This window comes from Sebastes fasciatus, chromosome 4, assembly GCF_043250625.1.
Source record: "Sebastes fasciatus isolate fSebFas1 chromosome 4, fSebFas1.pri, whole genome shotgun sequence".
Lineage (NCBI taxonomy): Eukaryota > Metazoa > Chordata > Actinopteri > Perciformes > Sebastidae > Sebastes > Sebastes fasciatus.
In genome coordinates this window covers 5,343,439-5,457,149 of record NC_133798.1, presented here as the reverse complement: position 1 = coordinate 5,457,149, position 113,711 = coordinate 5,343,439, and the positions used below count along the sequence as shown (strand labels likewise).

Sequence of the window (113,711 nt, the reverse complement as noted above, 5' to 3'; positions counted from 1 at the left end):
AGCAGAACCTTTTGTGCTGCTAAAAGCAACCCTTTTACAAAGGTTCTCTATAGCTCTATCATGCTCAAATGGTTCTACATAAAACATTTATGTTGCCATGAAGAACACTGTTGCACAATGACACAATTTCAAAACCGTCTCAAGTACCACAGTGAGGTCTTACGTTTTTGTATTTTTAACAAACTAGCTTAACTGCAGCCGATCCTGAACAATAATCTTAGTACACGCAATATTGACGGCATTATTTATGCTTAAAATCTAGTTCCCAACCCAGTACTGACCGGTAGAGCAGTCCGTGGCCTCGTATAGCCAGAAAGATGAGGGTTCATTCCTGGTCCTTCCCATGTTCTACTGGGTTTCCTCTCGTGGGTTATGTGAACTGGATACAACTGTATAAATCAAAAGACTGTCTCCATTACCACTGTGATGGACTGGAGATCAATCATTGGCGTTTCCCTGCATTGTACCCATGAACACTTGGAAGTCCTCTGTCACCCTGAAAGAAAGACTTGGAAGTAGTTTGCTACATGTAATCCATCAGCGATCACTATGCACACCAATCACATAAGAAGGGGGTCAAGTCATTTCAAGATAACAATGATTCTTTTATTAGTATTTCACAACAGTGGGCAGGTAGGCTAACGGTATCCAGATCCAGAACAAGGAAAGAGGCAGGCAGGTAACAGATGGCTAGAACACCAGGCATTAGAGGAGGATCTGGCAAACGCATGAGGAAACCTTCCCACTGTTCTGTATATTCAGGAACTATAAGCACATAAGCAGGAGCCATGAGGGAGGTCCCTGATGACAAGGGTATTCAGGTGAATCACAGAGGCAAACTCAGTGAGGGGCATCTAGTGGACAGGTGTGGTACAACCAGGAGGACAGAGAACGTCTGAGGGAGATAAGGGGGTGGAAACGGTGCTGATGTTGCCATAATGTGCATATCTGGACCTCCAGGATTTGGAGCCCTAACGAGCTTCAATCTCAAGCTGTTGCTAACGTTAGCCCACCACCAGTGGTGTGCACTTCACCGTATTATAACATACCTACTCAACTACGATACAGAGAAGGCTTAATAACTTGATGTGCAGCCCAACACGTTCTCATCACAACTCATCACATACCAACGCTTTGTCACGACCCTCGGCGTCAATTAACTGTAGGTTTAGGCAACACAACCACTTAGTTAGGTTTAGGAAAAAAACGACATGGTTGGGCTTAAAACTACTACGTTTGTACAGTGAAAATGAAACTGAATGTTGTGAACACATGACACGGACGAACTGCTCATTGTAACGTGAAAGTGAAACTTAACGCATGGCACACAAACAGCGCTCTCCTGGATGAATGCCTTGTGGTCGCTGTGACTGTCATCTAGCTGTTGTTTCCGTTGAACCGTGGACAGCGCTGTTTGCTGTGTGTGTGAGTGCAACGCTGTCCGTGGTACTGAAATGGAGCACAGGAGATCATTCATCCTAGCGCCTGGTCTGGGCGTCGGAGTACAAAAGTGTTCCACTTGGTCTGTACTGGATAGTTGGAAGCTTTGAAGCTTCATTCATAACATTGACATTCAAATTCTTTATATTATTAGTAACTTACAGAAACATTGCGTGCAATAGTCCACCTTCTCTGAGTGAGCTCAGTCCTTGTCTCTTGTAATTGTCTCAGTCTTCAGTCCAAAAGTCAAAATGTATCGAAAAAACATATCTAATAAAATATTCTGCTTCAATTCATATTTATTGGCGTTTAACAAAATGTTTACTGCGGTCAAAACACAGTTTGCTCTCCTGCATGCCGCACACAAAGGGAGGCACGCACTGAGTTACATTCATTATAGAAAGTTGATTTAATAAACAAATAGTAACATTAATCAGTTACTCACACAGCTGATAACAGTCAAATTGGGTGCTATACATCAGTAATATATAGGCCTGTCTGTTTCAATGCATATGCACCCACCCCCTCCGTGTGCCTTGAAATGATGGCCCTCCCTTGTTCAGATGCATTCCCCGGTCCATGGACGCTTCAAACTATGACGCCCTACGTACCCCTCTAGCGTCTGTTTTGGACGTGTCAGGGACGCCGTGTCAGTTTCCGCTCGTTACATGCATAGTGTCTTTTCAAAATAAACTTCTAACCTAGGTTTACTTAGTTTTTAAGTTTACTTACGCAACAAAACTACTTGATTGTGGTTTGGGTTAAAGTAAGTATGTGTGTTAAGAACTACTCTTGTTACGTAACTGGTTAGTAAAGTATGAAAGTTATGTAATAAAACTACGTTGAATTGGTTTCACACGGTATACAAACAGCGGTCTCCTGGGTGAAAGTCCTGTGTTTGACCCATCCAACCTCCCCTCCCATCCGCAAGCAGACTTTCTCGCTCTTTATATTACATCAGTTGCTCTGACTGTCTAATACTGACGTGGATGGCTTTACATTGGAGTTAGATGAAAGCCCGGTGCGACCCATACCGATGCTAAAGGGTAACAATCAATTTGGTCAAGGTGGTCAATTGTAACAAGCTCTTCTTCCATTGTTTCCTGCAACACGGAGGATTTCTCCAGCTCATCTGCTGCCTGGTAAATCTTTACTTCCACCTGCTCATATCTGCCCAGTCAGGCCTGTGGCGTGTGCACTGTGCTGCTGCCTGGCACGGCTTGTCTGTGCACCCATGGGAGGAATTGTGTTTGCTCCCCTGCTGTTCAGTCAGCATGCTTGCTGGGTAAGCAGAGAGCAGCTTAATGCAGAGCCATGGATGCCAACTCAACTACATCAACATTTGATGACAACAGTAAACTGTTAAAACCTTTAAACATGATGTCAAATGTCGATGGACACAGTTTTGAACAGAACAGGTAATGACCTACTACAGTACAGTATGTACAGTAGCTGGGCAACTGTGTGGATGTCACTTTATTTATCGGCCTATTGAATGTATGGTGTGTGGGTGTGCAGAGTGGTGTGTGGAGAAATCTCTATTGACCCTTTGTAACAAGTGTATGTGTGTGTATTTATATAGAGAGAGATATAGAGATGTATATATTTGTGTGTGAGAGACAGGGAGAGAGAGAGTCTGTATCAGTGGAGGCTGGTCCATAGAAGCAGAGGAGGTTGCTGCTCCTCTATTTTTTGAGAGGCAAGAGGGAAATCAAAATATTAAAAAGAGTAATTAGTTGAAATAAATCATTAACAAATCTCAGCATCATTTATAAAATATTTTTCTCTCTTCTTCGGAAAATATCCATTATTTAATAAATTCTAATGAAAATGCTTCAACAGCGACACCTGCAGGGCAGAGTTGAAAGGGCAGCCTGTGTGTTTGAAGTGGTTGTGGGCATCGTGGGGGGTAGAGGAGGACAAGCACCCTCCGTCCTCACTTAGGGCGGGACCTCTCCTGTCAGTTCAATGCATTTCATTTTTTTCATGCTGATCTGTGATTGGCCAAAATACGTCAAATGACGCTCCAAGGGAGGATAACCTCCCTTAGCTTTCTTCTAATAAACAACCAGTAGAATACAAGATTGACTCCCCAGTAGGAACAATGTGTTTCTCACCACATCCCCAAAATAATAATAGAGCCATAACTGTCCTGTTTCAAAGACATGTTGCTATTCCAGATGTCATGGCATATTGGAATCGGTTTGTAAATGATATATAGAATATTGGAAGAAAGTCTGGATTCTTCCTCATAAATACCTAATAGTGAATAAGGTTAAGGAAGTGTGCTTCAAAATTATTAATAAATAATACCCTGTCAACCACAACATGCAGAAATTAATAAAGACATTATTATGGGAAAATGTGGTGTTTGGTTTCTTCTTCAAAAAAAAAAATATTTTCTTATAATAAATTGTATATGTTTTCTTTTAATTTTATTCATAAATATAAATTTAACAATAAATACCTTATTTTGTTGTTTTCTTGAAGGATGTTGAGCAATATGTGAAAAGAAAAAGGCTATTAAGACCCTCAATATGTGTAGGTTTTAATATTTTTGTTTAGTGTGATATATCCTTGGCTCTTTTGTTATTGTTATACTGAATCTGAATTATGTTCTTTTGTTTCATAAAGAAAGAAAGTAGCGATAAGTAGCCAACTAGTGTAAAATAACATGACTCTGTGGGTTGGTTTCCCTCCTGTCCTCCCCAGTTTTTTGAGTCACCAGCCATCACGGGTCTGTGTGCCAACAATTGTGTGACAAAGTGCCATGTTGGCATGTAGTACATAGAGACAGGTGGCTGTAAAGGAGGTGGAGAGACTGAAAGAGAGGCGCGTTCTTTTCACTGGATGATAGAGAGAGATGGAAAGAGCTTAAAGATGGAGACAAATACTGCATTCACAAACAGGAAAACATCTCATTCTTATGACTTTGGAGCTTTCATGGTTTATTCTCAGCATTCATTTTAGCACCTGATTTTAATTAAATTTTAGTCTTTTGACAAAAACTAAATAATTGAGATATAAATAATTTGTTAGTTTTAGTTAATCTGCAAAATATTCTTGTGGCACATTTTTTTTAGTCCATAAATCTATTGCTAGCACGTTAACATGGCAACAACACTCGCTGGCAGAGACGTAAACGTCGCTGTAAAACAAGATGCAAGAACAGGTCAAGTTATTTTAATTTTCATGTTTTCTTTTGATGTAGTTTTTATCTTGTATTTGTCGTGAAAATTACATCAATTTTCGTCATAGTTTTCATGACAAAATCAACTCTGATACCAAGATGGTACCCCCCACTGCTAGTCCTGTAGTCTCACCAGATGATAAATAGCTTATTTTTGTATCACGTTCATATTTGTAGCAATTACTTTGACCAGATAAGCAAACCAGGACTGCAGCTATTTTCATTATCGATTAACAATGCAGATATTTTCTTTATTAATCGTTTTGGATATATCAGATATAGTGAAACATTTTCATCACAATTCCCAGTGCCCAAGGTGATATTTTCATATTTACATTAGTATCACATTAGACAAAAATTTGAGAAGCAGAAACCTGCAAATATCTGTCATTTTCCTTGATCAGTGACTAAGTGACTAAAATGATTAATAGATTATCAAAGTAGTTGCAGATTAATTTTCTGTTGATTGATTACTTGACTAAAACTATATTAAATACTGAATTAAATATTGCTCCTTTCTGAATAGCTGCATTAATTGTGTAATGATATTATTGGCCAACGATGGTAACTTTGCAGCCATCTGTGCACAGAAATTTATGGACCGAAATTTCCCATACTGTATCCTCTATGCATATTTAGGTTGACACGAACAGTAGAAGTAGATGTGGTCGTCCTTCTATTTGACTCCTCTTTCTACTGTCCATGCCATCACTAGATGTAACTGTCTTGTCTTTGTCCTTCCCCTACACTTGAAGCCTTCTGCTAGTTTTAGTCTCAGCTATGTGCCTCATGTGCAGGTGCCCGTGTACCCACCTCACCTCAGTCAGAACATTCAAATAAAAACCCAAAAGTGTTTTTCAGTTCTGTGACCTGTGAAGAATGCCTTCATGATTAAAGTTAAAGCTTCAGTAGGCAACAATTTTTTGGCATCACTGGGCAAAAATTCCATAATAACCCTTCAGCATATTGTAATTCAAGTGTTCTGAGAGAGTACTAGACTTTTGCACCTCCTCATGGCTCTGTTTTCTAGCCCGTGACGGGAGACTTTGACCAATCACAGGTCATTTCAGAGAGAGAGCATTCCTATTGGCTGTGCTCCGGTCATGTGAGCAGTGCTTGGTATTCCGCAAGAAATCTCAACATGTCTGCCGGGTCACAAAAGTTCTCATTTTACAGCTAAACAGTACACTACAAGATGTTTCTGAAAACATTTGAGGAGAGAAATAGACATTACAGTAACAGAATATTGATTCATATTTGATCAGCACTGCCTAATTTGACCGTTTGGTCGGAGTTCGTGAGTGATTGACAGCCGGCTCTCATAGACAGTAGATGGACAGCAGACCTCAGATCAGCTCTGACTGCTTGTTTTCCTCCGGTCTCTGAAATCTTACAGATGCTGTTAGGAGCACCGGAGGACACCGGAGGACACAGAGGCACATCATTTTTTTTTTCAGATTACCTGTTTCAGGTACTACAGTCAGGATATAGCGACCGTTTTCTAAAAATAACTTTTTTTTAACCATATTTGCTTCAGCTTTAAAGGTCCCATATTGTAAAAAAAAAATGATTTTCATGACTTTTTTATTATAAAGCAGGTTACATAAAGACTGTGAAAGTATGGAAATGCTCAATCCACAGAGAAATACACACAGCCCGTATTCAGAAACTGTGCCTTTGAAACAAGCTGTCAGGATTTCTTTGTACAGTATATAAATATAGACCATCAAACAGCTTTAAAAACTCTAAATGTGTCTCAATTTATAGAGGGGTGCAGGGATGACGTTTCTGTGTTGGCAAACCAGGAAGTTAGCATCGTCCTGGTTCCCTCGACAAAAAGCCAATGGGATTTTTCCATTGGGTTTTGGATTATTACAGAAAATAAGCTCTGTGGCAAACAAACATTTATGATACTTACACATTTTGTTCAGCAAAATAATCTTCATACCAATGAACACCACTTTTATTACTTTGAAGTGTGAATGCTATCACCAGAAGTAAAAAGCTAACATTAGCGCGAGTATAAACACAACGAGGCTGTAAAGGAGGACGAGTCGGCGCGATGACGTTTAGTAGTCTCATTTAGCCACTTGATAGCAACCGCCTTTTTAAAGACACGTAAAGGCTTCAAAATTCGCGAGTGGGATAATTACAGACATATTTTATATGCAACAAAACGTTAAAATCCCGTCAGCTTGTGTTAACCACCGACTTTATTTCAGACATCTAACTAAAAACCCATTCAAAAAAAACATTGACTTCCAGACGAGAGAGGTGCTAAAATGTTAACTCATATATGGGTTTTAGGACTCATTCCTGCACCACTCTATTTCCGGTTGCAGTGTATGTGAATGACATCAGCTGACAGGAAGTAAATATGGACCCAAGCTGTTGCTTAGCAACGCAATTCTGTTGCAATTCCGTTGATATTCCTTTCAAATGCGCTAAAACAGAGTGTATAGGATAAGATAAGGTAGTCCGTTATTAGTCCCACAGCGGGGAAATGTGCAGTGTTACAGCAGCAAAGGGGACAAGGCAAACAACAAGAGGCATCAGACAGAGGGTTAATACAGGCATATTCAGGCAGACAGTATGAGGAAAATAAAGTTGTTTTTTAACATTACAGCATGTAACACAAAATACAAGTATGAGCCTGAAAATGAGCATGATATGGGACCTTAATAGTGACCCGTTACTGTGTGCTGCTTTGACAGTGAAAAATGACATTTTCTACATGTAAAAGGTTAAATGGTAACTTATGTATTTTTCAACGTGGACCCTATGTTACCATGTTTTTGTTAGTCAGTTAGACACAAAAACATGGGAAAATAGGGTCCACGTTGAAAAATACCAATGTTACCCTTTAACAGAAGGCTTTGTATTCATGCAACTCTTTGTACTGTAAGTAAGTTTCTGCAGACTGGGTTTGACCCAGTTAGAACGTTGCTTACACATGACCTGGAGCTTCTTTTTGCTTATAGTCCATGGCAGCTTGAACAGGTCCATTTCCAAACTCAACAGACTGCTTTTAATTTACAGTTGTACTGATGATGACAAACACAAATTAGCTGAAAAGTATGACGTGATGAATTATGTTAGAACACAGTATGAATATACACTGTTCCAGTACATTGTATTCAATTAAATATCCGGGTATAGGGGTGTTAAATTAATCCAGCTCTCGACTTTTTAACAGGTTGAAAAACTATCATCAGCACTCTCAGTGTTGGTTTATTCTAAAATGTTAAATTTTAAGCTGCAATAAGCTCTCTACTTACTGTATATTTACTGTATATACTGGGAATGTTACAATATGTTTTTTCATGATAAAACGTGCTTTTGCATTTGTGAAAAAACTTATTCTGAATAATGATGTTGGCTGTTGGCAAGTGTCTTTCAGTCTGATTCTCTATATCTCTCTCACACACACACACACACACACACAACCACACACACACACACACACACACACACACACACAAGTGTACATACTGTATTTTATTTTGTTGTGTTTTTTGCTGTAGGAGCCGGTTTCAAAGGTAGAGAATGAGGCCAGTGAGGGGATGGGCAGAGTGGATGAAGGAGTAGAGGAGTTCTTCACCAAGAAAATCATCCCTGACTATGCACTGTGAGTTGAACGTACGCACACACACATTCACATGCACACACAGACACACACACACACACACACAGACAACCATTTTTTCTCTTTGCTGAATAACCACTTAAGACAGCAGTATACTGAGAATAAAATCTTTCTGCTTATTAATATGACATTTTATTTATGACTGTCTGAAAGTACCAATCGATCTCACAAACCTCCTTCTTCTACTCACCTGCGTCAAATAGTGACTGGCAGTGTGGCAGCCAGTGAGCAGAAATGATCCCGCTGCTGAATTTCAAAATGGAAAATCATGGCAGCTCCGATGTAAATGTTCTTTTGTGTCACCGAAGCAATCCACTGAACCAGCGGTTCCCAAAGTGGGTGCCACGGCACCCTAGGGTGTCTTAAGGATGACAAGATTTATCACATTATTGTTAATTACCTCCTTCCAAGGCCCTTAGGTATTGTTTTCACCGGCGTTGGTTTGTTGATTTGTTTGTCTGTCTGTCTGTCTGTTTGTCTGTCTGTCTGTCTGTCTGTCCGTCTATCTGTTTGTCTGTTAGCAGGATTACTCCAAAAGTTCCAAAATATTTTGGAGGGGTGGGGTGAATGAACAATCCATTAGATTTTGGTGGCAATCCGGATCATGATCCAGATTCTGATTTTTTTTTAAGAATTACAAGCCTATCAGCCTGAGCATTAAGACCTCAGGGTATAACACATGCGCAGTGTAACTGATGATGCGTTGATGACACATGACCCCGCCTTCTTCCTCCTTCTGAGAGAAGAGAGATACGTGTGTGGATGTGTGTGCGGGAGCTGCTGGCCGTCCGCGGTGAGAAAAAGAAAAAAGCGGTAAATGAAGGGATGAGAGACAACGTAGTGTAACGTTATACAGACATAACAAGGCTGCTGAATGAGAGAGGCATCCGCCGATACGTTACACGGAAACACACCGTGTTAATAACAAGCCGACCACCTCACAGTACCGCCAGCTGTGAGCTGTGATCTGTTTTTAAAGTCGGGCACCTTGGCGGAGGTCTGCGCTCTCCGAGTGCCGTTCTAGTTTATTGTGTTTTTAATAGCATTTCCCCACATTAAAAAAAACTGCCACATTTGCACGAACTACGTTTTATGTTGCGTTTTCAAGCATATCAAAACAAATGAAAAAAGGAACAAACATCAAAATCATCATATTAACCAGCGCAAATTCGCAATAGCTGCGACCACGTACGTGCATGAAGTTGAAATGAGGAGTTATTATCTATACGATACCTCCTCATTTTACTACAAACATCAAAATAAGGTGGCAGTATAAAAAAAAAAACGTCGGAAGATAGCAAGTACTACTCAGCCATCTTTTGGTTATATGTCTCCAGTCTGATCTGGAGCTCACAGCTGATAGGTACGTGGTTTGTTTACATGACGTAACAGAAAGTGCATATCGGGACAGAGTCCGGTGTTATTAGGCTATAAGTAAATAAAAAGACCACAAATCTACCTTCTTATCTTGTTGGTTTCTTATTCTGTCAATAAGAAGACACAACAAGGTCTATATTATTCCTCATTACAATAAATTATTAGTTCTGCGTTATTATAAAAAGTATAGATGTATTTCTAGGGGGTTCAGTGAACTAACGCAAACTGCGCCTGTGGATTTCAGCCTTGTAGCTGTATGTGTAGAATGCATGGTGAATGTTTTGTAGTGTTTAACAAACCCTGTGTCCCTTCACTGTACAGTAACACCACATAAACACTATCCCTTGTCTGAGTTCTGTTCTGGACCTGCCTGAGTTAAGAAAAAATGATTAAAATGGTTGTATTTTTTTAACCAGCTGTTGAGAATGAATTGCCATTTTGTAATCATTCAATTAGTCAGTCTGACAACAGGTGGTTGTATACTGTATAGGGGGGAGATGGTAACCCTCTCTCATGTTCATTAAAGCAGGCTGACCTGACCTTTGACCTTGTTCCTAACCTAGTTCATACATTGAATACAGTGCAGGATGACAGCTTAAACTTAAATTATACAAAATAATTCCATTTAAACATTTTCATTTTCAACTTTTATCGACACTAGCCACGTAGCAAAAGTAGCACATCAGCAGCTGCTGTCCACAGCAGAAAACACCTTGGCAAAGCACGTTGGGCAAAACCATGTGACACCAATGTGATTAACAGGAAAATGTGCTAGCTCTCCCTCTCTTTCTTTCTCTCTCTCTCTCTCTCTATCTCTCAAAGACAGTAGCCTACATGAAACTATCACAACATGAGATATGAATTCCCCTTGAAAAGTTGAGAATATTTAAACTTTTAGAGGAAAACAATGGTCTCGCTGGCGACGCATTTCCAGCAACACGTCTCCCTTAGACACACCAAATGTCAAGGTAATCTGTCCAGTAGTCATCTCGATATCACGCTCTGGACTCGAGCAGATTGACAGACTGACCAACTGCCTCTAGTACTCACTGAGAGATGTGTTTGCTCTGTGGACTGTTTGCATGACCCTTCTTGTTGTGTACCTGAACTGAGCATGTGTCTTGAGTCCTGTAGCAGTAGTTGTAGTACTGAGTGTCTCTTCTTGTCTGTTGCTCTTTCTGCTGTCTCCCTGCTGCAGAAAAGGCCGGTGGGAGGAGTCAATCCCTGCCCAAGCCACTCCCTCAGAGTCAAGCTCCACCCCCTCAGCCTCAACCCCCTTTTCCCCTTCATCTGACAATATCACCTCCTCTGCCACCACCACTGTCACCTCTCCCTCTGTTCCATCTACTGACACATCCTTCACATCCACTGATGTTTCACCCCTCTCCACATCCTCCACTCCCCCCACCCCCTCTTCTGTCACCACCACCACCACCACCCCACTTCCCACCAAAAACATCAAGAAAAAGTTTGGCGACTTCTTTGCCTTCAAGAGGGCTCGAGCCAGCCGAGCAGCCAAGGCAGGAGGGGGAGAGGGAGGAGGAGGAGGAGGAGGAGGAGGAGAGGGGGTGAAGGTCAAAAGGACCTCCATTGCAGACCTCATTCGACCCCTCCGAGAGGCCAAAGAAAGGGAGAGAGAGAGGGAGAGGGACAAGGAGAGAGAGAAGGGGAGAGGGGCAAGGTCAGTGGAGGATGCTAACGTTTCTAATGATGCCGCCACCACAGAAGGAACCGTTGCCACCAGCCACCATCTTGCAGGCGATGCCGGGGGAACGATGGCGCCTGCCAAGACATTAACCACGCCGGTGCCTTCCAGTGAGACTACTCCCTCTTACCCCACCGTCGCCACAAGCCCTGACCTCACCACTGCCACGCTTTCCAATCTGGAAGAAGAGGCAGTCCCCGTCTTGCCAGGTCGCACCCCCAGTCCCGTGGTCACCTCCCCTCTAACTGAGCAGGAGAGGAGCGGTGTGCAGGGGAAGGAGATGAAGTTGGGAGGGACTCCGTATGGAGAGAGGAGACTGAAGGTGACCAAGAGGTCACTGAGAGAGGGCAAGAGCCAGAGTCTCATACTGCTGACGGGATTAGAGCCTGAAGACAAGGATGACACACACAGTAAGGTCAGTCTGACAACACACTGAACGCACACACAATCAGATCGTCTAATAAACACCAAACTGCTAGTCCTGTTAATTTTTAAACAAAGCTGAGAACCAGGCCTTAAGTGAGAAACATGCCTTTACTTTTATTTCCCTGTTTTATAAATATATTTGACCATATTTAAGTAAGACTTCTCCCTGTTCTCTGCTCCTGTTTTATTTGTTGTTGATGCTGTTTGCTGTTAATGCAAACTCAACACTTGTTTACCTGGCATCATGGTAGCATAGTATGCATTTCCACTGCACACAAGACGTTCCTTTGACCATCAAACAGATGCTCAAACTGGTTCAACCGGGAGACTGGTTCACCACCATCGACTTGAAGGATGCATACTTTCATGTCGAGGTGGATAGCCTAGGAGTACAACAGACTGCCATTCGGCTATTCGCTGGCCCCCAGCACCTTCAGCAAATGTGTGGATACGGCGACTGTGGCATGAGGGCATACTTTTATCTAGACGACCTCATTGTCATGGTCAAGTCCAAAGAATGGGCGATATTTCACACGGCCCAATTGATCTTACCTAACCAAGTTGGGGTTTGCGATCAATTGGAAGAAGAGCTGCCCCCTTCCACAACAACAGGTGGAGTAACTTGGGGTTGTGCTCGATGCATGCAAACTGCGTGCTACTCTGTCGGAACAGAGATGGACGGCCCTGCTGCAGGCAGTTGGCAAACTGCGGCAGGGGGCGGGTGGCGACGGTGACAGACGGTGACTTTTTATTGTAGATTGCGGTTTCAAACCTGTAATATTTACTTGTATCTTTTCATCGTTGACTTACTTTCAATATCTTATTCATATTCATCAATAAGTATAACTTGCCAATAACAATATTACCACAGCTCTACTGTAGTACCGTGAATGGTCTGGAGGTAAGAAAAAAACAAATCTTAAAAACTATGTTTTGGAATTGTTCACTATTAATTTAAAGTGGTATTAGAACTACTTTTTAGTAGTACAAGGACTACACCTGTAAAAACACAGATGTCCTGAAAAAAAATATAGAAGTATAAAACACTATTATCTAGATTCATTTGTAGCATGCTGTAAATCTAGACTATGAACACAAATGCAATGTGCTTATGGGCAACAGTCATATTGTCATAGCAGTATCAGACACAATGACTTCAACTGAAGATGAGGTGAACATAGTTACTGTATTTTACTGTAAACTAAATACAGTATATTGCACAGTCCAGTAACTCTCTCTCCAAAATTGGCCTCCATTGCCTCCAAAGAGCAAACCTGAATCCTGTTTCTATGGTTGAAGCTCTGATTCCTAATTGATCTAATTGGTTACAGGTGTTTTCACAGGTGCATTCTGGGTGCAGGTGATTGATAATTGAGTGTGGTATTTCAATGTCAGTGTTTAGCAAACAACACACAGGCTTTTAGTTTTGAATGATGTGTCCGATGTAGATAGCTGTGTATAGTCATTTGCAAAAAGTGTGTCTTTTGAATTTCAGACTCAGTTTAAAGCAGACCATGTGCCTCTGGTTTAGCATACCTGCTCAATAGTTAGTGCTTTCAATAATTGTGCCACAAGTACCAGTGTCTGTGTGTATTGGCAATTGCAAAAAAAGTTGTAATCAGATTCTTGCTCAGACTGAGAAAGTTGACAAATAAGAGATGGTTCAAGAACTTATCTGTAAATGAATGTGATTTCATCTGTCAGCAGCAGCTGAAACGTCGGCTGCTGGATTCTTTAAAAGCGAGAGACATTTAGAATTCCAGCAGCAGCGACGAGTGTTGCGTCAGTTTCTATTTTTTAACCACTCAATATTCATATTGCTGATTGTCAGTAAGCCCTTAGTTTTCGAGTAGGTTGTTACCAGAATGAAACATGACGTCACAGCTGCTTTTACTATCAGCTCCAAGGTTGCTCTGCTGGCTTTACTATGTGTTGATATTTGTGTGTGTGTGTGTGTATATGTGCATGCGTGAGTGCGTGCGTGCGTGCGTGCGTGCGTGTCTGTGAAAATTCACATTTACCATTCTAATCGTCCTCCAGAAACACGCGTCTGAGAGCACATCTAGTTTTGAACAGAGGCTTCAGGTGATGCTGCACAGAATGGGCGTGGCCAAATCACCACCTGCCGACACCAAGGCGAGCCAGGTAGGATGATGTGTGTGTGTGTGTGTGTGTGTGTGTGTGTGTGTGTGTGTGTGTGGGTGAACACATTTCAACAGGCCATTAGATTAGACGGCCTGAAGTCTGTGAAGGTTCACTGATGTGTGTCTAAAATGTAGCACTTCAATCTGATATGATGAATTGTGACACAATGTGAAATAACTGACACATATTAGTTTGGCCAGTTCTCAGTGAATTCAGGTTGTGTATATTTAAAGGTCCCATATTGTAAAAAGTTAGATTTTCATGTCTCTTATATCATAAAGCAGGTTTAGGTGATATATAAATACTGTGAATGTATCAAAACACTCAATCCACAGATAAATACACACAGCCCGTATTCAGAAACTGTACATTTTCAAACAAGCCGTTTGGATTTCTGTCCATTTGTGATGTCACAAATCTACAATAGTTAGACCATTTCACAGTTTTAAACATAAACATACTAAATGTGTCCCAGTTTATCTCCTGTTGTTTTGTATGACATCAAGCTGACAGGATGTAAGAATGGACCCAAGCTGTTTCCTAGCAACGCAATTCCATTGAAATGCGCTAAAACGGAGTGTTTCAGACAGAACATGAATACAGGTATATTCAGACAGACAGTTTGAGAAAAATAATAAGTTTTTTTAACATTAAAGAATGTAAACATGTTCTGATAGAAACCAAAAATACAAACATGAACCTGAAAATGAGCATGATATGTCCCCTTTAAAGGAGCACTGTGTAATGTCTGGTCATGATTTTACCTCTACTACATACAATGTAAATTTACAGTCAGCAGTTATTTAAAAAAAAATAATAATAATAAAAAGCAGGGCAAGAATACACAAAATAGACCAAACTGCTGAGACTCTGAGAGCCGGTCAAAATACCATTGCTATCTTATAATCCTCACGTGTGGCGTCGGCTTGTAGTTTACCTTAGCCATCTGTGTGTTTACTGTGCCACTCTCTGGGGGCTGTTTTGTACATTGTGATAGTTTGATTTGAAACAAGAAAATTACGCACACCCTAGTCTCATACTCTGTGGTTTCGGGACAGAATTCAGCCAGTGCAAACCACAGCGCCGGGAGGCACAGCGGGCTGGAGAAGATCTAACCTGTTGTTAAGGCAGCAACAGAAAGTTTGCTGATCCGGCGGGGAGTCGGGGCGTTTCCCCCAAATCAGACCCCCGGTGCTGGGCTTTGCATTCAAGCTAACTGCTGCTAGTGTGTGCCGTCCCAAAGAAGACGATGATGTGTAAAGAAAGATATTGCGATCAGTACAGTTATTTGGTTGAATGACAGCTTCTTTTTGATCATTATGTAGATTTAGATAAGTCAAGTGGTAACATGTGGAGGGGACTCTAAAGACACTGTGCCCAGGGGCCTCTTCACATAAAGAACGATTCTGCTTTAATTACAACTTGGGTCTTATTTCCATAGCTTTGTTCATCATGCCTATCAGTAATAACACCATACTCACCAAGTTAATAGCAACACGGTGACATCACTAAAACGATGAAACCTAATTTTATACACATGGCGTTTTTTTGAATGAACATGTTTCTGTGGTGCAACAAACTCAGAACACATATTTATTTTATCCGGACTTTAATATTGTCCAATGTGTCTGTTGTAGAATAAAGATGAGGAGCTGAGAAAGGCCAACTCTGAAGGTGAGTGGGTCTGTTTTTGTATACATCAAACATTTCATGTTTTAAGCAGATCTTTTTATACAGTATCTCTCTCCAAATCTGAACTGTCAACACATAACACCTTTTTTTTTTTCCTAAACATATTTGGGAACTAATCTGTGTAACATCTATGTGATATTTAAGGGGTAATGTACAGCGAGCCGGTCATTGTTGTGAAAGAATCCCTGACAGGGTGATGCTCCGCGTCGGGGTCTCTCATCGCCCTGAAGGGGATTCTTTCACAACAATGACCGGCTGGCTGTACATTAACCCCCTTATTACACAGCTACTTACTGAAGAAATCAATATTTGACACAAAAACGGTCCGCCAGAGTCCAGCATCAGAGCTGCGGCCATAGCAACGGTCTGTTATACATAGCAACGAACACCGTTGGTGATTGACCAATCAGGATCGAGTATTCAACACAGCCGTGTAAAAAGAAAGTTTTATGAAACAAAACTAAACCTGTAGTTGACAAAACGTTGTATTTCTGACCATGTTTTAATGTTTAATGACAACACTATTGTTGCAGCTGCACCTTCAGTTAAGCTTCTGCTGATCTGATAACAGCAGTACACCACTCACAGCGCTGGGACTTCATTAGAAGAGCTTCAGTTGAGCCCAGTCTTCACGTTGTGTTCATTACATATACGGCTTGGATTAAAATTGACCCCTTGGCTGTACTACTCTCTACTGTCTTTGTCCCTCAGGTGCTATCCTGGACAAACCTGTACCACCTCCCACATTCATGAAGCCCAGAACCATGTCCACTTCATCAGGTATCTATGTTAAGAAAACAACCAGTCAGAGCTGATCTGCAGTCTGCCGTCTCTGAGCAGCTGTCAAATGCTGATCAAATATGAATCTATATTCTGTTACGTTAATGCCTATTTCTCTCCTCAAATGTTCTCAAAAACATCTTGTAGTGTACTGTTTAGCTGTAAAATGAGAAAGTTTGTGACCCGGCAGCCAGGTTGAGATCTGTTGAGGAAATACCAAGCACTGCCCACCAGCTGGAGCAAACTTGCTAATTTTACAGCTAAACAGATGTTTCTGAGAACATTTGAGGAGAGAAATAGGCATTACAGTATCAGAATATTGATTCATATTTGATCAGCGCTGCCTAGTTTGACTGTTTCGTCTGAGTTTGCAAGTGATTGACAGCTGCCTCCGTTGAATGAACAGCCAATAGGAACGCTCTCTCTCTTTGAAATGACCTGTGATTGGTCAAAGTCTCCTGTCACGGACTAGATTTTTTAAAGCCTGAAAACAGAGCCATGAGGAGGTGCAGAAGTCTAGTTTTCTCTCAGAAGACTTGAATTACAATATGCTGAAAGGTTATTATGGAATTTTGGCCCAATGATGCCAAAAATATACTGCCTACTGCAGGTTTAAGGCTTATGAGGTTTAGGGGGGGAAATCCACTGATATTCAATTGGCTATAATTCATCTATATCAACCTGTTTTCATGGTTTCCATAAAAGCTGTATGGCAATAGAACATAAAGGACATAATGAACAGAACAACAAAATGCTCTTTGATGTGTTTTAACATGTTGCACATACAGTATTGTAATGTACAATATGTAAAGCTATTACATGTTGTTTTTAGTCACTATTGTAGTACTACTAGTGTGACATAAGAAAGAGCCAATGACATCATCAACATGGCCTCTGGCCTGAGCTGTGTGATGCAGCAGTCTGTGGAGCACAAGCTTCCTGATGTCCTGATGTCCTGATGTCCTAATGGGCCTGTGTCTCTGCTTCGCTGTCCTGGTTACTGTGCCTGAACGTCTGTCCAACCTGGAGTCACAGACTGGACTGCACCCTCCTGATTTACTGTCTCTTTGCACCCTCTGTTTCCAGCAGACCCCAGGCATCCTATGAGAGCTCATGACCCTTTCCGCCCGGACCCTCCCCTTTACCCGAAGCCCACCGTCCCCGAGCGCCCCATTGGCCCCTTGCCACCCAAACCCGCCATCGCAGCCAAGCCTCCCCTCCCCACCCCGGCTTCTCCTGCCGGAGGAGGAGGAGCTCGTCCCTCTTCTGCTCCTCCTTCCAGCAGCTCAGCAGGGAGAGTCCAGCTCAGAGCACACACTATTGATGGAAGACCAGAGGAGGCCACAGCACAGGTAATACAACACTCAGTCAGAAAACTCAGAGGTTATTGGCTTAACTCCCAGTTTCATTAATTCTTTAATATTTACCTCAAACGTTTATACAGCTATTCATATTGTTAAAATATACAATTAAAAAGGATACATATTATAAATGTGGAAACGTATCATTTGTTTGTATTGTGAATTGCAAGTTGGGTAACGGTGACTAATACAGGCCACAAGGTGGCAGTAATGTTTAAACCAGAGTTCCTGGTGTCACAGAGAAGTGTTGTGAATTTCATATTTTGTCAACCCCATTTATATCAATGGGGTAGATTAAGTATTAGAATCACCTCTCAAACACAACACAATATAAGTTAACAGCAGCACAAACTATAACCTCCAAAAAGGCCATAAATAGATTCATTCATGAAGGAAGGGTTTATTGCAGGACTGTTGGATCTATCACCACAAACCACTGCCCAGTTCCATTATTGGCACAATATGTTCTCTGCCTCCGTATGCTCATAGCAGTCACTGAGCGCCCTCTGATCTTCATCCCTAGAATGGAAGCCAGGAACATCCCTGGGGTGCAGCCTCAGCCCTGTCCTCCAGGAAAGAGCTGCTTCCTCCAGCCCCGTCTCCATGGAGGGCTACCAGCACACAGGATCGCCCCGAGAAAGCACAATCAGTGACCGACGGTACGTCTGACTGATCTCAGTCAAACCAAATCATTCCGACCGATTAGAGTTTGGCTGGTATATCACTTATGAGCTTTTATGAGAAATCAGGTGTGGTTCAGTTAGAGTATAGGCTCATGGTGGTCTGTGTGCTAACAGCCATCTCTTGGTCATCATCACATTGATGTAACATGACACCGAAGTCACACGTGAGTCACATGGATGCCATGTGAGAGTCACATGAATCAAGGTGTGAAATGCTGTAAAATCACTGAGGAAGAGATGAAATTGTAGATGGGTGGATGGATTTGTGTTTTACTCAGTAAGGTTGCATTCACTTGGTTTGGTTGAATTTACATGTAACAATTTAAACACAACATTAATCACAATAATCTTATAATATGATCTGAAAAATATATGATCCATCATTTCAGGGTTCCGTATCTCTGTCTGTCTGTCTCTCTCTTATTGACTCACTTTCACAGTAGATATCTATTGATTGCAAAACTGACATACGTTTACATTGTACGTTATATATTCGTGTTCATTTGCGTACTTTCAGAGATTCTTCCTAAGTCACGCCAACACATGAAGCCCCTTCCACAACGCAGAGCTGTGTCCGTCCACGAGGACGCTCTGGCCATGACACAAGGTAAGACATCAACAACTAACTGAACTGCTAAATACTGGCCACATTGAATACCAAAAGCAATAACAGTAAGGTAAGGAATATAAATACATTAAACCAGGGGTTCCCAACCTTTTGGAACTTAAAGGAACAGTGTTTAGCATTTTGAAGGATCTATTCTCAGAAATTGAATATAGTATTAATAAGTGTGTTTTCTTTAGTGTATAATCACATAAATACGGATTAATGCAGATTTAGACATGAGTCTGTGTCAGACAGTGTCTCCTCCAATAGTCTCAAGCCCCTTTATCTGTCTCCATCTCTCTCAGAGCTGAAGGCAGTGTTACAGAGGTCGCCCATCCGTTTCCGGGGCAACAGAGGAGACCTGCCCACCTGCACTGAAGATCCATCTAGTGGGGAGGAAGCACAAAGAGCTCAGGAGGGTGAGAGAGGTTGTTCATCACTTTCTATTTTTCTTATTCTTTTATTCACTGCTTTTCTTTCTTTCTTTCTGCAATCTAAACACATTTTGTCCATCTGTTTGTATGTTCTTCATCCATCCAGCCGGGAAACCTACAGCTGAAGAAAAGAAGGAGGCTGTCAAGAAGGAGGAGGAGCTGAAGGCAGAGAGACGAAGGACGGGCTGTGGAGGTACAGTAGCTGAAACCAAGCACCCCCCTCTAGGAGAAGAGGAAACCCCAGGCTCAGGGTGTCCCTCGTCTACAGCTCCTGCTCAACAAGAAGCACGGGCACCCCGACTCTTCAGTCCAACTGCAGCCCTCAACAAAGCTCCATCCGTTCTGGAGAGGCCTCCAGCACTAACCCTAAGCCTGGAAAAGCCTCTCGTAACCCCCCCATCTGAGAAAAAAAGCCCCAGCACAGTCCCACCATTGCTCCAAACTCTAGAAAAACGGCTGGTGTCCCCACCACCACCACCACCACAAGAAAAGACCCCCGGCACAATCCCAGCTGCATCTGAATCCCCAGAAAACCCCCAAGTGAGCCCTCTGTCCCACAAAAAGAAGAGCCCCGGCACAGCACCAGGCACAGCGGATGTGAGAAACAGCACACAGGAGAGAGGAGAGGCGGCCTCGAAACAGCACACGGTGACGGCAGAGCCAGCAGACCAAAGAACTGAGCCCCCTCTGTCTGAATAACACACACTGACTGACTTAACCTGAGGAGAAAAGACACACCTTGGAGAGAGAGAGAGAGAGGAGGGGGGGGGTCTGTGACATCATTGAGATCAGGAGCTGTGGAGGGTATCCGAGGTCTGAGAAGAGCATGAATGTTGTACCCTCCTGTAGAAAACAGCTGCTGTGTCCCATGTCAGAGCTGTTCGCTCTGAAGGTCTGACAGCTAAATGTTATTTAGTGCACACGGTTGGCGCATAATTTCATTACTTGCTCACAGCTAACATCTGTACGGTTGCTATACTGGCTGTTTGGGGTGAATAAACACGGACTGCACAAACCGTCCAGTGGTCAAACACCTGCCAACAACGTGCCCAGAATAACAGGAACTTCTTCAGCTGGCCATAACGTGTTTGAGGGCAACATTCTGAAAATAAATGGGATTTTTTTTAGAAATTTTAGGATTGATTTTTGTCTCTATGAGTTGAGTAAGTTTGTGTGAGGCATGCATTATTTGTACCAATCCGACCGCTGTGTTGTTATTGCAGTCTGTGCTTATTTTACCTCAAACGGCGAAAGTACAGATGTTAGCTGTGGCTAGCCAGCAACATACCGTATGTCTGCAGAGTTTGTCTTAGTGTGTTCACAGCTCATCTTCAGACCGATGTCAAAAATGTCCAGGTACTTCATTAAAACTATATTCTCATCTCCATACACTGATGAACTGGCGCCATAAAGCTGCAGGATAAGCAGTCATTTTTAGCTCATTTAACAGTTAGTAACACGCAGCCAGACACACCTTTGAGACTCAATGTCAGCCGAGTCCTTCCAAGGAGAGCTGAGTCTGAAATGGGACACAGCTAGCCTCAGCTAAATGAGTAAAATTGACAAGAATATCATCATGGATGGTTGTGAAGTCTTTATCGTACGCCACAAAAGGATGGCTCGTTTAAACAGAACGTTTGTGAGTGTAGTTCATCAGCACCTTAGGTTTGGACCAACCTGTTCTCATTCCCAAACTCGTCACTTGCGGACACTTGGTCAGGACCCCTTGGCAACAAAACTACTGGGTTAGATTTAGGAAAAGATCATGGTTTGGGTTACAATTACGTAAATTTTGCTACGTGACATAAATGAAGTTACGTAACGTAGCAACGTTGACCTTTGTTTTCACACGGGACACAAACAGCGGCCTCCTGGGTAAAAGTCTGTTTGTTCATCCATCACCCCGACATCCATCCCTCTCGGTTATACTACTACTACTCTGAGCATCACATACTGAGTTAGCTCACAGCCCAGTGTGTCTTATGCGTCCGTGTCGGATGCCTTAGGCCGTAACGTAGGTATTTGACGCCCTGGGAATGAGAACGGGCTGGTTTTGACACATGTCAAAGACACATTTATATCACCTGCTTATTATACATGTTATCATTATGATTTGATAGGGAGTTTTCAAGGCCCCTGATGTACTTTATGATTCTAAGATTCTGACTTTTCACTTTGCCTTCTTGAATTCTTTTTTTTTCAAATTTTTTTTCGCGATCCAGATTTCAGGAAAAAAGGCTTCTTCAACTACGTTGACATATTTCATTGTGACTTAGATTTAGGTGATTAATCTACATTTAGACACTCATTTTGTCCCATTCATTTTTCAATCGTAATGACTCAAAAATTTTGATTGCATGATGTTTTAAATCCCACTTTTAATCCCCTCTAAATCCTCTGCTTTTTTCTTTTTGTTTTGTCGTTAGCAGTTTGGGAGGGAGTTTTTTTTTTTCGTTGTTGCCCCCAAACCTATCAATCACTGTGACATCCATCCACTCATTGTCATGTTAGCAGTAGTAAATATCATGTCAATCATCACAATCACAATCATCTATTTTGCAACATGTCAGGCACGTTCATTTCACTACTCTTACTATTACTACTGAGGTTCTGCAGTTTATGTCCACAGTCTCTAACAGCCGCCATACTGGCAGCTAGAAAATGAGCTCTCTGTCCCGCTATCATAAAGATGTATTAATACTGCCTGCTGAGGAAGCTAGAAGAGAACATTTCCATAATGCCAGACAAACTTTGTGTAAATTGCATGAATAGAATAAGTACTGCACCAAATCCATAGTTCAATTTCCTCATTTCCTTTCAGTAAACATCAGTGAGATTGAATGAAAAGTGCGATGCTCAGGGAGATAATGTAAAGTTATTACATAAGAAGAGACCGTTATTGGTCACAGAGTTCACAAGGCTAGTATTTAGAGCACAGGTGAGACAGAAACTGACGAACATTATTATGATTTAGTCATTTTTATTCATGGACCAGGTCCATTGCTTCCTTCTAGCGCACGGCACTATGTGACTTCACTGCAGGACCTCAGTAGTGCACGGTGACAGTTCCGTGTCATCATTTAAGGTCATTCTCTTGAAGACCATCAAGGAAGAAAACAACAGTACACTTTGAATACCATTTCCTCGTGTACTAGAGGGACCAAAAGCTAGATTCAAGGTTTTTTAAAATGAACAGATGGAACAACATAAACACCTTTTTTTTTTTGAGGAAATGCCTCCAGTTTAATATTCTCATTTAAGAACTGTTATTTCAGTCAGTCCATTTATAACAGTCTCGATAGCTGTGTCAGTTTCATCCTCTCTTGTCACCATATTTGGTGCAGTTAGATCAGGGGTCAGCAACCTGCGGCTCTTTAGCCCTCTCCAGTGGCTCCCTGTGGATTTATAAAAATGGAAATGAATAACTGTTTTTTGTTTAAATTTACATTTTTATTTATCATTGTTGTAGGTCTATGGTACGACGGTACGACGGAGTATTAGGGCCACATTGAGAAAAAAAAAAAAAAGTGAGATTTTGAGAATAAAGTCATAATATTATTAAGTAGTAATTTTACGTGTTATTTTCTTTTTTTCTCGTAAAGTTATGACTTTATTTTCGTAATATGACAACCTTTTTTCTCGTAGTTATGACTTTATTCTCGTAATATTACGACTTTTTCACGTTAAGTTATGACTTTATTCTTGTAAAGTTATGACTTTATTCTCGTAATGTTAGGACTTTTTTCTCATAATATTATGACTTTATTCTCGTAATATTACAACTTTGTTTCACGTTAAGTTATGATTTATGGCTCCAGACAGATTATTTTTTTCTGTTTGCCTAAAATGGCTCTTTTGATAGTAAAGGTTGCTGACCCCTGAGTTAGATGATTATTACAACTTAAGTTGGATGCTCACTGAGGCCTTGACTGGCTCAGTTGTTTTTTCCAGCAGGGGAAACATCCAATCAGAAGAAGACCTTTGAATTACTCAGTAACATTTTAAATGTGGAACCAGGCTAAGATTAAGCTACTTAAAGATAAAAGTGGTGCTTTAATTCGGTTTATAGATTTTTCTAACACCTCCCAGTTTTTCTTACAAATTATGCTCCTACTACAGAGAGGTGAGGGGGCTCCTAACATTTTGAAAAAAACATTTAGAATTAAAGAAATTAGCCCAATTTTCTGGTTCTGGTTTCTCAGAATTTTTATACATTGAAAATGATGTCAAATCCATTTCCTCTCCACAATTTTTAACAAGTCCCATCATGCCATCCATGTGGGAAAATATCTCTTGCCTTGTTAAGATGTTTTCACGTTAAGCCTTTTAGAATCTCCAGATTAACACACGGGACACTAAAGCTCTGCATGTTTCTGCATATTTCTGTGGAATCACGTCAGTATGTGACATTCAAATCAGTTCAGGTTCAGTCATCCCATTAGACAACCACGTATGTAATCACCATCATCATCCATCATACCACAGGAGAACCAGATATGATTCTAATAAAAGACCAATATATGAACAGATATTGTGTGAGATAGCAACATATTCAGTCTATCGAACTCTCAGGGTGGCGGTGGAGAATGGTGTGTGTTTTGTAAGAGCAGACCTCAGTTCAGCTCCCTGTGCTGTCAGCGACCTGAGCCTCCGTCTCATCCCGGGGGGAGAATTTATTTTCTACCGTCTATGTTTCTCTTTGCCTTGCACGCACAGAATATGTACAAAAACTACATAAAGCAAACAAAAACAAAGTTATGAACAGAGTGTAAATCCATACCTATACTTGTTAATAATTATTAAAATTATGAGTTGTGTCATAATTTTGGACTCTTTTTTTTTGTTGTTTGATGCCTTCCGTCTCTTTTGGGGAGAAAATAACTGATGATGCGATACAAGGGGGTTACATTCACTTCGGCTTGGAGACTAAGAAAAAGCCTGCAAAGTCTGAACATCACTTCATGTTGTGCCAGTGTTTTTGGAGCTTGACCTTACTAGTGACTAAAGGTCATACACTGATCAGGTGAAGTGAATAACAATGATTATCTCGTTACAATGGCACCTGGCAGTGGGGGGGGGATATATTAGACAGCAAGTGAACATTTTGAACTTTGAACTTTGTGTTGGAACCAGAAAAAATGGGCCAGCGTAAGGATGTGAGTGACTTTGACAAAGACCAAATAGTGCTGGCTAGACGACTGGATCAGAGCAGCTCCAGAACTGCAGCTCTTGTGGGATGTTCCTAGTCTGCAGTGGTCAGGACCTACCAAAAGAGGTCCATGGAAGGAAAACTGGTGAACCGAGGCTCATTGATGCACGTGGGGAGCGAAGGCTGGCCCGTGTTGTCCGATCCAATAGAAGAGCTACTGGAGCTCAAATTGCTGAAAAAGTTAATGCTGGTTCTGATAGAAAGGTGTCAGAACACACAATGCATTTGCGTTTTGTTGCGTATGGGGCTGCGTAGCCGCAGACCGGTCAGGGTGCCCATGCTGACCCGTGTCCACCGCCAAAAGTGCCTACAATGGGCACGTGAGCATCAGAACTGGACCACGGAGCAATGGAAGAAGGTGGCCCGGTCTGATGAATCACGTTTTCTTTTACATCATGTGGATGGCGACGAGTTGGAGGTGTCTTCAATGAGAAGAAAGCCATGCTGTCCTTCACCACTGGTTCTCATGAGTCCATGTCCAAATGGACGGCAAATGGCATTAATATATTTATTTTTTTCAGTTTGTAGAGCTTGGTGTCGCTGACACTGCAATACTGGAGAGGATGAGGCCATTATTTTATTTTGTCCAAGTGTGGTCAGGTTCAGGGCACTCGTTTTTTATCTTGCGTGAAGGGAAGGCGTGACCTGATGCAGTGCAGCTCTCCACACTTGCTGAAAGATGAATCTATGAGTTTGAAACTTTATTGTGGATCTGTTTTCTTTTTAATGCTGTTGTGTTTCCTGAAATGTAGTTTTCTCTTTGGCAGTGCCATTGTGTTGCTTATAATAGTTATACACAAACTGTCAGTGGTAGATCTTGGTGAACAAAATATCAACAGGGTACCTCAAGAAAATCAGTGTAGACAATTAAAAGCAAATAGTTTAAGGAATACTAATTTTGACAGTAATGTGACCTGGTTCGTGGCACATTTGTAAAGTGAGCTCCAAACAGGATTCGATTTACAGCACTTCAACATAAACACCATCATGATGGTGCAGGACGTGCCAAATCAGCACAATGACTGCATCCAAAATATGACATGAGACAACATTCATCATTTAATATCACATTTAATGTATATTATAGTCCATGATAGTCAGCTATACAATAACAATATAAAGGAGGATACATTTGATATATAATGTGAATTTCATTTTTTTAAATCTGAATTATTACTAATCTGTCTTCAGTTTTACATTTCACTTCTAAAAATAAAACATCTTTATGAAAAACAACAGTCGTAATCCAACGCTAGGGACATAGACCTTTAGTCCAAAAAATCACTATGAGACTTGGTCCCTCTAAAGTGGCACGACAGCCAAATTTTGGGGGGTCAGGCTCATGGACTAAAACAACTTCCCGTTTTTCACCTCCCATCAGAATAAGTGAGCAGGAACCGGCTGGGCGGCCGTGTGACGTGAATAAATAAAATAATGAGACAGGTGTTCCGCAGCTGTCACGGTAACTGAATCGCTTTGTGCCGTTGTGCTTCTGTGATTACTGAGCCTCGTCTTCGCTGTCTGAATTTCGTGGCTCTTGCTCTGGCTGGAACGAAGGATTGTGGGCCAGTTTGTGTAGATCCTCTGGAGGAATCTCGCTCATCTTCCCGTCCATACCGAGCTGCATGGGCTGGATCAAATTGGTCCTGTGGGTAGAAAAGGGTTCGAATGTAATTAATGTGTGCATGTGTGAGTACAGACTGAGACCCTGTTCAGACCTGGTATTAAGATGCGTCCTCAGTGATCCGATCACAAGTGGACAGCTTTAACTATGTCTGTTCACAACCGGCGTTAGAATGTGTCTCCACGTGTATCTTGAGTGGCCACTTGTGATCCGATCTCACTTCCCCGCTCAAATAAACACGCAGTAAACACACGGCTAATACAGCAGAGAGCGGGAGTGCAAAGCAGCAGAACAAAAACGCCGACATGTCTCCGACAGTATGATAATAATGCACTTCCTGTTCACAGTCTGATATTCTGTATACTATGTAGCCTATAAACAAGATATATTTTAATAAAATACAGATGTACCGACAGGATACAGTAGAGCACAGAAGCCGTTTCCATGCTGCAAATCAGATGAGTAGGCGGTCCTTAATGTGGTCCAGGACACATTCGCGTACACACTGCTAAAAGAATGTGGTCATATGTGGCCCAGACCACCTCTGAATGAGGTCTGAGTGATCCTATCTCAATGCGTCCTCAATGCGTCTTGAGTGCGTTCACACCTACTACTACTTAGAGCTGTCCACTTGTGATCGGATCACTGAGGATGCAAGTTAATACCAGGTCTGAAGAGGGCCTGAGTCTGCAGCACTGAGGATCAAAATGTGTGTGTGTGTGTGTGTGCGTGTCCTGCTTTTATTGACCTTGACAGTCTATCGAACATGCGAACCAGCTTCATGGCTTCTATTTCTTTCTGCTCCTCTGTCATTCCCTCCATGGGGTTGGGCTGCTCCTCCTCTACAGCTCCTGTTACTGGGTTTATTCTGGAGAAGAAAAGAGAGAGAGAGAGAGAGAGAGAGAGAGAGAGAGAGAGAGAGAGAGAGAGAGAGAGAGAGAGAGAGAGAGAGAGAGAGAGAGAGAGAGAAAGAACAGAAAACAGAAACAATCTTTTAAACGAAGCGGCAGATGTGCATAATTATTGGCTACTTTAATTCATATTAACATTGATCAAACGTACCAGAACAATCTACTTTCAAGGATACTGGAGGGGCAACGACTTGTGGCGCAGAGGGAGCCCAGCCTGAGCTCTGGATTTACATTCTAACCCATGCACACCCTACACATACATACATATGATGCTTTGGTTGGTGACAACAAGAATACAATTTCAGATACGAATGGCAAAAATGAGTTTCAGGATGGCTGTGCTCATCCTTGAGACAAGGTCAGTCTAATCAGGATGCCTCCTGGACGCCTCCCTGTGGAGGTATATTCGGCATGTTCAATTAGGGGGGAACCCTGGAGCAGTCCCAGAACATGCTGGAGGGGTTATATATCCCATCTAGTCTGGGAATAGCATACTAAACCATATTAAACCGCTGGTCAGGGGGGAGAGACAGGTTACAAAAACATTACCAGAGGGAGACTTTTTGGATCCATCGACTGGATGCTTTAAAGTATCCTGGTCTTAATGAGGATATAGATTTTACATGTTTTCTGTGCGTAATAATAAATATTTAAAATATTATTTATATTTTTTCTTTTTCTGTATAGGCTCCCATGTTTGCTTTACAGCCTCTGTTGTAAAGTAGGAGTTTTTTCATGAATGAAGGACATGAATTACATGTTTCTGTGTCATCTCCTTGATATTTTGACCCAGCTGACATTGGGTGAAGGCGGGGTACACCCTGGACAGGTCGCCAGACTATCACAGGGCTGACACATAGAGACAGATAACCATTCACACTCACATTCACACCTACGGGCAACCGGAGATCCCGGCGAAAACCCACGCTAACACGGGGAGAACATGCAAACTCCACACAGAAGGGCCCCAAGCCGGGTTTGAACCTGCCTACCTGTGAGGCAGCAGTGCTAACCACTGCACCACCGTGCAGCCCGCTCAGAACATAATGAACATAATGTATCTGTCAAGTTCATTAGTTAAAGCTACACTACACCATTTTTGGCAAAGGTGGATGAATGAAACACCAGATCAGACAGTGAGTGTAGGTGACACAGTGTTGTGGTTGTACTGACTGGGCCTTGGCCTCTCTGTACTCCTCTGTCTCGGACTCTTCATCTTCAGAGTAGATCCCAGAGTCTCTGCCCCCCCTAAGCAGTCCTCTGGCAGCCAGCAGACCGGCAGCATTACCGTATCCAGTGTACTTAATGAACCTTGAAACTGGATAGAGCATAGAATATATTGCTGTTAATATGGCAGTATTTAAAGCAGCAGTAGGTAGAATTGGAGCAAACGTGTTATTCTTATAAAACTGTCACTATATCCTGACAGTAGTGCATGAGACAGGTACATCTTGTAGTGTACCGTTTAGCTGTAAAATTAGAAAGTTTGTGACCCGGCAGCCATGTTGAGTTGTTGAGGAAATGCCAAGCATCGCCCACCAGCCGGAGCAGACGTTCTCATTTTACAGCTAAACCGTGCACTACAAGATGTTTCTGAAAACATTTGAGGAGAGAAATAGACAGTACAGTAACAGGATATGGATTAATATTTGATCAGTGCTGCCTAGTTTGACCATTTGGTCGGAATTTGCCAGTGATTGACAGCCGCCTGCGTTGAATGAACAGCCAATAGGAACGCTCTCTCTCTCTCTGAAATGACCTGTGATTGGCCAAAGTTTCCCGTCACGGGCTAGATTTTTTAAAGCCTGAAAACAGAGCCGTGAGGAGGAGCAGAAGTTTCTAGTTTTCTCTCAGAATACTTGAATTACAAGATGCTGAAAGGTTATTATGGATTTTTTGCCCTATGATGCCAAAAATATTCTGCTTACTGCAGCTTTAAAACACACCAATACATCGATGCAATGTCAACAAAACCAATTCAGGCCTTTGGTTGGAGCCATAAACTTATCTTTACATCAACCATCATGATAGTTCAAGCCATACTAGCCATACTAGATTTATAGTAGAGACAGATGGTTTTTTTTCTATGAGCATCTTAAAAACTGCTCATTTGTTATAGAGAACCTCTAACATTTTGATCGCTCATCAGTGATTTTATTCCCATCTGAATGGGGTTTAAGTCATATTACATTTGTTCGTTTCACTACAGCAAGTTTTAAAAATAATAATGTGAATATAATTGATCAATCAAGATGGTTTATGTCACAGTGAGCGATGGGCTTAAAGTCAGTCATACAAAAATTGCCATGAAGTATTGAAAGAAATCAACAAACAGATATTTCCCTCACCACTTTCTTTGCAGAGAACAAAGAGGAATTCGGCAGCACAGTCCTTGACGTCAGTGTCAATGTGTGTCATAATACGGACTAGTTTGTTCCTCACAGCATCGCCCACCTCTGGCCGGTTCTTCACATCACGCAGTGGGGGCAGCACCTAAACACACACACACACACACACACACACACACACACAGATACCCGAGCCGTCAAAACACGATACTCATATTTCATCTCTCCATCGTGGATTCTCTTCTCCTCAGCCCAATACTGACCTTTGACCTGAGGAACTTTCTGGTCTCTCGGTGGATTCGGGCACTCTCGGTCAGCAAGTTCAGCGATGGGAGAAGGGTCTCCCTCAGCTTATGTCCCTGGGAGACAAGAAAACTTCATTAAACATGAACAAATGATTTCATGATAAATACAACCAACCAGCTGGACGGCAATAGCAAACAAGTTAGTTTCATCAAAAACGTTAGCTGATAAAAGTCCTATACAAATGACAAGCTAGTTAGTATCAAGGAGCCGAGGTCCAAAAATATTTAGGAACGTTACAGATAGTAAAGTTATTCTAAATATGATTATATGTTATGAATATGTTATTATACCCCCGATTACCATGTCACGGGGGTATAATAACAAGGATTTTCTAAAAGTTCCACATAGCAGGCTACCTGTACCTTTAAAGGTCCCATATTGTAAAAAGTGACATTTTCATGTCTTTTATATTATAAAGCAGGTTTACGTTCTATATAAATACTGTGAAAGTATTGAAACGCTTAATCCACAGAGAAATACGTACAGCCCGTATTCAGAAACTGTGCTTTAGAAACAAGCCCTTCAGGATTTCTGTCCATTTGTGATGTCACAAATATACAATAGTTAGACTACTACATGGTTTTAAATGTAAACATTCTAAATGGGTCCCATTTTATTTCCTGTTGCAGTGTATGTGAATGACATCAGCTGACAGGAAGTAAACATGGACCCAAGTTGTTGCCTAGCAACGTAATTCTGTTCCACACCATTGAAATGTACTAAAACGGAGCGTTTCAGACAGAGGGTAAATACAGGTATATTCAAGCAGACAGTACGAGGAAAATAAAGTTTTTTTTAAACATTACAGCATGTAAACACAAAATACAAGTATGAACCTGAAAATGAGCACAATATGTCCCCTTTAAATACAACGTAAATGTAATTAGTACAGTTACTTTCCACCACTTTCTAATGCTCTGTATTGATTATTAGTGTAATAATAAAACAGTCAGCTGCGTTTGTAAAAATGAATTCAAAAGTACACCTATAAAAACTCTTTTTACATGTGGACGTTTCACAGAGTTGTAAATAGCAACTTGTAGCAACCAGATGCTACCCTATCATTTTGCTACTGTTAGAATCACATGGGCACCATTCATTGATCATTTAACACACAGCTCCACCTAGTGACAAAGAGTATGCTCAGTCAGGATAGAAAACGCAGCAGTTTGCCCGGCTGTGTTCATAATGAATGTCTTACCCGGTCAAGTGTTTTCTCCATGAATTCCAGCAGCATGTGGACGGCATCCATGTTGACCCCCATGTACTCAATGGAGCCTTGTTGCACTTTGGGCAACAACAGTACATCCAAACAGGACAGAGGGAGGTTGCCTAGCAGGTTAACAGTATGACTGAGAGAAAGATGGGGGGGGATAGTCAAGGGGACAGCATCATGTAAGAGCGACGACTGTATGAATCAATGAAGAGAAAAACAAAGTGCTGTCCTACCTGTGGAACTCCTCGTTCCGCTCGTCTCCGTCCGCTTGGCTCATTAGACAGTGTCTCAGTATGGCTCCCAAATGTCTGTACTCTGCTGCCTCTTCCTTCACAGACAACAGACGTTACACACACTTATTGTCCACATGTTCTGAAAAGAACTGTAAATGTCTTGCATTGCAGAACCTATTTTCCAAAGGACAGCATAGACATTTCTGGCGTGTTCAGCACAAACTTGGAGCTGACTGAACCGTCTCAAGAAACAGAAGCAGCAGGAACTTTGTTATTCCCCTGACGTTTTCATCTAATGCCACCACAAGGTTGACAACAACAACAACTATTGGACAGATTGCCATGATATTGGTGAAAACTATTCAATTCATCTCCAGAGGATGACTTCTACTGACTTTAGGGATCCCATTCATAACTTTGTAAAACAAATTGTAATAAATAAATACATAGATAACGTAAAATAAATTTAGTGAAGTGTTATTTAGTATTAAATGAATAACTCGTACACCAACAACTTGGCAAAAGAATCTTCAAAATTAAGAGGAATTACTATTCAAGTATTAACCTTTTCAATGCACCAAAAAAATTGGTCAAATCTTAAACAAGAATTCAAATTCTATTATGTAATGTATATAGTATATAAACATAGAACTGAATTTAATCAGATCGGCCCCATTGTCACCGATATCTGATGCAGCTATTTGAGTCAGTATCGGTCCGATATCTGATCCAGTATTGGTATCGGTGCATCCCTACACATTTTTGCAATTGGAGAATTTAAGAATCACTTTAGGCCTATAACAATAATTAATGAAAGTTAAAATGTTAAAAAATAACTATTATTCATTTCTATATAATTCCTTTGTCAAAGCCTCAGTGAGCCACTGGAGAGGGGCTAAAGAGCCTCAGGTTGCAGACCTCTGATCTAGTGCCATCATCAGCTTTGGTTTATGTCCAAATACCCGCAAAACCGATGACAATCAACTCAGCCTCAGCTATAGCTTTTTCTTTAGATCTAAGTAGCATGTAATTAACTGTTACTACACTAGAATGCTTAACTCAGGTGGTGAACTTGGTCAACGTTAGTATTTAGCTCAAAGTGCTGTACAGCTGAGGTAAGGCTGTAGACCCTTAGGTGCAACACACACCGGCCACATCCCATAAATCATGATGTCTGTAAATCACATGCGGTGTGTGTTATACAGACAGAAGGTACAGTAGCCTGAATGTACCAACACCGGGGTCCAACGGGACATAACTGCTGCTTTTCTGGGGAGTCGATGCTGAAATAAGACAGTGGTGTATCCTGAAGAGCTGATACACAAAGTACACAAAGTAAACAATGGAAATGAGTAATTCTGTTTAACATACAATTACTGGATTTTGGATGAAATATTATATTCAATGACTTTTGACAACAGAATTCAAAATTATTACTATAATTACTGATTACAACATGGCTAAACTATACTACGGTACTCAGTACCTCGTCGACCTTGCGCTTGGCCGTGTTGAACGTGACATTGAACAGTATTTTCAGTATTTCCATTGCTAGTTCTGTCTTCTCCCGGCTCAGTGGGGGCAGTTGTTCGGGTGGGACGTCCTCGAACCCTGCCCTGGCTGTCTCCAGTGTATCTGGCCAACACAGACCCAGAGCAGCATCCAACTGGTTGCCTAGAGAATATACACAGAACAGGAAGTTATCAACTTGTGCTTCTTGTTAAATGCTCACCTACTTATGTCCGCCCTAACGTTGTTCTATTACTATATCTATAGGTCCGCCCTAACGTTGTTCTATTACTATATCTATAGGTCCGCCCTAACGTTGTTCTATTACTATATCTATAGGTCCGCCCTAACGTTGTTCTATTACTATATCTATAGGTCCGCCCTAACGTTGTTCTATTATTATATCTATAGGTCCGCCCTAACGTTGTTCTATTACTATATCTATAGGTCCGCCCTAACGTTGTTCTATTACTATATCTATAGGTCCGCCCTAACGTTGTTCTATTACTATATCTATAGGTCCGCCCTAACGTTGTTCTATTATTATATCTATAGGTCCGCCCTAACATTGTTCTATTACTATATCTATAGGTCCGCCCTAACATTGTTCTATTACTATATCTATAGGTCCGCCCTAACGTTGTTCTATTACTATATCTATAGGTCCGCCCTAACGTTGTTCTATTATTATATCTATAGGTCCGCCCTAACATTGTTCTATTACTATATCTATAGGTCCGCCCTAACGTTGTTCTATTACTATATCTATAGGTCCGCCCTAACGTTGTTCTATTACTATATCTATAGGTCCGCCCTAACGTTGTTCTATTACTATATCTATAGGTCCGCCCTAACGTTGTTCTATTACTATATATATAGGTCCGCCCTAACGTTGTTCTATTACTATATCTATAGGTCCGCCCTAACGTTGTTCTATTACTATATCTATAGGTCCGCCCTAACGTTGTTCTATTACTATATCTATAGGTCCGCCCTAACGTTGTTCTATTATTATATCTATAGGTCCGCCCTAACATTGTTCTATTACTATATCTATAGGTCCGCCCTAACATTGTTCTATTACTATATCTATAGGTCCGCCCTAACGTTGTTCTATTACTATATCTATAGGTCCGCCCTAACGTTGTTCTATTATTATATCTATAGGTCCGCCCTAACATTGTTCTATTACTATATCTATAGGTCCGCCCTAACATTGTTCTATTACTATATCTATAGGTCTGCCCTAACATTGTTCTATTACTATATCTATAGGTCCGCCCTAACATTGTTCTATTACTATATCTATAGGTCTGCCCTAACGTTGTCAGTTGTTCTATGCTACTAAAGAAATCTAATCTAATTGAGTAAATGTTCTTCTGTTGGCCTAATATTCAAGTACTGAAGAGCACATTTACTTGGCCTTGTTGGGGATCCTTGATGTGCAGCTAGAGCAGCCCAGGTTATTATGGCATGTATTCAAATGTAGCACATTCGTCAGCTAAACATTCCTTCTATGAACTCTCCTCCAGCATGGTACAATAAAGATTAAGATTAGTAACGCTGTATACGCCAAATTCCTACCCTACCTACTGTATATAGGCCTATGTCACGTAACTTCAAATAGTAATCCTCGTCATCCTCAATATTTGTTGTGTTATGGTTTCAGAATAATTAGAGAACAGGTTGGAGGCTCTACAGGGTGATTTCTCCTTGGCAACTATCATGTTTCTCCCTAGTGGTGTACAGATTTTTAGGCATTCTTTTATCTGAAATGGCTCGAAAAATTTGTGCATATAGCTGCCGTAAATGGGGGGAAAAAATCTCCCCGGGGGAGCATGCCCCTGGCCTGGACCCACCGAGGTTTGGGTTGAGCCCCAAACATTTGAAACGTCTGGCCCCGTCCCTGATTGGTGACCTGGAAAGGTGAGTTGCCTCTTAGCATTGGTTACTCTGGAGACTAGTAAACTTGAAACTGGTTACACTGGTTACACAGGAAAACAGTTACCTAGCAGACTGATGCCGTGAAGCTCCTGAGCCAGCTGTGCCCTGACGTCCACTTTCAGGGCAGTCAGCAGGAAGGTGATACGCAGGTCAAAGAAACGCACCTGGACAGAGAGCAGACGCACGGAGACGTATTCACTCTCTTATCTGCTGATTCCTCTTCAGAGTACGGCTGGATATCCAACCTCAATACTTATTTGGTATGAATGTGTTGTATCAAAAACTGTAAAGCAGAGGTGTGGACTCGGTGCAGGGATGATGTGTTTTTGTTGGCCAGCCAGGAAGTTAGAATCGTGCCTGTTCCCTCGACAGAAAGCCGGGGATTGTTCCATTGGGTTTGGATTATTGCAGAAAATAAGATCTGTGGCAAACACACGTTTATGATCTTTATACGTTTTGTTCCATGAAATAATCTCCACCAATGAACACCACTGTTATGATTTTTGAAAAGTTAATGTTAAAAGGCAAACGAGTCGGCGTGATGACGTTTAGTAGTCTCATCTATCCACTTTTTAGCAACCGCCTTTTTAAGACACATAAAAGCTTCAAAATTCACAAGCGGGATATTTACTGATGTATTTTATATTGTAGAACAAAACGAAAATAAAATCTCTTCAGCTTGTGTTAACCACAGACCTTATTTCAGACATCTAACTAAAACCCCATTGACTTCCATGACGAGGGAACAGAAAGTGTTAAAATGCAAACTCATTTCCAAGTTTAAGGACTCATTCCTGCACCAATTTATTTGATGAATTTAGATTTGACAAAATAAAAAACGACTTGCAACTAGACTTGGACTTTAACACCATTGACGCGTGACTTCACTTGAACTTGATCCTTTTGACTTGAAAATACTTGATACCGTCCTCCGAGCCCAAAGATTCAAAAAGTATGTTGTTTAAAAAGTGTGTGCACAAAAGCGACCAACTGCCCGGTACTGGAGGGAACTCCAACAGCGTCAGAGATGTTGGCTTTATTTACTCTTTCAGAGATCCTTTATTGATTCCTTTGGGAAAAGGATTCACTTGTGTGTCTTTTTTAAGCAAAAGCTTGTTCAGCAGCATTAAACATGAATGTGTGTGGGAGGTGTAGTTGATTTTGTCATTAAGACACCCACATGAAATCATCCATCTACCTGACGTTCATACCTCATGGATCCAGGTGGGATCATGACACTGCTTCAGCCTCTCTGCCACGCCCTTTATCAGCTGTAGATCTGCTGCTACCGCCTGCCATCCATCCATCCAAAAGATGCATTTTTATAAATTAGCACAAACCAAATACATTTTATAATCTGAGGAATTCATATGAATGTAGGTGTGACGAGGCACACGGCGGACAGCTGACTGACCTGTCCTGTCTCGTTGTGCAGCAGGATGTTACTGATGGACTTGAGAGCCTCGACGATCACTTCCTGGTCAGAGTTCTCTGAAGGAGGGGAGGCCTCCTTCTCCACCTCGCTGGATAATTCCGCTGCCTCTTCCCTCTCTCCTCCCTCACCCTCCACTAGGAAGAGAAAAGAATGGCAAAGTCAAGTAGCACATTCAACCTTTATTTAGACCGCTTTTAGGATAATGGTTAACTGAGCTGCTTCAATCTTCGATTTCTTTGATCTCTTGACATTTTTGTTTAGTAATTCCAGAGCAAGCCTGTGCTGCGCTGTCATGCACATGACTGATGCCTTTGATCTTGTCTTGTGTAACACATGAACCCACAAGAATTGTGAGCAACACACACAGATAAATGTGATATGGATGAACTTTAGCCCTGTTTACATCTAATATGTGGCTTTCAAATACCCCCAAATGTTCGCATAGTGAGATTCCCTCCAAACTATATGGCAACATTCAACATTTACCACACTCCTATCTGTAATTACATTTTAGATATCCATAATACCATTTCAAATTGTATTCTCACTAGCCTATTATTACTTATTTACAATAACATTTTTACTAGTAAAAAGTGTATTCCAAGATATCTACAACTTTGATTGTACTAGGCCAGGGGTCTGCAACCTGCGGCTCTGGAGCCACATGCGGCTCTTTAGCCCCTCTCCAGTGGCTCCCTGGGGAGTTTTAAAAATGGAAATGAATAACTGTTTTTTGTTTACATTTTCATTTTTATTTATCATTGTTGTAGGTCTATAGTACGACGGAGTATTAGGGCCACATTGAGGGGAAAAAAATTAATCTAAGATTTCTAGAATAAAGTCTTAATATTATGAGAATAAAGTCATAACTTAACGAGAAAAAAACGTTGTAATATTAAAAAAATAAAGTCATAAATTTAGGAGAAAAAAGTCGTAGTGTTATGAGAATAAAGTCATAATATTATTAAGTAGTAATTTTACGTGTTATTTTCTTTGTTTCTCGTAAAGTTATGACTTTATTCTCGTAATATTACGACTTTTTTTCTCGTAATATTTTGACTTTATTCTGGAAATCTCAGATTTCTTTTTCCCTCAATGTGGCCCTAATACTTTGTAGTACATTTGCACTTTGGCCTTCACTGCATTAGACTTATATACTATATACTTAGACTATAAGCTGTTACCTTTATCACAATGCTCAAATGTTTTGCAGCTCCAGACAGATTTTTTTTTTGTGCCTAAAATGGCTCTTTTGATAGTAAAGGTTGCTGACCCCTGTACTAGTCATAACTAAATTTATGAAATCTTTAAATCCTTAAAAAGTTAAAGTGTCCGTTTTAACATTTACTATTTAGACAGGATATATATTGTAGATATCTGCAATTGAATTATTCCTCGTCAAAATTAAAATTTCAGATATCCACAGTGACATATTTCCTATCCACAACTGTTATTTCAGTTATCCACAACATCATTCTTCCTAGGAAAAATAACGCCACTTTTTCCATTCAGGTCTGTTGGGTTTTCAATCTCAGATATCCACAATTGCATTTTTGATATACAGAATAAACATTCTGGATATCTGCAATAAAATCCTTACTAGGAACAACTCCCATTTCAGATATCTACAATCCAGTTGTTACTAGTCATGGCTGAAGTGAGTCATTTTGGCATATCATTTTATCTTTTAGAAATCCAGAACAGATATTCATAATAAATTTGTCGACATCTGCAATTACATTGTTTTAGGTCACAATTCTAATTGTAGTTATCTGAAATTGCATTTTTACTAGTCATAATGCCAATTGTGCATATCCGTAATGAAATTTTTTACTAGTCACAATGTATGGATATTCAAAATGACAATCTAAAACGATGGAGAAACCTGGGAGAGTTGGCAGGGCTTACCTTGGCCCTCCACCAGCTGGTTGTGGTCAGGTGCACCAGTACCGGCCACGACGGCAATGCCAGCGTAGCGGGCAAGAGTGGACATGGCAGAGCGGCTGATGAAGGAATCTAAGCAGTGTTTGTCTCTGGTCAGGATTCGAACTGTTTCTAGACAGGCCAGCTGACAGGAAGGCTGCAACTCCCTATTCAGGAAACCGACCACCAACGCCCCCAGAAGCTGCATCGCACAACCAAAGAAAAAATCTTATAAGTAACTATAAATAACCAGATTTGGAAGTTGAATCACTACTAAATACTTATTCAGTAGTTATGTTCATTCCCCTCTTTGAAATGTTCAATTGTCAGTTTATATATACAGTAAGTATATCACTGACAGGTGAAGTGAATAACATTGATTATCTCGTTACCATGGCACCTGGCAGTGGGGGGGATATATTAGACAGCAAGTGAACATTTTGAACTTTGTGTTGGAAGCAAAAAAATGGTCCAGCGTAAGGATGTGAGCGACTTTGACAAGGACCACTTTGTGCTGGCTAGACGACTGGGTCAGATCATCTCCAGAGCTGCAGCTCTTGTGGGATGTTCCCGGTCTGCAGTGGTCAGGACCTACCAAAAGTGGTCCAAGGAAGGAAAACCGGTGAACCGGCAACAGGGTCATGGCCGGCCAAGGCTCATTGATGTACATGAGGAGCGAAGGCTGGCCCGTGTTGTCTGATCCAATAGAAGAGCTTCTGGAGCTCAAACTGCTGAAAAAGTGAATGCTGGTTCCGACAGAAAGGTGTCAGAACACACATTGAGGAGCAGTTTGTTGCGGGGGGGAACCGGAGGGAGGGCACTATGCTTCCTTTAAAACTGACAATTAATTGAAAATTTCAAAGACGGGAATGAAGACCACATGAATTCAGAAATATGTTTTTTCTCCTTAGTACCATAAATTCATTGTTATATAAATGTAAACATTAAGTTTTCTGTAGGGATTCATTATCACAAGATTCAAATCCATATATATATATCACTTCATTTAATAATGCAAATACAAGGTTGATTATATGTAGCATTCAACTACACAATAATGAATGACTAATTAACCAGGTCACAGCTTATAGATTGCTCAATAGATTTAAAGGCTACTTTCAATAGTAAATCCACTGCACAATACTGCCACTATACTGCAAAATCTATGAGAAAGGGAACAGCAGTTTCATACATTTGCATCATTACATAAACTGACAACTCCCATCAATGATCATATTCACTCTACAAAAGTACATTATATCTTTATAACATCCTAATTCTCCTCTGATTCAGAGTCCTCCTCCACAGCAGGAGTATAGTGCACTCACTGTTGGTGCATCTGGCTTACAGATTCATTGCAACAATATAAACAAAGCTGGATTTAAAGCTTCAGTAGGCAACACGTATCATCGTGGCATCATTTGGGCATAAATTTCATAAAAAAAACTTTCAGCATATTGTAATTCAAGTGTTCTGAGAGATAAGTAACTTCTGCTCCTCCTCATGGCTCTGTTTTCAGACTTTAGAAAATCTAGCCCTGGACGGGGGACTTTGACCAATCACAGGTCATTTCAGAGAGAGAGCGTTTCTATTGAGCGCTCCTATTGGCTGTGCTCCGGCTGATGGGCGGTGCTTCGTATTCCCTCGAGAGGTCTCAACATGGCTGCCGGGTCACGTGATTTTTTTCAGATTACCTGTCTCATGTACTACCGTCAGGATATAGTGAACATTTTATAAAGTTTTTGAATCATATTTGCTCCATTTCTACCCTCTGCAGCTTTCAGCCGCTGCCTGTCTCACTATTCTTTCACATATATAAAAGATTTAACACGGTGAAGATGCTCTTTGAGAGGAAAAGGTGAGGTTTCACCAAGAACTTTCCTATTTTTGTAAATGCAGTAGTGACCCTGACAGTCAAGGGGACGATGAAAACATTTCCAAAGTCACTGATGTCTTCTGGCTGATGTAGTGACCAGATGCTGCCAGCTAAAACTGGTACTGATAAATACGCCTGCTGAGCTGTCTTGCATAATAACTTCCTACAGACTGTGTGAAGGTGTGTGCTCAGTGTGTGCACATGTCTTTTGAATAATGGAGACACATAAGCTGAACTTAACCTCCCGTGAACTATCTTACCTTTCTTTTTTTGCTTCTAGACTCAACCACAAACTTACTCTAGGACTTTATGTGTTGAGATGGAGGTATGGCTACATGACTGTTACCACCACACCTTCTATTCATTCCCCCCCCCCCTCCCCCCTTCTCTCTATCTCTCCCCATTTGTCTCTTATTTCACCACAACTATCAGGGGAGTTGGATGAGTTTGTTCCGCCCTGATTCTCTTCTCCGTCAGTCCCTGAGGTCTGACTCCTCCATCTCCTCCTCCTATACAGCTCCACTGAGTTGCTGGTTAAAGCATTAGAAGACCAACATAGAACACATTTGTTACTTTAATTTGGCACTTACTTACTAATGTATTTAATGTAATATAATTAATATATTGACACTGTAGTCATATTTATTCTCTACTACTCATTCTTCAAGATGAATTGTATTTTATAATTGTATGGATTTTGAATAGAACATTTCACCCTCTCCTCCCAACAGGAGGTGGATCAACCAGTCAGGGACTATGTTTACATGCACACTAATATTCCACTATTATTCTGAATATGACCAATTTGATAAGGGTAATGCAAACAGCATATTCCATTTGGATATTCTGAATCACGCCTTATTCCGGATGGAGCATTTTCTGATTAAGACATGTGGGATGTGCTGATATTATCTGGGTTTTAGGAGCATTCTTTGGACATGTATACAGCGTATTCGGAATATGCATCTCAATTGGTTTATTTGCGACACACGGCCTCTTCCCTGTTTATGGCCAGCTCTGTGCATTGTGTACTGCACGTACGCCAGTGAGGGGTTTGTAAAATGCACAGTCACTCTGACCCATCGCGTGCCCTGTCTTATCAGTAGCTTCAGTGAATGACTCATTGAGCTGAATAAAACAAATCAAAATCTTTGTCCTAAACTGACAAAGGTTGATTGGGGTTGTCAGTTCTCACCTGAATAGGTAAAGATAGATTTTGAACCTTCAACCTGTCCTTTTTGACAATGCCAGTGCCGTCTAACTTAACCTATTTATTAAATAGTTGTGGAGGTGGCATGGTTGGCATTCAGCTGCAGTAGAGAGAGAGAGACATGTTATGAACTCTGCAATTCCTGGAGTAGCAGTTCAAGACCAGCTGCGCCCTCACTGATGTCTTAAAGTGGCAGTAGGCAGGATATTTTTTGGCATCATTGGTCAAAAATTCCACAATAACCTTTCAGCATATTGTAATTCAAGTATTCTGAGAGAAAACTAGACTTCTCCTCCTCATGGCTCTGTTTTCAGGCTTTAAAAAATCTAGCCCGTGACAGGAGACTTTGACCAATCACAGGTCATTTCATTGTGAGAGCGTTCCTATTGGCTGTGCTCCGGTCATGTGACCGGAACTTTGCGTTCCTTAACCAGATTACACAATGGCGGCAGCGTTACAAACTCTCTCATTTCACTATTAAACCGTGCACTACAAGATGATTCTGAAAACATTTGAGGAGAGAAATAGACATTAACATAACAGAATATGAATTCATATTTGATCAGCGCTGCCTAGTTTGACCGCTCTCATAGACGGCAGCTGGACAACGGACCTTAGATCAGCTCTTACTGCTTGTTTTCCTCCGGTCAGGGAAATTTTGCAGATGTCGTTAGGAGTACCGGAGGACACCGGAGGACACAGAGGAACATGATTTTTTTCAGGTTACCTGTTTCATGTACTACTGTCAGAATATAGTGACCGTTTTATAAAAATAACTTTTTTTAAATCATATTTGCTCCAATCTCGCCTACTTCAGCTTTAATGTCCCATAGGGATTCATTGTATGTTGCGGGGAATTAGTTCTTTACTTGTTTTAAATAAATTGTGGGCTCTGTTTTTCGAAGTAAGAAGCATAACACAATGCTCGTCGCTTATTCATACCTATAACTTCCCTTCCTAAAGCACTGGGCTTGCACACATAGTGAGAGACCGATGATAGAGGAAAATATTTTTTCGGAACCTTCAAGAGAAACTTATCGTAACTAAACCGATTTTTTCCCCCATTGACTAACAGGGCAGGAGTCAGTGTTTAGATGAGAATGTCAGGAATACCTCTCTCTCCTGCTCGTCTTCCTTGCAGAATGTAAAGCAGTGGTCCATCTGAAGGAAGGAAAAACAGAAGGCACAAATAAAGGTGTGAGGTGAAGAAGAAGAAGAAGAAGAAGAGCAAAACAAAGGCGACAACAAGGAAGAAGACAGTACGGATGGGGAGGAGAGAGAAAGGCAGGAGAAGAAAGAGAAAACATCATACAGTAAATCTTGAAGGTGTGACAACAAAGAAAGAGAGTATAGCCAAAGAAGATAGTATGTTTGTTACAACCAGAAAAGCGACAACATTTATCAGGAGGCAGCATGATGTTGTAACGCTGCAAAACCTCTAACGGAGGAGGTCGGGGTGGATGGATGGATCTCCTACAATGATAGTGAACGTTTGTTTTAACCATGTTTTCCAGACAGTGCAACACAACTTTCCACTGGAATATTTACGTGAGAATACTGAACATTTAAAACTGAAACTGGAACGTTCAAGGGCGTTTTCACTCCTGTAGTTTGTTTGCTCTGGTCTGAATCAGGGACCAAATTGTTACAGTGTTGCATGTTGCCTCAAGTTTGTTTTGTGTTCACACGCAGCATTTACAAGCAATAGAAAGTGCTCTCTAAATGGTCAGAATATCCATGCGGGAAAACTCCCGGAAGTAAACAAAGAAGAGCAGACTTCCAGAACGCAACACTCTCCCATTTCACAATGGAGGGACAACTACGCGGCTTGATCTGGGCCTTTTTACCTCGTAGCTATTTTTCACTCAAGGCAAACGGTACAGTTTGAAAATGAGGCGCGGCTGCGACTGGAAAACAATGTATTGATGCACTGGAGTCGTAGAAGGAGCATATCAAGACGTACGGAGGACGGAGGAGGAGGCGTGCATTAACCCTCATAAACTGTGACGTGCTCATCGGCCGAAAATATTTCCTTAGATCCATCAGGTATGCCCGTGGTCTTCAACACAGCCTGACGTTACAACTGTTTAGTACTGATGTGAATAGCGAGGGCAAGCATAGGCTCTTTTGTAGTAATGTTGTCTGGTGTCTGGTGTTGAGGCGCAACGCTTTCTCCAGTTGGGCCGGATCGAGGTCGGATCCTGTTCTCACCACAAATGAACCGTACCGAAGCGTACCGTGGTTCGTTTGGAACCAAACCGAGACCACCCCTTCAAGGAGGACTCGGTTTGCTTGTTTTGGTGCGCACCCGAGTGCGATTGCTGTGTTCACACCTGCCCAAGCGAACCACACCGAGGGGGTAAACGCTCCAGGGTTTGATTCAATAGAACTAAAAAAAGGCAGGTGTGAATACGCCCTAAAGGGCGGGTCCATCTGTGTTCTGTTCCGTGTTGTTCTTTCAACAGGAAACGCCCACTCAGCCGTTGCAAAAAGCAGTGAGTATGTTTCCAAAGTAAGCTAATAAACAAGGTTATGAATAATGGGAACGCTAGCACTAGCTCAAAGTTAGCTGTGCTAAGTATAGAAATGACTGAAAGGGTTGGTTCGGATTGTTTAAATTGGGGTTACTTCCGCGTTCTGCAAGGTAAAATGACTGTTCTGTGAATAGACCAATCGGAAGGTCGGCGGTTCGATCCCCGGCTGTGAATGAGTAGTTAGATTAGATCCTGATGGGCAGGTTGGCCCCTTGCATGGCAGCCTCTGCCATCAGTGTGTGAATGTGTAGATGCTGACATGTAGTGTAAAGCACCTTGAGTGGTAGGAAGACTAGAAAAGTGCACTATAAATGCAAGTCCATTGACCATTTACGCGCCAGGGACTGTGGACACCTCTGAAGTTTGATTGGACATCAGAGTTGGGATGTCCGGACAAGTACCTCACATCCGTTACGACAACAACCTTATTAATTCTAGGAACCGGTGTTCTTCCTCTTTATCCAACTCTTCCATATTTTTTTTTCCTGTATTAGGCCAAATTGATATGGAATTATTGAATCACAGTTATTTAATAAATCAAAGAACGCCTGACAAAGGATTTGAAAACCGCAGGTCCAAATAAAAAAAAAATGACATGCTACGTGTAATCCACTGCAGTATGTACGCCTGGCAGGTGCCCGCACAGAATGCATAGGCACACACCCGCATGAGCATAAATCAGGCATGAGGAAGGTATATAACAGAGACCTTATACCAGAGTCTCCTGCAACACTAAGCTCCTCATCTCTTAAGGGGTTTAGTAGAGTAGGATTTGACGGGGCTGTAGGAGAGTGTATTTCTGCATCAGAGAATCTAATCCAATTGCTCTCAAGATCAGCTCCGGCACAGCTAAGGAGGCTGAGAGAACCATGCAGCAGCGCTCACCTGGGGTTAGCAGACAGCATGTCGTGACACTCAGGTGGCATTTAGTCAAATGAAGATTGAGCGCTCTATTTTCGTGAACCTGTAAGTGCGGATCACAGTCAAGTGCTCCCTGCCCAAAAGCACTTTCAGTAATTTTGTGACCAGGCCCATTTGGGTGGGATCAGAAAGAATACATTACCATACATTATAGATGGGCGTGTTAGAGACTGTGACTGTCACATTCACACTCCTTTCATCCCCTTTAAAGACCGAATTCTCCCCATCATGATTCACTGACAGTTTGAGGAAAAGGAAGTCTCCGCCCGGTATCCGCTGACTACACTGGAGCCCCAGAAATATACCCCCTTTCCCTCAGAGGCTTATCCGTTGTCAGATCGATAGCCGATGGGTTACGAGATATGGAACTACATTTCAAAAGTAGTGTAGTAAATAGTGTCACTTTTAAGGTTCATACCAGTGTATGATAGTCTGACAGTTGGTTTACAACCAACCAACCATCAATCTGCTCCAAATTTCTCATGCATGATAGAGAGTCCCGGCCTGAGGACATCCACATGAACATTTTGGCTTATAGTCATAGCGCCACCTACTGGCAACAGGAAGTAACAGTCACTATACTTTGGCGAAGCAGGTAAACCAAATCACCTTCAAATTTTCGGCTACGGTTTTGAGTTTTCTTGCAACGCCGTTACCATGGCGACGCATTATTTGCCATGAAACAAGTAGTTGTTTTTGAGGGGCTAGAGATGCGTGCAAATGAAAGAAACTTGGCACACATTAAAAGTGCTAAAATGTGTTATCTGATACGGTTCTTGTGCCACGGTGTGGCAAGTGTGGCAATTTCGACAGAGCAGCCCTCGCGGTACGTTTCACCTACATGTACGAAATTTGGCAGGCACATGAATAAGAATAGAATTAAATATAATTTTAAAAAGTTTCTTGGGGCCAAACTCTAAACCCAACAGGAAGTTGGCCAATTTTCCAAATTTGTGTGACGTTTTCGTGTATCCAGTGTCCAGTTCCAAATCTGTCCCAAACTTGACCTGCTTCATAACAGTCCAGGCCTGAGGACGTTCACATGCCAATATTGACTCATAGTCATAGTGCCACCTACTGGCAACAGGAAGTCAGCGTTATGTGACAAACATCATCCGATTAACATGAAATTTACATTGTGTGGTCTACACTTCATATAGAGCAACATAATGCATGTTTATTGTCCTGTTAGTGTCCTTGGACAAAATACGTAACCCCAAAATTGCTCCTCTCCCCTCTCTCATCACCTGTCTTTGTCTCCCCATCTCCCATCCTTTCCAATCACCTTTCTTTTTCACGCCATCTCCCGTCCTTTCCCCTCTTTGATCACCTGTCTCTGTCTCCCCATCTCCCGTCCTTTCCGATCACCCTTCTTTGTCTCCCCATCTCCCGTCCTCTCCCCTATCTGATCAGTTGTCTCTGTCTCTCTGTCTCCCATCCTCTTTCCTCTCTGATCACCCTTCCCTATCTCCCCATCTCCCGTCCTCTCACCTCTTTGATCACCTGTCTCTGTCTCTCCATCTCCCGTCCTCTCCCCTCTCTGTCCACACATACTCCTGTTTATCTCCCAAAACAGAGGCGCCTGCCAGCCGTACATCCTCAGCACCATTTCTGTAGTGTCTAGCTTTTCCTGTGGTCCTCCTCCTGTTTTAGGATTTCTTCTTTTGAACATTCCTCTTGTTGCGTCTTGTATCAGGTTATTATAACGGTGGAATTAACGCTGTTTACTGTCGCCGCATCTTTTCCCCCATATTAATGGCCGAAAAGGCGTCACACATGTCTAGTGGAAAATGTTTTAAAAATATCGTAGCCATCATGAACCAAAATAAGGCACAGTCATTTGTTTTTGTAACAATATCTTACTTTTTAAACCCAAAATGTTGCCCATCCACCGCTAGAGGCAAACCAACCTCGTTACGTATGCAGTGATGTCACACCAACATGGCAGCTGATGGCAGATTACGAAAATAAATGTATCATATCTGCGGTTTTAACAACTTTTTTTTATTTAATATATTTGGGCACTTCATGTGCCAAAACATGCATGTTTTAATGTCCTATTTAAAACTGGTTTAGAGTCTCTATGATAGGAAATAAAAAGAATAATTTCAACATTTCAGTTTCAGTTTATAATCTTCAGTATTCTCGTGTAAATAATTTATTTGAAATCCATGGGCACGTTGTGTCATATATGGCTGTGTCACAATATTTGCTAATTGTTAGATGCTTTTAATCAAATGTGATGCAATGAAGACCTTAAGCTTTCTAGGGATGCTAATAATAATAATCATGTGAATTGGAGAAATCTAAAGTGTGCCAACCAGCCCTGGTCTCCTCTAACAATGATGATGCGAGCATCACCATCTAAACTGAGAAGGTGTTTGTAGCTGACCTACAGCTATTCATGCTAAACAGGCAACATTCACAGAACATGAATGTGTATGATGAACTAGTTGTTTACCTCCTTGTTGTAGCTCTGCAGAGCCGTCAGAGCAGTGTCTTGCTCTCCCGTCTCCATTTGCTTTATGGTCGCACTTAAATCCATTTTCATCGCCATCGAGCAGCAGCTGCGTCCTCCGTTCCTCCACTGCTGTGTGTGTGCGTGTGTGTGTGTGTGTGTGTGTGCGTGTGTTTGTCACACTGATTGTATATTCACGCTATAGCTATAGTTTGTCACCACCCACAGATGACTGCATCAGGCATGATGTCTGAATCGGTCTGAATCCCTCCGAGCCGAGCCGAGCCGAGCCGGTGTGAGAAGCACGAGCAGCGATTAACGGACAGGATTTGTGTAAACCAATTGCTGCGTTCAGGTGTCGCAGGGAAAGACGGAAGAAACACATTTTCTGATTAACGTAGCCTATTTGCATATTGGTTGGAAATGTAGTTAATCTTACTTTTCGGAGGGTAGACTAATCTACTATTTACGAATTTTGATTTGATAATGATAATAATAATAATAATAATAATAATAATAATATTATTATGATTATATGAAAATCCTCCTTAGCCTGTATTTATTGATTTGATTATATATTATTTATTTTTATTTCTTTAATACTGTAATAATAATTCTTCTGCCTACATGTCATCGCCTCTTAACACAACATCAGCGGCTCTTCTACCACCAAAGGAACCTCCTCACTGTCTTTGTCTTTCCCTGAAGATTGTGAGAAAAAATGTGTCTTGCATCTCATTCACTTCATATTAGTATATTCCATATGTCATTAAATATAAGCCTTTTGTAGAAAACTATTTTCCTGATGCCAAATTTATAAAACTACCTCTGTCCTGGCAGATTTGTCCTTCTCATTCCCCAAATCCAAGCAATTACCTTCTAAAAGTTTGTGAATTCTTTTCACATCAGACATTTAGACGTGTCACAGAAGGAAAAGCACAGGTGTAACAATATTAACATGAATTAAGCTGCTTCAGTTTCAGAGTCCTACCTATTGTGCACGCTGGTTCACTGCTGTCATGGTGTGACATGAACAGTAACCTCTTGTTTTTATAATATCACAAATATATCAAATGATAGTTAATACCTGACTATAAAAGGCCTCCAGGCCTAGTATGTGCACACTGTGTATCTGTAAAGGTCAAGTTCAAAGCCACACCTCCTTCATTTCTTCTTCTGTGGTCCCCACTATTTCCTTTTGACCACTTCACCTCTTTGTATAAAAATTTGGTTTTGATCCGATACCAAGTAATACAGGGCCAGAATTGCTGATATCAATACCAATACTTTTTGTTATTAAAATCAACTCGTACTTTCATGTAGGGGAGAGCAGTGTCATGATTTATGAGGTGAATGCATCATCAATAGGCTAAATCTGAAATAGCTCCAAATGATGCTCCTCCTCCGTCCAGCCATCATTGCATTTACAGTATGTGTCAGATTGAACTAGTCTGGGTGCATGATGCCACGTATGTTGCTTGAATGCACACAACACGAGAACAGCAGTGGAGAAGCAGAGTAGGCTACATGCACTGAGAAGTCACGACAACAAAATATTGTTTGCACATACAGTTCTACTCTTGGATGAAATACAAATGGTACAATGTAAAAGAGAGACACTGATCCCCTTTTTGGTATAGATCCTATTGACGCTAGAATATAGTAGTAGTAGTAGTATCCATATTTTGGTATCGATCCGCCCACCCTTACTTTGTACTCCTCCCTCTCCATGGAGAGGTCGGTGGTGCCATTTTGTTGTCCATTTATTATTGTAATCCATCCTATTATTTATCATTGTTTATCTTGTAGATTTTTGTTCCCAGGAATATTAGGCCTATGTCTGTCATCACTTGTCAATATATAGATTTCAGAGTACTGGCACTTAAAAAGTTATTTTAGTTAGCGCTGCTAATGTTAGTCTAGAGCTGTGGCAAACTAAGCTAACTCTTGTTTAGTCCAGCTTGCATGACAGCCTGGTACAGCAGCTGCACCAAAGCTGCCAAAAAAGCCCTGCAGCATGTTGTGAAAACAGCACAGGTCATTGTTGGCACTGAGCTGCCATCACTTGACCACCTTCACAACACTCGCTGTATCAGAAGGGCCAAAAATATCATCAAGGACAGCACTCATCCCGGACACAACCTGTTTAAGCTCCTCCCATCAGGCAGGCGCTTCAGATCAATCCGCACACGCGCAAACAGACTTAAAAGCAGCTTTTTCCCAACTGCCATAAACCTCCTGAACTCTGACCTCTCCTCTGTCTGAGTTGAACACGTGCAATAAAACCTGTCAGATCGTGCAATGTAAATCTACACGTTGGTCACTTTTGTGCAATGTAAATACTGTAAATCTACTGTTACGGATATGTGCAATAACATATGCTGATCACTCTGTGCAATAATTATATAATTATCAGACGGACACTTTGTGCAATAATCTGGCAAAACTGAAATCTGGCAAATCTATCATCTCACCAATATACATTTTGTATTTTTATATTGTATTATCTTTTCATTAACACCTATGGGATTGTCACGATCTAATTTTGTTGTACTACACAATGACAATAAAGGGCTTGAATCTTAGTGTTATACTTATTTTGTTTGTGTAGTAGCTGGAGTGGGCAGTATTAATTATGAAGTTCTACTTTATTATTTGTCATTGTCAGGTACAGTATGTTTTACTGTATTTGGGTTTATTGCATGTTGAATATCTTACTATACTATGAGTACCTTTTTGGACATTTCTCCAACAGGAGAGGAGCCGGAGCGAGCAGAAGGCCTATTATTTACACGGAAGTTCTGCTTTATTATTTGTCATTTTCAGAATAAACAGAGATCAACTGATCCAAAGAGATCCCAGTGTCATTACTAACCAACACAACACAGAAGTCCACCTGCTAGAGCCTGCTGGGACACTTGAATATGACACAACCTGTGCTTTTCCTATATGACAAGTCAAATGCCTGCTATGAAAAAGACCTATCGACTTGATGAACTGAATATGAACATATTATTTATAATGTTTGTTGGAAAAAAAACACATCCTATGACCGAAATAAATACACCAACATCATAAACTAACAGTTTAATGTCATCAGCTGCCTTTTTATGTCACTGTGGACCCGTGTCCGCAGATGCCCATTGAGATGGAATTGATATGATGAATTTTGTATATTCATATTATTTTCAGGAGGAAAGTGAGGTATGCATGAACATAATTATGTATTTAATACCCAAGGTGAAAAACTTCCTTATTTCACTTCATGTTCAGTATGTCTGCTATTCCGTACTCTAACATTAAAATGTTCATTACAGAAATGAAGAGGACAATGTGTTCATTGTGAACAAAGAAAACCCTTCCTCACTCGATGTCATAAACTTGAGTTTTTGGTCTGTTATTGACATTACAAAGTTTGCCTTACTGTTATTGATAAACTCAAATGTGTCCTCCCAAATATGAGTAAATTTTTTATAGATTTCAACACTGAGGTATCAAGTGTTGATCTAATGCTTAAGGGGAAGGTGATGGTATTGCAGCTGCCTGTGAATGTATGCCCATTTCAGTGTCATAACTGTGTTTGACTTCCTTCCTCTTGCTATTTTGGATGCGAAATAGCATAGCACTCTAAATCTGACTGAAGAGATGCTCTGACTAAAGCCTTGAAAATGTAAGAATGTACACGCACCACACACACACACACAGAAAAGCTAGTTTTGTTTAGCGTTCACAAAGATACTTTTGTCCCATAGCAACAGCAAATCATGTGTTAATGTGTCACATTAGTAGTGAAAAAGTTATGCTTGCTGTAATAGCACAATGCCGGGTTAAAGCACGGGTTAAAGAGATTGCCCCTCTTTTTGTTATCAAAATCATGTTTGCTCTACTCTAAATGTTTTTTTTCACACTGCTCCTAAACCGTTCCTCAAACAAGACATCTGTGTCATATGAGATTTAACTCTGACCTGTATTTAACTGTTTAACTTTGGCTTCTATTACACTGTACATACCACATACTAGCTTATCGTTTACACTGTACATATCTTAGATACATCCATTGTACTGTGTATTCTATGTGGTTGAGTATGAAAGTTTAACTTGGGATCCATTTATTTATGCATGATTAATTGATTCATGAGAAAAATGATTGGCAGATTAATCGATAATGAAATAAATAATGCATCTAATCTAAATCTAAACATGGAGTCAGGTTATTGTGCTGTCGATGCATTATAGCCTACATATAACACAAGTTATCATGGGGGGGAATTTGTGACTATAGGCTACTAAAATTCAATCTCTGTGTTATCTTGGCACAAAACATATTTGTTTTGATTTTAAGCCTAATAAATGACTTGTTTTCATGAAGTGTGGTATTGAAGCGTATGGATTGTTGTACTTTCCCAACAACAATAAACCCTGATTGCAATGGCAATAATGTTAAAAAAAAAAAAAAAAGATCAACTTTTGCACAATAAGAGTTACATGTGGGTCAAAATGCAGTGTGCTATTTCAGTTACTAGTCGAGGCCAAAAATGAAAATCATCTCAACGTACCTCTACTATAATATGCCTATATGTAACCTTCAGTGAATTGGGCGTTTCTTGTAGAGCCAGGGGGCGTGCTCGTACTGTGAGAGTGTGTTCAATTTGCAATACCAAACATAACGTGCGAGCGGGGTTAATGGTGTAATGTTTTAAATGAAACGAATTTCACCCAGATATGATTATATAACTCATGAGATAAACCTTTTTTTTCTTTACTTCTTCGGCGACCATACGTGTTTTTACTAAACACCTACATTTAATAAAACAATATAAACTCCGCTCTTCCGGGCCGCAGAATATCTGTACATCGATTACGTGACGCGGTGAAGTGACACGCTCAGTAGCCAATCAAACCTCGAGGTCTGCTCTGAGCGATGTGATTTCAACCAATCGCCTGGCGGTGACAGTTTGAGTGACATCACGCCGTGGAGCTGTAGTGGGGGAAGGGGTCGCTGGAGTTGACGGAGCCGCCATCTTGAAAAGTGCCCTCCGATCATCCACCGTTTCGCGCCTGTCAGAATCACTTTTAAACGCGTTATTTCCCTTACCGGAATCCGGTGTATTTTCCTGGTGTACATTCGTTAAGGCCCGGGGCTGATGGCAACATAAGCTACATGCTGGAGACTCTCCGTTTGCCGTTGTCTACCGGTAGGTACACACATGCACTGGTTGGTGCTGAAGAGACGATTAGCCAGCAGGCTGGAGAGAGCCGGCTAACGTTAGCAGGCTAGCAGGAATAGCGTTAGCACACTGGGCCGTCTGAACGCTGCGCTGTCAGACGCTCTCTCGGTGTTCCTATCGCCGGCACAGAGGTAACGTTAACACCGCATATCTCATTGGGGTTGTTATTGGGTAGCCATATCGTTATTTAGTCGACCAACTTGTCCGCCGTTTAGCGGTAGTCTGATAGCTCAGTGATACCGGTCAACTCGAGCTAACGTTAGTCCTAACGTCAGATGTTAGGTTGCCAGGTTAGCTAACAATAGCTAACGATAGCTAACGCTAGTTAGAGACGGTAGCCTGTTCGCCTGAGCCGGTGCGTCGCTGTTGCGTTAACGTTAGCGGTAGTCTGTGTTGGGGCCTCGTATGTATCTAATGCACTGACGTTAATGCAAACGGAGGGACTTAACTCGACAGCAAAACACACATAACGTTGCTCACCTCTTATATAAACCAGGTAATAGCTTGAATCATCAGGTTGTGTTTGTCTTACGTTTCGAGCCACATTTAGCTGGATTAAAGCTTCTTCTGACGGTCGGTTGAACTAACTGTATATAACATAACAAGGCCATCATGGGTTTTTTTTCCCAGGATCGCCGACTTTGCGTGCGATTGGTGGATAGCTGGACAATATAGTGTAACTACCGTAACTAATGTCAATGCAGTTACTACCTCAATCTGAGACACAATCACCTCTTCTACTGGTTCAGGAATTAGAAACCATAGATTACTGACCCGTGTAATGCTGTGTGTGTGTGTATAGGCTATAGTAGCTATGTTCATATAAGTAAGGAAACGCTGTTGTCTTTTTATTTGGACATCTTTTATTTTTTATTCGGATCTCCATTAGCTGTGGCTGAAGCACAGCTATTCTTCCTGGAGTCCACTTAAATCACTTTGAACTGTTACTAGGCTACATTTCAGTACACAATCACATTACAGTCTTTACCAACAATGACCACAACATCAAAAGCAACAACAACACAACAGCATTCAAGACAACACACACACAACACACAACACACAACACAGGACCTAGGTTCAAGTTAATACTATTCACAGAGTACAGAGGTAAATATGATTCATTAGTGGTTGGACCATATAGCATATTATGTCAAAATACAAAAACAGAACAAGCAACAACTTCTTTTACCATACATGCGCGCACACTACGTATGTTGGGGACTTGACAGTCAGATGGATCTAAACAGTCAGCAGCTCGTTAGTATCTGGATCGATTTTGTTTGGATCTCGTGACACTGGCTGGTGGACTGTGGCATCCCATCAGACACTGTGTTATTGCTGTTTTCCACACGTTCCGCAGAGTATTTTATTGCTTTTGGTATATGTGTGTCTCGCTGTCATTTTGAGGTTTTCAGGTTCTAATGGTAGAGGGATAGATTATATTCATTGATTTAGAGCCTTGATCCTTTGTACGATTATGGATGTATTCCTTTTGCCAGTGGTGAACAGCTGTTGCTAAGGTAATTGGCACAGAAAGAAAAAACACAAGCTAAATCAAAAACAACACTGATGTGATCATGACTAGCCACTTTGTAGTCTTATACGTAGTTTTGAGCTCTTAGTGGCTAGCATCTGTTGTGTTTATTGAACATATTTGCTGCAGCCATCTCATTCTTCAATGTTAAATAGGAATGTAGTTTATGCACCAGTGCACACTTTCCCCTCTTTACGAGTATGCTGTCAACAGCAAGTCACATTCACATATACAAGAAAACAATTTATCGGGTGAAATCTGTTAAAGGCCGAAAATCTGATAATAGGTTTACATGCATGGTAATAGCATGGTTAGTATAAAACATATTTACCTGCAACTGGCCAGTAATCAGATTTTCCTCTTCTCACCACCTAATTTTGAAACTAAAACTGATATTTGACAGGTATGTATCGATAGGGATATTGGATATCGTGCAGATAATGATTCAAATAGGTGGATCGTTTCGATGACAATGCGGCCAATCTATTCAATTCAATTCAGTTTATATACATTATATACTGGAATTTTAATTCCTTTTTAAGTGTTCACCATTTTTCTGCTGCATTAAAAATGTTTACACTTGAATTGTAATTCATGTTAATTTTGAAAATTTCTTTCACCAAGTTTCTGCTGCACAATTTATTATTTTAATGTTACATAACAATTCAGTAAATGTATATATTTGTTTGTTACATTTTGTTTTGCAAAGTTAAGAAAGCAATGAGTAAGTCAAACCTATGTTCCTTACACGTAAAAGAATGATCCCAGTCACTTCCAGACAGTGAGGCCTACAGTTTATTAATTAAACATGTATCGGATTGGTACACGGTATCGGCCGATACCCAAAGCCCAGAGGCCTGTACTAAGAAGCGAGTTCAACATACCCAGGGTATTTTCAAATTGACAATGTATAAATTAATGTTGCTGCACCATCTAGGGCACAAGTACATCTGACTGTTACATTTGTGTATTCCGTTAAATGAATATGTTGCTTGGATGTATTCTTATAGAATAGAAGATACTTTATTCATCCCTTTGGGGAAATGATTGATTTTAGCCTTATTTTTTCAGCTGCAACCCTGGCAGTGGGAAGCAGACTTGGGAGCAAATAAAAAATAAATATCAGAACATAATTCAAACCAGTAAGCAGGCTTACTTTCATATCTTATAATCTCCCACAGATACATAAAAGTGCCGTTAGCAAAGTAGCGCAAGGCAATGCATACAGTCTGCAGCAGGGTTTACGCTAGACTATATGGCCGTTAATATTCCAAAATTACGGCTACCGGACATATGTTTTAAATAGCCATATAATAGCCTACATTTGGCATAACTTGAAAATAAGTTAAATGAAGCGGTCAAAAAAATACATTAATAGGCTGTTTGGTCCGATTTCCGCTTTTGTCAAGTTCAAAATAGTGTTGTGTGGCTTGTAGGGCTGTAGCCTACTGAAATAGTGGGAAGCTTTATTCATAACGGTGATATTCAAATTATTATTAATTAGGGTTGGGACGATACAACCATCTCCTGATTCAATACTGTCACGTAACTTGGGTAGCTGATTCGATATGTATTATGATTTATTTTTTTTAATTATTGCAATTCCATATTACAATTTATTGCGATTTGTTAGCTTTTTTTAACACTAGACCATGGAAAAAAGTTGAATCATACATTTCTAGGGACTTTTACTTTGGAAAATATCTAAACTGATACAGTAAAAATGTTTGATTTTTCAGCATGTACAGTTTGTAGTCAGATGTCCTGAGGTCAAATATATCAGTCATTGAACAAATTAGATTTAAATCTAATTTAAATCTTTTAAATCCCTCACAAATTAGTTGTATTTTCTTTTAATGTATGGGGGACATGTCATGTTTTAAACTACTGGTGAATATCATCCATCAATCTTATTTCCATATATGTATTTTGTATATACGGTTCCTTTTGTTAACACCTTATTTTGAAAAGCAGACGTGGTCACGTGTATACTTCCGCTAACTTCACCAAGTCCGTTGCTAGCTGTTACCGTCAACTCCGTTCTCTTCATACATCCATTGTCAGCTCCATCGGGGCCGTTTAAATGCGTTTAACATAAATGCCAGTATATGGGTGCTCTACAGTTGTAGCGTCGGCCCATTTGACCACGGAGATGAGAGCGACGGCCGGCTCAACCGCACGTTTCCGCGACACGATAACGTTTCCTGTTCGTGACAGAGTTAGCATGCAGCTTTAGTCGTGATGTCTAGCTCTGCTTTTCCTGCAATGTGTGAAACCCACAGTGTTTTCATACTTTACTGGATGTGTAGTGTTTACACCTTTGGATTCAAAATGTGAGTGTGCAGGTCGTATCCATGCCAACCCTCCGCTGTTTTCTGCCTTTTTTGTTTCGGCTCACTGTAGCCGACTGTGTTTTGTTTTGGGACGGATATGACGTCGCGTTACTCAGACTACAATAATAAAAGCAGTAACTTCCTTCTACCTCCATATTGACTAATATGAGGCAAATATATCAATTCTGGCATTTCAAAATCGTAAAAATAAAATAAAAACATTGCGTGCAGTCAACCTTCTCTTCCTCTCTCTGTCTCTCTCAAGCACATATGCATTCACAGTGAGCGCGGCGTACCTCGTCTCTGTAATTATCTCAGTCTGAAGTCCAAAAGTCAAAATTTATAGAAGAAACACAGATGTAATCATTATTACAGTAACCAGTAAAAGTGCTAGGCATTCATTTCAAACATCATCCTTCAAACAGTAACCTGTACTAGTACAAGTCATTCATTTCAAACATCATCCTTCAAACAGTAACCTGTACTAGTACAAGTCATTCATTTCAAACATCATCTTTCATACAGTAACCTGTACAAGTCATTCATTTCAATGATCATTGATCATTCATAGATTTTTTTAAGGCCTAAAAACAGCCAAGAGGAGGTGCAGAAGTGAATTACAATATGCTGAAAGGTTATTATGGAATTTGTTCCCAATGATGCCAAAAATATACTGCCTACCCCCGCTTTAATCTGCTTGACAACTACACGTGATACCGGTATAAAAGCCGGCATATGCTGGCTTACGTAAACACTGGTGTGTGTAACTGTAACCGCACAACTCTGACATGTCTAACGGCAACATACGGCTCAAGAAGCTGATTCAGAAAAATGAATGTATGATAAGAAAATATATACTGATTTTGTGTTATTGTGGTCATATAAATGTAATTTATGGTGCTGTTCAATTGCTGGTAGACCACCTCGTTAATACAGGTCCCTTTCCTGACTGGAGACCAAATATGATTGATGCAGAATATTTTGTTCGATAAAACATGTGAATTTTGGAAAAGATTACATCTATCTTTTTTCAATTAATGTGGACTTTTTTACTTTACAACACTCTGGACTTATTGGAAATTGTTTGGATTGCACAAGTCGGAAACAACCGCTGAAATCTAATTCTATAAATAGTATAATACTAATAATATTAGTGGAGCCCATCTTTATAAAATTTGAATGTCAACGTTATGAATGAAGCTTTGGAATATTTGGTACAGCTCTACCTACATAATAAAAGTCTACTTACCACTTTGAATTGAATCATGTTTTTATATTTATTTTTTATTTGCTCCCTTTCACACCGCCGTTGAAAGAAAGTTCCTGTGATCAAAAAGGAAATAATGACAGCAAAACGCAGGAAAGACCCGCACTGCAGAATAATCTTAAAATCTTAAGAATCTTAAAATAACGGAAATATCCACTCCTCTACTTTGAAATGCTCGTACTGGTGTTTGTGAATTATTCGTCCTTTTGTAATCAAGATTGTTACGATATCCACATGAAAAGCAGTGGAACGTTCTTTTAATAACATGTCTCCATCTGTTTCTTGCCTCACAGGTGTGTGCTGTTGAACTGCTGTATGTGTGCCGTTTGTCAGTCTGTCCATCACCGCTGTCTGCCTACCTGTCTGTCCATCCGGCTAGCCTGGAATGGGCCACAACTCCCAAAGACTAGGACACACCTCTTTTTAACCTGAGCTCCACTGTCTGGACTCTAACATACTCACAGGTAGGCAGAAGAAAGATCTGTTAGGTGACTATAAAGATTAACTTAGGGATCATTTATTATAATCTGTTAACCTCTGATGGAAACGTTGTATTATTTTTAATGACACGTGCTGTTGGTGACGTTTGCACAAATGTTTTTTAGAGCCAACATGTTTTGGAAATTTGACCTCCACACCACATCCCACATTGACACGCTGTTGGAGAAGGAGGATGTGACGCTGACAGAGGTGATGGATGAGGACGACGTCCTGCAGGAGTGCAAGGCCCAGAACCACAAACTGGTCAACTTCCTGCTGAGACCACAGTGCATGGAGGACCTGGTCACCTTCATCACACAGGAACCCAGTACTGATGTTGAGGAGAAAGTGAAATACAAGTAAGAGAAAATGATGCAAATGATAAGGGGGATCAAAAGGAAGGATCTGGTTTGTTTCCTTTCAAGAGAGATTTGCAATTTGATAATTCTCTCTCTGCTGTATTGCAACCATTCATTTTGCCATTGAAAACAGGAGGAGAGTGTATCTTGCAATTCAATTATACAGTAATATATAAATAAAAGCATTTTGGCAATCACAGAATGATTAAAAGTATTAGCTGGGAAATGATGGACATTTTAGCCTGCACTGCAAAAGCTATTGTTGCCTTTTGTGGTTTTTTGACTGAATAGTTCCAGGAACTAAGTAGCCACAAGAACTAAACAAGGAACTCAAATTCCTTAGTTCCTTGTTTAGTTTATCTGGACGCTTTTTGCACATTCCTGTTTGCGGTTCCACAAAGCATTTTATGCAGCTCCCATTTGTGTTGACAAACAGGAAGAACTGCATCTGGAGAAGCATGAAAATTGGCAAATTACTCTAATAACAGATTAAAAGTCATTATTGATTGACACGCAATTTGAATACACAAGGAAACAATAACATAAGTCATTGGGTTGTTGTATTACTGTTGTAGTACTGTAATGTCACTCTGATGTTTGAGTCATATGCTGTATATCAGAAGTAGACATAGTCATCGTGATGTCACCCATTGGTTTGTGGACTACGGTTATGAAGCCTCGAATTCGGCATTTTGGCCGTCAGCATCTTGTTTATTTGCAGCCAGAAGTGACACTAAACAAGGCATTTTTAGTAATGCTACATTGTAAAAAAACAAATCTGTTTTGACATCAGCAGGAGGAGAGCTAGTTAACGTTAGCTGTTTGCAGCCGCTGGGCCACAGTTAAATGAGTATTGGGCGAAGGTAAATTATAACATTATCATGATGTGTTCAAATGTAATCTTGAAAAAAATGTTCTTGAAGAGAAACTTGAGGCGGATCATCAGGGATTAATAATACATTTGCAATACCCTATGCAAACAGTAATAAAGCAGTGTATGTTGAAGTCAAGCAGCAACCTCTGGTGCTAAAAAATTACGCTTAAGTGCCAAAACTGCAGTTTCTCAAATGGCCACTTGAGGCTGGCACCAAAAACGACTCAATCCCCTTAGACCCCCATTGAAATGCCCAAGTTTACAGCAGAAATTAACATGTTTACAGCCTGGTACATACAACTGGGTAACTTCCCTGTTAGTAACAACTGTACGGGGGCGGAATTTTTTTATATAACTCACCCGCTTAAATGCAGATGGCGTTTTTTTTTTTCTTTTTGTCAGAGCATTTGTTTAATTGATTGCTGTCGGGATGTAATGAGAATTTCTACTAATATTAAGGCTTTAAGTTAAGCATAATTAAAGGCGTGGATGCTTTGAGTGACAGGTGGGTACCTTCTCAGGTAGCTCACCGCGAGCGGTCTCCTCTGCTGCGTCACCCGATCCCTCCTCAGCTCCACCGATGATCCACCTAATTGCCCTTTCTTGGAATAGTTGGGAGTTAGGCTTTGTCGTCACTGCCAACATGGCGACGACCGGAGCCACCCACATTGAGCTTCACAGCTCTTCAGAAACCTATGGGTGACGTCACGGAGACTACGTCCATATTTTATACAGTCTATGGTTGAAGTACATGGGATTTATTGTTTTCCTTTTTACTGTGGTTTACTACCACGTTGGTTGAGTACTAAATTGCTAGTATCGTGACATCCCTACTCAGCACTGCAAAATCTGCCACGATAGTTCCTGGGCCATCGGTTAGTATTACTCTCAGAGCAGAGACATTTTTAGGGGGTCCAGGAGCTATGGTAGAAGAAATAAATTTAGACCCTGATCCCTCTAATCGTAATGCAGAACAGAGCGAAAAGCAAAGTCGTACTATTAAGAGAAGGCTAATTAAACCGTGAAAATAAGAGAATCATATCTTGGCGAAGGTGTTTGTCTGCCGTTCTTTTACCCATCCTTAATCAGTTGTAAACTCAACATTTTTGTAGCCTTCATTTGTTTCAGAATAAAGTTTGAAGAACTGGGCATGCAAAGCTGATCAGATCCATCAAAGTATCTTGACTTGAAATTTAACATTAGGGGTCAGATCCAGTTATTCTTTCTTCCACCCGCTTAGGATTCTTGTCATCTACCAGTAGTTTGTTACAGTAGTTAATCTCATCATGCCTCCGTCATGAAGAATCTATCCAGTGGTGGTTCGTTCAGTGTAAACATTGCGTCACAGTATTGTAACTGTCGTATTGGAAAAATCTAAGGAGCAGCTTTTGTTCTCTTACAGGTATCCCAACATATCATGTGAGCTGCTTACATCAGATTTGGGCCAGATCAACGACAGACTGGGAGAAGATGAGAAACTGCTGATGAAACTGTATGGCTTCCTCCAGAATGAGCCGCCTCTCAATCCGCTCCTGGCCAGCTTCTTCTCCAAGGTCCTATCCATTCTTATAGGACGCAAGCCTGAACAGGTAAGTTGGCAACAAGAGGGTGTTGTGTCTGAGAATGGGATGCAAGTTGTCATCTGATAGGATTTTTCCAGAAAGGATATTAAAAAAATACAATGGTCTAAAATATCCTGGTTGAGTGGAAAAGACTAACAACAAACATTCAGAGCATGTGACCTGATTAAGCGTGATTATCCTGTAGGAAACAAGGCCGTTCATCCTCTGTACTGATTTGAACGTGTGCATGGTTTGTTTGTCTGTGTTTATAGATAGTAGAGTTTCTGCGGAAGCGGGAGGACTTTGTAGACTTGATGATCAAACACATCGGGACATCTGCCATCATGGACCTGCTTCTCAGAATGCTAACCTGCATCGAACCACAACAGCTACGACAGGACGTTCTCAACGTGGGTAGCGGGGCAACACTTTCTCAGCTGTGCTAAAAATGATATCCCGCGTTCTGTTCACTTATCACACAGTTTTAAATTTAGACCATCACAACCCACAAGAACAAGCCAACAAATGAATGTTTTTTTCATTGTGATCTGGCATAGCTCAGTAAACATTTGTTGAGGACAAGTGTCATTTGGATAATGCTGTACAAAAGATAATGCATGCTGCTATTCTTTACTGATACACCAGCATGAGGCCTTTCTACTTGGATAAGTCCAACAGGTGTTGAGATGTCATTGGTCTTTGCTTCTGATTTTCAAACTGGAAAAGCAATATTAGCTATTCAGAAAATGCTGAAGGCGCTTTCAAAACTATCCACCTTAAAGTGTTTAAATAAAATGTCTAAATAAATTTTAAGGGAGAAGGAGACTTTGCGGTTACAAAATAATGCTTTAATTTGTATCTACCTACCTAGTTCCAGCTGGATTAATCCAGTCTCAGTGGATGTTGTCTAGAATAAAATCTCATTGCAAACGCTGAGGTTGCATTATTTTATCTGGTTTTGCAAGCCCAGCATCACCGTACAATGCAATGGGTATATACTCATGCAATTTGACTAAGTTAACAATATGCACTGCATTTATTATGCGTTTGTAATTCATATTTAAGTTATTGTTAGGTCAGGATGAATTAGCAACATGGATTTGGGCAGCAGAGGACTATAAACTAATTTTTTTTAAGATGTTGGTCTTTCTGTAAAGCTACTGGAAACTCAAAAATGTGGCGTTGTAACCGTAAATTCCTTCACACATGCTCCATAAGCCAGAAAAGAAAAGTCAGAATAAACTTTTGTAAATGTTATCCGATACTCAGAATCTTCCCACTTGCTACATGATTGAAGTGATTATGCATTGGTAAACATAAACCCTTTTACTTCAAATTAGAGGTCTTGCTCTCTTGCTTTTCCTCCTATTATTGTGTGCTGTCCTGACCGTCTCTGCTCTCTGTCCTCTTTCAGTGGCTGAATGAGGAGAAGGTGATTCAGAGACTGGTGGACATGGTACAACCTTCTCAAGATGAGGATGTGAGTTTCACACACACACACAAACACACACACACTTCTGTTTCTTCCATTGGTCACCAGGATATTTAATTTCTCTGTGGACTCTTGATGAACCAGGGAACGTTTTGTTGTTTGGTTTTCATTTAACCTATTTTGATAAGATAAGATATACTTTACTGTCCCCAAGGGAAATTAAGGTTGATACATTTTAATGTTTTCAGAGAATTTGATAGTCCACTTTTACATTTCAGGATCAGTTCACCCAAATTACAAAGAATTGTATAGCTATTTGTTAGAATTGTTATAGCTATTGAGCCTAGCAGATAGAGTCCATTTTATTTTATTAGACATTTTTAATCTGCATTTGTTTATTAGGGATGTCACGATACCAGAAATTTTGCAGTTGATACCAAAACAAGTGAAATCCCACAGTTCTCAATACCCAATTTGATACTACAGTAAAACAAAAAACACACAAACCAATAAATCCCATGTACTTACACATAAACTCGTTTGCATACTGTTTTTTCTTCTTAAATTTCTTATAAAAATTATAATTAATTCCTGATGATCCGCCTCAAGTTTCTTCCCAAAAACTGAATTTTGGCATCGAATTGGTACCGAAGTATTGGTTCTTGTGACATCCCTAATGTTTATTTTAAATCTTTTCAGGAATATTATGACTTTGATGTGATAATTGAATATGTTTCAAGTGAGTCAGACTCAAAACCACAGATTTATAGTTTATCGTCTTGTTTTCATTTTTATCCAATTTTCTTTACTTAGAGACACTCCAATGCCTCCCAGTCACTGTGTGAGATCATCAGACTGAGCAGAGACCAGATGTTCCAGGTCCAGGGCTCCTCAGACCCCGACCCACTTCTGGCTACACTTGAAAAGTATGCAGGTTCTCTGTATTCACTTTATAAAACATTGCTTAGGTTCTAATAACTGTACCAGTGATGTTCATGTAGATCAGTTATTTAGCCTTTATTTGCTCACCAGTTTTGCTTTTGTTCCGTTTATTTTGTACAGTGTGTGTAATAATACATTTATTCTAACAATGGCTGTTGTCATTTTTGCCTAGTAGGCTATTGAAAACAGACTCTGCACTACAAACCTGACAAGTGACTTTGAAGCCTGCTTTCCCTTCATCCTCATGTCTGTCCTCCTCCTCAGGCAGGAGACGGTGGAGCAGCTGCTGTTTAATATCTTCGACAAGGAGAAGAATGAATCTGCAATTGTCAGTGTTATCCAGATCCTCCTCACATTGTTTGAGACAAGGAGACCAGCGTACGTCCTGTGGCCTCTGCCACTCTTGATATCTTGATTTGACATGTGTATATATATAGCAGATGATGAGATTGTTGGTAAATGTTAAATAAGGAAAATCATATAACAATGGCTGAAGCTAAGAAATATATTAACATTATGTTTTTTTTGTACGTACATTAGCTATTGAAGTGACAGAAGTTACAGTAAATTGTTAAAGGATCCCTTTGGTTTAAAGGGACTATTTGTAAGAATCAGAAATTGCTTATTAACAGCGACACCTGTGGCCGTTAAGTCAACGAAAGTCAGCGTCCTGTTGCTCGTGCTTGTGCTACATAGACATGAACGAGCATCGCTCAAAACAGTGAGGCGACACACGTCAGCTAAAACCACAATATCACTCTATATTTCAGCTGCTTGGCAGTAATGTTAGCTGACCAGACGAAGGTCTCTCCATGAATCAGTGCTGATCCTAGTGTTGGCTTTTCCTGATTCAGCCTCTTGACCGTGGTCAGAAGGAACAGGGGAGACACTGGAGGAGGTCTGGAGGAGCTGCAGCATTTATTTCTGCACAAACGTCCACTGTACATTCACTAAATATTCTCAGAGCTAAACTAACTCTTCTGTAGTGTGCGTGCATGCACGTGAGAGCGGTGGAGCGAAAGAGCAAGCGAGAACGAGCACGGTGTGTCAGTGAAGGCAAGCAGGCAGAGGAGCAGAGACTACGGCCCTGGAGAGCAAAGCTACGGTCTTCCCCGCACCCTCTGACCCTCTGAACACTGTTTTGCAAGACGGGCTGTACTAGATATAACTTGTTTGTGTTGGAGTCTTGTCTGAACAGCGTAGCCACACGCGAGCGTGCACGGGACACCGACCCGCAATGATTTATACATGCAAGAAGTTACAAACAGTCCCTTTAATACGTTATTACACTGGATACAATATTGTGCAACTACTTGCCAAAGTAACACAGCAACAACACTGAGAGAAACATGAGCGGTCACATGATCGAATGGGTTTATCCAGATTATCTAAACTGCATTACTTGGAGGTAAAGTGCGCCTGAAACTAGTTTTACTGATAGGAATGAAAGCATCAGTGTTTACCTAAAATAGGCAATTCTATGATGTGTGTTTTATATATCACCACCAAATAGTTGTTATAAATGACTAAACACATTAAAAACTACTAAAAATACATCCTGAATTCACCAAAGTTCACATTTTAAATAGAATTCCCACTATGATTGCGGTTTAGGAGAACACCGTGTATAGATATATGCTTCAATATCAGAATCCTAACCCCATTTTCCCAGGCTGTAACTGTAGGCACAGTCCCAAAGACTTGGCATTACTACATTGTACTTGGTGAGCTAGTTCATTAGGTTGTCACTTTCTATGTTATAGATTTGAGGGTCATATGGATTGCCCCCCTGGGATGTCGCACCCTTCATTCTCAGTCAACCACAGCATCCTGGAGGCTGTGAGACCCCGACTCAAAGACTTCCACCAGCTGCTACTGGAACCCCCAAAGGTAAAAACCACACGGACAGCTATTAAGCAGTTTTGAAATAACAAAATGTCTTGTGGACTGACGTTGCAAGGTTTGTAGTCTGCATGGGACTATTTAATCCCTTTAGTCCATTATCAGCTGTTCTCAGTTTAGTTTAAATTAGTATTTTTAAAACTTTTCTTAGAAAACAGCTGAAGATGACAGATGGTCCAGTCACAGAATCAGTATGTGACAAGAGTCTTCTAGCACGTGCTTTAAGTATTCAGTAATTAAGTGTGGACGTATCCCAGTGAGTTGTGTATATATTGAGCAGTATTTATTCTCCACCAACAGGCCAACGTGATGAAGACAACATGGGGGGTGCTGGACCCTCCTGTGGGTAACACCAGGCTCAATGTGGTCAGACTGGTGGCCAGTCTGTTGCAGAGCAACACACACAGCATCAACACAGAACTCATTAACCTCAACACACTGGGAGTCATACTAGTGAGTAATATCTGTATTTGGTATTTCTTTTGGGCCAACGTTTTTTTTTTTTTTTTTCTTTTCTCACTGACCTATTACAAGCTAAATAAATTAATTTAATTGAATCCATCGATTAAAATTCAATAAGCAGATTTCATACTGGATTTGAATTTGATAATTCAATAAGCTGCAGTGCATAAATAACTGGTAATTTCCAATTTATCTTACACAGCAATTTCCTGATTAGATTTTTATTTGCTTTAATTTACTAACTGTAGTTTTGCATGCAGTCTGATTTATAGGGTTATAATTGACATTTTAAAGTTTAATTCCTTTTGGTTTCCATTGGCAAGTGGTTAAGAGTAGCGGTTCCCAAACGTTTTCACACAAATTTGACCACAGACCCCCATTTGATAAGATTTTGTCTCAGCCGCCCCACATCTGATAGGGTTTTTTAAAAATGGTGAATGGACTTGCATTTGTATAGCTCCTTTCTAGTCTTCTGACCACTCAAAGTGCTTTACACTAAATGTCAGCATTCACCCATTCACATACACACATTCATACACTGATGGCTGCCATGCAAGGTGCCAACCTGCCCATCAGGATCTAATCTAAATACTCATTCACACATCGATGGCACAGCCTTCAGGAGTAATTTGGGGTTCAGTATCTTGCCCGAGGACACCTGGACATGTGGATCGGAGGAGCCGGGGATCAAACCGACAACCTTCCGATTGGTGGACGACCTGCTCTACCTCTGAGCCACAGATGTTTTATTACAGAAAGTGTATGAAACCCATGACCAAAATAATCACAGATTCTGTAATTGTGTTACTTATGGGGGGAATTTTTGTGAAAATAAATAATTCCACTTTTTCATGGGGAGCCCTTGAAACCCCCTCAAGGACCGCTAGGGGTCCCTGGACCCCGCTTTGAAAACCACTGGTTTAGATAATGATGTTAAACTGGAGATTGGTTAACAAAGCTGTTTGTCACTGAGACCACAGATATCCGGAACAAAAGAGCTGTGTAAAATGTTACTGTAACTGGAAGAACACTAGAAAACTAGAAATAACTATTTTTTTTCAGTAATCTGTTAAAGCACAGATCAGTATCGAAAACCATTTACTAATGTTTCTCTTTTTTAATATTATTTTGTTTTGCTTCACAGGATATGTATTTCAAATACATCTGGAACAACTTCCTCCACATTCAAGTGGAGATCTGCACAGCCATGATTCTGGCTATGCCCCCCGCCCCCACTGACATCCAGCCAGACACGGAGCAGGAAAATGCGAGGGAGAGCATCCTCATCAAACATGTAAGATAAGAATACTAGAGAAGAGATCTTCACATCAGTTCTATGTGATGTACTTTTTTAGGTCTGCACAAGCTTTTACCTCTAGGACTATAGCAAACTAAAGCTGTCCTTACATGGTTAAAGAATACTAACATGAAGCCAAACGTGTTCAGTGTAAATGCAATAATGCATTTATTGTGAAGTTGGACAAATGCAGTGGTAATGGCAGTAACCCTTATGTGACAGGCACTATATCACAAGTAATCTGGGGTAATCTCTGGCATTATCTTTTTATTTCCATGACTGGGACTGTATATTGTACTGTACTTTATCTACCGTGAGAAAGACACAAGTCACCATGGACCAAATACAGCAATTAGTGAAGGCTTATCGATAATGTGTGCGTCGGCGCAGACGGCAGCAGTATGCGCTACGTTGTCAGCACGCTGAATTGGTTTTGTTTGATTTGCTTCTTTTTTTTCCCTCCACCAGCTGTTTCAAAAGTGCCAGTTTATACAGAGAATCGTAGAGGCCTGGAGCTCCAATGAGAAAGAACAGTGAGTATTCTGCTCTGCTACAAATGCGACCATAAGTAGCTTTGTCAGGGTGTAACAATGTGTTATGAAGTTGTCATTTGCTGTAGTAGAATTACGGCTGGACCCGAATATTAAATTTTCTGGTTATTCGTTGGTTGGGGAGGTAATATGTATTATACCAGTTTGCTACCTCCGGGTTTGAGAAGTGAAGCCAATGCACAAGTGCCTTAAACCTGCATTTTTTCTAACAGCCAGCAGGGTGCGACTCCTGTGATTGTATAAAAGTCTATGAGAAAATGATCCTACTTCTCACTTGATTTATGACCTCAGTAAACATTGTAAACATGAGTTTATGGTCTCAATCGCTAGTTTCAAGTCTTCTTCAATACAGCATGATGTTCATTTAGTAAATGATATTCCCATTTAGAGTCAAATAGACCATAAAGCAGGGGATGCTTTAGGGCAGGGCTACTTTGTGATTGACAGGTCGCTACCACGGCGTTGTCCGCTCTGGGAGTTGTCCTTGTTTTCGTCTTAATACTTTAACCCTTTCACAGTGTGTTTTCAGTTCATTAAAATAGTTACCCTCCGCATTTTCGTGTCACTTCTGGTTCCGAAAAACCAACATGGCGACAGCCAAAATGCTGAACTCAAGGCTTCAAAACGGCAGTCCAATGGGTGATGTCACAGTGATATACAGTCTATGATTTATACGCTACACCTTAAAGAAGGGTGCTTCATTAAGCTGTGAGTGTGACTACAAACAGAGATCGCTCCCTCACAGTGGTCCCCCACGTGCTGCAGGTTTGAGTCGTCATTGTCATTGTCTCATTGTTTTATTGATGTTTGCGTGTGTTTTAGGTCAGAAGGTGGTCGGCGACGAGGCTACATGGGTCACCTCACCAGAATAGCCAACTCTATAGTTCATAACTGTGACAAAGGCCCTAATGGACCACAGATACAACAGCTCATCTCTGGTAAGGACTCGCTTCTGCCTGTGGGCTCATATCTCTCTGTCCTCTGTCTTACAGATTAGTTTTAGCTTCATCTTTTAGTTTGAGACGATTGACTCTATGATGTGTTATCTTCCTGTGGCATCACTTAGCTCTGTGCTTAGCCTATTTTTGTTTATCAAGAGAACTAGTGGCATCTGAAATGGACTGGAGAGCACAATTCTTTAACGGTATTGTAGAGTATATGAAGATGGAGTATATACAGTATGAACTTTGTGTGTGTGACACAGAGCTCCCAGCAGAGGACAGAGACAAATGGGAGGCCTTTATTTCTGGGCAGCTGTCTGACACAAACAAGAGAAACACTGTTGACCTGGTGAGTAACCACATAAACATCAACACTGATGCCAAGCTTTAATATTTATTTCAGTTTACTTTTGTTAAGTGTACAATGCAGTTATTTGACAGCATGCCATTTATTTATTGTTGTCTCTGTAGTCCAGCACATTAGATTTGAAATGAAACGGTGACTGAAACTCAAGTACTGTGTTTTCGTCCCAGATCCAGTGTTCTGAGTACAGATCCATCTCTTGCACTGTACATTTTCAGAAAGATTTAGACTAGGATACACTGCAGCACAAGCAAATATCAAGATTGATTAATTGTATTGTTGTAATGTTAGGACAGCTATGCCTGTTCAGTAGTGCGGTTCTGGAATGCACATTGATCCAGTCAACAGACTTTTCCTCTCAAACTCAAAGGACAACCCCTTTTGCTAAAATGTTTTTTTTCTTTAGGTGAATACACACCACATCCATTCTTCCAGTGATGATGAAGTGGACTTTAAAGACAGTGGCTTTCACCAGGACTCCTCTCTACAACAAGTAAGACCTAAACACACACACACAAATGCAAACATGCACACAAAGCTGGCCCATAGCCACACAGACCTAGCTGATCTACAAATATTCATTAGTTTTTCTGTGACCGTCTTAATGAGAAGCTCTGTTAATGCCATGTGTAAGCTTTTCTTTGGATACACACGGACATCTAATGGAGGCAAAACCTCTAAGCAGTGTAAGTGGAGAATATTATCTCATCAGTGTGGTCAGTGTGAGATTAGTATACTATAAACAACTGTAAGAATCAGTCCTACTTGGGTCAAAATTACTTTGAACTCAGTTTGCATAGAAATGGAGTAAACTGTCAGTTTTCTTCCAAAGGCCCCCCAAAAACACTTGGTTAAGATTATACATGGTTGCCTTGGTCCATTGGCGGAGCACACCTACCTTTCACTAAATTACAAAAGCGCCAATGTAACATGATTTAGCCATGGCAGCAAACAAAATGAAGAATCTTTCTATTAAAATGTGTGCCATCTTACAATGGCTACTTGGAGAAGTCCTATCCTCAGTAGAGAATGCATCACCGGCATGGGTTGAGTAATTGATACAGAAACTCTAATTTCTGGCTGATGATGCCATCGACATTATAGAGTACGGTCTAGACCTGCTCTATATGAAAAGCGTCTCAAGATAATCTTTGTTATGATGTGATGTATATAAAAATAAATTGGAAATTGAAATTGACATCAGTAAAATCATCACTCAGGAATACAGAAGTGTTTTCCTGGAGCCCCTTGTCATTGGTTGCTTGTTGAGCTGTAATGGGACATAAGCAATGCATATCCTCAAAAGCTTAACTATTTTGAATCTTGTGCTCTTCAACAGTAAACGCTCCCCATTTCCCCACCGTAACACGTCAAATTGTATTAAATTGTTGAAATACATAGAGTGAGAAGCTACATGTCTCTGAACAAGGCCTTTAATCTTAAAATACTTTGTGACTATGGGTCATGCACAGCAACAGTCTACAGGAACATCTCTCAACCATGTTTTGAATTAATTTACTTAACTACTAATGTTATTTAGGAAACTTTACAGTTACTTTAAATAGAATAGAATTGACTGATATTTTTTTTCACTAATGTTAAAAGCATTTTGGCATTTGACTGTAAATGCATGTTTGTGCTTTTTTTTTTTTTTTAGCTATTAACCTGACAAGCCTACATTTTATACATTCTTTTGTTCTTACAACGTAGTATATGCATTTGCTGTTTTCTGTACTGCAAGTAATGACCAGCTTTGTGTAGAGCCAAGACTATATCATTATCGTTGGTCCTGGGTTTTGCCAGGCCTTTTCTGATTATCAGATGCAACAAATGACGTCCAATTTTATTGAGCAGTTCGGCTTCAATGACGAAGAGTTTGCTGATCAGGACGATGTTGTGGAGTGAGTACTCATCCTGCATGACTGGACTTGCTGTCTTAAATATTACTGTGTAACACTGAAGGGACAGGACACTTAAGACATTATGAAGTTGGTGGGATGTGTTCATATATTCATTCAATAACAGCATATTAATATCACTTTAGAAAGAAAAAGCTTTTTTTTTTAAAGTGCTCCATTCTCTGCCCCATTATGACATATCATAACACAAAAATATTGTGTTTGATTCCTATTCCAAGCTTTCATGTTGACATTCAAATCTGAATGCCACTAAAATGATGCAGCATCATTTTGATAAATCTAAAATTATGATTGGATCAGAAACCTTTTTAAATTTCTAGTTTGCTACAGAAAAAGATCAATGACAGTGATGGCTATTGCCTAAGCAAAAATCATTTTGCTCAGGCATTAAAACTAATGCCATTACCTCCAACTTGTGCCTTATTTCCTTTTTGATTTGGCTGCCATAATAAATACAAAATATGGCTTAAACAGAAGAAACCATAATATCCAGCTTTTGTGTTGCCGTGTGCTGTCCCTTTTTATATTCCTTAGGGCAGGCTGATTTTTGGGGTATAATCTTCTGCAACGGTTGTGGGCTGTGGGAGATGGCTGTTAGTTGATCAATGATTTAAAGTGTCTGGTTTACCTTAAACAGTTTGTGATTTGAAGTAGAGCCTTGTTCTTCTTACATAGATCTTGGGTTTAGCATTATCAGACGTTGCTAAATGAGACATTGGGCCGGGTGAAACAAGCAATACACCAATACAAACGTTCAGCAGCATCTATTCCTCAAGTCATGACATTAATTCATGTAACTTTTAATAGTTTTACAAAAGAACAGTTCAATAAAGAAGTTTTCCACTCTAATACAGTAGATCTCCAATAGATTAAGATACATGTGTGCATTTCGAAAGATGGGAAGTCTGGAGGTTCAATCTACCTGAAAAACTTCCACTCGGTAGTAATTACTAGTAATAAGTAGTAACTGGCAACAATAAACGGCACAAGGCTGATATGGTAGATTGAGCACAGCAACATTTCTTGCTGTTTTGCATTCTGTCAGTTCTACATGATACTATTTCATGTACGGGTGACATGAAGGGTAACTATTGTGAGGTCTAGGTGTGTTATTTACTGAACCGTTGTATTGGTGTAACTGATAATGCTCCCATTCTAGTTAAGCCTAAGATCTGTCTGGTGGTCTTCCCCTCTGTGCAGTCAAGATGCCTGGAATGTATCTGACTTGGCATTTAAGGGTCAACAAGGAGAGGACTTATCCAGGCCTGAACAAAAAAAAACACACGCACACACACACACACACACACACACACACACACACACACACACACACACATTGTATACAAGTCGGATACTTGCCAGTTATCATGAATGCACAAGTTGGAAGGTAATGTGTGATTAAAATAAGAGTAAATTGGGGTACAATTACTTTCCCTCCTGAAGTAAATATGTGCCATTTGGGGGATAGTAATAGGGTGGTCAGATGGAGAAATTCAAGTGTGTGGGCTCTGTAGGCTGGTATGAGCTGATGGGAATGGAGATTGTTGGGTTCATGTGTGGATAGGACTTAAAAGTTTACCCTTAGGCTACATCCACACCAATACGTTTTCGTTTTAAAACACAACTTTTGCTACGTTTAAGCCTAGCACCCCTAAAACGGAGATGACTGAAAAGGCTGCTGATGCCGTTTTTTATTTTGAAAATTCCAGGGTTGCGTTTTAGTCTGGACGGATGAAATAGTGTTGTCACAATACTGGAATTTCAAACTGTGATACAATACCTTGAAAAATATCGATATTCGATACCATTTTCGATACCCCGGAGAACAATAGACACAACATTGAGGGCGTGAATGGTAGTGGGTGTGTCAACTCGCTGTTGGAGAGAAGAGAGAGCAGAAAGTGCAGCTGGTACCCGTGCATCGGTGCCGCAGAAAATTAGTATTAAAACTGCCTCAAATATTTTGTATCTATGTATCGACAAAAAAGCGACATCAGCCGTGATTACCATGCGACTTCCAGTGGTTAATTCAACATGTCCCAGGGACAATAGGAAAAGGGATTGGGATGCCGTAAACTCACTATCGACGCATCCAGCCTTAGCACCCTATTTGTTCCCTGATAATGCTACATTGCGAACAACAAGTCCCTGTTGAAAACAGCAAGACGCGAGCTACTTAATGTTAGCTGTTAGCTCCATGCAGGACTGTGCTGCTTACCAGCTGCTAACGGCTAACGTTAACCAGCTCTCTATGCAGTAAAAATGAGTGTTGGGCGATGGTTAATTCTAACGTTATCATGGTGTGTTCAAATGTAATCTTGTAAAATGTAGTTTTTGGTGAGAAACCTGAATAAATCCAGTTGTTTGAAGGAGATGTTTTCACAGCAATATAAAATAGATAATAGAGCGGGAATTATGACCTGTTGAACTTCCTAACAAAACCCCGTATGCAAACACTAATAAAGGAGTGTATTTTGATGTACATGGGATTTTAGTTTTTTTTGCCGTGGTATCAAACTGGTATCGAGAATCATGGAATTTCACTGGTATTGATATCGACTACTAAACTTCTGCTATCGTGACTAGTGAGAACAGACAACAACGAAACTGAGGCGAGACGTGTGTTGACCAAATGTCTTGACTGATTTGTAGCTCTTCATTTTTAAAGTAAATTTGATGTGCGTGTGTGAGAGAGGGAGAACTGTAGTTAGGCTATAGTAGCCTAGTAGCAGCTCTTGAGTATCAAATAAGACCTTTTATTATAGGAAGTACAATACTCTTGTATTTTCTGTAACCAACCGCAGAGTAGACAAAACCTGCTTCCTGTTTGCTCAAGGGCACGCACATGCTCAGTGTGCGTGAATGCTCATGGAATATGCGTTTTCAGGCATATGAGTATGGACATAGATCATTTCTAAAATGGTGCTAAAAGGCTTGTATGTACGCAAATCATTTTTTGTTTTAAAACGAAAACGTAACAAACATGACAAATACAAATATAATATAAAAGAAAAAAATGATCCTTTTCATCTTTTGTGGCAAAACCGCCGCCACTACTCTATCCTATGGCTTGGTCTTACCATCACCTATTGTATTACTGTTTATTAGTTAATTGCAGTCTCATTCACTTGTTTCCTACTGGAAAGATTGAAGCTACTGTAACTGCTCAGAATGACTCCCTGAACTCCTGACTGTGCTTATTAAAAGCAACAGTCTGGCAGTTTGGATTTAAAAGACATTAAGAGTCAGATGAGACGTTCCATATTAGTTTGATTAAAGGCTTTCCGGCACTGAGATGGGCCCTGGGTGGTTTTAGCCTAGCTCAGCACAAAAAACTAGAAGCATGGAGAAACTGCTAGTGCAGCTCAGTCAAATGTGAAATCACAATACCTTCCCACCTTTTTCATCACAAAATAGTTCCAACAAGTAACTGCTCTTTAACCCATAATGTTAAGTCTCAGGTTTTGCCTGTAAGCTTGCATTTAAATGCTTTTCCTCATAATGTGTGATGTGAAAACATTGCATTTCCACTCAGTCAAAAAAGTAAAGTGTGCACCCTGGTCATAATTGAGTTATAAAATCCTAGTGCACTATAATCTCAACTGATGATTCTAATCATGAACGTTAAGGAAGCAGCCCTATTTTCTACATGTTAAAGATTAGGGGCTGCTCCCTAAACGTTCATGATTAGAATCATTAGTCGAGGATCCCCCGATTTAAACCTCATCTTGTAATTCAAAGCATCAGACTTCCATTGCACACAAAACACACAGGGTAACAGCATGGCAGGATACAACGTTTTAAAAACCTAGTAAATCCTAGTTATATATAATAATGACCAGGATGAACACTTTATTTTCCTCCTATGACAGAGCTAGGATAGCAGTTTCCCTCTGCTTCCCAGTCTTTGTGCTAAGCTAGGCTAAGCCACGAGCTGATATTACTCTCTTCTGACTTTGAGTAAGATGGCAAATAATTCCCCCAAATGTTGAACTTGTCCTCAAATGATTGATGAACTATTTTAAATGTTGGGTACAGAATAATATTCTGGGAAACTGGAAGTGGCTATTTTTGGCTTCCTTGTGAAAAAAGAAATGCTGTTTTTTTTTGTTTGTTTTTCTACCAGGGCCTATGTATGACTCTTAGCTTCTCTTTGATCAGTTTACAACACAAAGCAGGCATGTAAAGAAGAAAAGTGTCCATAAAAAAAAACCTGTTTCTTCAGCACTATCTTTATGTTGCCATGAACCGGGCATGGGGTGAGAATAGGTTTTAGTTCTGCCTGCAGTATTGAACATGAAGTGTTAACAGCTGTGTGCTAGAGCCTGTCTGCCTGTGTGTTGCCATATATGTGGATGCCTAACGACCCTAACTTAACTAAACTCTGTTCTCTTTAACATTGCAGTATTCCCTTTGATAGAATATCAGACATCAATTTTTCACTGAATACAAATGAAAGTGTAAGTACTTTGATCATTAATCTTTAATTCATACGCAGTGATTCAATGGAAGGAGAAAGTAAATTAATCATGGAACAAATGGAAATGTGTTATTTTATCAATATGGCATGTCTTGTATTTCCCGAAATTACTGTTAACATTCATTTAGAAGCAGATGCCACAAAGTGAGATGATGTGAAATTACAACTCTTCCCAGACAACAAATGTGTGGCAGATGTATAGAATGAGGATTCATCTTGATGAAATAAAACTTTGCTATAGCCTGCATTTGAACCAGAAGCTTGGAGCAAAGCCCGAATATCCAACCACAACCTGATTTGATCAAATACTGTACCACTGGTTTTAAAATGTAACAGAAGAGAGGCACTAATGTAAAGTGTAAGCATACTTGGATATGCTGTAAGTTTATTTCCATTGAGATGACTGTTTGAGGCCTGCTGTGAAGCTGTTGTGCTAGGATACTGGAGGCATACATGTTAATGTCTTGCTTCTCTGCTGAGTGGCTTTTGTTCTGAAGGATCCAACCCTAGTTTGTATGTGAATGTACTGTAGATATAAAAATGTTTTTTCTAAGTATGTGGCCCGTGTGTTTCTCCAGGCAAATATAGCTTTGTTTGAGGCACGCTGTAAGGAGAAAATCCAGCAGTTTGAAGATGCTGGTTCAGATGAGGAAGATATATGGGACGAAAAAGACGTCACTTTCGCACCAGAGGCACAGAGACGCCCCAGGTCAGTTAAACACACACACACACACACAGACGCAGACGCAGACGTTTGTCTTTCTATATACTTGAGAGGACCTTCGTTGACAAAATGCAGTCCCTGGCCCCAACACCTATACTTATCTCAACTGTATTTTAACCTTGGCCTCAAAACCAAGTAGTGTGGACCAGCCTCACAATTCAGAAATGTGCTCACTACAAACTGAAATGGTCCTCATAAACATAGTAATACAAATGCAAACACACACACACACCCACACACACAAAGAGAAAATTCTTTTGTAATGTCATACTGAATAAACTTCTATGGTGACTTTTAAACCTTCAAGTCATCGTCCTTCTACTTAAAAAAGTACATGCACAGTAAAATGAGAGGATTTCTAAAAGGAGTCTGGTAGCCGCAGATCTTTACGACACAATGCGGTCAAAAGTCAACACAAAATGAGAGTTCCCTGTAGTGGCTTTCACTAAGTAATTAATACAGTCATTTGCTAACTTTTTGCTGATTGATAAATAAATCGGCACTATCTGACGTTGAAAGATTCTCGACTGCCAGCCTGTCGACGTCTGATTGGTCGGCTGGTCCGATGTTGTGATTGGTCAACCAAACCAAACTCTTTGGACTCTGCTCCAGCTCCGCTCTAACTTGCTTTGTTTGATGGCGTGCCATGCTACTAGTTTATGGAAATGTGTTACTTGGTGACATCACCATGTTACAGAAGAGAAGGCAGGACTTCAATCAAGGTGTTTCAGGCAGTTCAGGAACAGTGTTTCTGTGGGGGAGAGTAACTCCCTTTGGCGTGGACTTTGGGCTTTGTAACTTTGCAGACCTTTTACATGCACAAAAAACTGTATGACACTAAAGGAAAGGGGAAAAGCACAAAAGCATAATCCCCTTTAACTGTCAAGCTGTAGTGTCGTGTAGGAGTTTGGACATCTCTCGGTAGCTCCACATTTATTACACTCCCCAGTATAAAAAGAGGATGAACTTAGATGTGGATTAGAAATAACTCTTGATCTGTGTATTCCATTTCAGGAGTTCAGGCAGCACAGACAGCGAGGAAAGCACAGACTCGGAGGAGGAGGATGTGAAGAGAGATCCATTTGAAGCTTCCAATCCCAGCACCGATGACCGAATGGAAGTCGACACAGGTTGGTGTACTCAAGGCTACTACATATCAACCCTAAGGACAATAACAATAACAAATGAACCCAAGTAAGACAATTTTTGCCAGGACGTGATTTAAGATTGAAATTAAAATAAGATTTAGCCCCGTTGCTCTTCCTGAGGTTTCTTCCATTTTTTCTCCCTGTTAAAAGTGTTTTTTTTTTGGTTACGTTTTTCCTTATCCGATGTGAAGGTTGCACTGTCAAGGACAGAGTGTGTCGTATCCTGTATAGATAGTAAAGCTCCCCAAGGCAAATTTTTGATTTTGGGCTATACAAATAAAATTGACTTGATTTGACCCAGTTAAGATTATTCACGATTAATTCAATTTGGGATGTGGGATTAGGGCTCATGTAAGTATTTGTGGTGATCCGCACCTTTAAGGACGCACCCCCTATGTCTCACACACATACACACACCCCGGGATGGACGAATGAGGCGCTACAAAAGAGCATGGAGAACTCCTGTATTTACAGAGTAACGACTGAGCTAACTGTTGGGGTTAACAGGGGTGCGTGCTATATTTTTTCACTGTATGTTGGTTCTTGCACTGTCATGGATGTATGATACACTGTGGGGAACATTGCATTTCACTGTGTGGTGTGTTTATTGCTTGCATTGTGATACTACTGGCTTGTGTGTACATAATTCAGGGGACTGGTAGACTGTATCAGTCCTTTGTAGGGGGTTTGTTGGCTGCATATGTACAATTTATCTTTTGTCTCTGACTGGCATCCTGGCTTAACAGCCAGCAACCGCTACATAAAAAGTGGCACCCCAGATGGGACTCGAACCCACAATCCCTGGCTCGGGAGGCCAGTGCCTTATCCTTTATTAGGCCATGATTAGGTTTATTTTCAGTTTAGGTTTTGTGCATTCAGGAGTGGACTGATTTGATGAATTTTATTATCATTATTATTTTTTAGGGCCTGTTTGGACGGCCAACTTTGATGACATCCCCATGGACACAGGTACGTCTACAGCTCCAGCCTCCAGCCCCAACAACCCCGCTGCCCCCCCTGCTGTGTCCTCCTCCTCCTCTTCCACAGAAGACCTCCCCGATGCAGGATGGAGCTCCACTCCTCCTGCCCCCTCCAGCACTGAAATAGGCTGGGCTGATTTCTCCAACTTCACCCCTGTCAGGTAGGATATCCTAACAGACTCTGGTTCAGTTTCTATTCGTGTGCCTGCAGTGCTGCAGCTACTCTCATCGTCAATGAATCTGAAGGAGTTGCTTCATAAATACAACTTGCTCTCTTTTAGCCCCAAAGACCCTCTGAGGTGCAACTCTCCTGTTGCTATGGAAACCAGCATAGAGACAATGGACCCTCTGGGGGTCAATGCACCCATGCAGCCTGAAGGTGAGATGTGTTCACATGCATGTTGACAGAGTGAGACCTCTGTGGCCTGAACTCTCTCCTGTTGTCCCACTGTGATGAGCTCAACCTGGACACACTTTGATATGAAATTTGACACTGGCTAGTGTGCTAATTTTGCATGCAAAATCTAAATAACCCCAAATCACATTAGGAGATTGAAGTGTTAAGATCCGACACCCATTGTCACCTTTCTTAACATCCCCCCAGATTGTGATGGTTGGTTGGGTACCAGCGTGGCTTCTCCCTCTTCCACCTCAGCTAAGGATTGTGGGAGATCTAAAGCAGAGGAGGAAACAGCTTCTTGTGAGCATCGCAGCATCACTGAGACGGTCATCAACGGCTCCATGAAAGAAACGGTCAGCCTCACTGTTGATGCCAAGACCGAGACCGCCGTCTTTAAGAGGTTCGCCAAACACATCCACACAAACAACACTAATAATAACGCTACTAATGACTGAATGTCATTAGTAGCGGTTTCAATACTAAAGTTTTCGTTCCTGGCGTTCGTAAAACCCCAAGAGGGGAACACTGGAATGCTCTCTTACCTTAGGTGTCTTTACCAGAAAGGCTACTCAGAATGTGTCTCATTAGTGTTGTCACATCTGTTTTCATGAGTGCCCTCACACTATCACTCGGTCACAGTTCCTGTAGAGACGGTGCTAAATTTAACACCAAGAGCCGAGACGGCCCCCAGGCCATTCAAACGCACGTATTGGTCGGAGTGTGTTTTATCAAAATAGTTTACTTGCATTTGAATCTTCTTTCCACTATTGCTGTGCATTTGCTGAAAGTATTTAGTTTGCTCTTGTGGATAAAATCACCAAGGTGGCAGTGAAGTGACTTAACGCCATACATGGCTCTGAGACATTTATTCTCAGCACAACATCGAAAGGCCCAAATGTCCACCAAAATACCAACAGCTTGCGTTGTTCTTCCTCCTTTTGAATGAACCTTCCGCCAGTTTGTTCCCCTCCTCTCATCTGTGCACTGTGTGCGCAAAGCACCAAAATGCCACATAGACTGAGCCGGTTTCTAGGTCAGGATAATGCCAATCTGTCGGAGCTCTGCTTGAGCTGGTTGAAAATAAAGCCCTTAGACTAGTTCAGTTGTTTAACATTTTGTGCTCATTCTTTCACTGTCCAATAATATGTGGTGGTTATGGCTCACACAATAGAAAAAAATAAAGATCCTTAGCCTATGTAGTGATGAAGTGCTCTACACTAAATGTATATTTAGGCTTTAAAATGATATTCCACCATATTATGAGTATGAAACCCCCTCTGCAGAATTCAAAAGTTTAAAGCTATGTATATGGCAAAATGATAGGGGTGTAACGATACACACAAGTTCTGGGTCACACCCAGGTTTAAGAGTCACGGTACGGTGCGAGTTCTGTACAGCAGGAAAAAAAGAAATGCATAAGGATACGTTTGTTTTCATATATTTTGAACAGACAGTAGTGCAAGTGTCAAAGACTGACAAAATCCTCTTGCTGAGGTAACATTTTGGCCAGTGGAAACTTTGAAATTTTCCTTATTTTTATAATGAAAACAGTTTACAGTTTAACACTTCTGTATTACCCTGTTCAAACACCGAACACACACTTTCCCAAAAGGCAACAGCTCACAACAGACTATAAAGCTGAGAAGCATCTCATGCTATGAAATTTAAAATTCAAAATACAACTTGTGCATTAGGAGGAATGTTTGAATTAGTTTCACCTTGGCTATATTTGTCACTAAAATGAGAATAGCTGATCCACCATAGAGGTCAGCCCAACCTAAGTGAGATGAGCCAAAGTTGTCGCTAACGTTGGTGCTAACCCTCTTCACTTTAATCAGCAGGTGGCAAGTAAGACACGGGAACTTGGCTTGTGTCTTGAGGAGTTGTAGCATTTATTCACTGACAAACAAACTGTACATACACTGCACTGCTACGCTCACAGCTACAACGTTACTGCTAACTTATACTCACTGTCTCTCTCTCTCTCTCTCTCTCTCTCTCTCTCTCTCTCTCTTTCTCACTCACTCACTCTCTCTCTCTCTCTCTCTCTCTCTCTCTCTCTCTCTCTCTCGCTCTCTCTACCGCACACTTTCTAACATTTTGCACACAACTTGACTGTATCCCCCATTCTTCACAAATGACTGAACTACTAACTTTTTTACAGCCACTTTTCAGTCCTGCTTCATACTCGAGTTTCAACAGTGCTTCCATAGTGAAATACTTGCCTATAAATCTACAGGTTTTAAAGTTGGTTGTCCTCTGTCCTTCTGTCCCCTTGTTGATGCTGCATTATATTGTCTGTCTGTCTGAGTAAATAACAACTGTCTGATGAATTGAGCGACACTTACAACCTGAGCTTCCCCTCCTCTCTCTCTTGCTGTGCGTTGTGGGTGTGGTCTTCTTCAGAGTTTTGAAATCTTATCGGTATGTACAGCCAATCAGAGATCAGCCTGCAGCCGTGATGTAGTCTTGTTGTCACGTCAACCACCAACTTTTCTTTCCCAATTTTGATCTTCTTCTTTGGTTTCAGCTCCTTGTTTGTTTAATTCATTATTTCCATTCTGCATGTGTTTCTACCAAAGGTGTTGTCCAAGTGCAGTATTTTAGTTTACGGCTTTTATCTCTATAGGCCAACCCGATTTTAGCACCAAATTATTATTTGAAATGACACAGGTGAAAGTGCAGCCTAGTTTTCTGAAGTGGCCTCAACTTCTCCACAATTGGATTTTATTGGTTACAAACCGCTTCATAAGTATTTCTATTCATATGTTTATTTCATCTTCATGGTCTGCCTCCGTATTGACTTTGGCCCTCAGCCATCGTCTCCATCTTAAGATTGAGTTTTATTAAGATTCAAATTGCCAATTTGAATGTGTAACTTGCTTAATAAATTCTAATGTGTGGTTGCCTAGACAGCGCAAACACAGCTGATTTAAATAATGCAGTTACACATTAGTCAACACTGCCTGACAGGAGTGAAAGACCTAATAGATCTGGTCAGCAGGATCTGACTGAATACACTTGTGACCACAAAATTAATTTGAATGATAATGGCACAGTTAGTTTCAACCTCAGGTTTGCATATTAGTTAATATGAATAATGACAACCATTTTCCTTCTTTCCTCTGTTATTTAAGGGCCTGTTCACACCTGGCATTAACATGTGTCTCGGCTGATACGATCGCAAGTGGACAGCTCTGAGTACATCTGTTCCCACCTGGCATTAGAATGCGTCTCCACGTGCATCTTGAGTGACCACTTTGGATCGGATCTCACTTCCCCGCTTTATATGCAAATAAACACGCAGTAAACGCATGGCTAATACAGCAGACGCTGCAATGTAAGATTAGAGTAATGTCTTTAGTAGTATCCTACATATTCATGAATATGGGTACATTTTGTTAACCTTAAAATATAAGGTTATTGTCTACCGGCGGTCCCCAGGGCTCTCCGTACATCTGACACCGCCGTGCGGTGCACTGACCTTCAAAGCCGGGGATGCGGGCAGGCAGGCGGGCGTGCAGGTGTCAGATCTGTGCAGAGCACCGGAAAACAAAAAACACAGACACATCACCGACAGTATTATATTAATATCCAAAAGAATCTCAGAAATGCGGTCGGATCTCAATGCGTCTCGGCTGCATTGACACTTGTACTTAAGAGCTGCCCACATGTGATCGGATCACCCAAGACGCATGTTAATACCAGGTCTGAACAGGGCCTGTGACAACAATCCACTCATTACAGTTCTTCACAGCAACAGTAGAACAGCTAATACATACAGCATGACTTCTTGTGTACAAAAATTTAATATTCTATGTACATAGGAAAATGCTATACCATTAATTGTAAAACAAAACAATTGCAACTCTTTTTTTCTAATCAAAAATGTATCATAATGTCAATAACTTCTATTTAAGGTTCATTTCATTTTGGTTGCAAAAATGTGTTTTTGTAGAAAATAAACTTTCAATCAATTCTTTCTGGTGCACAAGCTGTGATGGAGACACACATATATATATATATATATATATATATATATATATATATATATATATATATATATATATATATATATATATATATATATATATATATTGTCGCTTTTAGGTACTGCAATTTCTTGTTACAGTACTTATGGGCTGCCAATACTGATATATCTGTGAAAAGCTAAACCATAAACATCGAAAGTCTTATGGTGAAAGGACTAACAGCCACATTATGCAGGAAGACCAACCCTTTCTTTTGAGCATTGAAAGTTTCAAGTTTCATTAAGGGTTGCTGTGTCCCTTTTTGTACATTAAGTAGAATTACAGAAGTACATGTTTTAGTACTCAGCAAGACTACTTTTAACCAAGCATGAAGATACTGGTATGAATGGTATTGTGTTTCCACAAATGTAAAAATAACCAGAGATTTTTAATTTGGCACATAGTCTTCTAATAGCATTACAACTCTGAAATTATTAAGTGCTGAATAATTATGTAGCACCTCAACTATTAGATTATATTTGGATGTTTGTGGGTGTTTTGCTTTGATTGAGGCCTCATCAAGATAATTGGTGGTTCTCTGACACAAAGCAAGACTGACGGCTGGCATTTTTGGTCTAATCGGTGTCCAAATCAGTTCGTACTATTTGGCTCTGTAACTACAAAATAAACAAGAGTATCGTAGCAAAACAATCAAAACAGTTGACTTTCTCCATTTGCTGTACATTTTGATGCTTTTCCTACATACTGTTCACGGTTTCCCATTTCAACACCTTCATCCTTTGTTTTACTGTGTGCTCTGTCAGTCGGTTCAGCATGCATCACTGTTCACATCTCACTGTGTTCTGTGTGTTTCTGTGGGGGAAACGTGTTGGTAATGAATCACCTCATATGGTATTGATGTACATTTGTGTGTTTTTTCTGTGCACCTGTGTGTGTTCCAGTGATGAAGAGAAGAATGCTTCTTCAGAGAAATGCTCAGTAGTGGAGTGTGTGGATTCGGAGAGAACAGGCGTCAACAGCTCAGCCGCAGCCTGCTGTCCCAAAACAGGGTCAGACACAACACACAAACACGCACACACACACACACTGAAAAAAAACATTTGTGCACAGACTCTGCAGTATTCAGCACTACTCGTATATAAATGTTCAGTTACATGACATCTTAAATCCCTGAAACGTGCAGGATTTTTCAGTGTCCGTAGCAGTCGGATACAGTCACTGTAAGTTCCTCATAACTGTAAGTCAGGGTCTGAAATAAGCACCTGCCAAATAAGGATAAATTGTTGGCAATGGCGGTTAAAATCTACAGGCCATCCACCTCTTTGGCGGACGGGGAATTGAGAACCGGTTCTTAGTTGTCCGATTTCTTGGAATCACATGCCTCTGTGACTTTTGATTGCTCTTATTGATGCTTTCCGACAGGTACGCATGCACAGTGACGTAACGCCACACGCACGCTGTTTCAATTTTTCAGTTTGTTTGGTACCAGGGCCATGGGGTAGAGAAAAAAACACTCAAAAGTGCTAATAAACCTGAGGTGACGCACCCTATTTATTCCCAATTAAAGCTACACTGTCAGGAGGAGAGCTAGTTAACGTTAGCTGTTAGCAGCCGGCGGGCAGCACAGTCCCGCTTGGCTAAATAACGGAGCTAACGGAGGTTCCATTGAGTGACATTATTATGTGTTCAAGCTCTATTCAGAATCATTCATGAGTATTGTGCAAAGGTAAATTATAACGTTATGATGTGTTCAAATGTAATCTTGTGAAATTTTGATTTTGGCGAGAGACTTGAATAAATAATTGCTTGAAGGAGATGTTTTCACAGCAATATAAAATTAATAATAGAGAGGGAATTCTGACCTGTTTAACTTCCTAACATTAGCGCTAAGCAGCTCATAATATATAATTAAAACTACTACTACTACAACTATGCCAAAGATTTTTTTTTAATCAAAGGAATATTTAAATAAAAATACAGTAATTTCTTTCCTATTTGAATTTTGACCCTTCCACCCCTGAAAAATAGGGCTCCCCCAGAAGCAACAGTGTAATTCAATCACTGAAATTTACCATGCATATAATGTTTTTGTGTTAAATATATTTAACATTGAATGACATCAGATCTAAAATGTTATTCCTTCATTTAGCGCATAGATTAAAAAAAAAAAAAATGGCAGATCAAATTTGTGAGTGACAGACTTCAACCACAGTGGCAGCGGTTGGTTATATTGTGACAAACTGGGGGCTCGTCCCAATTTGTCACAACCTGGCTCTCGAGGCCATGACAAATAGGGAGACACACCATGGTAAAGATTAAATCAATTCATTTTGTTTAACAAAAGTAGAGTAAATTATGCAGAACAAAAGGATCAAAAGGTATAGAGTGTGAATATCAGTACTATCAGTAGGGTAAGGTGAGCATGGAGGGTGTAAATGGTGGGTGCATGTTGTAAACTGTATAAAACAAGCAAAAGATTAACCAAAGAGAACCTAAGGCTGCCACATGCCCGGCGATAGTGTCTGCGGGGAAAGAGAGAGAGAATGAGTCATGAGCCTAGGATTTATAGGCTGGGCCCAGGTGTTCCCAGAAGGCCCTGATGGCAGGTTAACAGGAACCCTACTGTACTGTATAGGCGACAGCAGGGGTTGCCACAATCTGAATCTGCACTATTTACTAAACCAACTAAAATTCGTCTAGGTATATACGATCTGGAGATCATGGTACCACCAAAACAAACATTAGGTTTCTGTTTTAGAGATCCTTTTAAGGTAATGTGACACTCGGGCACAGGCATGTGCTAAACTAAGAATATCTTATCAAACAGTGTAACTCCCGCAACTTGTTGTCTTTCTTACAGTTTTTCTCAATCGCTTTGGCTCATTTTTCAAACAGTCGTAGCTTTCTCTAAACTGTAAGAGCATCTGTCACAACTGTTTGATGGAACATCACAACTCTATTGCATGTCTGCAAAAAGTAGTTACTCCCCCAAAATACTTAATTCCTGCTTCAAACCCAGTTATTGTGTCAGTAAACTGGCCAACGCCACCAAAATGAAGTTGTTTTGTCATCGTGTGAGCCGCACTGATTAAAATGTTTAGGTGTTTTTTCACCACGGCAGTCAACCCTGGAAATGTATCTTATATATAAATCTGTGTTTTGTTGACACTGACTGCTTACTGTACTATACCAGAATGTTAGTTTTATCTAGCTGAATGCTGTTGTGGCTCGCAATGAGCTTTTTAGATTCCCATTTCAACAGCAGGTGAAAGTTTACTGGGAAAAGTCAATACTGTACAATAGTACACAGAAACAGGATATGTACATGTATGTTTATACAGTAAATATATATTGTGTATCAATGTGCTACATGTATTATAAATAGAAAATTCACCTTTGAGCTTTCATGGAAAATCATAGGCTATACAGTGAATAGAAAATGTGCCACAAAATGACATCCATGCAAGAAAATCAAACCCTGCAACAATGAAAGAAACTGCTGTAGTTCAGTAAAAAAAAAAAAAAAAACGTACCTCCTCGCATTACGTAACACCATGTCATAGATATTTATGGAATATACATGCATGTCTGCCAAATTTTGATAAGTAAATGTATCATTTTGCACGTGATGGCTCCAACGATGAAGGAATGTTTAGAAGTTGTGAAGAGGACGACCGTTTCACTGAGAATCAACTCATCAGTTTAGATCAGCAAGACGTGTGCTAGTGGTTATTGTGCTGACTCTTGCACATGTGCCAAAACACGTGCAATTTGCTGGAATGAATGAGAAATTCTAATCTGTTGTGAACAACAAACTAATTGTTCAGAGTTGAGCTTATTGTTATGAAGAAAATAATTCTCATTTGAGAATTGAGCCAAAGCGAACGAGAAAAACTTTAATAAACATTTTGTTTTTTATATATTTAAAGGAACAGTGTGAAGCATTTCAGGGGATCTATTAGCAGAAATGGAATATAATATTTATAACTTCATATCTACATAGGGAGCGGGTCCTCTTCTACAGTAGCCCAGAACAGACAAACCAAACACTTGCTCCAGAGAGAGACGTTAGCATTTTTCCATCACCTGAAGGCCACCGCAGTTCTCCGACACGCTTGTGAAACTGCGGTAACATGAGTCGCAGAGTGACAAACTGTGGTAACGCCAGCCGCCGTCTGATTTCCCGTTGCTCCAAAGTAGTGTTATTATGGTATGGATGGCCTCTAAGTGAGGCCAACGCCGTTACCACGGTTCACATTACCGCAGTCTTGGTGAGGGAGGAGTGAGTGGAGGGGTACTCAGCTGGTTGCAATCTGCAACCACACCACTAGAAGCCACTAAATCCTACACACAGTTTAATAATGTTGAAAAATTGTGGACATGTTGGACTGCATCTTACATTGTACCATCACAAGGACATGATCCAGCAAAAGTCCTGTTAATGTGATTGTTGGCGAGCTCTTTGGTGAACTGTTTTTCCCTCCTCTCCTGTGTCTCCTGTCAGCAGTGAGAAGTGTCGGCCCACTGCGGAGCTTCCCAACGGTCCTCTAGATGAGATGTCAGCCACAGAGGAGGCCAAGTAAGTCTGACTGCTCTTGTGCACTATGTGTGTGACAGTTGCACCACTAAACCAAGTAACCCCTCCAGTGAACTAAGAGTAATATTCTACTACTGCACACTGAGCAGTGAGCTGTCAGTCTAGCATGCCAGCTAGCATTTTGTTTCCTTCTGTCTTCAAATGGATCCACATCTCCGACTTTGCATTTTCTCCCAGACTGGACCAGAGTGCCGTATCCTCAGAGCCAGCTGTAAATGGGCCGGCGTGAGGGTTGCCTAATGCCAGCCAATGTCCAGCCTGTTCTGCCATGCAGGGCCCCTCCTCCTGACCAGCCAGCGGAGGGCCACTACTCAGAGCTGTACCAATCACACGCCCCCCCCACCAGGACCAGCAATACTCCCATTGGCTCACCACTGACGGACAGACAGGTGTACAGACACACGATGAACTGAAAGCAAAATGAGAGACATACTCAAATGGATACAGAATAATTTTTTTTCTGCATTTGTTTATATACTATTGTTCTTATGAGGTGATGTGCGACTGATATCTTGCCACTCAAAATTAAATAGTAATGTTGCTATAGTTAAAGAAATGATTGTATGAATAAAATATTTTATAAAAAGAAAAATGTATACAGAAACATAAGATGAATTAACACATAAAAACAGGAATAGCTGATTGGTGTCTCAACCAACCTCTAAGCTGTTGTTACTTGGCTGGATCTGTTATCCTGCGTACTTAATACAACAGTTGCTCTATTTAAAATTGTCACCCACCATTGGTCTGCCTCTCTGAGCGAAGCTGCTCCTACCAATTGAAACACATTTCAAAAAACACTCAAAAGTTTTATTTTGCTGCAGGTTATTATTATTTGTAAATGTTTTTTCTCTTGTATTCTTCTGCATTGAGTAAGATTTGACACGCTTTTTTTGGTATCATTTTTTTTTTATTATTTATTATGGAAGTAAGATGATGGTTATGTTTTGTTACTAAAGAGCCATACCAACACACCCTCTCCTCTTCTAGCAGGCTGCATTCATGCTAACTGGGTTCCTACCTTGCAGCTAGAAGGCTAAACAGGAGTGATACAGTATGTCGTCACCACAGCCTGAACTGGGAGCTGTTCATGCATTCTGAGCTTGTGTTTTTAGTCCCAACTAAACTTCTTTAGAACCACAGTCCTCTTTGGCCCAAAACTGCTTTTTAGACCAGTGGTTCTTAATTTGGGGGGGGTGGGTCTCCCTTTAGACCAAGTTCTCATTGAGCAAATTGCAGGTTGGAGATGCATCTATACAGCGTGGCACAACTGTGATTTCAGGCAGCTACAGCATTTTAGAGAGCTTGGCAGGAGAGTTAAAGACAAACTAAACACAAATGAAAGATTATTCTGTGCTCCGCCTCGTGGGGCTAGGTGTGATTCAGTCACTTTATGATAAGAAGAGGACTATGTCACAATTGTAAATGTGGACAGTTGTGAAATCAGCTGCTGATCAAGTTCCAAGCGCAGGTGTTTATTCTTAGTGGGCTTAGTGACAACGCACCATGTCGGCCAATCAAATCAGTGTGCGCATTCCTGGTAGATTACTCTGTAATCACTTGTTTACCTGCTAATGTTGAAGGACAGACCCCCACCACCAGCAGACGCTAGTGTTTTGCTGTGATGTTTAATCCAGGAAGTCCAGTTTGAGTAAAGCATCTATGAGTTCAAAGCGTTAAGTGCTACTGTCAGTCTGAACGCATCCTTGTTGCATAATTTTTTTTCTTTGAATCACTACCTCTTCTTAAAAGTCCGCCTTCATGAGGCGATGGATTGACTGGGAAATTTGGCTGAATTTTCAAACAAACGTAAAAACCTGTCACGGCTGTGTTCGGACATATTGTAGTTGCCTCTGTGTGTGTGTATATATATATATATGGCCTTTTAGCTATGGTTTGGTCTTCACCAATTCTTGAGAAAAATGTATGGCTTTTGAGCAACTTTCTTTTCTTAGCATTATAAATAAAGGACCAACTTTTGCGATGGGCCAATTGTTAGTCTACTGATAAAAAAAAATGATCGGCAGCAGATCTGTTGCAGCATTACTGCTGAATATCCGTCCACAGTAGATTCACTTTGAGCCCTAAATAGACCATTTACCAACACATCTAAATGGTGTCTTTGTTGCTAGAAATCACACTCCTGTGCAGCGCTTCCTTTTCCCTTCTTTCCATGGAGCCGCTTCCTTTCTGCTCACCAAATGTGACCCTTTTTATTTATTTTTTCCCATCTTGGTATCAATTGATTCACTGGTTGGGATTTGGTTCCAAAAGAAAATGTAACTTAAAATTTTCTGTACCAGCATTGGAAAGGGAAGAGGCAATTTACAGATGATGGTACAACCCACTTTTTGTCGGATTATGAATTAATTAAATTTCATCTTAATTTCTGAAGCTAAGTGGTCTTTGCAGATGGTTTCTTGGGCTTGTCTGTCATGACTTAGGTTTTATTAGACCATTATTATTTAAACAATCCCATCAGAGGTTTCTGTAGAGATTGTTTCTTGAGTGCTCATTATAGAACTTTGAAAGCTCATTTCCAGACGGTGGAAATCTCCATACAATTACCAATATTTATGGGCTGTCGAGGTTTAAAAGTTTCACTGGAATCTAATGTACATTGAATGTGAAACACTGCATTAGATGGTAATTATTAGTTAGAATGTTACATTCTTCCTGTCTGAGTCTTTTCTGCATTGAAAACCAGTGTAAACGTTGATGGAAACTTAAAATGTAAGCTTGACAGAAGGTGGGCTTTGGAGGAGTTATGGATTTTGATGGTGACCATATCAAGAGCGCTGATGTCCGCACCGCTGAGACTTCTTGCAGTCACGGAAAACTTGGAAAAGGTCAGTAATTTATTTTTCTCCTTATTTTTGAACAATGGCAATGGAGGGTGACACTTTAGTTTCCAGAGTAGAACTCGAAAACTATCTAACTTAGGAACTTCAAATTTGGTATGATGGTTGACAGTGTGGTGTAGTTGTGCCTTTTCAGGGTTAGAAGTCCAGGGTGCCCAAAATCTTTGAAATTTTGGCCAAAAACTGATTATTATTTTTTTTTTTTACTTCAATTTTGTTTCCGGAGTAGAACTCAGAAACCATTTACCTTGGGAACTTCAAATTTGGTATGATGGTTGACAGTGTGGTCTAGTTGGGCCTTTTGGGGGTTAGAAGTCCAGGGTGCCCAACATTTTTGAAATTTTTCCAAAAGGGCAAAACCTTTGGTCCTACTTTAGTAGGGGTCAAGCAGTGAGCGGGGGTATGTGAGCCATGCTCACTTTTGCCTTGATTTTTGTTTTTTGCCAGATTTAACAATTTGCGGGTCACACGACCCTGGAAAACCTATTCTGCTCTGATTGGTCAGTGTTTCCGGTCTTCATCAACGCTGTCAGCGTCATTGGGGACGCCGGGGAACCACTGTAACTGAGTTCAGCTTCACTGTGACCGCGAATATCACCACAATAACCACTTAAAAATCAAATACTTTACAAATTCATATGATCCAAAATCAAAGAGAAATTAAAAATATCGGCAACCAAGATTCATACCTGCAAGAGCAGGCTGTGGCATTTCTATGGGCTAATTGGAATTTTGACCTTGTCTGCCATGTGACGCCTGCTTGAGGTCGCCCTCAAACCTCGACCTCGGCCAATGTTTCTAGATTTTATTTTCGTAGCGAAGGTTAACATGCGTTGTTACTCTTGTCATGTTTGGAGGCTACAGTGCGGCATTTTATTTGCTCAGGCGAAAGTGAGTTAGAAATTGAGAGTTTTCTAACCTCCCATTTTGACACTACACACACAAATTTCACACAGTGTCCAGCAGGGTGTCCTATCACCGTATAAAAATTAAGCGATCGGAGGTACAGTTTTTGACTGGGAAGCAGGAGTATGAGAGGAGTTTAGCTATTGAGTGCAGTTTGACACACACACATTAACATTTTTTCAAGTCTACTTATTCATGCTTTCAGCTAGAAACTCCATTCAAACATTACAATGTTTCACATCTTTCATACATTATGGTTAATATCCAACTTTTAAAGACAGCAATTCAGTTTAGCATCAGCATTTTCAACAAACCTTAAAATACTCCACATCTTTCATATATCGTTGGTATTATTCAACTTTTCATTGACATTCATACTACTGTAATTAAACCCATTCCCACTTTACCAACTATTCCTACTTCTTAACTTTTACATTTAAGCCAGCAATGCAGTGTAGCGTCAGCTTTTCAACAACCAGCATTCACTCTGCAATTTCTTACAATTACTCTTATTTTACCGCAAAATCCTCATAATCTAAAACAGATTAGAAAAACACATTGTTAAAATGTAAATCCTAATATCCACAGAAGCCTTTCTCTAGATTATAAAATAATTCTGGTTATGAGTGAGTGAAACAAACAAACATATAAGGGAGATTTGCATTTGTGTTATTAATGACCTTTCTTGCTGTCGTTTGTCCCACTGTGCATCATTGACATGTATACTGTATATGTCCATGCTGTGCACCATAGACATGTATAATGTATATGTCCATGCTGTGCACCATAGATGTGTATAATGTATATGTCCATGATGTGCACCATAGACATGTATATACGGTATACTGTATGTCTATGTCTATGCTGTGCACCATAGACATGTATATACAGTATACTGTATGTCTAGACTGTCTATGTCTATGCTGTGCACCATAGACATGTATATACAGTATACTGTATGTCTATGCTGTGTCTATGTCCATGCTGTGCACCATAGACATGTATATACAGTATACTCTATGTCTATGCTGTGTCTGTGTCTGTGCTGTGCACCATAGACATGTATATACAGTATACTCTATGTCTATGCTGTGTCTGTGTCTATGCTGTGCACCATGTCAAATGCCACTGTATATATGGGTCAAATGTTCCCGGAGTTTAGCCTCTAAGGCAACCTACTTCCTTGCGACATACAAAACCAGCTCTCCCAACTTTCCACGTTAAGGGGAAATTATAACTGACCATTAGCATTAATGTTTACTCTCCACAGCATTTATTATGCAGTTAGGCTAGAAGCGCTGCTACCTGACAGACCGAGCTTGGGGCAAAATGCCCGCGCTTCGTGACGTCAGAACAAGTTGTGTTGTTGACAGCTAGCTAGCCCGATGCTAGCGAGGCTTCTTGCGTCAAACCCCTCAGCGCCTCTCATGGTTCCTCCAGTGGGTCGGCCACCTTTCATTCATGCGGTGTCTGGTATCAGAGTGAGACATGCAGGATAGGTACAGCGAGGTCGGCTTCGTCCAGCAAATACTCGGCTTGAATTTAGTGCCGAGGAAGAACGGAACATACCGAGGAAACGACACCTCTCTCAACGACTTCTCAGGTGGGCTCATGAGGCTAGCGGGGTAGCTAACGAGCTACGGGCGGTGTAGCAGCGCTGTAAGGCTGTAAGGCTGTATATAGTATAGTATACGAGAATGAATCTCACACCGAGTCACGTCTGCTGGTTTACTTTGAACTAAAATGTGAAACGTTCATTAAATGTCTCGTTATCTCCAGCGGTTAGTTATTGTCCGCGATAGCATTGTTTAGGTAACGTTACTGTCTATCTGTGAAGCTAGCTAGCTACTTTCCTCTCAACGTTGTTTTAATAGTCTGAATGTTTCCAGGAGATGATGGTTAAATGTGTGTTACAATCCCAAACGACGTTTTAAGCAACGTGTCTATTCGACTAGTATTATGAGAAGATAACATTGTATTGTTCCTAGCTCTTGTTTATGCTGTTTACTGTATGAACATGGAAGTAAGAGATTGATCTGGGAAGTTAATTCAGAAGTGTCTCGCTAACCGTCTGCCTGTAGCTATTCTTGTGTATAGCTAACTAACAGATGCGTAGTAACGTTAGTGGAAGAGACTAGCAGAAGTGTCCAGGTGTTAACAGCGGGGGGACACAAATGCACCACATCAGTAACGTTACTGCTGCTTAGAAAGCCTGCAATGTGCAGGAAATAGTGCTTTTGTTGTTCTGCCAGAGATGTTACTGCAATTAAACCGTGTTTATGTTGCATTGAATGGTTCTTACATGTCACCATGAGACTGTATATATCCGATAGTGTGGGATACTGGTTAATGCAGACAGTGCTGTGCTGTGATACACACAGTATCTCAACCTGTGCCTTGCCCTGACTTAAAGGGTGAATCACATTTCACTGATAGTTTCCACCATTTTCACCATTGCAGCTGAGTACATTGAACAAATAATGTAGGACTGCAGCTAACTGTTTTCATTATCGGTTAAAGGGACTGTTTGTAAGAATCAGAAATGCTTGTTAACAGCGACACCTGTGGCCGTTAAGTCAACGAAAGTCAGCGTCCTGTTGCTCGCGCTTGTGCTCGCTCTACATAGACATGAACAAGCATCGGTCAAAACAGTGGGGCGACACACGTCAGCTAAAAGCACAATATCACTCTATATTTCAGCTGCTTGGCAGTAATGTTAGCTGACCAGACAAAGGTCTCTCCATGAATCAATGCTGATCCTAGTGTTGGCTTTTCCTGCTTCAGCCTCCCGACCGCGGTCAGAGGAAACAGGGGAGACACTGGAGTTTTGGTCGGAGACGATAACGTTTCTCTCTGCGGAGCCCCGTCACTTCACGAGACACGGAAAACCTCTGTTGGTCTGGAGGAGCTGCAGAAGTTATTTCTGCACAAACGTCCACTATTCACTAGATATTCTCAGAGCTAAACTAACTCTTCTGCAGTGTGGAGTGTGCACGTATAAACGAGAGAGGAGAGCGAAATAGCGAGAACGAGCGCTGTGTGTGAGTGAAGGCAAGCAGGCAGAGGAGGAGAGTACAGCAGAGACTCCGGCCCTGGAGACCAAAGCTACAGTCTCCCCCACGTCCTACGACCGCGGACAACACTGTTTAACAGACGGGCTTCACTAGATATAACTTTGCGGTTTTGGTGCTTCCGTGTATTTTGTGTTGGAGTCTGAGTCTGAACAGCGTAGCCACACGCGAGCGCGCATGGGACACCGACCCGCAATGATTTATACATGTAAAAAGTTACAAACAGTTCCTTTAATTTATTTTGAAATGTCTTCTATACAATGTCAGAGGTCCAACCCAGTGTCAGTCTGGACTACTTATCTTTATGTTTAATTATATACTGAAGTATCTCATCATGGCTATCCATGTATTACCATGGACCAACTTTTGGAAAGTAAGAAAATCCAGTAATATAAAGTAGTCATGATTAATATCGATTGAATGCGTTAATGGCTACTGTATTGGTGTGTACATTTTGAAATGTCCGTTAATGTGACGAGGAACATATGAGTTTTCTTTTTCTCCAAGCGTAGTCCATTGTGGTTTTTTTTAGCAATTTTAGGTGGGGAACTCTACTGGAGGAATGAACACTGATAGTGCACTGAGGAACTGTACACAATCTGTACTTCTGATTGGCATGAATTTATGTGTGTCCAAATGATTGTGTGTGTGTGTCCGTCCAGAGATGTGGTACGGAGTGTTTCTGTGGGCAGCGGTCTCCTCCCTGGTCTTCCACCTGCCTGCAGCACTGCTCTCCCTCGCCACGCTGCGCCAGCACAAGATGGCCCGATTCATGCCCATCGCCATCCTCCTCATGGGCATCGTGGGACCAATTTTTGGGGGAGTCCTCACCAGTAAGTCATCTTATCTTATTTTATCTTTACATCCTGATGAGCATGTGGCTCCTTGCATGGTAGCCTCTGCCATCAGTGTATGAATGTGTGTGTGAATGCTGACATGTAGTGTAAAGCGCTTTGAGTGGTCAGAAGACTAGAGGCGCTATGTAAATGCAAGTCCATTTACCATTATTCAATTTGCCTGTCTTATGGAAAATAATTTGTGGCGTAAAAAGCCTTGTTAGCTTATCAGAGATTAGATTGAACAAAACAAGACATCTGTTGAATAATGTGTTTTCTTTTCTTTTTTTTAAAGGTGCTGCCATAGCAGGTGTGTACAAGGCAGCAGGAAAGACGATGATCTCTTTGGAGGCTCTTGTTTTCGGTGTAGGACAGTCATTTTGTGTCCTCATCATCTCCTTCCTCAGGGTACTAGCCACCCTTTAGCAGTACTGAGGCCCGCCTGGCTGGCCCTGATGCTGCCGGGTGAGTTCGACACCAGTCGCACTTTCTCTCGACGGGTCCTGAGTTTAACATGGTACAAGGACTAGATCCCTGGCAAACCCTGCTGGGACGCATGTAAACCAGTAAGGCCCGGGACATGATGTCATTTCCTACTGATGGACCAAGACCAGGGCAGATTTTATTCAACTATCAAAGAAAGAGCAGTGTGTAAAGTGGAGGTGTGTGTTATGCAGCACTAAGGCTTCTGACTTGCTGTCTTTCTGTCTGTCTGTCCGTCTGTATGATGTCCACTGTGGGAAAGCACAATGCTGCATTCACATCACAGAGCTTTGCACTCATTCCTGTATGATGCGAAGGCAGCAGGATGCTGTTGTCCCCTGTTGCCGGGGTTACAGGTTAGCAGCAGGATGACACTAACCTTTCTCAGGGGCTGTGTGTGTCTCTCTTTCGCTATCAGTCTGACAACAGTTTGACTCCATGCAACGACTGCACAGAGACAGAATAACAGGGTGGTGAGACAGGAAGATGATGGTTATATGCAAGATTCTGTCTTTTTCCCCTTGAGGCCTTAATTTCTATTTTCTAACTTCCAAAGTGGTGTTTCTCTTCAGGGCTGTCTTTCTTTAACACTGTCTCTTGCTGCTCCTTTTGTTCTTCCTCATAGTTTTCTGTTCAAATGAATTGAAGTCCGACTGCCTGTGTGTTATTGTTAATTCCAAATGAGTTAGAAGCACCTACAAAATGTTCCCTTCCAGCTTTCTCAGCTAAGTTATTATAGACAAGCATACAAAGTGAAGCAGTTGTTTTAGATCTTGTTTTTTATTTTTTAAATTCTGCCCTGCAGACGCAGCCTAGAGAATGTCTTCAGTTGCTTGGTTTGTTTGTTGGTTCTGAGTGAGTAGATGAGCGGTAATGAACACAGGCCACCACCGTGGTCACATTACTAAACAAGAAACTTCTTTTCTTTTCTCTCTTTGAATGATAGTATGTTTGACACGTGTGTCATTTTGTGACACTGAACTGATTTGTATATATATTCTAAATTATTTGCAGGTCTTTATAGCTTTTCAATCCTTATGACCAAATATGTTTTGCTTATTTTTCTGCACTAAATGTGCATGCGATGGTTCAACAGAAGTGTACTACCTTATAGTTTTTCATGAGCTCATCAAATTCCCACAGTCTTCAGTGACTGCTTTTAGTTGCTTCTGGTAGCTGCTGGGCAGGTGCTTTTCAATCAGTATCATGTGCAACTTGCATATACAGACATAGGTGAGCTCTACATGGACTACTTTTATTTGTAAAAGAAAAAAGATGGAGCTGGCAAGTTTGTGTTTTAGCAACTACTGAGAACTGATTGAAAACTGGCTGCTGACACCACTACCACTAAAGTATTTATTGTTGGCCAGGTTCTCACAGTGATTTTACTTTGGTTTTTCATGTGATATTTAATGTTTGTATCTTTGTCTTGATGAAAAGCTGCTTCTGTCAACACCGTGTTGGTTCATTTCCACAAATCAACATGTTGACACAAACTATTTTGGCATCAGCCACACACATTTGGCTCCATTGAGTTTGATGAAAAGTCTTCTCTTGACTATAAACAGGGCTAGATGATTGAGCTGTGGGCCCCCCAAGTTAGTTTTAGAATTTGAACATGCACTCTGTGAGCATAGCATCACGTGAAGCATCATAGGTCTCTACAAGACGGGGCTTTAAAATTGGGTTAAATTCAGGGTGCCAGCTTCAGGCCCATACAGTTAGATTGTGCTTTAAAGGTGCATATTTCAAAACGAATATGCAAGTAATCAAATGACCACAGTCATGTAGTGAACCTGGAGCTTTTGAGGGTATTTTGAAGCCGTTGCCAGCTTCACCCAGTTAAGAATCCAGTCTAGAATATGAGTGAAACAGAAACAAGACACATGGCAAAAATCACAGGGGCCAGATGCATAAAACTCCATGCAGATTCACAACTAAAACGATTTGTACGCACAAAGACGGAAACATGCAGACCCATTCTTTTTCGTCAGATTTATAAAGCCGCACGTAGGTCTGATTCTGTTGTATGAAGCTCAGTCATTGTGGAGCTGTGCGCACAAGCCTCATTTCCACTCCCCCAGTTTCCCATAAATGGAGGTAGAGACACCCTTAAACATCAGTTTGCATATCGATGCTAGTGCCCGCTCCACCCCTCATTATACCTACATCAGTGAGGTTCTCCAACAGCACCACAACAGCTGTGGCTATTTATAGCGTCCATACCACTAATTCATCACATGTAGCTGTAAACCTGCGGCTCCGGAGCCACATGCATCTCTTTAGCCCCTCTCCAGTGGCTCCCTGTGGATTTTTAAAAATGGAAATGAATAACTGTTTTTTGTTTACATTTTCATTTTTATTTATCATTGTTGTAGGTCTATGGTACGACGGAGTGTTAGGGCCACGTTGAGGGAAAAAAAAAAAATCTGAGATTTCGAGAATAAAGTCATAGGTTTACGAGAAAAAAGTTGTAATATGGGAATAAAGTCATAAGTTTAAGAGAAAAGAAGTCGTAGTATTATGAGAATAAAGACATAACATTATAAAGTAGTAATTTGACGTGTTATTTTCTTTTTTCTCGTAAAGTTATGACTTTATTCTCGTAATATTACAACTTTTTTTCAGGTAATATTATGACTTTATTCTGGAAATCTCTGATTTTTTCCCTCTTTACAGTGTAAACCATCATCACGGTGATGTACAGTATATCGGTCATCATTATTAAACATCAGAAGGACGATCAATGATTTATTTATCAAGCTCATAATGAAACAGACTTTACAAAGTGCTTCACAATTCAAGATCGAATGAAAAGAGACGACTGCTCAAAAGTAAATAAAAAGTGATCAAATTCATCCCTCCTAAATCTTATAAATGCACCTTTTGATTTACATTTTACAGAACAAAAACACAAAACCAAATAATAATCAGGTAAATTGGCAAACAAGCTAAACAATGTTTTACTGTAAGGCTGCATCTCTCACTTTAGATTTAATCTTCTCCTTATCACATCAGCCACAGCTATCTCTAGAAACTGTACGCTGGTCTGAAGTCTGTTCTTCTTTTAGAAATACCAGTTTAGGTGTGTGGGTGGGAAAATGGCGTTTGCACGGTTTCTACGAGTACACATCCTTCATAGATCTGGCCCCAGGTAGAATCTGTGAAGCAGAGTTTCTGTTCAGTCACATTCAAAATGTTTCTTTCTTCATGTTTTATTTTTAATTCTGGTGCGGATTGTTTTGCACATTCCAATTGGAAATGTTGTTTTCCTACATTTCGCTGCTTATGACATAATAATCTTAATGATCCCAGTATTGAGAGCCCTTTTAACTCATGCAGAAGTAAAGAGAGAGAAAACCACAGTTCTTTTTTATAATCCCCTCCAAGAATTTCTTTAACCCTTCAAACCAAAGATGGCTTGAATTTTCCATGTGCACCCTGTACTTCACTAGCTTACCCTTCAGTTCTGTTAATCTGAAAGAATTGTCTCAAAGTGCATGTAAATGTGCAGCAAATCAAGAATGTTCGGCTCACGTTTTAATCTGTAAAGCTAGGAGAGGCCGTGATCAGAAAATAACTTTGTGTATAACTTTGATAACAGCACACTAAGATTGTAAGGACGAGAAGACTGCAAAAGTTCAGCACCCATGGGACCAACAATGGGACAGGAATTGTTTGTGGACAGTGCCCAAAACCGACTTTAGAGACCAGCAGGACGGGATGTTTTTGCTTTCGTCTTCTTGTAGATACATTTTTAATGGTGAGATTTCCTGCCACACCAAAACCACTAACTTCTTCAAAATTTGTCATTTCAGTGAACATTTGATTTTTCTTTTCATCTGTGAAAAGCTCGGTGTGTGTGTGGCATTGCACTGTACATACTTTGGAAGGAGTTAAATGAAATTCCACATTATTGTTCCTGCAAAGACTTGGCGATGCAGTGGAAAATCAAAGCACCTCATTGAAATATGTGGCTGATGCAGAAACAAACGAGCCTTGTTTGAAATGACCCTTGGCCTTGCTTTTACGCTCTACATTTTGGAGAATGTTTATTTTTTTATGGTGGTGTAATTTAGCTCTTTGAGCACGTGTGTGTGTCCTCTCTGGTTCTGTTACAGCAGCACATATTGTAAACCTTGACATTGATAGCTTTGGTCTGGATATTTTCTTCAGCGAGTACTTAACATTTTTTAATTTGGGTGGCCTGTGTGCATATGATTGCAGAGCTTATGCACAGGTTATCTGTCTCTGTACTGGACACACAGTCATATCAGTCTTCTCATCTGACATGAATAACAACATGAATTTCCCATGTTGCATTCTTGTATCAGAGGTCAAAAGCAAATGCTTTTCTGTGAACCGTCGATGACCCCAGTAAATGTCCAAGCAGACAGACTGGGCTGTCTCAGAGTCCTTTTACGTTGGACTCCCAGATGGACTTAAAGTCCCTGTAGAAATGTTCCTGAGGCTACTTAAAGCAGGAGGATAAACCAGGCAAGACACTGTGTCTTCACTAAAAGTGTTGAGCCAACACTATTAAAGAACATTACAGTAACACAAATGAAAGCAGCTGCACAAAAGTCCCCTCTCAATCGGTACATATACTAGGCCTATTTCTACTAGGAAAAGATAAGGAAACGGTGGATTATTAAAAAATAAAATACTCATAAGTCACATTTATGAGATGTCAAGTCAAAATTGTGAGATTTATCATTTCTGTTAGTTGCCAGTTTATCAGACGGCAGTAGTTTTAGCGAGGTGGACCTAATACAACAGTCCTGCTATAAACCCTTCTTTCATGAAGGTTATAGTCTGACTCACAGGATGTAGACTGTGGGTGTAAGTCGACCATTGGTCGTGCATTTCATGCTAAAATCGAATGGATTGTTCATTGTGCCACACCCCACCCCTCCAAAAAATTTCATTCAAATCCATCACGAACTTTTGGAGTAATCCTGCAAACAGACAAACAAACAAACCAACGCTGGTAAAAACATAACCTCCTTGGCGGAGGTAACAAACAATGAGCATCATAACCTTCATGAAGGAGGATTTATTGCAGGATTGTTGTATTAGACTACATTATGTCAGGTTCAGACTACACGATATCAGCCCGGTTGTAGCCTGACCCGGCAGACGGAGGGTGTCTACTCAGATCAGGAACGAAAATGTGCCCGACAATTGCTCGTTTTACCCCGTGTAGCGTATCAAAGTGGACGACAACCTCACGACGTCCCAACAGAAAGATTAGCATGTTAAAAACAAATTTTGCCTTTCACGACGTGTTCCTTCACTTCCATGACTTTGACCAATAGGAGCATAGAGCGCTCTCCGTGCACAACTGCAAAAAAAAAGGACTGATGGTGTTGGTGCTGCCAGGTGGAACCGTGAATCAGAGGAAAGGTCACAGTTTTTCTTTTTTGTTTAGGCTTTTCTGAACACAAGACAGCCAGCATCATACACACTGCCATTGCTTGTTTACATTCCTGTTTTGGAAGTCGGTTCCTAGCACCTCCTTCCCGATGACATCGTGCGTATCTTGAAGGATGGCAAGCTGTGATTGGTCAGCGACCAACGTGTAGTCTCATGTGACGTCTCTCGGCCAAGCGGCAAGAATTTGGACTCCATAATGGCCTACTCTGACATAGTGTCCATTGGAACAGTCAAAAATATTGTGTAGTCTGAACCCGGCCTTAGTTTTAGCTAGGTGGACCTAATAAATTAAATAAACTTGTATGTCAAAATTGAGACATGTTGAGAGATCATAATTTTGATAAAGTCTTAATTTTGATCCTCTCAGTTTTGTTTTGCCATTAATTCATTCTATTATTTATTTTGTCATCCCCTACATTTTTACATTTTTACATTTCTACTTATGTGTTTATTTTTCTGGCATAGCTGGGCTTCCATACATGCCAGTTGTCCCGTAAAAAAACAATTAGTTTTGAAAATGCCATCAAGCCCCGACTCCCTAGGGCGTTTCTCACAATTCCAATTTTGATGCAAAATATCTGTGATCTACAGCCAGGCAAAGTAAATGTGGGAATAAATAGACAAATGTCAAGGTAAAGCTGAGAATCTGCTGTAATAGAACCATTTATTTCCACACAGTTTGGTCCACATTCCTGGACTGATTTTGTTCCATTTTTACCAGATTAAAAAGGTTTTAAAAGTTGATTTTAAATTAAGTGCCAATGGTTAATATTTTCATGGAATAAAAAGGTTTCAACTATTGTGTTGTGTTGTGGTTTGTCTTCATGTTCTCTGTCTCCCTCCAGTGGTGGGAGCTGCATGTAAGAAAGCTGTTGTCATTTAGGAGATTATATTTGCATTTTACACAAAAAACGAACTATGAACCCGTGTTTTATGTTCCCCCATTAAGGGGAAATATGTCATGACGTAACGGTCACTTTGTTTTCATTCCAACTTTAAAAGTAAAATGCGTAACGAACCAGTGAACTGGCTGTCACAGCTTCTCAGAGCAGACTTAGGAGAAAAGGAAGTGCTGAATATATCTATCATGACAAATATTTCCTCCTCTGGGGAAACAGTTTTGGACAACTTTACAAAGTATATAAGATATGGTTAAGTAGTGGTAAATACTGTGGTATTCATAAAGTGACGTTTACATCATATGTATCCAGTAAACGTATTTAGACTGGATGTTAATATACTGAATATTCTTGTGATTTTTGTGTATTAGAAAAGTTTGTTTTTTACTAGTTCATATATTATAATAAAAGAGATGGATTTAACATTCTATGGGGGAAATACTGAGCAAAAGATCAAGACAGATCTTCTGTTTCAAAAGCAAAGACAGAAACTTTACTTTCTTCGTACAGTAGGTTTTATTACAATACAATAATACATCCAATAAAGGTGTTCTAATACTTCAATGTCAGATTCACAAAATGTACCTATAATAAAATCAAACGTCTGGTTAAGGAATTCATTACATTGTCCTATTTTGTTACTAGTAATTGTTTTAAAATGCTCTTTTAAATTTCAGAGTGCATCAGATACTTTCTACTGATTCACGTGATGAGTTCCCCGTGTAAGTAAATATCAGGCATCAGTGGGCCACTGGAACGTCTCCTGTGAGAAACTATCCAGTCAGGAGACTCAACATTTGGATTTGCTAATAAATGAAGAGCCGTTCGTGAAAACACGTACAGTATCTGGAGAGTTTCAATAAAGTTTGACCTCCTGTCTGTGGCCTTCTCCTCCTCGTCATCTCCTACAACACCTGCTGATGATTAATTCATTATTAATGCCAACACTTAACCAAGACCCGTGGTATCCCAGTGGTTCACTGAGGTCATGTATTTGGTACACTATATGGCCCAAAGTCAGTGAACACCTGTTCTAATTATTGAGTTCAGGTGTTTCAGCCACGCCCGTTGCTAACAGGTGTATAAAATCCAGCACTTGGCCATGAAATCTCCATAGACAAACATTTAGAATTTAGAAGAGCTCAGTGACTTTAAACCCGGCGCTGTCATGGCACCTTTGCCACAAGTCAGTTTGTGAAAAGCTTGTGAACTTTCTGCCCCGTCAACTGTTAGTGCTGTTAATGTGAAGTGGAAGTGCCTACAAAGCCACGAAGTGGTAGACAACGCAGACTCCCAGAGCAGGCCCAACGAGTGCTGAAGGGTCTGTCATCTGTTGCATGATCACTCACTACAGAGTTCCAAACTGGAAGCAACATCAGCAGACAAGCTGTGCGTCGGGAGCTGTTTCATGTACTACTGTCACGATATAGTGACTGTTTTATAAAAATAACTTTTTTTAATCATATTTGCTCCAATCTCGTCTACTTCAGCTTTAAGGGAGGAAGGGAAATAACTCTGGATTCGGCTATTAGTGCGTTTTACTACTTTTAGGACCTAATGATTTAGGGATTTAAGGATTATTAGAGTGTTCGCACTGGGGAGTTGATTCACCTAAAAAAAATGATCCGCTGAGTTCCAGACGTCTCTTTCCCAATGTAAGTCTATGGGAAATTTTTGGGCCCAATGACATCACGTGACGTACACAGAAGTTGTAGTACCGCCGTTTGGCCACTACGGATATTGGGATCAATGACCGGCGCTCTTCCTGGGGGTTGAGGGTTCACACGGCTAATGGATCTTTAAAAATGGTGGTTGCTGGTGCTGCATTGGCTCATATGTTCGACCAATCACCGTGCACTAACATCACTCACGGTTCCTCTTGTGCTGGGAAAGAACCTACTCTGAAATAGGCTCCGCAAAACTGCGTTCTAAAAGCGACGATCATTCCTTGTTCTTGCAGTGCGGACACAATAAAAATGGGGGTTCTTAGAACTACCGTCTTAAAACTATGAAAAAGTTCCTCCGGTCCAAAAACGCCACATGCTGTCGCGGCGAGTAAATATAGAGATGAAGCTAAGGAGGAGCTGAGACAGGTGACACGTCAGTGGATTAATCTTTAAGTCTGTGTTGTGTCTGGCCATATAAACTGCCTGGATTAGCAGCCTGACCTGCAGATGAACCAGTGAAAGCCATGCGCACAATATGTATAATGTGACAAGCCCACATATGATTTGACACTTAACAAACATTACGGTGAAATAGCCTAGAACAACGTTATTTCCCCACACTTCAAAAAGACCATATCAACAGCTTTATGAATTATTTGGCGCTCGATGTCATACTGATGATTTGTCTGGTCCATTAAAACTATCATCACTTCACCTTCCATTCAAATATTCAATCTGGCCTTCCATTGTCTTGTTCAGTCTGTACCACGGTGCCTCCAAGTCCCAACATGCATTGCATGTGAGGTTCTGAATAACAATGGCTCAGAGTGTGAAGATGGCCTTATCTTCCCACTATAGCATGACATCATGCTCATCCTGTCTATGCAGTGATCATCTATCATTATGTAGATGGAAGTGGATGGAGGGACCTTGTGACAGATTCCTATAGAAGTTAAGTTGTATGGTCGTAAAAATTTATCTAGAAGCTGCACAACATATTACATCAGATATATCTTTGATATATGGTAAACATACTGTACACAATTCTATTCTATTGAACACTGAACATAGATTTGGGATTTTGGACTGTTGGGACAGACAAATCAAGACATTTGAAGACGCCAACTGTTATTTGTTGGTATTTCCTGACATTTTGTAAGCCTGAAAGTCTGTATGTCTGAAAAATCAACAGAAGAATCAATCATGACAATAATCTTCAGGTGCAGCCCTATATACGCCTTATTGGTGCAATATCAATTATTACCACAATCAGAGGAAAATCTGCAATCCAACAGCACACACACGGAGTTTCTATGTACTGAACATGTATTTATTGGTAAGAGGTTAATAGGTGCACAGATGTACATTATTACAGGTCAGAAGTGCAGAAACAATAAAACAGCAGAAAAGTGGCATCTGGTCTCATCAGCTGAAGAGAGACGGAGCAGAGTGAGAGACCTGGAGGGACAGTGGGCTGACTGGCCGGCTGATCTGCATCTTCATCTGGGCCGGAATGATACTCCCTCCCCCTCCTCCTCCTCCTCCTCTACTACTCCTTCTTCTTGTAGTCCTCCAGGTGAGACAGTACCCAGCCGGAGGGACCCAGGATGGCCACAACAAAGGCTGTCATAGCTATCGCCTGCTCCTGAGGGACACACAGAAACAAAGACACGGTTGAACTCATATTACTGAGCAGCATAACACTTTTTATTTATTTAATAATTTAAATGAATTTGATTTATAGACATGATTAAGGGTGGCAAATACAATGTACACGCATTAGTCCCACCTGTTCACAGTAGCATTGTGAGATTTTCAACCTTACTAAAACACCAAAACAAAAGGAAGGGAATGGTTAAACCTATTCTCTTTCCTATTACTAGACGTGTCCGTATTTGGTCATATACAGTAGGAGGTTGCTGTTATCTTTGGCAGGAAACAACAAAAAAAGACTTCTCTTAGATTCTGTAGTCTGTAAGGATTCAGTCCAAAAACAACCCTCTACCCACCTACAGTATATTCAGGACTCAAAAAGTCCTCAAATAATTCTGAGTACAAGCAGCAACTAAAAGCCCGTCTCCAAGGACAGTTCAGATGTCCTGATTAAATCAAGGCAGCAACGATTTTCAAACGGGATTTTTTTTTTTTTACTGTTTGATTAGTGTTCCAAATGGAAAATAAACTCTATAAATCACTGTGTCTTTCTCCTTTGTGTAGAGGAAAGTAGCAGCAGGAAAACAATGCTCCAGTCAGATGTATCTGTTAGAGCCCAACAGGTATGTCAGCATGTGCTATGGGTTTAAAAGCCACCAGTGGCGCTATGGAGCAATGTTTAAACGATGCTTTAAGCTCAATATGTTCTATCATCTTAGATAACAAAGTCTATTTGTGAAAGAAATTAATGTTGGATCGTTATCTAGTTGTTATTTTTCTTAAAAATAGATGTTCGCCTTAAATATTCCATATCAGTCTGGCTCCATATAAATCAATAAGAGTAAGGTAACGGTAATGTTATTTATTGTCACGTGACGTTTGTCACGTGTTGTGTAGTGACGGAAGTCTAACTGCAGAGCTAGTTACGTAATATATAAATTGAGAAAGACCACTTATGGTGAACGGGTGGGACGGGTGGGGAGGTGGATGGATCAAACAAACACAGGACGAGACCGCTGTTTCCGTAGTAACGGTTGTCACGTGATGTTTGTCACGTATTTCCCGTACTGACGTTACTTTGTTTCCACACGTGTCTTACATACTTATTTTAAGCCGCGTTTTCCTTCAACTTCACAAAATGGTTTTCTTGCCTGAACCTAAATCAGTGGCTTTGTCGCCCCCTGCTGGTACTGCACGTTAATACAGGCGTGTAATATTCACGTCTCTGTGAGGCAAAACGTGATGCTGACATGCTGTCCTCTGGTGGACTGACGGGTCTATTACATGCTTTGGCGCGATATCAGCTTGAAATAAGACACATTTCTCAGTGCATCAGTGTTATCTTGACACAAGCAGTACACAAGCATACAATAACTCCCTTTAAATACAGTCTAAAAGTTGAAATAATATACAATTTGAATAAAAAACCCTCCTAATTTCCTGATTCTAATAAAAGAATAAGTAAACAAGGCTAAAATACACCGTTCAGGCTTAAACTGAGCTTTTCCCCAAACAAGCAATCACTTCTCAGCTAAAATTAGATTAGATTTGATTTCCTTTATTGACATTGCACAGGTACAACTAAATTGAGTTTGCAACTCCCCATCAAATACACGATGCATTAAAAGACAGTCTATAATTATAGGGTACTATACAAAGTGACAGATATAAGGATAGTGACCAGTGTTGTATATGCAAACTGTCTTAAAGGGCAGTATAAAGTAAGTAGACAATGAATACAATATAAAAGACAATGATTATAATAAAGACAATGATTATAAAAAATAATGAAATACATAATAAATATAGTCAGTCCGCATGTACAATATCATTAAACAAATAATGCAGTTCAAATTGCAATAATGTCAAAGGTTAAAGTGCATGGTAAAATAAAGTGCATCTAGTCCATGTAGTTATGGAAGGGGGGGCTTGCCATAACTGCCATAATCTGATGTGGGTCAAACAGAGGTGAACAAATGAATGCTGCTATCAAGAAAGTAACAATAACAATCATCTTTTCTTAAATAGCACCTCTCTCTTAACATGGTTAACACGCGCAAAGTAAAAATACATTTCATACATTCAAATGTGTAAAAATGCATTTATTTGCAGTGTCACAGCTGACCTCACATGCTGGGCCAAATTGTAATGATGCAATGCAATCTTCTCGATAAATATACTTTGTTCATCATATTCATATTCATAATACGTCTGTAACTATTTCCACATAGAGGACGTGTAACAAAATTTGATACAATTCTGCTTATTTTTGTTTTCAAGTTGTAACTTGAGGAAACTAAGAAATGTTCCAACTGACCCCGGTCTCCCCTAGTCCTCATACTTATAGGCTGATATGTAGCCGTATTATCAATATGTAGCCCCGGTGTTAAAATGCTCTTAATTATTATAATAACTCTCCAAACAGGAACAAATGAGATAAATGTAAACTAATAACTATTATTGTGGTTAGTGAGTCTCTGTGACTGTGACCGTGATCAACATCAAGGTCAGACACCTGGCACCTGCTCAACACTCAACACAACAACACTCTACTAACTATATATTACCATCTTTAACTTGTGCAGTGCTTTAATAAAACATAATAGTATAATATAATAATATAATATATCGATACATGCTCGGCTGTAGGATGTGTGAACATTTCTCTAATCTCTCCTTCCTCTTCATGTCTGAGCTGATAGCAGAGACGTGTTGGCTTTAGGCGGAATAATGGCGAGCTGTTGACGCACTTGTCAAATGAGTTCAATAATAAATGAATTTGATCAAATAAAATAAAGGCTACCAGCAGGTGCCCGGATAAAATAGTAAAATCAACATTATATATAGAGAGATATAACTAAGTAGGCTGTTAGTGAAGCATGAAAATGTAAAGTTTGACGCAGTTAGAGGAATGTGAGCTCAGCAGGCTGAATACTGCTCCGTCATATCAGACCGAGAATAGATCCTATGAACGTTATAACCGTACATAGACAGAGGCGGGGTCATGTCCGGTCAGGTCAGGTCATGGTCAGCAGTGAACGTGAACTCACCCCTGCACTGATGTGGTGTTTGGCAGGTTTAGACGACACATTCGCCACAGAGACGAGCTGAGTCCTCAGAGAGCTCCTCAACAACCGGGACACGGCGGGCAGAGACATAGTCCGACGACTGGAGGACAGCAGGGACGAGACAACAGACAGGTCTACCGCTAGGACTGATACTGTTAATGTGTTACTGATACTGGTCTCAATGTCTGTTTGTCTGTGCCAGTCTGCCAGAGATGTGTTAGTGGGGGGGAGAGAGGGGGGCGTGACGTTGACCGCCCTCAGGCAGCGTCGGAATTTAATTGGCCGTCGCACCTCCGGTATCAGACACCGTGACCGGAGAGCTCGGGACGTGTCCTCATATAACCTCCCTCCTCCTCCCTACAGCAGCAGAGCTGAGCTGAGCTGCAGTCTGCTGACAGCATTCACACTATAGTTATTCATGGACGTGTCCATCACCTCTCTGCAAACATTCCTCCCATAATGCTACAACATGCGGCTGGTTCTCTCCCTACATGCACCACTCGGAGGTTACACAGGTGTTTTATATAAGTGGTTCCATTTAGTGCCTTTTTAAGTCAACAGGCTACTGCAATATCAGTTCATGCATCTGTAGTTGTACTAGTGTCTGCAGTTGTGTTTGTTTTACTGTTAGTAAGGTAAAGGTCAATGATATTTGTGTTGCACAGGTCAGTTAAAAAGTGCTCAATGAGACATGGACACACACAAACAACTAAATGACAAGAACCAGAAAAAAACAATGAATGGAGGTTTTTAAAATACCTTCAACTTTGTGTCATTTCCCCTCAGTATCACTGACTGGACACAACTTCTAGTACTATATCTATAGGTCCGTCCTACTACTACTACTACTACTACTACTACTACTACTACTACTATTACCACTATTACTAGGCCTACTACTACTACTGGACACAACTTCTAGTACTATATCTATAGGTCCGTCCTACTACTACTATTATTACTACTACTACTATTACTACTACAATTACTACCACTGGACCCAACTTCTAGTACTATATCTATAGGTCCACCCTAACATTACTACTACTATTACTACTTCCACTACCACTACTACTGGACACAACTTCTAGTACTATAGGTACGCCCTAACATTACTACTACTACTACTACTGGACCCATCTTCTAGTACTATATCTATAGTAATAGAACTTCGGTCCAGTCAGTGAAGTTCTATAACTATATCTATACCCTAACATTGCCATGTGGGGTTGTTTGTAGCAACTCCCAACATTATAACTGCACATAATGTAATAATTTAAATGTATATGTAAATGTAATAAAACCTTGAGCAGTTTTGTTCATAATGTGAACATTATTACATTATAAACAGCAAAAAAAAATGGAATAATGTAATAACTTCTGCGCGTAATGTAATAATTTAAAAAAAGACTACTACTACTACTACTACTACTAGCTCGTTATTCCCTAAAGAAATCTAATCTAATTCAGTAAATGTTCTTCTGTTGGCCTGATATTCAATTCAGAGTATTGAAGAGCACATTCACTTGACCTTGTTGGGGATCCTTGATTAGATCAGCTAGAGCAGCCCAGATTATTAGGGCATGGATTCAAATGTAGCACATTTGTCAGATAAACATTTCTTCAATGAACTCTACTCCAGCATAGTACAATAAAGATTAAGATTAGTAATGCAGTTTACGCCAAATTCCTGCCCTACTACCTATGTATGTTATTAAAATTACTACTCTTTTTAGGTAGCAGGAGGGAAAATTAGTTGGTTGGTTTCAGAATAATTAGAAAACAATTAAATACAAAATAGGATGGAGGCTCTAAAGGGTGATTTCTCCTGGCAACTATCATGTTTTGCACCTGTTTAATAGTAATACGTGTTTATTTAGCAGTGGAAGTAGACGTTGGTAGGAGGAGAAATAGTAATACAGGTAGTACTAGTTTTGCCAGTCTCACTAGTGGCATGGTAGGCTGGACAGTTGTACGGTACATTTGATGTAATAACACCCTGCGAGTCTAGTGGATCATCAGTGAGGTGCCTACTGATCACACTGATAACTGTGTGACAGTGACACATCTTCCTTGTGTTGAATGTGTACTTTTGGATTTAAAAAGTTAAACGATAGCTATTTAATTTGTCTCTGATGACTTAATGTCCGTTTTTTGGCACAGAAAATAACTCTATAACATAAAGTGAGCTGCATATTCAAGTCAGTGTTTATAAAGCCAGCTCTTTTTTAAAATATTTTTATTTGAGAAAAAGGAACATTATTAACCCCACATATGATAACATATCTACACAGGAAATAATGGTTAGTAAGATTATAAAAATGTAAATAACAAATAAATAAATACAAAGTAAAATAAAAATTAATAAAATAATAAAATAAAACATATAGATTAATTAATTTAACATTTTGCATAGGAAAAGATACATACATATGCTTTGAAATATGTATATTAATAATATTAATTAATATTATATCAAACAAATTTGTGGATGTTCAAGTATATATGCATATTCTAGTCCCAATTCTAGTGTGTAGAGGTTCTCAATGAGCTGTTCCTGGGGTTACAGTGCCTGCTTAATTTTGGGGAAGGGTCTTAAGCCTTTTGAAATAAGATACTAAACTAAAGGGTCCCATGTTGTGTGGAATTTTTGGGTTGACCCTCTGACGGAATATTTTAGCTTTCGGTGGGCGTTCCGATTTCCACTCCCACAAGATCCTTCTCCGAGCAAGAAGGGTTGCAAAGGCAAACACATCTTTTATTTTATTCGTCGTTAATATAACCTCCCCCGGAACTCCAAAAATTGCCATTTCAGCACTGGGTTGAAAGTCTTTGAGAAATGCCTCAGATAAAGCCTGAAATACAGTCGTCCTCAACCAAGGGGCCATGCTGATCCACACATGTTGTCCTGTCACATGTTGGAGGAGTCCAGTCCACATGTCCTGAGGAAGAAAGGTTACAAATGAATTGTGAGTAATGAGGTCAGCAAGAAATGAAACAAAGTTTGCACAAAATATATTCAATAAAAGGGTCAGACCTAAATAGATAAATTGCTATAATACTTACAAAGACATCTTTGTTATTATCTGCAGTCTTGCAGCAATACCAAAAGTGGTTACAGATATCCTCGTTCCAGGTCTGAAGAATGGCACACTCCCTTTGCTGCCCAGCCTTGACATAGAACAAACAAAAAAAGAGAAATGACAACAAAAAGAAAGCAACAAGGGTAAATACAGTGTTCCAAACTGAGATAAATTGGTCATGTCATAATGATCCAACTACATGACAAAAAAAACAGGAAATATATCTCTCTAGCGCTTCATATCTTAAAAATAAAAACCTCATAGAAAATCTTATCAACTTTTCAAATAGCATACACAAAGAGCCCTGGAGCCTGGCATCAGTTTGCAATCAATTGAGTAACACCAGTAAACAAATAATGGACATTTTGTGCCCATTGTTTTGAATTTGATTTATAACTTTATCGTACTTTTTTTATGACTGCACTTGACTTTTTTTTCTGTTTTTGCTCTTTGTATCACCATGCATTTGCCATACTAATGCCATCTCTTGGGAACAAATAATTATTTTATATGGTGTATGTCTGGTATGTGTGTGTGTGTGTGTGTGTGTGTGTGTGTGTGTGTGTGTGTGTGTGTGTGTGTGTCAAACTCACCCAGTGCCACAACAGGCCCTTTTGGCTGAAGCTGGGTGATGATTGCGGCTCTCTTCTCACTCCAGAACTCCTTCACAGTGTCCACACAGTAAGAGTCCTGGATCCTGAACAATGTTGACCTCTCCACTGTCCCCATTGTCATAAACCGGAATAGCAGTGATATCTTGGCATAGGTGTTGCCTGACAACAGGATATTAAAGGCCAACATGAAGTCTCCAACCAGCATGCCATATTTCAACGTTGGCTGGGAAGCCCATTTAAAAACTGTATGGCCATAAGGACACACCTGAGAAAAAGTGTCGAAAAAAATACATAACAGAAAACATAATGAATAATGAACACATGAATGATAAGAACTGTAAATAATGAAGTTTTATGCCAAATAAAGACTCACCCATTCAACAACAGCAGCTGTTCCCCTGGACTTGACATTGACTTTGAATGGTCCAGGTGACCGGCACTCTACCGTCTTGTTTGGCTCCTTAGTAGGACACATGTTGACAGGTAGAATGAGATACTGGGCAAGCTGCTTCAGGCTGTCATGATATGCAATGGATGCAGGATGGCCAATTTATGTCATCCTCAACCATGACATGTGATGCCTCTGGAAATGTAGGCTCGCCTGTGGCAATTGGATCTGGGGTGTTGTCTATTTATTACCCATCAAAGAGAACGGTCATCTAAGCCATGTTCATATCTGCATCACGCTAGACTCACCGGCCTGAGAGAGATTCCGTAACAACAGTTGACACAGCAGGGGGAGGTGTTCTCATTAATTCGTGTTTACATGGCGTCGAAATTGATGGATCCTTCTCGAAACTACAAAAAAAAAAACACACATAACCTGCTTCAACACAGTTGTTAAACGCCAATATGTAAACGACACGTTTAGACACCGCCGACCATATAACGCTACACAAGTAGCTAGCCTTATGTTAGATAGGAATGTGTAAACATAGCTAATGTATTAGCCTAGATCAGGGGTCAGCAACTTTTACTATCTAAAGAACCAATTTAGGCAAAAAAAAAATCTGTGGGGATTCTCAAAACATTAGTAGCCTATATACTGTAAGTCTAATGCAGTGAGTGCCCAAGTGCAAATGTACTATGGAGTATTAGGGCCACATTGAGAGAAAAAACATCTGAGATTTCCAGAATAAAGTCATAATATTACGAGAAAAAAAATCCTAAATTTACGAGAAAAAAGTTGTAATATTATGGGAATAAAGTCATAAGTTTAAGAGAAAAAAATAAAATAACACGTAAAATTGCTACTTTATAATATTAGGACTTTATTCTCATATACTACGACTTTTTTTCTCGTAAACTTCTGACTTTTTTCTCAAAAACGTCTGACTTTATTATCATAATATTACGACTTTATTCTCATAATATTATGAGTTTATTCTCGAAATCTCAGATTTATTTATTATTTCCTCAATGTGGTCCTAACACTCCGTCGTACCATAGATCTACATCATTCCCATGTTTATAATAATCCACAGGGAGCCACTGGAGAGGAGCTAAAGAGCTGCAGGTTGCTACTAGACCTCTGGTCTAGATCAACAGGGAAGCTATCGTTAGCATTGTGTGCATATGACTACAGAAATAGCTGCGGTGGCTAGACATTTCATGAAAACAACAAATGGACACATGTTTAGACACCGCTAAACATGTGTTATGTCAGATAGGAATGTGTAAACAGAGCTAGCTGTTAATGTACTAGCTTAGACCGACAAGGAAGCTACCGTTAGCATTGTGTATATGACTACCTGAATAGCTACAGTGGCTAGATATTTCATGAAAACAACAAATCCCCCCAAAAGAACAAACCAAAGCGTACCTGTCCATCAGATAGACAGCAACGTGTTCATCACTCTGCAGGCCCTTCATCTCTCTCAGTTGTCTCCATCTCTGGAAACATGTCCCGATGTAAACTCGGGTTTGTGCTCGAGCTTTATCTGAAGCCTTTTTAGTCGCAGTTTTTTCTGCTTCTGTCTTTCTTTTCTTTGGCTTTTTAGCAGGACGAGCTGTTACAAGTAACCTCGGTAGAGCTGCTGCAGGCTGAGCTTTCTCCTCCATCCTCCTGTTAACCTGCGGCGGTTACGCGCTCTGAGTTCATGCGGGTGCACGCCAAGGGAGGCAGGGAGACATCTGATTGGTTCTTTCAAAGCGGACATCGAGGAAGTGATTGGTTGACGTTTTTACAGAATTACATTACAGCAGCTCTTTTCCGGTCCT

The 113,711-nt window shown here is 40.5% G+C and overlaps 4 protein-coding genes across 16 annotated transcripts in view; 3 read left to right on the top strand and 1 right to left on the bottom strand.

The window, feature by feature from the left end:
• carmil2 (capping protein regulator and myosin 1 linker 2) overlaps window positions 1-20,875 on the top strand; it is a 56,721-nt gene extending 35,846 nt beyond the window's left edge. For 2 of the 5 annotated variants that reach the window (XM_074631576.1, XM_074631577.1), the window contains exons 32-42: window positions 6,027-6,101; window positions 8,155-8,258; window positions 10,852-11,773; window positions 13,825-13,929; window positions 15,567-15,603; window positions 16,333-16,401; window positions 17,488-17,753; window positions 18,286-18,421; window positions 18,963-19,052; window positions 19,358-19,480; window positions 19,593-20,875. In XM_074631576.1, the coding sequence (XP_074487677.1) occupies window positions 6,027-6,101; window positions 8,155-8,258; window positions 10,852-11,773; window positions 13,825-13,929; window positions 15,567-15,603; window positions 16,333-16,401; window positions 17,488-17,753; window positions 18,286-18,421; window positions 18,963-19,052; window positions 19,358-19,480; window positions 19,593-20,185 (2,520 nt within the window). In that variant the 3' untranslated portion in view covers window positions 20,186-20,875. The remainder of the gene's footprint in view (window positions 1-6,026; window positions 6,102-8,154; window positions 8,259-10,851; window positions 11,774-13,824; window positions 13,930-15,566; window positions 15,604-16,332; window positions 16,402-17,487; window positions 17,754-18,285; window positions 18,422-18,962; window positions 19,053-19,357; window positions 19,481-19,592) is intronic. The other 3 variants (XM_074631579.1, XM_074631580.1, XM_074631578.1) reach the window with 2 other exon arrangements.
• Window positions 20,876-25,746: 4,871 nt separating this feature from the next.
• Window positions 25,747-47,515, bottom strand: ric8a (RIC8 guanine nucleotide exchange factor A). Its single transcript, XM_074631595.1, has 14 exons — window positions 47,147-47,515; window positions 42,344-42,391; window positions 38,130-38,346; window positions 36,201-36,355; window positions 35,998-36,078; window positions 34,851-34,950; window positions 32,820-33,007; window positions 31,334-31,428; window positions 31,086-31,236; window positions 29,842-29,937; window positions 29,579-29,723; window positions 28,404-28,548; window positions 27,068-27,187; window positions 25,747-26,341 (listed from the first exon to the last, which is right to left on the bottom strand). The coding sequence occupies exons 1-14, from the start codon at window positions 47,240-47,242 to the stop codon at window positions 26,194-26,196; spliced, it is 1,785 nt and encodes a 594-aa protein (XP_074487696.1). The 5' UTR covers window positions 47,243-47,515; the 3' UTR covers window positions 25,747-26,193.
• A 4,601-nt stretch (window positions 47,516-52,116) lies between these two features.
• ppp6r3 (protein phosphatase 6, regulatory subunit 3) lies at window positions 52,117-89,308 on the top strand. 9 transcript variants are annotated; one of them, XM_074631592.1, is made up of 26 exons: window positions 52,117-52,338; window positions 57,802-57,972; window positions 58,114-58,347; window positions 60,624-60,810; window positions 61,056-61,193; window positions 62,198-62,263; window positions 63,029-63,141; window positions 63,422-63,535; window positions 64,921-65,047; window positions 65,360-65,512; window positions 66,666-66,815; window positions 67,287-67,351; window positions 68,192-68,307; window positions 68,574-68,659; window positions 69,081-69,167; window positions 70,529-70,575; window positions 74,999-75,053; window positions 75,652-75,782; window positions 76,812-76,927; window positions 77,870-78,086; window positions 78,207-78,304; window positions 78,530-78,725; window positions 80,732-80,749; window positions 83,259-83,366; window positions 86,822-86,896; window positions 87,092-89,308. In XM_074631592.1, the coding sequence occupies exons 3-26, from the start codon at window positions 58,121-58,123 to the stop codon at window positions 87,141-87,143; spliced, it is 2,742 nt and encodes a 913-aa protein (XP_074487693.1). In that variant the 5' UTR covers window positions 52,117-52,338; window positions 57,802-57,972; window positions 58,114-58,120; the 3' UTR covers window positions 87,144-89,308. The 9 variants fall into 9 exon arrangements, with proteins under 9 accessions (XP_074487693.1, XP_074487690.1, XP_074487688.1 ...); XM_074631589.1 differs by having other exon boundaries at window positions 70,496-70,575; XM_074631587.1 differs by having other exon boundaries at window positions 70,478-70,575; window positions 86,825-86,896.
• A 2,691-nt stretch (window positions 89,309-91,999) lies between these two features.
• On the top strand, window positions 92,000-101,306 carry tmem170a (transmembrane protein 170A). The gene is made up of 3 exons (XM_074631606.1): window positions 92,000-92,284; window positions 94,415-94,585; window positions 94,884-101,306. Exons 1-3 carry the CDS (start codon window positions 92,170-92,172, stop codon window positions 95,012-95,014), a joined length of 417 nt encoding a protein of 138 aa, XP_074487707.1. The 5' UTR covers window positions 92,000-92,169; the 3' UTR covers window positions 95,015-101,306.
• Window positions 101,307-113,711: the final 12,405 nt, after the last annotated feature.

What these genes read in the sequence shown, in the direction of transcription:
- ric8a (XM_074631595.1), bottom strand. Translation starts at nt 47,242, where the DNA reads ATGGCGATGAAAATGGATTTAAGTGCGACCATAAAGCAAATGGAGACG. An exon ending in TGCAGAGCTACAACAAGGAG is followed by an intron (nt 42,392 to 47,146) that starts GTAAACAACTAG and finishes TCCTTCCTTCAG; the next exon opens with ATGGACCACTGCTTTACATT. An exon ending in TGGAGAAAACACTTGACCGG is followed by an intron (nt 29,938 to 31,085) that starts GTAAGACATTCA and finishes CTTGTCTCCCAG; the next exon opens with GGACATAAGCTGAGGGAGAC.
- tmem170a (XM_074631606.1), top strand. Translation starts at nt 92,170, where the DNA reads ATGCAGGATAGGTACAGCGAGGTCGGCTTCGTCCAGCAAATACTCGGC. An exon ending in CTCTCTCAACGACTTCTCAG is followed by an intron (nt 92,285 to 94,414) that starts GTGGGCTCATGA and finishes GTGTCCGTCCAG; the next exon opens with AGATGTGGTACGGAGTGTTT. An exon ending in TTTTGGGGGAGTCCTCACCA is followed by an intron (nt 94,586 to 94,883) that starts GTAAGTCATCTT and finishes TTTTTTTTAAAG; the next exon opens with GTGCTGCCATAGCAGGTGTG.
- ppp6r3 (XM_074631586.1), top strand. Translation starts at nt 58,121, where the DNA reads ATGTTTTGGAAATTTGACCTCCACACCACATCCCACATTGACACGCTG. An exon ending in TAGGACGCAAGCCTGAACAG is followed by an intron (nt 60,811 to 61,055) that starts GTAAGTTGGCAA and finishes CTGTGTTTATAG; the next exon opens with ATAGTAGAGTTTCTGCGGAA. An exon ending in TCAGCCACAGAGGAGGCCAA is followed by an intron (nt 86,897 to 87,091) that starts GTAAGTCTGACT and finishes ATTTTCTCCCAG; the next exon opens with ACTGGACCAGAGTGCCGTAT.